This window comes from Rhineura floridana, chromosome 2 (genome assembly GCF_030035675.1).
Source record: "Rhineura floridana isolate rRhiFlo1 chromosome 2, rRhiFlo1.hap2, whole genome shotgun sequence".
In the NCBI taxonomy this organism is placed as follows: Eukaryota; Metazoa; Chordata; class Lepidosauria; order Squamata; family Rhineuridae; genus Rhineura; species Rhineura floridana.
This window is the reverse complement of record NC_084481.1, coordinates 102363574-102507266: the sequence shown is the minus strand read 5'-3', so window position 1 is coordinate 102507266 and position 143693 is coordinate 102363574. Positions and strand designations below refer to the sequence as shown.

At 42.7% G+C, this 143693-nt stretch overlaps 5 protein-coding genes across 13 annotated transcripts in view; 3 read left to right on the top strand and 2 right to left on the bottom strand.

Annotated features, from left to right (window-relative positions):
- NLRP6 (NLR family pyrin domain containing 6) overlaps positions 1–732 on the top strand; it is a 20263-nt gene extending 19531 nt beyond the window's left edge. Inside the window, 1 exon segment of the mRNA XM_061612757.1 lies at positions 504–732. Within this exon segment, the coding sequence (XP_061468741.1) occupies positions 504–690 (187 nt within the window). The 3' untranslated portion in view covers positions 691–732.
- A 925-nt stretch (positions 733–1657) lies between these two features.
- INCENP (inner centromere protein) lies at positions 1658–31053 on the bottom strand. Of its 4 annotated transcripts, none has more exons than XM_061609848.1 (18): positions 30953–31053; positions 20997–21141; positions 19839–19946; positions 17798–18552; positions 16709–16745; positions 16404–16431; positions 15714–15801; positions 14740–14791; positions 13468–13582; positions 13247–13384; positions 7252–7361; positions 7037–7154; positions 6597–6719; positions 5623–5795; positions 5328–5442; positions 5030–5122; positions 3751–3901; positions 1658–1986 (listed from the first exon to the last, which is right to left on the bottom strand). In XM_061609848.1, the coding sequence occupies exons 2-18, from the start codon at positions 21131–21133 to the stop codon at positions 1784–1786; spliced, it is 2544 nt and encodes an 847-aa protein (XP_061465832.1). In that variant the 5' UTR covers positions 21134–21141; positions 30953–31053; the 3' UTR covers positions 1658–1783. The 4 variants fall into 4 exon arrangements, with proteins under 4 accessions (XP_061465832.1, XP_061465834.1, XP_061465831.1 ...); XM_061609850.1 differs by having other exon boundaries at positions 15714–15762; positions 30875–31025; XM_061609847.1 differs by having other exon boundaries at positions 30875–31024.
- A 333-nt stretch (positions 31054–31386) lies between these two features.
- LOC133376908 (inner centromere protein A-like) lies at positions 31387–55429 on the top strand. 4 transcript variants are annotated; one of them, XM_061609855.1, is made up of 19 exons: positions 31387–31523; positions 32281–32421; positions 33010–33123; positions 35141–35853; positions 38132–38180; positions 39489–39522; positions 40935–41052; positions 41433–41526; positions 43656–43785; positions 43874–44008; positions 44652–44663; positions 44907–45016; positions 46627–46738; positions 48348–48434; positions 49817–49914; positions 50270–50351; positions 51051–51155; positions 54318–54477; positions 55094–55429. In XM_061609855.1, exons 2-19 carry the CDS (start codon positions 32285–32287, stop codon positions 55306–55308), a joined length of 2505 nt encoding a protein of 834 aa, XP_061465839.1. In that variant the 5' UTR covers positions 31387–31523; positions 32281–32284; the 3' UTR covers positions 55309–55429. The 4 variants fall into 4 exon arrangements, with proteins under 4 accessions (XP_061465839.1, XP_061465836.1, XP_061465837.1 ...); XM_061609852.1 differs by having other exon boundaries at positions 54300–54477; XM_061609853.1 differs by lacking the exon at positions 31387–31523 and adding an exon at positions 31571–31918 and having other exon boundaries at positions 54300–54477.
- A 16793-nt stretch (positions 55430–72222) lies between these two features.
- Positions 72223–77732, top strand: FTH1 (ferritin heavy chain 1). Its single transcript, XM_061609846.1, has 4 exons — positions 72223–72472; positions 74918–75064; positions 76505–76630; positions 77411–77732. Exons 1-4 carry the CDS (start codon positions 72362–72364, stop codon positions 77573–77575), a joined length of 549 nt encoding a protein of 182 aa, XP_061465830.1. The 5' UTR covers positions 72223–72361; the 3' UTR covers positions 77576–77732.
- Positions 77733–79860: 2128 nt separating this feature from the next.
- Positions 79861–131890, bottom strand: LOC133378262 (bestrophin-1-like). Of its 3 annotated transcripts, none has more exons than XM_061613066.1 (10): positions 131839–131890; positions 109903–110065; positions 106325–106419; positions 104309–104542; positions 101797–101951; positions 99288–99365; positions 86235–86387; positions 85062–85142; positions 83492–83643; positions 79861–81864 (listed from the first exon to the last, which is right to left on the bottom strand). In XM_061613066.1, exons 2-10 carry the CDS (start codon positions 110052–110054, stop codon positions 80652–80654), a joined length of 2313 nt encoding a protein of 770 aa, XP_061469050.1. In that variant the 5' UTR covers positions 110055–110065; positions 131839–131890; the 3' UTR covers positions 79861–80651. The 3 variants fall into 3 exon arrangements, with proteins under 3 accessions (XP_061469050.1, XP_061469051.1, XP_061469049.1); XM_061613067.1 differs by lacking the exon at positions 131839–131890 and adding an exon at positions 117226–117305; XM_061613065.1 differs by lacking the exon at positions 131839–131890 and adding an exon at positions 114280–114392.
- Positions 131891–143693: the final 11803 nt, after the last annotated feature.

Genomic DNA, 143693 nt, shown 5'->3' with positions numbered 1-143693 from the left:
TTGATCAACGAATTGACATAAAATGTAACATTTTATTTTTATCTGTATTTTTAAATTACTGTTTTATGTAAAAAGGTTAGAGGCTTTTGTTAATTAAGCAGTATATAAATCTTGTTAAATAAAGCATGCAAGCAAATTGTTAACAGTGGGAAGAACCCTCATCATGGACATCTTTACAGAGTTTTTTTGGTGGGAGGGGAGAAGAGAAGGAGGAAGGTCTCAAATTGAGATACTACATGTGGACTTTAGAAAATATAGGAAATGGGTAAGACTCCCATGGTTCCACTAGTCCTTATTTTAAGTAAAAATAGACCAATAGATTTATTATGTCATAAACCTTGTCAAAATAGAACCAAATTAGTTAGAAGCATGTAAAGTCAGGTAAGACAGCTGCCCCTCTGGAAATTCTTTTCAGTAGATTCCCTTGCATATGTGTTGGTTTTCATTTTAAAGGAAAGACAGCAGGCAAGACCAATCATTTTCCCTATGAACTTTTATCTTAGGTTGGATTCATGTGGACTGACAGAGGCATGTTGGGAAGGTTTTTTAGCAGCTCTCAAAACAAACCAGTTTCTGCGAGAGCTTCACCTGTGCAATAATGACAATCTGAGAAGGTACCTGGAAGCTGATGAGCGATGCAGGATTAGAGAACTGAAGCAGCACAACTTTAGAATACAAATAATGCTGTAGACCAACAACTTGGGAAAAGGGGGTACTTTTTTCCTAACAAAGTTAACTAGCACTTTTGACTGATATTTGTTAAAATGGTAGTTAGATATCTCTATCCATTTTAAAAAAAATTATGGACAAATGCTCATTTGTCTTCATTGTTCTCTAAAAGAGAAGGATCTTATGTACCGGTGCTAGTGGCAAACTTCTTTCCAGTTTTCCTCATGTGGCAAGCAAACTGAACCTCAATAATCAGTGTCTACACACAAACCTACCATATTTTAGAAAATGTGTGATTAGTTATAACACAGGAAAGTGATCAAGCAACATGTCTAGAATTGGTCTCAAATCCTGATAAATTTCTTCTCAGAAAATAACCTGTGCCAATTAGGGTTCCTATCTACCCCAACTTTGAAGTATTTTAGATCTTCAGGTCCTTCCAAAATAGTAACAAGGCCTTACACAGAATGCAGAAGCAACAGTTAAAACTTATCAAATGACTGACTAGAGATTTTACGTAGACAAAACTCCTTTGGAAAATGCCATGAAGCATTATAAGGATATTAGCAGCACGATCCCACCTAGAGTTTGGGTCACTGAGTTTAGGATCACCTGCATTTGGATTGAACTATAAACTGGCGTTCAAGAAGTAGTAGATCAGAGTAGTTCATAGTTTGTTATTGTTACAGCTATCCTGCCCTGCTTTGAAGGAGTTCAGGGTAGTATATATGGTATCCTATATTTCATCTACAACAACCCAATGGAGGTAGGTTAAGTTGACAGTGACTGGCCTAAGTGGGCTTCATGGCAGAGTGAAGATTTGAACCTAAAATTACTCACTCCTGGTCTGCTATGTTAACTGCTATACCACACAGGCTCTTCCTAGCCGTTGAATATACCAAATATAGAGTCATGATACTGTTTATCATTTGCCTTTGCCACTACAAGTAGCAATTTGTCCTCTCTTCACCACAATCAGAGTCAGAAACCGCCGTAAGAGCTCTAACAGAGCACAATATTTATTAATACAGGTAAGAAAAATAGTTCCACGTTTAAAACTCAATCCACTTCTTCTTGCATAAAAAACTCCAATACCTGTCAGCTCTAAAAAACTTCATCTCTTGAAAGTATATGGTACAGTTTTGCCATGTGGGAATGGTGGAGAGTTCCACACTGCAGAACTGGTGCGCTTGAAGTAACGGGGCTTGCTATTATGGAAGATTTCTTCCAATTTGGGGCTCTTCACAACCCCAAAGAGTGCATTGGTGTCAGGTGGATTGTAATATTGGCGTATGATTGCTTGGCTCAGTTGATTTCCTAAGGGCAAGAGAAGAAAAAAACACTTGCAAGTCAGTTGACTCCGATACTTCAAGATGTTTGTTCTGTTTCCCTCTGTCAGTTTGACACAGAAAGTATTGGTGACACTCATGAAGAACTCAACTCATAAAGACCAAGGGCTATGTCCGATGAAGTTGTCCCATTCGTGCAAGGATGTCTGTCTGCACAATGGGACTCTCTCCCTCTCCTCACACCTCCCCCAAATCTTCTCTGTAGTTTGGGGAGCCCCAGAACAGATGTGAGGGACGCAGGGGGCTTGAGGAGAGAGGAAGTCCCATTGCACAGGTAGAAGTCTTTTGTGCTAATGGGGTGACAGTGAAAGTTTGATTGTTAAGTCTTCCAACTGCAGCCAGAACCACCCTGGTCTATCTGGAAAAATCCTACCCTACTCGAGGAAGGGTGGGGAACTTCAGCTCCAGGGCCCAAATGCAATCTTCCAAGCCTCTATCAGCTGTTGGGACTCTCCCAAGGTCATCACACACATATACCTCATTGGGCCAGCTCCACACTTTCCTTGAGTGCCTTTGCCTAGCTGGAAGATGTCCTTAACGGTGAGAACACCTCTTACTTACCTGGATGGAGAGATCCGTGTGGAGAATTGTATGGCTTGAATGTAACCTACTGTACAAAGGCACAGCTGTTGCCCTGCTCACTTTTTGCCTCTGGCCCTACTCAAAACTGGTATGTGGACCCCAGAAGGTTGTCCATGAGGAAATGTGGCCCTCAGGCTGAAAAAATGTTCCCCGCTCTTGTAGTAAGAATGGCTGCTAACAACACTGGAGATTGCCCAGATGGATAAATGAGCTTAGGGTTGTATGCAACTAAGCAATTGTGTTTGTAGAACTTCTGTGAGCGCCATGGAAGTTCCCCTCCCTTTCCTCCCTGCAAATCTGCTCTGGGGGTTAATCAGCTCTCCAGAGAAGATTGAGAGGCAGTGTGAGGGACAAGTGGGGGAGGAAAGAAACAGAGAAGGTCCATTGTGCTTGCAGAAGTTGTTCGGCGAGCACAAGGACTGCAGTGGATTCAACTCAAAGTCTGCAAAAGAAATGGTCAGCGTGGACTAAGTAGTCTTTGAAATTGTGCTCTTTTATTATGCACTGGACTCAGCTTTATGGAATGGAAATAATGGCAATTAATATAGCTTATACATTTTTTATAAAGCACTCCACTTCTTTATATGAATAAAAAAGAAGCGTTATGCACATGCACAGACTCAAACCACCAAGAAGTACAGACACTCTGCTTTCTAGTGCTTTCCTAAGTTGCACATAGGAAGTTTGAAAAAGTTATGCTACAGGGATATCATAAAGGATTAAACCATTTCATTTCTAAAAAAACTGTATTAAGGCTTCAGATTCATTATTAATACATTGTAAGTACTTGAATATAAAGATTAAGCAGCCAACACTGCAGTCTTGGTCATACTGAAGGTTCATCTACCCCAGCACTCACAATGACCAGCCAGATGCCTTCAAGAAGCCCGCAAGAACAAGAGCCCTCTCTTCCCTTCCTCCACAGAACCTGGTATTCAGTGGCATACTACTTCTGAACACACAGGCTCCATTTATCTATTATGGCTAATAGCAGTAGAGGGATAAGTTCATGGAGGAGGAGAAGTCTGTTCCCCTTTCTAAAGTCAGTGGCCTTCACCGTCACCACTCCTTCAAGCACCACATTCCATTCACTAGTATCAGGAATGCTTAGCCACTATGCACTTAAGTACCCAGATGGATTCAAACATACCAGTAGCCCAAGCAGGGATGGGCTTGCGGGGCTGACTCTCATCATCTGTTGAATCATCACTGTTCAAATCCATGCCATAATTATTCAGATCAATCTTAGACTGTTTTGGACCTTGTGGTGTCATCTGGTAGGACTTGCAGGCAGGTGAGTTCTGGACAGAAGATATGAAGAAAGTCAAGTCACTGGATTTGGAACCAGATGCTACTGGAGAAAGTGTAGTAATATATTCAAACCTCAAGACAGCCTTTTGGGGAAGATCTCATTTTTTGGAAGAGCAATTCATTTGCTTGAACAGGTATAAAAAGCTTCCCTTTTCAAAGTTCAAGAGGCACTGGTTCTCTGACAATGGTCACAGCAATTTGTTTGAAAAATATGTCTTATTTGTACAGCTTTCTCCTTAGATATTCGCAGCTGTCAGCCAACACAAAGACTTCCACTTTCAATATCATTCACAGAATTAGTTTATTTTTCAAACCACCTATATCAAGCTCCACTAGGCAGACGGCTTACACTTACTCTCCGGGTTTTAATACATGCCTAAACACTTCCTCTTGTCTATAAAAACAGTCAACTTTTGTTCAGTCTTCCTATTTTATTTAGAAAGCCTATGTTTTAAATTCTGCCATTGCATTTTCCAGTTATGCCTGTATCTAGGAAAGTTGCGAGGAGGGGAATGGAGAGAAGATGGTAAGATTCTCAAGATGCTCACAAGAGTGTAGTAAGCTTACCTAGGAAGGGGCAGCTCCCCCCACAAAAGGAGGGAGAGGCAGCAACCCTTCAATTTAATACATTATACAAACAATTAGGCAAAACAATGCATCCAAGGTGTTTTGGCATGTTGCCTTTTTCAGGGGCAAAGATACCTTGTTCCACTTAATATAGCCATTCACTCAAAACAGCTTTCCACAACCTGGTGCCCTCCAGATTTCCGGACCATTTATTAATTTTATTAAATTTCTATCCAACACTTCCTCCTAGAAGAGCTACACCTTCCACCTCATCTCCAACCATGTAGTATGGGGCTGATTAGAGTGGCAAATATTTGGAGGACTCCAGGTGGTGGAAGGCAGACTTGTGTCAAAACTGTATGCATGGGACATTACTGGCACTGAATGTTAAATGGCTAAATAAATGAAAACTCAAAACACCCTGAAGGCAAGATGCTTTTATGGGTAAGCCTGTGCTCCACGCTTTGCAGCACATGCTCCCTTGCAGAGCAAGTCATCAGGGGCATCATTACTCCTTTCAACCACTGATCTGCGGATGAGGCAAAGCTCACCTCAACATCCACCGTCACATTCAGTTGTTTGCTGGCAGCCTTGGCCTCTGCCACCGCTTTCTGTTGCTGCTCGTCTTGCTTCCGCTGTTCCTGCTAAAAGACAAGGAGGCCACACCATGCTGCGAAAGGGCCACTGCTCTTGCCCCACCCTTGATGACAGAGTGTACTTCAGGAAGATGTACACAGGGCTTATCCCTTCAACTTCCCTTTCAGCATTAGGACCACAGCTTTCAGGGACTGCACACATACTTTTCGGTGCAGGGAAAACATTCACTGCTTGACCAACTGAGCCTCTTACCAATTTCCTCTCTTTCTCCTCCAGCAATTTTCCGAGCTGCTCCTTCTCTTTGGCTGCTGCTAAAACCTCCCGCTGCAATTGAGCAGCCTTCATTTTCTCTTGCCGTTCATGCTCCCTGAAGACAAAACAGACTACATTACTGTCCAAAGAGAAAAAGGGCCATGATCGTACACCTAACTTTTACCCAGCAGAGCAACAGTACCAACAGCCTGTGGCATACATTTTGGGGCCAACTTTTCATTTTCTCCTCAACTGAAGCCTTCTCAACTGGGCTGCTCAGCCATTTTGTTCTTACCGCTGTGCTTGGAGTTTTTCCTGCTCTCTCTTCTTCTCCAGTTCTCTCTCAGCACACAGCTTTTTCTCCCTTTCTAGCTCCAACTGACGCTGCTCCGCGATCTTCCTAGTTTTCTCTTGTTCCTCCTCCTCTTTCTTCTGCATTTGCTCCTTGTGTCTACGCTCTTCTTCCTCCTGAAAAGAATGATGATGCTACTTCCCATGGTTTTAAAAAAGGGATGTAGGAAAATTCATGGAGGATAAGACTGTCAATGGTTGCTAGTCATGATGGCTATACAGCACCTCCAGTATCAGAGTCGGTATGCCTCTGAATATCAGCTGCAAGGGGACAGAGCGGACTAGTGCTGTTGCCCTCATTCTGCTTCTGGGCTTCCCACAGACATCTGGTTGTCCACTGTGAGAACAGGATGCTGGACTAGACCGGCCTTTGGTCTGATCCAGCAGGGCCCTTCTTATAAAGCAAAGAACTTGACCCAGCTGGTCTGAGTGTAATGAGCAAAAGGGTCATGGTGAAGTTGCACAGGCTGTACATAAACTTCTGCATGACACTAGGTAAATCTTCCCTCCATCTGAGATTACCACTTGAAATATTCAGTATTACTATTCACCTGTCAAACCCCAAGATAAAATAAAATTAAACAACATACACTGAGGAAAAACCTGCAGATTTTGAGTAACCCTTTCCCCTCAAATTGTCTGCTTTTGAAGCTCAACTACAAGTGGTAGTTTTTTTCTCAAAAGAACCTGAACGGGCTATGTGCAAATGTTAAAGTTAGTTACCTAAAAAATCACTACAAATTTAGCAACTCTGAAAGACATAGAAATAAAAAGTAGTCTCTTCAGTTTTTGCAGCCCCATGGTTTTGAATTTAGCCTCAGTAGTAAACAGTAATGTGCTACTCTCCTCCTTCCATGACCTCCTATCCCTGCTAGCCACCACCACATCCCTGCCCTTGCCCAGATATCCTCCACCTACCAGTTGCAGTGCTCTCCGCTTACGGGCATCCTCCTCTTGTTTACGCCGGGCTTCAAGTTCTTCCAACTTTTTGACAGCTACCTTCTTCTTAACTTTGTCCTCTGCCAGTTTTTCCTCTCGGACCTACAATAGGTTGTGTATATCTTGCCATTATATGGGTCAAGTTCCCTCTTAATGCATGAGATAAGCACAGCACAGTATATAAAAGGTGGCTCCTTTTAAACAGATCAAGCATTTGAAGCCCTTGATCGTTTTAGCAGGAAGACGGCTGACCCAGGGAGTGTTTTGCTGGGCTGCCAGCCCAATCCTATCCATGTCAATACAGAAGTTAAATCCAACCACATTCAATCCAGGTAAATAGGGTAAGGATTGAAGCCTCAATCACGAAGCTCTGAAGCCCACATCTTTCCAAGGAACTCACAGCCCATATTCAAGTTTACCTTCTCGTTCTTCTCGTGCTGAGCAAGCTTTTGCTCAAACCGCCTTTTCTTCTCCTCTTCCATCTGCTCTACCCGCTCCCGAGCCTGCAGCACCTTGTGAAGGCGCATTTCACGCCTCCTGAGGGCAGACAGGTGTCCAGTTAGGAAAAAGTTCCAAGACAAAACTAGAAAAGGAGCAACTAGAAGGATATATATATGTTTGTGTGTGTATATACCGCCTCATTTCCTCCAACCGCCTTTTTTTCTCCTCCTCCAGTTTCTGTTTTCTTTGTTGTTCAGCCTCTTCTTTCTTCTTCAGATTCTCTAACCGTTGCCTCTCCTTTTCCTAGGTAGAGAAGGAAGCTCATATTAGCACACATGAGGAAAAATATATGTCCATTAATACAGTTAGTGTAATATGGAGACCGACAGGTGAAAGGCAAGCAACTGAACTACAGTTTAAGCCAAGGAACAATTCTCTCCCCTGTGGCAAGTATTTCCAACAGTGAAAACAGCCTTGGCATGAGAAAATGCAATGGCTAAAAAAGGAGCAACAGTGCCAATTTAGCCATCTTTTCCCCCCAAAAGCAAGACAGGCTTTGTGAGAGATTGAGCAGTCCGACATTCCCTCCCATCCCAGATGAAAGTCACTGCAAACAGTTTGTGATTAGACAACACTTGCTATAATACCCAAGTACATTATTAGTCCAAGAGCAGGCATCGTTCTTCATTTCACAAAGGCTCTGACGTTTTATAGTAGGGTTGGGTAGAAAGAATCACATAGACACAAAATGCTAGTAACTGCTGGCTACTTTCTTGATGTATTGCGCCCCACCCTTCACAATACCCACTCGGTCTAGAAATGGCCAGACCCCCAGCTGAGCTGCTGAAAGACTATACAGGACAGTTATTTTGCCCTTAATTACATACAGGCAGGTGTCATTTCCATTCCCCCTATTATATAGATGGAAACATCACACCTGAAAACTTTATTTTGTATTTATTAACATTTTGGGTACTCCCTGCCAGTACCCACTACATGCGAGTAAAACTTTCATTTTTATACTCTTTACAACCACCAATGATTGGGCTAGTTCATAATAATTTTGGTATTGTTCCGCCTTAGATAAAAAATATTAACCTCAGTTAACCTTAGCTTTTTTATCTGCCAAAATTAACCTACATGATGACTTTCTACCAAAACCATATATGTCAAAAATAAGGAAGAAGGAAAAGAATACAAGGCAGTACAATCCTGTGCATCTCTACTTAGAATGAAGTGTCACTAAACTTAATAAGAATCCCAAGTAAGTGCGTATAGCAGCAGTGGACAAGCTCTGGCTGGCGCGCCATGCCTCCACCCACCTGTCACTCACCTGATATGGGATGGGTAAAGCTGTGGAACAATCAGGAGTGCACTAACTTGTGTGATCCTGATTGTTTTTCTTGTGCCTGACATCATATGATGTCAGGCAACTGACAGGTAGGTGGCTCCACCCAACTGTCAATGTGGCCCATGGAGGGTCGACCACATTTGGATCCAGCCCTCCAGCCAAAAGTGGTCCCGCATCCCTGGTGTGTAGGATTGCAACCTAAATATAACAACTGTGCTCAGCAGTGTATGACCAGTTCAAGAGGAATGACCCTGAAAATGAACGACCGCCCTGCCGAGTATTATAATATTAAAGCAGAGCTGATACTTAGATGTCTTCTTGCATCGTTGTTTGCTGTCTTAGAACCGTTATAGTAGCTATTGGCAATGGTGGCTGGTGCCCATTGGGACTAGAAGGGCAAAACCAATGAGCCAATGGCAAGTAAAGCCAACTAATGCTAACTTTGTCCCCTTCCCTGCTGAGTACTACTAGGATAGCACCAAGACTAAGGAGGAGGAAGCAATCAGCCAGTGCCACCTCCTTGACTGATACTGATACTACTACTACTTAGAATTATTATTTAAATTTATTACCTGTGCTTTACCCAAAGTTCCCAGGGCGGGTTACAACAGTTTACAAATACATCATTAAAAACAGTTAAAAACAACTCAAAATTGCAACATCAAAAAGATAGGGTGGAATAGTAAGGAATACTCCTATAAAGAGAGATACTTATAAAGGAGTACTTATAAGTAAGGGGGCTGGGTGATGCCAGATAGGTTGGTGGGGCAGTGCCCCATTTACCCTAATGTATCAGCCTCCACTGGCTATTGGGAAGAATTTGAAGAGTTCTGAGGGATTGACTTTGGAATTAGGAACATCAGAATAGCAGGACATCCAGATTAAAGGCCTAAGGGCATCTTTTGCATCCCATTCTATGGACCCCAAAAAGATGAGGTGAGAGGGACTTGAAACTTTATGGCTCTGAAAAAGCAGAGCTGCTGCTGACTTACAAGGAGGGATGTAAAGCCTGCTGCTGCCAACCAATGTGCTAGGAACCTCCTTGGAATGACCCATGGGCTTGTCTCTCCTCCCTCCCTGATGTGGATGATTAATACAATTCAGCTGAGCATCCCTTCCCCTCTTGCTGCCACTTATAACTTACTACCTGCCTATGCTGCTCCAGCTTCAGGAGAGAACAAATTAAGGACTCAGACTTCAATCTCTTCTTTGCCCTCAAGCTTAGTGTATGCGTAGGGCCTTATTTAAGGACCATGTTGTTACGATTGCTTGGCTAACCCCATTTTGGTTCAAGTGGAACCCAGGAGGTGCAAGGCCAGGAACTATACTCCTACCCCCACTCTCACACACCCCCACCTAATGGTATGGCTAGTGATGCGTTCCAGAGTTTTTGTGCGAAGGGTAACAAGGGCAGAATTAAGATACAAAATTAACCAAAAACTACTGCATAAATGTTCTGCATAAATGTTATCTCTTCCTTTAGCAGACTTCCCTCACCCACAGTGAATTCCATTGTTCATTAGGAGCCTTAGTTTTTCAGGGTCAGTTAGAAATATACATGCAGATACACACACACACGTACACAAAACCACCAGACTTTCAGACCCCTCCTTGGCAGGAGGGAGGGAGAGGAAAAAGTCTTTTAAAACTGGGGCTTGAATCTAGTAAAGGAGGAGAAAGAAGGGGGGCCGAGGAACATCAGAGCTCCAATACATGTACTACGCTCTCAAGGACTGCAGGGACAGAACTGGAGAGACTCTGGGTCTGGGTGCAAAACCTCGAGACCAAGAGATTTCTTCCTGGTTTTGGATCAGAGCTCTTCCACATAGCTTCAGCTGTATTCAACCGGCCACTCCAGGCATAGGATAGGTAATCTATCCTACCTTTCACCTCTTATAGTAATAGGGTCCTTTGATTTCTTTAGTTTAAAGTTATGAATGGGGTAGGATATTAATGATTAATGCTGCCATGCACCCAAGTAATTCTGTAATGCTATTCTACTCTTTCTCTCAATAAAAGAAAGCTTTGCTTTATTTTGGTTTGGACCTGCATTTCTTGGGGAAAATATAGATACACCGTTTAGGCACATTTCAGGGCAAAAGATACCCTCCTCTCAAAAGGTGTGTTTCATGGGACATGAGGGTGGCAAATTCACACACTCAGGTTCCCAAGAGCACATGTCGTAACAATGTCTTACAACCCAGATTGCGTGATTACTAATAGAAAAATATTTTCTATGTGCACCAATATAGGGCTTAATTCATGTAGCAAACATTTTTTTAAAAAAAATGTTTTATTACATTTGAACTATACAAACGAATGTTATCATATTTATTTTTTAAAACCTAAGCATTGCAACAAAAACCCATTTCACATGTTCCACTAAATGTACACTCAACAGGAAGCTGCAGCTAGTTGTATCCCTCTGTTAAACATACCTGTATGAATCACATGCGTCACTCACACTTTACATTTAGATGTACATTTTAATCACCCAGTTCATATGGTAAGCCAAATCATAACTTAGTGTGAAAGTGCTGGTTCTTGGAAATGAGATCACGGCTAGACAAACCACACATTGTAAACCAAGCACAAAACTTGGCTATAGCTCATTGTTTCTCTGGAGGTGACAGATCACAAGGGTGGGTTCAGATGATACCCCAGCCAAACCATGGCTTAGCCCCAGACAGCACAGCAGCAGAAGAATCAGGAGAAGAATGCAATGGCCACAATCTCCTCTCTGGGAATTCACACAGTCACAATTAAACCATGGTTTGGCTTAGTATTACAGTAGGGCCCTGCTTCCCGGTGCTTCGCTTCCTTTCTAATGCGGTGGCTTTCGTTTTTTATTTTAAAGCCGACTTTTGCTCTTTTGCGACGTTTTCGCGTCATTTTTGCGCAACGGCCCTATTATAGTCTATGAGTTTCGCTTTATGGTGATTACTGCTTTACAGCGGGGGTCTGGAACGGAACCCGCCGTATAAGCAGGTCCCTACTGTATGTGCAAACTGAGCCAACATCTTAGATGTATTCCCTCCCCCACAAACAAGAAAGAAAGAAAGGTGTGAAGTCACCAAACTATAACACAGGCTACAGCATGAAAGCTAACTAAGCTACTAGAACTAAGCAATGACAGATTATATTCTAGTTTCTTTTTTGTACTTTATTGCATGTTCTCAGCTTTCTAAATGGAAAAAAATTAAATAAAACACAAGACATCAAGAGAAGAAATGGCAGCTATGGATGATCGTGTATTGAAATGGTCATGGCTTTCTTAATACAGGGAGGAGAATAGTACCATTCCATTCATAATGGTACAGGTATTATCTACTCTTTAGTAAGATTTTCTTAAGAAGCACTAAATAAAATGCTGGAATTCCCCCTTAAAAAGAGGGCACAGTGTTAGGTTACTATTCGGTTAAGGATGCCATCAGCCAACACACAGCAAGTTAATGATGTACAAATACACCTACTGTAAGTTCATTCTCGTTACTTACAACAAAACCTCCCTGTATGAAGAGAAAATTGAAACACAGTTAATACCTTTGGAAGTTAGCACCCAAGTTTGACTCAGTATTTCATCACCAACAATACAATAGGACCAGCTACTGGTCAGTATAGGATCCTGTCCGACTGGTTCCAAGCTTTATTAATTTCAGATTCATCTCTGCTCTCCTCTACATCAAACAAGAGCAACCTGCTATGCTGTACCACTCTAACCCCTGCTTAACCTGAGAAACAGTAATGAATTTAGCCAAACAACATGCAACAAACTTATGCTAACAGAATATTGAAAAGCTAAGCTATGAAGAAGGGATGGAATCATTCCATATGTGACTGGGCACACAACTTGCAGTCAAAGATACAGTTGATTAGCTCAAACCGATGTGCAGATATTGGTCTCATCCAGCCCAATGGCTGTCTTTCAGTCTCTTAAACCCCTTTGCCTTTTACTCTCTTCCTGATACTGGCATACCATCCCTCCTCAACCTTAGGCCCTGGTGAAGTTTTCATACAATTTAGTTATTACATGAACTTCCTAACCTTTCCTCCAAGGCACTCAAGATGGCATACATGATTTCTCCCCTCCTCCTTTTAACTTCACAACAATCCCGTGAGGTCAGTTAAGCTTAGAAAAGTGGCTGGCCCAAGGTCACCCAATGAGCTTCATGGCTGTGCAGGGATTTGAACCCTCATCTTCCAGGTCCTAGTCCAACACTCTAACCATTACACTGGCTCTCCTCCATTTTCTCCTAGGCCCCTTCTTTTCCCAGATCCTTATCTTCTCCAACAACTGTTCAAATTCCTGCCTTTCAGCTTCTATTTCCCCACTTTCTTTAGCTCCCCTGGCTCTCAGTCTCTCCTTCCTCCCCACACCATCCCTTGGGTCCCGAAGCTCCAATTTAAAAAAGGTTTTCCCCACCTCCCAACTGACCTCTCAGTTGCAACAAGGCAAGAAGACTCACCAAGGGGCTACAGGAAGTTGTTATCTTATTAACATACAAGCCCACCTTCAAAGCCTCTCTTAATCTGATTCTTCAAATCAAAAGGGGTTTTCACAAGTGCCTGCCAAGTCCAAACACTCGGACAAGCACACCAATCTAGTGGACTAAGCAGTCGATCACTTTCCTTAATTAATTACCATGGGACCTGGAATGGAAACTCAGTATTAAGTAGAGCTTCTGGAAATAGCACTGAATGGAAAAGAACTAAACATAGAAGAAATCAAATTGTGTGACTATTTTTCACACTCTGACATTATTATGCACTAGGTAATTTTCAGCCCAGAAGCCACCTTTTTGCAGTCAATTAAACACAAAACAGAACTTCACTCTACCTTGGGAGTGGTTCGGAGGGGTGTGTTTTGTTTGAGGAATGATTTTATGGTGCCACTTCGGCTCACCGAGCCAGGAGTCATCATGAGCATCTGGTTCTTATGCACTGTGTGCAAGAATGTCTTGAAAGGGCGGACAGCCTGAAAAGTACAGAAAGTTATCAGTCCTTGGAAGGCAACTGATGGGACTTGGTACACTTCTAAAGACGGAACTCTTGCCTTACCTTGCTGGCAGGAAACTGTGGAGATGGAGCCCTTTTCCTTGGGGGGGAGAACTCATCTTCTGAGTGCTGCCCCTCATCACGCTCATTAACTGCTCTTTTATAGCTTGGCTTTCTCCTGCAAACGTTAACACATGGCTCATTTAATAAAATGCCCCAGCAGAGAAGCCAACCACCCCCTTGTTTCAAGATACTGTGGAGAGCACAGTACTCTGCTCTATCCCCTGCTGCTTAGAGGCAGAGGTAAGATGGATGCTCAGATAAGAATTTTAATGAGGTCCCTTTACACGTAGGAGCTACCCATCCACCTGCTACCATATGGTCTACTTTGCTGTTACCTCCCTATGCTTGCAATCTGTCCGGAAATCCTCACTCCCTCTATAGCACATGAGCCACACCACCAAAAATGGTAAACTGGTACCAAGCATGCTGAATAAGGTTGAATGTGATTTTTGCAAGATATATACCTCAGCAGTTGGAAAACAGCCCCTAGCAAAGTTGATTATGCCACTAGGGACATTCCCTTGGTGGCGTGGAACTGTCATTTGGGGTGGCCCAGTGCTTATTTTGGAGTGTACAGTTACAGTTCCCTTATTCATAAATGTGGACTGCAGTCATTGCGTACTGATGTGCTTTGCACAAAAACGACACCTTTTGTCCCAGAGAATGATGATGCATTTCAAAGGGAAGAGTTTCCCAGTGATGGAGATTTGTGATATGAGCTATCATAACTCATATATTGTAGTGTAGGGTCAAATAAGCTATATAGGCTATTCATGCAACAATTTGTTGAAAAAGGAACTGGGAACCAAATTCAGCATCATAAAAAAAACATAAGACAGTGATAACTGCAAGGTCATCATCTATTCTCCAACTGCTGAGGTACTGATCTTGCAAAAACCAAACAAACCCACATTCAACCTTATCTAGCACACTTGGTACCAGTTTCAATCCTGGCTTGTGTACTAACACAGAACAGCTGTAAGAATATCCTTCTTGTCTGTTCCTTCCACTCTTTAGACCCTAACACTTTCAACCTGTATATAGCTGTCAACAAAACAGGGCAGAACTGCACTCTCTTCCTCCACAGGCACGAAGCCCCTAACCTCAAAGCTCATAGTGCTCTTCTTCCTTTGCCCCAGGCTAAACATTTAGATATTGGATCTGTTCTCCAGTTCCCAACCCACATGTAAATGGAAAGAACTGTGTGTGCAAGCTTTAAAAAGATTCATTTCCACAAATAGGCCACGGAGCTTGTGTCAGAAGAAAACTTACCTTGCACTCTGAGGTTGATTTTGTACTTCATCATTCTTTTCAGAACTGTCCCCTGCAAAAGAGCAAAAAGCTAGTGATGACTGAAGCATGTTATGCAGCAAATACCTGAAGCTAAAGTTGTTTAGTCAATAAATGGACGAGCACTTCTGATTGTCACTGTAGAATGTATTTGTACATGCATATTTGCTACACAAGGATGAAATTTCATCATGCATAGTCTAAGCTCTCTGTGTGTGTACATGCGTGTTAGTGTGTATGTGCAGGCGCGTTAAAAAGCAGGTTTCTAATCCTTACTTGTGCTTGGAAAGCAAGTGAACAAACCCATCTAGGCTTCCACCAATCAGCACAAGGCTGTCATGCTATTTTAACAGGGAAGTGCTACACCAAATCAGATCATTTCTGCAAAATCCAAATTAGTGCAAACTTTAGAAAAGTACCATCCTACTTTTAAAGAACTGCTGCACTGATACCCAGCACGGTGTACCAGGTCTACGCAAGTTTGATTTGCTACATATTCAAATTCCAGAAATCAGAATTATGTATGTAAAGGAAGTAAATAGAACCCGCTTGTTTGTTTCTACTGCCTGTTCACAAGTGGCATAATCAAGTTTGCTAGGGACTAATTTTATTAGTTTTATGACCCGACCCTACCACCTTCCAAGTGCTTGTGGCAGCATACACTGCTTCTCTACAATAATCCAATGTAGATTAGGCCAGGAGACTACTGGCTGATGATCACCTCATGAAGTTCATGTCTAAGCCAGAATTTGAATCAGGACTTCTCAGTCAAATTCTGAAACACCATCTCCTATACTACAATGGCAAATGGAGTCCTTATCCTTACTTGAAAGGTTGAACCAACATCTTATAAATAATAGTAGGCTTGTAAGTCAGCTAGCTTGCTCTTCCTCAGAAGATATTATATGTGCCTCACAGTTGGTCTTCCCTACTGCTCAGCTGAGCAGTATACTGACCTTTGTCATCTTCTTGCTCCATAGGTTTGGTAACTGCTGTCATGCTGGCCTTGTGAGAACAAAGAGACATACAGGGGTTCTCCTCAACCTGCAGTAAAGGCAAACCCCTTGTCAGCACAATCCCCTCCACAAATGTCTAATTATGATTAGAAAACTAACTGGCCCCTTTAATGATTTAGCACAAACAATGTTAGGACAGACCAAGCCCCATCCAGAAGCAATATTGATAACATCAGCACTTCAGGGAGGGGCTCAACGCCCTCTAGGAAAGAAGTCATTTTAGGACTGCACTCTGGTTCACTAATGTGGGATCCAACATGCATAGGCCCAAATGATACCATCGTAAAGGTCAAAGGAATGACTGTGCAGATTAGACCTGCATGTGTTTGCTCTGCAGATACAGATCTTAACCAAAGATCTCATCCAGCATGTGGGTGTATGGCAGGCCTGGAGGCAGGATAAATGTACCCTGAACGCTGGGTATAGGTTGATGTCATCCTACTCCTCCATGCATATGACACCCCACCCTGTTAGAGACTCATCTGGACAGTGCCTAACAGCACAATTCTACCCATGTCTATTCAAACTAATCAGTCCCATTGAACTGAGTGGGGTTCACTCCTGGGTAAATGGGTATAGGATTGCAGCCTTAAGTTTAATTTTATTATTGTAGCCCTCTTTAGAACCTACCTCATGAGAAGTTGGAGTTAACTTCAGCCTAAGAGGGAAAAAGAAATATGTAGATATTTAACAGTAATAACTGTACCAATTCCTTTCAAACTGCTATCATGCAGTAAGACTGTTAACTTGTCGTATCTTTTCATCATATCATTAAATGTATTGAAGTCGTTAAATGAAGTTATCAGTTTGTCAACTGCACTGTAGCCTCATCCCATACTAGACTACAGAAGGTCACACAGTACCTCACAGTTGCCATGCTTTCAAAATAGATTCACCACCTTCAGAAATCTAAGATTTTATTCAAATAAGCTCACCCAGGTTCAGTAGTTTGTTCAGCTACAGCAATGTGACCTGAAAGGGAAGAGACACAAAAAGTGTTACATCTAAAATATGGACAAAAAGCTAACACCCACAGAAGCATCCTACCTCTTACTAGACGTCACATTATACATATAGCAGCATCCTGGACCTCCATAAGCATCACATGGGTTATGGGACAAGTACTCACATTTAAAATCTGTTCAGCACTAGAAAAGTCATTTGCTGTAACCAGGAGTTTTTGCCAATTCAACTTCGTAAGGAAGCTGAAACATGTTCTCACATTAAGACACGGCAATGCTTAATTCAAACTCCAGGATTAGAGTTTGTAGAATTTACAGAATGTGTTAACTTGCCTACATCACACAACTCAGTAAGCTCAGGCAGGCTTACTATAGCCTTTTGTACACATCACTGGTATGCATGACTCAAGCCAGTTAAGGGTTTTTGCAGGTCAAAATCAGCAACCCAAACATTTTATGACAATGCCTCTTCTCTTTTCAGTCCATTGCTATTTTAATTGGTTTTAAAATGTTTTTAAATACTTGTTTTTAACTGTTTTATTGAAAATTTTAATGTTTTTGTAAACCACTTAGAGGTTTTCTACAATAAAGCAGAATATAAATTTTGTTAAATTAAACATTCTCAGTTGATCAGCCATGGGCCACCTCACATTGGTGCCTCTGAGTGCACCTTTATAGAAGCACCTGGGAAAGTGTTGGTTCCATGGCAACTTCATTTCTCTGGATCACTTTCCTTTGAAATGTGTCAAAGTTGATTCATCTCCACAAACTGACAGAAGTCCTGGTTGGCTGGCAATTAGTGATGAACAAGTATAGGATATTTTGGTAGCATGCACATGTTTCAGCTTTAAATCTCTTCACTTTTGTTTTGAGTACTATTAGAAGCTATAAAGGCAGTTATCAGGAGAGAGCAGAAAGAAGCCTAAAGGAAAGGAACCTCAAGTATTGGCTGCTTTTGCTGCCCATTCCCAGCTCGCCTGCAGCAAGGTAACACAGATGTTTAAAAAAGAGAGGGGAAGACAAAGAAGAAAGGTACTGTTATGTCATGTTATTGAAACTTACAGCTCACACGCCTACCAGCAAGTGACAACTGCCGGGATGTTTTCCGCTTTGACAGAGTCTTGCTAATAGACGTCTGGATCATTTTTTCCCTTTTGATACTTAGTGAGTATCTCTCAACCAGAGAGGCTTTAGAGTGCAGCGAGGCCCTGCCCACAAGGCTTCGACGGACTGAGTGACGGTTGGCTTTTGCAGCAGTGGGTGTCAATGGGCTCTGATTAAAGTTCTGAATGGCCCCTGTTTCGGAAGGTTGGCCGGCCTCTTGGTGCTGGGCATGCAATTTCTCCTGAGTGCTGAGTTCTTTGTTTTCAGTGGTTGTGGCTCCGGGTACATTTGCTATTTTCAACTTGCATGCTCCCCTTCTCTCTTTTAGTTTTGCTTCTGGGGTTTCTTTGACCACAAGGCAAGAAGCTTTGGACAACGGCTGCAAGCTCTTTATAGGAGACTCCGCATGACATGACACAAGAGTCAAAGCAACTTTCTCGGTCTGGGGTGGTGCTTTTTTCATCTCCAGTTCTGCACTGCGCCTCTCATTAGCACTGATTTCTACTAGTGGTATCCGATCTTTGGCTAAATCAATAGATAGCTTCTTAAGAGGAACATCTGAGGCCCTGACCAATGAGGCAGCCCGAGATCTAGTAACATAACGACAAGGAGAGGCATTCTCTACATCAGCCTTCATAATATTCAAGTTTTCATGCTGGAGACTTCGGGAAGACTTTTTAGAAGATGACAGAGTACTGTTTCTTTTTGACAATCTGATGAAAGAAACACCTTGTCAGGAAAGCAAAGCTAAAGTTGAACAGCCCTCTACTTCCCCTTTCATACAATAGAAAAAGTCAGGAGGAGACAAAGGTCGTCAGAATGAACCAAAGATTTTCTTTAAACACATAGGGCAAAAACGGAGTCATAAGACTGTTATTCAGTGCTGCAATGGTCAACAGCAAAGCTGAACTGAAAAACCCTTGACAGATTAACTGAATGATAAATGTTAGGATAACAATATATCACTTATAGATCAACCAAACTTCTGGCTGACAAAATTAATGGGGGCAGTATATATTTATTTTGAGGATTTATACCCTGCCTTTTGATGGAGTCACCCTCAATGCTGTTTACAACAGTCTGCTATAAGAGAGCAAGCATTAGACACAGACTATCCAGTAGCCATTTTGTCAACCAGCTGATGGACATCTGGAGACTCGATTTCCTTTCAGATTTACGATCCTAGGACAACTGGCAATTGAAGCAGATATTTTTGAGGGGAATGCTAGTTCCTTGCAGTTGTTCCTTTTCTGGCCAAAGAATTGGGTTAGGAAGGTCTTCCCCTTGCTGTGATGTGTTTTGTGAGGCAGTGTTAGAGATGTGAAGGCCCAGAAATAAACCAGGAAAATAAACTTTTTCCTGGCCTTCACATCTTTAGACAGTGTGTTCAGATCTCCTGGTGGCCATTATTTTTATCTGTTTAAAACATTTCTTGTCCATTATTCATTGCAAATGCCAGTTCTGGAGTGGGTTTAAAATCAAAACAAATCTAGAAACATCATACAGTGACAAAATAAAAGCCAGATATTGCCACCATGCAAAGAGCTTTGTTGATATAAGAACAATTCTGACTAAGTTGGTCATCAAAATAAAGACATCTCAGTTGTTTTGAAATAGATTACATCCGGAAGAATTTACTTATGAATAAAGACAATGACCATGAAGAAAAAAGCACACTTGCAGATCATGCACATACATGTCAGCAGGCACTTTCCCTCCCATGAAAAAGTTAAGGGGTGGCCTCTAAGATGGTGCCTGTCACCCAGTTATTTTTGCACATTATCTGTATTAAAAATGAATATTATTTTTCAAAATCTGTCCATTAATTAGGGACACATTTTTAAAATCTTCAAAAGGTTTGTAAATAATCAAGTAAATGTTGCAACCTTAATCGACATTTTCCTCAAGTACCAACCAGGAATTTAAAACATTAATAAAAATTTGCATATAGGTTCCAATTATCCAGACTTGTCCCCCACCCCAAATACATTTGTCCTACCTCTTTGTAGCAAACTGGTCATTGTTAACAGAAGAAAAGCACTTTTTTTTCCGACGATTCTTCTGTGATGGGGTTTTTGGCATCAGCTCAAATTCCCCATCGGAGATGCTATTTTGACATACAAGAGATAACAGCAACAGTTTAAATTCTGGTCCGCCAAGTGTATTTATCTAGGAAAATTATTGACCACTAATTTAACTGCTAAATCTATACTTTGGGATGGGAGGCTCAGCCATTTATTTCAAATCTATCCATACAATTAATGCTGCAGGATCAGAACAACTATGGTATCAGTTCCCACACAGATCAGCTACTGGTGTCTGGGAACACCAATATCACCCTTTGAAGCTTGCCCGTAGGTTAACATTGCAGGTATCCCACCTTCATTCTAAAATAACTCTAGGATGATTCTGCTGCCATTGTCCCATCTTTCAAATCCCCATTTTGGTAAAGACTAGGAAAAGGCCATTTTTGCAGCTTGCAACCCTGTGTTCTTGTACTAATGCCAGTCTACTTTCCAACACAGACATGCTATCAAAACTTCCTTATAGCCGGAGAGACTTATTGCACAAAATAAGATGGCAGTCCAATGTGACAGAATTCAGGACTGTACTACATCTGATGGGGTAATCACATTTCTGCCTGCTCCCGCATGTAAAAACATAACAGTGTAATGTATGATACAATAAAGTAGCATATAAGAAAGACATGCCCTATAATTGCAACCTTGGCCTTCAAATAAGCCATCTTGTTTAATATCCTTGCATGTGTACAGAAAGAGCCAAACAGCAACCTGTCACTTGTCTATACAGATATAACTGAATTACAAAAGGCGCATGACCAACTATTTCAGATCATACTCATAATTGGTAGAAAGTAGTCGATAGAAATATTTAGTTACAAGCCAATACATTTTACTTATTATATCAACCAGCTAGCATTCATGTGGGTTCAGGAAATGAATTTTTAGAAACAGAGTTTTTAGATGAGTCTTTTTAATGGCATTTTACAATTGATTTAAAATTAATCTAGCCTGGATGACAGCCCTAATCTCAGCCTATGGTTTATGCACAGCTTCTGAACTGTTGGGGTTTCAACTGCTAGACAGAAAAAACAACTAGGGGTTTTTGACATCATTTCCAGATCTCTAGGTCTTACCTGTTGAACATTTTGGTAGCTTCCTCAAGAATCTCATCCAACCACACAAAGTCTCTGTTGTTAACACTGTGCAGGAATTCTTCAAGCTTCTTCTTGGCATTTTCTTCCAATCTCACGGGGTCCACCATCTTCAACATGGCTTCACCTGCAAAAAGAAAAGTCTTGCTCAAGTCACAAAAAAGCAAAGTCCTATTGACCGCGCACTGCAGACAGTGCGCCGCAACAATTTAACACAGCTGCATGTCATAGCACTTGGTTTGCTTCTCTCAGCCCCCATTTTATTCCCACCCCTTATTTTTAGCAAAATAACCTCTCCCACCCCCCGGCCTGGAGCCTTCAGCATGCAAGTTCCAAAATAAAACAAGCCACATAATCTCAAAATGGGTTTTTGAGATGTGGAGAAGCAACTCCTCTGCCTTCTACCCCTCAAGGCCCCATACATCTTAAAAACAGAAGTGAGTACCCACTAGTACTCTGTAGTGTTTTAAATGGTTTGTCTTTCACCACATGCACATGGCAAAAAACACGTCAGATAGCCAAGATCAGTTGCAGTGTCCTGATCCATGATTTCATTACATACAAAGAGAAGATATATAAAAACCATCACACACATCCATTATGGATGAAAAAATAATCTACTCCTAGGTTGAAGTGAGAGCTGTTCATAGACATAAAGGGACCATTCCACTATGTTACCATATTTGTGACTGGGGAGCAGGTGTTTCCCCAACAAAAAAAAATGGTCAGCAAAGACAGGAATTTCTATTATTCCTAGCTTGCGTCTTACTTTTGAAACATTTTCTTATGTTTTTGAAAAGCACAACCCACCTGCATGCAAATCAATGGATTATAAGGTCTCTTCATACAGTTGAGTGCTGGAACTGAACTAGAAGGTGTTTTGACAGAAAATTGTAAGTAGATTGGTCTTTGCTGGGAATCCAAGTCAATAGACAATATTATAAGATTGTTGTAAAACCACCTCAGCCTGAGAATTCAGTATGAACTACATTGCAGGGTTGTCAGAATTCATTCTCAGTCAATAGCAGCTACAGCCCCTTCCAACCTGGAAAACTGAGATAGCAAACGGCTTTGCCAAGAATTTGCTGTGCAAGGCTAATTAGTTGGAAAATGCAAACACAAGCTATTTCACGCTTATGAACAGAGTTACAAACAGTATTAACACTTCTCTTTGCTGCTACCTTTTGCTTGGAGAACTGGCATACACAATCACAGCAACATTAACACCTGGCATTTCTAATTTTTTCCCCCTATGGACAGCTCTAACTCCTCCACTTGGGGGAGATTTGAAAATGGTTTCCCAGGGAGAACAAGGAAGTGGCTCATTCTGACGTAAAGGTCACTAAGACACTTTTGATATCTCTATCTCTGTTCCTCTCCCTTTCTTTCCTCCTGTCTCCGCTTTCCAAGAAAGATCCACTGAACTCAAATGCCCTCTCACAGACAAGTACAGAAAGAGGCTGACACTCTCCACACCTAGAAACAGTTGATGGAGAATAAGTGCCATCAAACCTAGGTATGCTTATAAGCACGGCTGTGGAGTCCGTATGTCAAACCTTCGACTCCGACTCCTCTATTTTTCTACTGTCCGACTTCGACTCCTTCATAAATGGCAAATGTATATTAATGTATTAATATTAATACATTAATATTATTATTGATATTAAAATATTAATTTTATTTTGAAGTTGGAGTCAGTACATTTCTACCCCCTCCGACTCCACCCAGAATTGCTTCCGACTCCACAGCCCTGCTTGTAAGTCCCTCTTGGACTGGCACTGACACTTTCTCAGCATACCAGCTCCCAAAGGCAGAGGCACAGAAGTTGCCAAGCCCTGGCATCCCCTTCAAGTACTCCCAGTGCTGCAATCCTATACACTCATACCCAAGAGCAAGTTCCACTGGACTGAATGGAGCTTACTTCTGAGTGAACATCCACAAGGAGAGCACAGTAAGAACTGGAGGAATGCTCTGGTATGCGTACACACTTGTGCCCCTCAAGGGGAGTGCAACATCCTACAAAGCCAGAGTGGTGGTGGGGAGAACCTTTTTCAGCCCCAGGACCACGTTCTCTGGTGGGCACTCTTCTGGGGTCCACATCCCAGTAGTGGGTGGTGCCAGAGGAGAAAGCAGGTGGAGCAACAGTTCTGATTCTTTCTTTCTTTCCTTCCTTCTTTCTTTATTATTTAATTTATATCCCACCCTTCCTCCCAACAAGGAGCCCAGGGCAGCAAACAAAAGCATTAAACATTTTAAAACATCATAAAAACTGAATTTAAAATACATCAAAACAAAACATCTTTAAAAACATTTTTTTAAAAAGCTCTGAAGGCATCTTTAAAAAAGGTTAAAAACACATTGTTTTTTAAAAAGGTTTAAAAAGCATATTAAAAAGCAATTCTGACAAAGAGGCAAAGTGGGACAAGGTCTCAACTTAAAAGGCTTGTTGAAAGAGATTGGTCTTCAACAGGCGCCAAAAAAATAACAGAGATGTCTAATATTTAAGGGTAGGGAGTTCCACGGAGTAGGTGCCACCACGCTAAAGATCCGTTTCCTATGTTGTGCAGAATGGACCTCCTGATAAGATGTTATCTGCAGGAGGCCCTCACCTGCAGAGCACAGTGATCCACTGGGTATATAAGGGATAAGAGGGTCTTTCAGGTATCCTGGTCCCAAGCTGCATAGGGCTTTGTATACCAAGACTAGAACCTTGAACCTGGTAGCAAATGGGCAGCCAGTGCAATTCTTTCAGCAGCAGGGTGACATGTCGGCGATACCCTGCCCCAGTGAGCAGTCTTGCTGCCTCATTTTGCACCAGCTGCAGCTTCTGGACTAACCTCAAGGGCAGCCCCATATAGAGCGCATTACAGTAATCCAGCATGGGGGTTACCAGTGCATGGACAACAGTGGTCAGGCTATCCAGAAACGGCCGCAGCTGTCTCACCAGCCGAAGCTGGTAAAAGGCACTCCTAGCCACTGAGGTCACCTGGGCCTCTAGCGATGAAGATGGATCCAGGAGCACCCCTAGACTACGGACCTGCTCTTTCAGAGAGAGTATGACCCCATCCAAAGCGGGCAACTGACCAATTATCTGAACTCAGGAACCACCAACCGACAGTGCCTCCATCTTGCTAGGATTCAGACTCAGTTTATTGGCCCTCATCCAGCCCACCACCGAGTCCAGGCTTGCACGGTCTCTCCTGATTCAGATGTTGCAGAGAAATAGAGCTGGGTATTGTCAGCGTACTGCTGACACGTCACCCCAAATCTCCTGATGACCGCTCCCAAGGGCTTCATATAGGTTAAACAGCATGGGGGACAAGATGGTACCCTGCGACACCCCACAGCACAACTGCCAGGGGGCCAAAAGACAAACGCCAAATGCTATTCTCTGAAAATGACCTTGGAGATAGGATCAGAACCACTGTAAAACAATGCCTCTGATACTCATCTCACCAAGTCGGCCCAGAAGGATACCATGGTCAATGGTATCAAAAGCTGCTGGGAGATCAAGTAAGAGTAACAGGGTCACACTCCCCCTGTCCTTCTCCCAATAAAGGTCATCCATCAGGGCGACCAAGGCCGATTCAGTCCTATACCAGGCCTGAACCCAGATTGGAATGATTCATGATAATTTGTTTCTTCCAAGAGTACTTGCAATTCCTGCGCCACAACCCTCTCAATCACCTTCCCTAAGAAGGGGGTATTTGTGACCGGTCAGTAATTGTCGCAAACCAATGGGTGCAGGGCAGAGCTTGGAAGATTACTTTTAAAAAGTAATAAATTACAATTACAGTTACATGGCCAAATTACAGTTACAGCTCCACTGGATGGCTATTTGAGAATGCGATGGAGGCAGAGAAGTGGGCCTTCTTCACCGCCCTCACCGCCACACAGTAGGCATGGTTATGATGTTTTACTCATGCCCGATCAGCTTCACAGCACGTCTTTTGCCACTTACTCTCTAGTTGTTGTCCAGACTGTTTCATTGCCCTAAGCTCACTGGTGTACCAGGGTGCATACCGGGCTCCACTATGCCGGCGACAGCACTCGGGGGGGGCAACCGTGTCAAGAGCCCGACATGCCTTGCTGTTCCACAGCGTGACAAGAACTTCAACAGGGTCACCTGCTCTATCTACTGGGAATTCTCCCAGGGCATTCAGGAATCCTGTGGATTGTTGGATGTTGTATCTGGCGCAAGCAGATGCCCAGGATGCAGAACAGGATAGTGACAGGCTAGATGCCAGTTGAAGCAATGAGCCGGACAAGCAATAAGTTTTAAGAGTCACTTTACTGACAATATATCACAAGCGCTCTCTCTGTACAAACTCCTCGACCCCCACACCAACTGGCCAGATCTGCCAAGTCTTATAGATAAGCCCAGCTGGTTGCCTTGGATACTTGTCCTTGAGATCTGCACGGACTCTGAGCGTCTTGGCCTTGTAACTCTGCCATGGAAAAAATACTCTCAGGAACCCTATACTTGCCAACATTCCCCCACCTATTTTTTCCATAGCCTTCTTGCTTAGCATTTCACACATTATATCACATTTCAACAATACATTTCAGATTATGTTACAGATTCACATTTTCACTTCTTTTCATGTCATTTACATTTACATTTCTTGCATTTACTTATATCATTTTCTCCACATGATACATTTCTTTTTCTTCAGTTTACATCAGCATCATTTGTAATACAGTTACTACATTGCATTAGAATCTCAGCATCACTTTTATTACATTTCATTACTCTTCATGATTTCCATCATCCCACTTTTTCCAGTTACTGAAGTCTATATGTTTAATGGAATTTATTTTAAATCTAACAGGTGGAATACCTTTTGTTGTTCTCTCTGATCTGCGTGGTTGTATTTCTGCCTTAGTGTCTGTGTCAGGCGATTCCTCTGTTTCTCTCTCAGAGCTAGAACTTGATTCACTACTGCTGCCTGTTTCTTCTTGTTTTATTGGTACTGTGTCTGCCTGTTCTTGTTCATTACTACCTTCAGTGTTTCCCAACTCCACATATGTTTTCTCTTCCCAATCCTGCTCTATTGCTTGCACGCTTCTGCTTAACACTACAGACCTTTGTTTTGGCAGCCATATTCTGTAATATGTGTTTTCAAATCCCAGCATGTACTGTCATGACCCCCAGACCCTCAAGGTACTGGGTTCATGCATCAGACTCAGACCCCCACCCTTAGGGAAATGAGACTGGAACCAAAAAGCTATTACTTCACCCTTGCCAAGGCTGTGTACGCTCACAACAACCCTGCAAGGTAGAAGGTAGGCTGCCACCACCCCTGTATACTGGTCCACTCAGAGCCAGGGGATCTCTGAGCCCAGAAGATATATAAAACCAAGGTCCTAAAAGGCAAGAGTCACAGTTACACTCCTTGCCAGGCACCTCTGGTTTAACACTTAAAATCCAAGCCTTTAACTTCTTAACCCTCTTTGGTAGTTAGTGACTGAGATTGGTCAAGGTACTGAATCCAGAACCACCCCTTCTCTCAATTGAACACAACAGGTTAAACAGAAGTAGCTTTATTAAGATATATAAGTGCACATAACATATAGCAGCAAGTAATCCTTTAAGACCATTCACCCAACAGGGGTTTAGGTTCTTACAAGAGAATTCATACACACAACAAGAAAATAACAAGCTAACTCACCTAACTACTTACACACGAGGTAGTTGGTTGCGTGGCACCTCTCCTAAGAGAGATGGATGTTCAACATAAAGCAATGGAACCAGACATAGGTTGCCTTCCCATAAGCAACCCCTGGAACCATAAGGCAGAAAGGTTTGGAACTCTGGTGCCAGTCAGCATAGGCAGAGAACAGAGAACAAAGGCTATGGGTCTCTAGCCCTATACTTAAGGGAAAAGGATCCTAACGGTCCAAAATTAATTGACCAATCAGGAATTGGCTGATGTAACTTTCTTCTCGATGTTTCTCACATTTTCGCGCCTTCAGGCCCCCCTCCCAACTGTGTTTTCCAACTGTACAGGCCAAGGATAACCTTGGGTACCAGGCACTTGCTAATCAGCAAAGATAAACAGGTGCAGTTTGTTAAGGCTTCTCTAACCATCTTCAGCTGGGAAGTGAAACTCAAATTTGCAAATTGGCAAAGGCTTGTCTTTTCTAACTGTAACCGTCTCCCAGAGTCCCTTACTGGAGCCAAAGTATTGCTATTAGATTTTTAATAACTCATGACCATTACAGGTTCATGACATGTACCCTTTGTCTGCTCTCCTTTGCAGCTTCCCTGTCCTTTTATTTTTGGGAACATGTACCCAGCATTCTGCTCCAAACCTAATCAAATGGTTTAATCTGGGTTTTCTGTCATACAATTTCTGATAAGGAGACATTCCAGTGGCCTTATGGAATATTCTGTTTTGAATGTAAGCTGAATACAGAACACACTCTCCCCAGAAACCTTGTGTTAAAGAGGAGTCACATAGCATTGATCTTATTGAGTCCTGAAGCAACCTGTTCCAGCGTTCAGCTAACCCGTTCTGATGAGGACTATAAGGGGCTGTTAACTCCTGTTTTATTCCTCTTTTATCCAAGTATTCAGTAAAAGAGTGTCCTAAGAACTCTCCTCCTTGATCTGATCTTATTCTCTGTATTTTGACACCAAACTGCACTTCAATTTTTGTAATAAATCTTTTCAGTTTCTCTGCAGCTTCACTTTTAGCATTTAGTAAATAAACAGTGCAGAATTTTGAAAAATCATCAACTATTGTCAGGAAATATCTTGCACCCCCCTGAGTAGGTTGAAATGGCCCCACTAAGTCCACGTGTATTAATTGATAAGGTGCATTTGTACTGGGCATGGCTTCTTTGTTCTTTGCAGCCACAACTGCCCTAGTTTGTTTACACAAGTGGCAGTCTACATATTTTTCACAGTTTCTCAATGTCACATCATTACTGTTCTCTGTTGTTTTCACCACATTTTCATATCCTATATGGCCTAGTTTTCTGTGCCATAAATGAACACAATTATTATGGGGTTTCTTATTAGCACACACGAGTACATGATTTGTTTGTTTCACGTGTAAGAACAATGAGTTCCTCACTATTCCTTTCATGAATATTTTTTCTCCTCTCATTGCATGCACTGAACCCCTTTTGAACATCACATTGAACCCCATTTCATTGAGTTTTGACACAGCCATAATGTTGCATTCAATGTCAGGAATAAACAGCACATCTGTCATAATCGTATTAAAACCTGCTAATTTCACTGTACCCCTACTTTTGATAAGTTTCTTAGTCCCATCAGCCATTATCACATGATCCTCTATGTCACAAAATGTATGAAACATGGATTTATGTTTGATTATACTATTTGTTGCCCCACTGTCAATTGCCCATAAATCTTTACAGTTATTTCCCTGCTCATTGTTCATACATTGCTTATTCTTACTAGCATAGATCACCTGTACACATGGTTTTCTTCCTCTTTCTCTTCTTCTTGCTTCACAATTCCTTTGAAGATGTTGTTTGGAACCACAAAAGTAACATGCTTTTTGTCCATACAGTCTCTCTTGTGCTGCTTTGTTGTTCAACTTTCCTAAGTTGTGTTTAGACTCAGTCCTTTCTTGCTTTGCCATTTCTTGCCTTCTTTGAAATTCTTGTAAAAGTTTGCCTTCTATACAATCCATATTGAGATTTGCATCGTCCATTGCTTCCAAAGAGCTCACCAGACTATCATAACTTGAATCTAGTGAAGCTAATGTGATATACACTTTTTGCGTTTGAGAATGTTCAATTTCACGTTCTGACAACTCAGTAAACAGTCTGTTTATTTCCAACAAATGCTCTGACATGGTTGTATCTCCAGATAAGCGCATCTGATACAATCTTCTGGCAAGATATATTTTAGAACTGGCAGTCTTTTTCACATGAATATTTCTTAAAGTTTCCCAGGTTTCCTTTGCCGTTGTTGCATCACGCACGTGCAGTAATTGAGAATCATCAATAGCAAGAACAATTAACGCCTTTGCCCTCTCATCCAGCCTTCTCCAATCTGCTGGAATAGGCACCCTGGCGGGTGGGTCTTCTGCGATAGCTTTCCACAGGTCTTCTTTCACTAGAAAAGCCTGCATTCTCTGTTTCCAAGCGCCATAATTTTTCCCTGTCAGCCTTTCCAAGGGAATCCCGGCCGATAACGTAACAGACATACTTTCACTTTTCACAGTTCACCGCCTTTGTAATTAGAGCTTCTCACCTCTGTCCTTCAGTCAGGTTTTTTTTTTCCCCACGGCTCTCTCACAGCTTTCAGCTCAGCTTTCGGTTTCTCCGTCTTTCTGCTGTTTTCTCGCTGTTCTCCAGTTCTGGCTTTTCTCTGCCGCTTTTCTGCAATCCTCCGCTCCAGGGAACCATCAGCCCCAGGGAACCATCAGCCCCAGGGAACCATCAGCCCCAGGGAACCATCAGCCCCAGGGAACCATCAGCCCCAGGGAACCATCAGCCCCAGGGAACCATCAGCCCCAGGGAACCATCCTCTGCTACCACTTGTTGGATGTTGTATCTGGCGCAAGCAGATGCCCAGGATGCAGAACAGGATAGTGACAGGCTAGATGCCAGTTGAAGCAATGAGCCGGACAAGCAATAAGTTTTAAGAGTCACTTTACTGACAATATATCACAAGCTCTCTCTCTGTACAAACTCCTCGACCCCCACACCAACTGGCCAGATCTGCCAAGTCTTATAGATAAGCCCAGCTGGTTGCCTTGGATACTTGTCCTTGAGATCTGCACGGACTCTGAGCGTCTTGGCCTTGTAACTCTGCCATGGAAAAAATACTCTCAGGAACCCTTTACTTGCCAACATAAGTCTCTGGGGGCGGACCATCTTAATCTGTCCACCACCTCTGCAGGGAAGGATCAGAGCCATAGTCTAAACTTCACGAGGAAGTGGTCTGACCATGACAATGGGCTGACATCCACCCCACCCCCATCTCCAGACCACCCCTTCCTCCATCTGGAGCAAATACGAAGTTGAGAGTGTGCCCTGCCCTATGTGTTGGGCCGGTGACAACTTGAGACAGCCCCATGGTCGTAATGGAGGCTATGAAGTCCCAAAGCAGAACTCTAGAGGCAGCGCCAGCATGGACGTTGAAATCACCCAGGACTACCTTTCTGGGCTCCTTCAATAGCACAGCCAAGATGGCCTCTGCCAGCTCAGTCAAAGAAGCTGCCGGGCAGCAGGGTAGACGGTACACCAGCAGCAGCCCTACTTACATCTGTATAATAATTTACCATCTAACCATGCAGAAAGTCGGAGGTTTCTATACACACCCGCACTATCACAGTTCTGTGGCACATTCCAGCCAGGCACAAATCACTCAAGGAGGGCATGGAGCAGAGCCGGGTGTGTGTGCTATTTTTGGCCCCTGGGCCTGAGATTTACGAATCCCTACTATACAGGAAAGTGCTACAGATACTCCTCAGTAGTTCACCTCAGCCTACCCCCCCACTTTCGCTCGCTCCTTGCAGCGTCTCTGTCCCTCCCTCCCCCGTTTCTCCGCGGACTCTTCTGGTCTGGCGGGCAGCAACTAATCCAGACCCCGACGACCCGCGTGCCTTCTCAACAGCCATGGGCGATTACCAGCAGTGGGCGCCGAAAACCGGGGCAGTGGCTCACAGGCCTGACACCCCGCTGGAAGAAAGGAAGGGAAGGCTTTCCTGCCGAGCCGCCATCGCCTACCCTCACCGGCTCCCTACCGCAGACAGGCAGCAGTGGGCAGGCAAAACAAGGACAGGGACCGTCGGTAGCTCCTGACTATCGGTGTCTCCTGGCGATCAACCACCAAGAGCCCCCGCGACCCCAGTTCCCACTTTGTCACTCACTCGAGTAGCGCGGATCACTCCTCCACACGAAACCGTTTGTTCGGAACCCCGCGCCCGACTCCCAGGACACCCCCTCACCTAAGACCGGAAAAACAACGGGCAACGCTGGCAACCACGGCGCCCGCTACAATTTTCAAAGAACGTCACTCTCCCTGTGCTCCAATCAGAAGCGGGATTTTAAGGAACGGCGCCTACTATTGGCTAATACTACATTGGGCGCGCCGTAAGGAGGAGGGAAAGCTTAGATGCAAAAGAGCTGTAGAGGTATCAGGCAAAAGAATAGAAGTCCACGGGAATCACATACACGAGCTTGCTCTCTGTCTTTCTGTGATTTACTGATTTATTTTGAATTTCCCTTTTATGTCGGAGAAGAGAAAGCACAGCTGTCTCTTTTAACTCCTCTAACGAGGACAAAAAAAAATCAACCCAAGTAATCTCGTCATTACAGATGAGTGATCCCTCTAACATCAGACTCTGACGAATTATTTAAGAGTCTACCTCCCCCCAGTCTGGCTGACTTTAAAAGGGGCGGGGCTACAAATGCCTCTTTAAGCTTTAACTTATAAAGGCAAGAGCCAATAGGGATCACTTATCCGTTTACCCCATCTTCGACTAGTGTGAGCTGGGATGTAACACCGCTGCTGAAGGGGTGAGGAAAACCGCGAGGGACGCGCGCGTGCGCAGGCGGGGCATGTTGTGTTATTTTTAATCATTCAGGCGCTTACCTCGCAAGTATTGGAGGATCCAGTTCTAGGGGCCGTGTCTGTAGTGTGGAGTTTCCTTAATTTGCCTGTGCAAAAGCAGTTGTCCACAGTTGTATCTTTCTGGTCTACTGACGGAGGAATTTTAAAAGGAGAACTAAATTTATTTTTTGGGTTGCTATTAACTAGCAAGCCTTGAATGTTTCTCCTTACGTTTGTCTTTGGTTCCTATAAAGGAGAGGGGGCTGTGTTCGTTTTTCCTTTCTTGTATAAACTACTGTAGAAGGTTCCCTCCCACCCCCAAGCCTCAAGCTGTTTCCAAAGGACTAAGCAATTTGCAAATGTAATGGTTCTTAGCATGCCTCTTCTTAAAACAAAACCTGATCAGTCCATTTGAAAAGCGTCATTTCCTACCTGTACTGAAACCCCGGGCAGCATTTGCTTCCTAGTACCTCCCCAAAAGGACCGTTGCTGATTTTGTATGCTGTAGAAGATTGTTTGACACTGCTTATGCGCGTTGATCATAGGCCTCTGTTGTCTTGCCCGTGTGTTAACTTTCTAACTCAGTTTTGGTTGTGGACTATCACAGATAAACAGGCTAGTAGGAAAATTGGTCGGGTGTCAGTTTTGTCTTAGGAGGAGATTGATCTGCAGTCAAATGGAGAATGCAATGGTTTACTTATTTTTCTCTTCTGCTTTCATCAGTGCCATGGCAGAGGCAAGAGGCCCCGCTCACCTTCTAGACGTCTGTGGTCAAAAGTTCTCTGAATTCTTGTTCAATGCAGAACATAAATGTTTGGTGTGGCTGCGGGAAATCGAGGAAGAAGCCCTGAAGATGTTTGATAGGTAGGCCTAGACTTTGAATCTCTAGCAATTTTGTAAAAGTAGAAGAGTATTCCCTCCTCCCAACTTGTGCTATAAGGTCTGCAACATAATAAAAAAACTGCAAATTGCTATTCTTAGGAGAAAATGAAATAGACTTTCTGCCTTCCTGGGAGGAAAACTGAGGTTGTTGATATGCCATGTGTTTCCTTGCCTTAATTCTCTTAGCATAAGTTGAGCATTTGCATTGGAAGTTCAGGACTGATTGTGTCTGAGGGGCTTTTGTGCATGTGGATTCAGTGGCTGTCACTGTGATAAATGTATATAGATGTATTATGCTTTTACTACCCACTGACTAGTATTATATATTCTAGTCTGCTAGAACAGCTGCAATATATTTAAAATTTCTTTAATAATATGCAGAGTAATATGCAAGGTTGAATCCAACTAAGTTTAACTGAGTGTAGACCCACTGGAATCAATGGATCTAAATTAATCATGTCCATTAATTTCAAAAGATCTGCTCTATGAAAACGTTGGATACAGCCTACAATTTAATTTTAGTTTTTAATTTAATTTAAATTATTCAGCAGTTGGTTTGTTTTTGAGTAGCAACTTCAGTGCTGAGCCTGAGCTGATGCCCAAAACACCTTCTCAGAAGAAGCATCGGAAGAAGAAGCGATCTTCATCTTTCAAGGATGAAAATAAGGAACTAACTAGAAAAAGGTAGAAGCTGGTTATTATTTATGTGTTGTTCTTTAGATTGGCTGTGTTGCAGCCAGAGGTCACAGAGTTATGCATATTTTTAGATGTTCCTATAGAGCAACCTACTTGCAGAGCTTTTCAGTGTCTGTCTGTCCCTATATATCATGCTCCTTTTTTTCTTGCTTATATTTGTTAGCCACCAGCATATAGCACTCAAATCTAGATTTAGTTTTGCTTAGACTAGATCTACGAAGTCAATGGGACAAGTTAATCTAAGCATGACTAATAGTGCAATCCTATACATGTATACTTGGAAGTCAGCCCCACTGTGTTTGGTGAGGCTTGCTCTCAGGTAACCATGTTATGAGATTGCAACCTTAGACTAGATTGTAGCCTTCAATTGACATAGATCTGCCTGTGTGTGATCAGGCCCTAAGTATTTGCCCCTGCATGTTTTCTGATCCTGTTAGCATTTATCGTGAACGTGTGTATTTCTAATTATGGTACTTCGCCGAAGTAAATCACCATTTGAAGTGGTGCTTCGGTGGATTAGCACACCTGTAATTCAGTATAAACACTGTAGTTCAAACTGTAGCTTGAATCCCCTTTGTTGCTGTGCAGGGAAAGCTCATAAGTAATGTGAATGGTTCTTATTTTCTGCCTGAAGGTTGTATCCAGCACTGTCTACTAAATCCAATAGTAGCAAGAGGTAGCTGACAGACTCTTCAGAATTCATGTCTGAATGCAAGTGGTTCATTTTTTCTAAGTTTCTTGCCCTCTGGCTTCCTGACATCATTGTACACTTCACACTTGTGGAGAGCTCACCTAGAGACTTGGTTGGTTCAAGGACTAAGGAGATAGAACAGAGTTTATAGTACATGTCTGTTAGCATGCAGAATGGTGTATAGGTATTGGAAATTGATTAGTGTATCTACCCAATTGGTAGCATTCACTGCTGATGACAAGTAGAGAATATATATATTTAAAGAGTTAAACTACAAAAGCTTGATTAATTTAAACTAACAGGACACAGTTGATTATGTTTCTGATCTCCTAAATGAAATGTGCTTTGACCCTACTTTTATATAGTACTTCTGGCAGTCTTTTGTGGGTTTTTTCTAATGACTCTCCTGTTCAATATGTGTTTCTAGCATTTAATAGTTTAATTAAGTGTTTCTAGCACTTAATAGTTTAATTTATCTCATATCCACAAGAAGCCCCAGACTTGTGCATATCCTACATTTTGGTGTTGCCTTCATATTGCTTCTATTAAAAAGACAAGGCAAATTATTTTGACTCGGTAGTCGAGACTGAAGGCTTTATTCATGCCACAAGATGAGTGATGTCAAGTAGATATTTGTGCTGTCATGCATCACATGTCTTTGTTTCTTTTTCAAGTTCTGTGTAATTGTATCTGAATTTTGTGCACTGTTTCTCATTTTCATGTTTGCAAACCTTTCCTGTAGCTTTTAGACAGTGTTGTGTGCCAATCCAAATTAAATTAAAGTTGGATAAATTCTTTTTAAGGGCAAAGTTCTACCTTTATCCTTTTTCAAGAGCATGCTCTGGCAAAGCTAAAACAGTCTGTAAGTAACACTGTTGACATTAAATTAATCCCAAGTGGGTTCAGGTATGCATTTAAATACAAACGGCCCATTTCTATGCATGTTTGCACTGGACTTGTACTTTGTTCAATGGGACTTGCTCTCAAATTAGCATACATAAGATTGCAATACAAATCTGTTTATGTTGCCTAGCCATGTTACCCTTAGTTCTCTGATCACATGGTAAGCACAAAAGTGACCATACCCTGTGCTGGGCACCTAATGCTGGTGACTATTCAGTGGAGTTACCTGTAGAGAAAATACAGGGATTTGGCATGGTCATGTTGAGTTGTAGTAGAAGTATACCTCAAGAGCTTTGTGGGATATGTGAAATCGGTGTTACAGTTTCTGGTGCCACCTTGTGCCTTAGAATAAACTGATTTATTAAGATTATTCTAGTTTTTACAATACTCTTCATTTGTTTTTGTTTTAAGACTGTCTAGAAGACGAAGCAGTGTAAAGGCAGCATCTTCTCAGTATCTTTGTTCAAGTGAAGAGGAACTTAAAAATCTTGATGTGGGGATGGCAATATCCATATCTGGTTTTATGACCTGCTCTGTTGCGGAACAGACTTCAGAAGTACAGTATGACAAGTTGACTATGGATCCAACAGGAGGAGGAGCCACTGTTCCTGCCTGTAGCCAAAATAGTGAATTTGCGGAAAAGCAGAATGAAGGGATGAATGGAGTCCCTGAAATCATCACTGTGTGTTCAGATGATTGTTCAGTTGATAGGGCTGGGGCTACAGAGGCTTCATTTGTAGCAAACAGCCCTGCATTGACGCTAAAAGACATAATTGATCCAACAGGAAAAGATGCAGCCAGATCAATGAGTACATCAACTCCAAAGGCATCTTTAAATGGGAAACCCACACATGGAGATGAATTTCCAGCCCAAAAGCTAGTTACTAATTTGGTCCCAGAGGGGGAGCTCTCCCAAGAGTCAAAGGTCAGCACTGGAGCCACTTCAGGTTCCCAATCAGGTCATCACCCTCCAAACAGATCCCACAAGAACAGGAGGGTGTCACTTGCAGAAAAGTACTCGTTAACCAACAAAAGGAAAAGCATGATTCGGAAATCCATCCGCAAGAGCATTGCCAAGAAGAAAGCAGCTTGGGACTCCTTAACTACCTCTAGTCAAGTAAGCTGTAAGTAAAGGCAGTTCAGTTCAGCCCAGAGAGATCAGATTCTATAAGCTGTTAGTATGTAACCTTAGTTTGTGACATGTGGGAAAGAAGTAGGCATCTCCGATATGTTATTTACATTAAAAGTACTGTGTCACTTCCTAATTACAGCATCTTAAGAACTGATAGTTAACCCGAGTGCACACAGTGTATTTTTGCTTTTTTTCTAGAGGCTGGAAACTACTTTGAAGAGTACACTGATGTTCCTTTATAGTGCCAAACATCCCACCCCACATCTTCCCTAACTAACATTGATTTAATAAAACCTGTTTCATACTTTGCTCTTTGCCATGTGCAGTGAAAGTATTGTATGAAGACAAGTAGCAAACAGACTTATAGCTGGCCCAAATCAGGCAGATGCTTGGTAATTCCGTGTGTGTGTGTGTGAGAGAGACATACACATACATACATACGTACACATATATAAACACCCTTCGCTATAGCAGAACTTGGAAATATGTTTTAAGGTTCAGCCTCTTATACTGACGGAGTTGCTAGTGGAAGGGTATTCTAGCTGGTCATGATTGGAGTGGGAGAACGGTAGATGTGGCATGTAAACTTGAAGTAGCAAGGGGGCCATCACTAAAACTAGAGTTGCTAGCTCTTAACTAGGTGAAGATAAACTCAAGGGAAGTCCTGTGGACATGGATGGATACCCATTATTTGTCTTCCTAAATAATTTAAGTGGAGTTTGATAGAAACAGCAAAAAAGCAAGTAAGTGGTGAAAAGGAGCAAACCATTTTCTGCATGTGTAGAGGAATGTGTGGGCTTGTCTCTATTGCAACCTCAGTATTGCAAGGGGTTGCCCTCTACTATTAAATGGTCTACATCTCTATACCTTCTGCCATCTTTTAAAAGTGAAACCTTTAATTTATTATACAGTAGCTTGTTCAAAAAGCCGACCATAGGCTTTGTTGGTGGCTTGCTTATCAAACAGGTACAAACTGATGCTTTCCCCAGATCCTATTTAAAGTTTGTTTCTGTAAAATTGTATACTTCCACCATACTGAAGCAGATAGTTTGGCACATTCATGCTGCAGATTTGTACAACTGCTCAAAGAGTAGTGGCCACCGCTGTAGTAGGAAATCTACCTTTTGTGCTAAGCTGAATGAAGAAAGGTAGCAGGATGAAAAGCCAGCTTGGCCATTGCACAGCAACCATGATGACCAAATGTCCACTTTCTGAGACAATATAGTTCTGTTCATGGTTAAGTTTTAGCAACAGCATTTGCATCTCTTCAAAGCAGTGGAGCCTGAACCCCACAAACATAATGTCCTCTACCCGTATTTCCAGATACTGTCAGCATATATGTGGCAAGTCAGCAGCCTGAATGATAAATCAGATCAAACCTTGACCCAAACATCATATTTGGTAGTATGTAGTCAAGCTCTGGGTCTTGTAAACTAAGAAAACTTATAGAATAAAATTAACTTGGTGTGTGTGTGCACATGTGCAACTAAATCTGCTTGTGAAATGATCTTGTGGAAAAATAGAGTTGACTCTTGGCCAACATGGTGTTGCTCAGATTTATATTTAAGAGATTCTAAACTGTTATAAATAGCTAAGCAAAGATCATTGAATTGGAAATAATGGGGGATATATTGTGTAGGAAGGTGGAGTGTGCTTTAACTGCCCAGAAATTGCTGCTTGCTCTGTGTAGAGTTTTGTCGTGGTACACATGTTTTGAATGACATCGGACTGGTGCCAAAAATGGCATCTCCATATCATGACTGGACCATACCATGGTAAGCTTCTTCAGGCTATCTTAAAGATGATCCATTCCAGACGTTTGCTCTGAATTAGGATTCCCCCCATCTCTTTGATTTCTTCAACGTATTCATTTATGTACTGGAATCTTAGTCATAGAACTGGAAGATAATCAGGGAATTGCTTGGAATTCCTACTGGTTTTCAATTGTATTTATATTGTATTGTAAGCTCTTCCTTGAAAAGTGGTGTATAAACATCTAAATGAATGTTCTCCCCACATTGTAACTTGTAACATTACTGTACTAGTGTTGTGTATTTTCCCTGCCCCACTCATGACTAAAGAGTAGGAAAATTCAGTCTCTTACTGTTGCAACGGAGGGTATGTTATGCTACATGTTAAAGGGGGGATAACTCTATATGGATACATGGAGACTCCATTTGTTATGGCCGCCCCATGCCATAATAATACGTAGTTCTACCCTAAAAGCATTTGTTCAGCTAATGGCTTGTTTTAACTTTCTCATTCTCTAGGCCATAGTTCTATTGAAGTATTTATGGATGATGAAGCCAACAAAGATGGGTGAGCAAACTCTAGCAAACATACTGGAATCAAAAACCTTTGGAAGATTCTGCTATAACGTTCATCTTTTTAAATATAAAATAAAGGTCTCTGCTATTAATTATGTTGCTAAAATGAAGATGACAGAAAGGTGTTTCTTTTCATTCATTTAAAAAGATGTTTAAAAAATTAACATCATAGCATGATGTGTTAATGCTATTCCTCTTTCATTTTTTTTAAAAAAAACCTGGAAAAGTGTTTTAGTGTCAATTAAAAGATCAATTTTTTAATATGGGACCATTAAATGGCAGCCATCACAATGTGCATTGAGCTTCAAACACCATACACACAGCAAGAATGTCATGCCCATTGGTGTGGATGAATCAAAGCTAAATGTACACCTAGAAAAAACTCAATACTCTTAATAACATGGAAAATAAATAGCAATTCTGCTTATGGCTCAAAATGGAAGAGCAATGATTGGGTAGCACTAGGAGTGGCCCATCTAGAAGCAGCCCCTGACTCAAGGCTTTGACACATTTTGCTTAATGACTAAGGTCACAAGTGGCAGGGGGAGCTTTTGCTCCTCACTGACAAGAAAGCTTTCTGGTCTATCCATGTCTTAGTTGTCCAGGCTAAACTTCTTTCCTTGCCTTTCCAGATTTATGCCACAGTCTGCTTCATAGCTCAGTAGACTACAGGCAAAATGTACCCAATGCATGGAGATATGTGTTGTAATATTTGCTTGAGTGGCATTTACCCAACACTTTGGATTTGATTTCTGGCATGCTTGATGAAAGGACTGGTTACTTAGGCAGTTGTGAGGCTCCCAATAAATACACAGTTTAAAGCCGCTTCACACCTGGCTATGGAACCTGTGGGCCTCCTGATGTTTGTTTGTTTATTTATTTATTAGATTTATATCCCACCCTTCCTCCCATGTAACCAGTATGGCCAATGAACAGGGATGATGGGAGTCAAGAGTCCAACAACATCTGGAGGGCTAACAGGCTTTCCATTCCTGTTTTACACTGCCCGTTTTAAGTCCAGTGGCTCTGCAAAGAGTCTGTGATCAACTTTAAGTATCCTCTGAGTCTTCAGTATGTTCAGTTTAAATTTTATGAAGTTGCACCGTGAAGGGCATAAACAAGTAGACTTATTAGACCTGGAGATATAATATGCAGTTCTTTGAACTTTGTCACATTAAATCCCTCAACTTTGTTTGAGAGCCTATAAGTTGCTCATTCTTAAGCCTTTCATCGGATCATAAGGCCATTGTTTTGGTCTTGGTTGGGATGGGTAACACTTTGTCAAAATGCCTCTCCTTAGGCCTTTTTTGGTGCAGAATGCTGAATCTGGTGAGGTAAGGTCTTGGTGAGGTGCCCACTGGGTTACACTTGGTGAATTGCCTACCGCCTTCCTTGCAGCTGCTTTAATTCGGATCACTATCCCTAATACACTTGTAAGAAGAATCTCACTTGGATTAGAGGACTGTTCGGTTACTTGTTCTGTGAAGATTGCTGGTGATAGATGCTTCATATTAAAAGGCATGCAGCCAAAACCTATACCTAAGTTTCCATAGGTTTTGGCTGCATGCCTTTTATAATGGAAAACTAATTTCATTGGATCTGCTGGAGAGGGAAAGGACTTAGGGCACTAGACATGGGCTTTGGAGGTTCTGAGTCTTAACACCTGGGGCTGCTTTTGGGAAGATGGTTTTGTTTTCTACCTCTGTTTTCCGTCTGTCTGTTCTATTGTGTCAGGTTAGGCTTGTCAAAGTAGCTAATTTCAGGGACTTTAGGACACGTCAAGGTAAAACTGTCAGCCATTGTGCAACAGAACTAGCATTGTCCATCTTAACTAAAGCTAGTAATTAAGTCTGCACTGCCAAGTGCTCCTGTGTTGGGATACTCTTCGTTTGCCTAAACAAGATGCTGCCACCACTTGGCTGTGTAAGCAAGGTATGGCTAGTTTATATTGCCAGTTTGAACCCGTAGTCCTGATAGTCTAGCTTTTATATGCAGGAAGGTTTTTTGTATGTGCGTCTGAATATGTAATCCCTCTTTTTTTTCTTCCCTTCCCCCTCCCCACACCACTGCTGCCTGTAGTAGTAATAGTATTTAAAAAATCATTATTTTGATACTCTAAACTGTTTCTGAGACTCCTGTTTCTGTTTCTGGTGTCTGAATATTCCCATGGGTTTGGTTGGGGTCTCTCATTGGGTGCTATATTGCTACTTCCTTAGAAATAGAAAAATTAAGGGCTATTTATGTCTCTCATCTTTCTCTACGAAGAATGACAGATGCTTATTTTACTGTTATGTGAGTTGGACCACATATTACAAGTGAGTCAGTGTCACCTAGTCATCTCAAGTTAATATCTCATTAAATGAAAGTGGCTGTTGTTGCATGTGTTTCTACAGAAGGGCACTAATGCTTTGCATTACATCTGATTTTTCTATTCACTTAGTGATTTTAGGCTTGCAGTCATCTTAGTGTAAGAGCCCAGAAATAGGAAAACACTTAGAACTGGAGGAATTATTTATATCCCATTTTCCTACAAAACTAGTCAAGGTGGCTGCAGTTACAATATTTTAGCTTTTGTGGTTTCCTAGTAAGCTTTTGGAAAGAGCTATCATACTCTCTGGTGCTAACTGGTAAAAAGTTAGGCATGTGTCAAATCCTCAAACACTTAATTCATCTAGAATTCAGCTAGCTTCAAACTTCTGGAAGGACTGCCACTGTAGCTGTGCTAAAACATTCTCTTTTTTTATAGGCTTTAAACACACCTCAAAATATGCCTTGTGCTCTGGATGCCCCTAGTCTGAATGTTTGCGTCGCAGTGCAAAGTCCAATTCAGCTTAAGATGCAGCAAGGGGAAGTGTGCAGTAAGGGTAAACAACTTAATGCAATTAAAGCTGCATGTACAGCAAAGAACTTATAAACCAAACAAACTTGGAAGTTGCCATTAACCTGTTATGAATCCTATTTTTTTAAAAAAAAAAATCTTTTTTTTATTCTTAATTTTATGGGCCTTGTTTCCCAATTTTAAATAAAGGAGAATTGTCATATAAGTTAAACTACTAGCACTAGACTTGCTAGAATGCCTAGTATCTTGACAAAAGGGTCCTAAAGCTCAGCATAATGTTTCTTTGCTTTTGTTAGCAGTATCTGGTACATTTTCAATTTAAACTGAGCTGCCATGCTTAGGGTTGTTTTTGTGATACTGTTACAGAAAATACTCTTCATAAAACTAATTATCGCTTCTCCACAGAAAGACTGGAAACCAAAATTACTGACACCCAAGTCTGTGGATCTGAAAATTCAGCCCTGAACAACTGTCCCCACGAAGAACTGCAGAATATTCGGTATGTCTTCTTTCAGCAAGATAATTTGGTGTGACTTCTTCCCCCCCCCCCCCCAGCTTTGATATAATCCACATCAGGATCCAGTCAGTGCAGTTATCAAAAGTTGTTTCAGGTAGGAAGAGTTCTCCTGGAAGATAACTATGATCTCACTTGCCAGGGAACTGTCTAGTACTGCCAGTCCCAGCTGATTGTTATGCTATGCAGGGCTGTCTTCAAGGACCAACAACCAGCTGACTGCTTGCAGAGACCTCTGTCCTGCGCTTTGAAGCCCTGACCACACATATTGTATTTCTGTATGATCCTATAGAGTCTGGGAGCACACTGAGCGTAGAAATGACGGGTAGAGAGCCAAAATGGTTCTGGTTACAGTACATGGAAATACCTTACAGGTTGCATGGAGGTCTGGAAATGTAACAATTTTTGGTAACTTTGAAGCCAGTCTTTTTGCCTACTTACGGTAAAAGCATGCAGTGTTGATTTTCCATAATACAAATATTGGGGAAAACTGAAATATTTCCCATTGTAAGAACGTCAGGTATATTTTTATATAGCAAAACATGTCAATAATACGAGTATGTGTATGAAATTCCTTGGCCTTTATTCAAATAGTTAAGTACATTAATACCTGTTGTTGTTCTTTATCTTCATCCATCACTGTGTATCAAAAATGGTCTCCTAGAATCAGAAAAACAAAAGAAATACAAAATGCACTATTACAGTTAGAACACAAACAAAACTAAAAGTGATCCTACTGTAGATCTATAAAACCTTGACAAGATCATCATAAAGTATCCTGGCACTGAGTGCTAGCAGCAGCTTAAACAGCAGTCAAATGTCTGAGAGAAGAGGCATGTCTTTGCCTGACATGGAACATATAATTTTGGTGCCAGGCTGACTTCCCTGGCAAGAGTGTTCCATAAACGGGATCACTACTGAGTGGACCCTCTCTTGTAGCCACCTTCCATACTTCTGCCACAGGGTATATTCTGAGAGGCACCTCTGTTAATTTCTTAAAGGTCCAGATAGAGTCTTATTGGAAAAGGCGATCCATGAAGTGTTAGGGCATTTCTAACCAGTGCCTATTCTTTTTCTCTCAACTTCGTGTGCGTGTGTTACATGTTTGATTTTTTGGGAGGGGGGATGAAAAATACCACTATTTTACCTACCATAATGTGGATATTGTTATTTGGGCTTAGAAATAGTATGTAGACCACAACCAGAAAGGCTCTGATTTTTAGTGGGAAAAGCTCAAAATGAAAATGCTATAGTATAACTAACAGACTGCAGGAAGTTTGGATAGCTGGCTAAATAACACTGGATTCCTGTTTTGTACAATGACAGTGGGTTGTATCCAGTGTAACACTAGGTCACAGTCCCATCAGTGCAAGGATTTCCACTTGTACAACAGAAGTTTGTCTCTCACACCCACCCCCTAAAATCTGTTTTAGGGGTTTCCCCAAGCCTCTGGAGCAGATTTCAGGAAGAAGGGGGGGACTTCTGTTGTGCAAGCAAAATTCCTTGCACTGATGGGTCGCATTAGTTGAATATTGCCCAATATATTAAAAATGTCAGGGAAGATTGGCCATCTTAAACCAGTATGCCATAACGGCAGCTATTCTTGAAAATGCTACTATATCAAGGTGTTCTTTTTCTTTAATCTGAAAGGTCCACAGTTTTGGGTTCAAAACATACAGGGTTTTTTTATGGTTCTCTCTGTAATTCCCCCCCCCCTTCATATCACTGAAAGCTTATAGGGCAGCTTGACCTCCTGAAAAGACTGCAAATTTTGAGTAAGCGACCCAACACCTTTTGATTATGTTTGTTTATTTATTTATTTATTAAATTTATACCCCGCCTTATGGCCCAAAGGCCCTCAAGGCAGCTTACAAAAAACACGAACATAATACATCAATAAAACATAATACATCAGTAAAATAATACAGTTCTCAAAATTAAATAACAATTCTCAAAATTAAATAACAAATAACATTTGCAGTAACTAACTATAAAATAAGGTGATTCCGGCATCATACTGTAATGTTGAATCATTGGAAGTTATTAGATCTCTGGCAGTGGGGATAATTTATGTAATTGGGATTATTATGTATATACTTCATGCTCTTTTTCAGGAGGCAAAGTTATGAACAAGCAGTGGATGAGCTACCGGCTGCCCAGCATGGGCGAGGCAAAAGTCCTTCTCGACTCAAAGCCCCGTCCTCTACTGCAGACAAGCTGTTGCCCTCATCTGGCCCAGGCAAGGTAAGTAAATGTCAAGGACTAAACAATGGCACTCTTCTGATGTCCCATCACTGAACATCCACTAAGAACATCCATGCTCTTCTGACAGATTGCACAGCCTTTCAAAAACTTCTTCCAGACAATACAGAAGAGCCAGCTGCTCAAATCCCCTGGGTCTTCAGGGCACAGTAGTGTCATGAAAAATCTCATCAAACGTGGCACTTCCACTAAAGCTGCCTCCAAGGTAAGGTTCCCCCCCCACTTCAGTTTTGGAATAATAAAAATAATGAAAACAAACATGCCAAGAATGCGGTTGAAAGGACTGAAGGTTGGCTACACACTGAGTGAAGGTGTGGTGGGTTTTAGGTTCAGTCACTGGCACTTTTAGTTATTTTGTGCAGTCGGGCAAAAAGACCTTGCAGAGTTGGGGGCAGCTGGACTGGGCTTGGTGAACTAATAGTATGAATTTATGGAACCTTGAATTGGGAGAGTCACAGGACAGAGAGCAAGCCATCTTGTTCTACCTTTTGTGCTGTTTGAAACATGGCTTTAGTCTCTTCACTATTAAGGCAATTGGACTCCACACATGCGCCCAGCTTTAATTTAATTTTAATGTCCATTCCTGCTGTGGGATCTTTCATAGCATTAAGGCAGTCATTTGGTATTTCTTTGACTTGCCTCTTCTAACATTACTATTGATAGGGTCAGGAGTTACTTGCCTGGGCCCTGGTGCCATGTTGCATCTTCCCACTAGCCTGTTGCTTCACTGAGGCAGGAAGAACTGCAATTAAATCACTTTAATGAACTGATTAGTCAATTAGCATTTAGACTTTGTGGAAACTGAATAATTTGTCTTTTCTTTCCTTTTCATGCTCATCCACCTAAAGGGAGACTTTGTTGTAAGTAACCATTTTGCTCGTTTTGTGATCTATGTAATATTTAAATGGAGCCTTTAACTGCCCTGAATGTACTATAGCTGTATATGGATCTTTTGGGAGGTGAGGGCTGCAAGAGTCACATGCAAAAGCCCTGCTATATCTTCTGGTCTGGCAGCAAAACTGGAGAAAACATCACTTTGTTGGCTATTGGGGCAGAAAATGGTTGCTGCAACAGGATACAACTAAAGTTTCTACACATCGTAGGAAAAGGAGCGACAGCGTCTGGAGAGCCTGAGGAAAAAACAAGAAGCTGAACAGCAGAGGAAGCAGAAAGTAGAGGAAGAAAAAAGACGACGGTTGGAAGAGATAAAGCTGTACGTAGCTGTTTGTCCTCATCTCCATTTGGATAACTATGAGCCATTTACCTAGATTGCTGGTGGGGAATCTCCAGCCTACAGACCGAACTAGGCCTGCAAGGCCCTGGAGGTTGGTCCACCAGGCTACTTAGATAAACTGCACCCACTTTTCCCAGGCCTGATGTACAATGTCAGGTCCAGCTGCAGTTAAAAAGAAGAATCAGGAGCACACCCTCAGCAAGCCCCTCATTCTTCCTTTGCCTCTTTAGTTTGAACTAACTCAGGGATGCAAAGGAAGAAAGGAAAGATTGGGAGCATACTCCCAATGATTTTCTTTTGAAGTTATATCAACGTGGTGTGAGGTGATTGATAGGTGGCTTGAAAGTGGCCCATGGAGAGCTAGGGGAGTTCAGGATATGACTCATGAGCCATATCCAGTTCTCCACCCCTGGCCTAGGTCATAGTCCTTTGCTGTAATGTTGTAGACTGATTGGTGCTAAAAGAACAGACACCTCTTTTCAAATATGGCAGGACGTCTCAATGTAAACTCTTACTAAGACTGGAAGTATATTGCATCTATACATCTATATATATCATGGATAGGGAACTGGATCCAGGCAATGGGCTGGATTCTGGGTTCCCCCAGCAGGCCACTGTGATAGGTGGATGGGGCCTTGCCCCCACCTATCAGTCACTTGACATTGCTATGAGCTCAGATGAACCACTTTTTCCTTGGTAGCTCTGCAAGCCACGCTACAAAGGAAAATCCAAGTCAGGCAAGGCTTGAAGTTACAATTGATCAGCTGATAGGCAGTGGCAGTGACTGCTTTCTCTGTTGCAGAGTAGCAAAAAGCACCTGAGTGAGCTTTGTGTGTTGGAATCCTTTCTAAATATTGCACCTTTCCTAGAATTAGTCAGACAGAGACATTAAGCTTAAAAATAAGAAAGAACTACTTTATTTTGTAAGTACATACTTGATAGGAAAGAGTCCTACATCTAGCTAACTAGCTAAGTTGGAGATGCAAACACTAAGCTTAGTGTTTGCCCTCATGTTGTGAGGAGAGAGACAGACAAAGAGAAGGTGTCTTCTCTCTCTTTCTCTCTCAAGAGAACGAAGAAAAAGCCGGCAGATGTGGTCAGCATCCTAAGAATAACAGTTTACACAGGAAGGAAGAGTTAGCAGGAGATCAAAGGACAGGTGTAGCCTAGGAATCAGGAGGTCTCCTCTCTATCTACCCTTTTTTAAGCCCATGCAGATCCAACCCACCAGTTCGAGTTGAACCACATATTCCAATATTCACCAGGGGTTGGCAATGCTACCAAGTTCCCTGGGGGAACTCTGCAGCATAGCCAATTTCAGAAGGCTTGAAGCCACAGCCTTTCAGGTGATTGGCAGTGACAGGTTAGCCTCTCTTGCTAATGAACAATCTGCAACACACTTTAAAGCTTCCTATTGTGCACTGGCAGTTGCGTCTCCACCTACCCCAAACCTGATATCACATACGATGTCAGGTGTGGGGCAGATGGCAGTGGTTTTGAGGAAATAGCATCACCGGCTGAATTGGCACCTGTGCCAGAGGTTCCTAACCGCTGTTGCAAATGAAGCTTTCTCTCTCTATATCCTGCAGAAAGCGTGAAGAACGGCTAAGAAAGACACTGCAGGCTCGAGAACGGATGGAGGAAGAAAAGAAGAAGAGAATAGGACAGAAGTTCTGTCAACATGAAGAAAGGAATGAGAAGGTAGGAGGTGGTCCCATTTTTCCCTAGCCCATAAAATATTTATTTTCATGACAATGGTCAGAGCATGTAAACTGATTCCTATTGGTGTGCAGTGTCATCCACTCTGATATATGGGGGCTAATCCCACAATTCTTTGTATATGTGTAATGCAAGGATAGCCAACAGTGCCCTCGAGATGTTATTGGACTATAGCTCCCACCATACCTGGCCATTGGGTATGCTGGCAGAGGGTGATGGGAGTTGTAGTCCAAAACATCTAGAGGGTATCACGTTGGCAACTCTTAGCGCAGCCTTTCCCAACCTTTGGGTCCCCAGATGTTGCTGGACTACAATTTCCATCATTGCTGACCATTGGCTATGCTGGCTGGGGCTGATGGGAGTTGTAGTTCACCAACATCTGGGGACCCAAAGGTTGGGAAAAGCTGGCGTGACCTGTCAACGTATTTCTTTTAAACCCCTGTTTGGTAATCTGCTTTAGAAGCATGGTTTCGTCTTTGTCTTCTCGCTTGTTTGCTTAAGCCAGGTGTCGGAAATTCATGGCCCTCCAGATGTTGCCAAGCTGTAATTCGTATCATCTTGGGCCATTGACCATGCTTGCTGGACCTGATGGGAGTTGAAGTTCAGCAAAATCTGAAGGCCGAAGGTTCCCCACATTTGACATAAATAAGTGAGAAGACAAAATCTGGAGGGCCAAAGGTTCCCATACTAGGTTTGGATATCTCTTCCCCTTCCACCTTATTTGATAATGGCATCAACTGCTGGAGGGAGGATGATCTTATAAGAGGCTGGATTCAGTTCACAAGCAGCAGTTGTCCCACCCGTAGCCCAACCTGAGCTATTGAACAATTTTATCTATCCCTTCAACAGTGATTGTGATTCCACTGTGATTTGAGACTTTGCAAAGTTACTCCTCAGTGGAGGAGTGGTGGTGGTGGTGTTTTGCTTGAGAACCTTGTGATTCAAAATTCCTGCATATCCTGTTGATATCAAAATGTGAAAGAATGGCCACACTGTTTGTTTATTAGATCCTAGCTTTCTTCCAAGTTGCTCAAGGTACCTGTTTTTATCCTCTTGACCAGGGCTGGGGAACCTATGATGTTGCTGGACTGAAACTCCCATCAGCCCCAGCTGGCATGGCCAATGGTCACAGATGATGGGAGTTGCAGTCCAAGAACATCTGTAGGGCCATGAGTTCCTCAGACCTGCTCTTGACAAGCCTGCGAGGTCAGTGAAGCTGAGAGAGACTATGACTAGCCCAGAGTCACCTCGTGAGCTACATGGCCGAGTGTGGATTTGGAGCTGGGTCTCTGCTGTCTGAGTCTGACACTGATGGTAACATGACACTGGCATATGACAATGAGATCATTCATTCATGTCTTTACTACAAATGCATGTTGGATGAACAACTTTCTTAACTGGAGGAACTGCCAAAGATGTTCTCAAAGAGACATTGTGAGGTACAAAATGGTCAGGGTTAAATTGAATGTTTTTAGAACTAATGGTTTTTTCTCTCCACCCACCCCCAGTCACTAACGCTATGAATTGTTATGTAATATGGTTTTGAGGTCTGGAATATGGCAAATAAAATACTAAAGGGCCTTTTGTACAGGTGCGAGAGGAGAAAATATCAGAGGAAAAGACCAAGAAAAAAATATCTACTAAGAAAATGGGGGAAACAGAAGCCCGAAAACAGAAGGTACTGCAGATGGTAGCCACTGTTCTGAATTTCAAGTTAAAAAAATTAGATGGGGACAAGGGAATAAGCTCTCTCTACATGCTGGAGGAGAGCCAGTGTGGCGTAGTGGTTAGAGTGTTGGACTACGACCTGGGAGACCAGGGTTCGAATCCCTACACAGCCATGAAGCTCACTGGGTAACCTTGGGCCAGTCACTGCCTCTCAGCCTCGGAGGCAATGGTAAACCCCCTCTGAATACCGCTTACCATGAAAACCCTAGTCATAGGGTCACCATAAGTCGGGATCGACTTGAAGGCAGTCCATTAAGGCTGGCTGGGATCCTAATAAATAATAAACTGCATATTAAATGCAAAGACACATTTAACACCATTTGTAGTTTGGCCCTTACATGTGTAAGTGGCATGTGTGCACACATATGAGAGTATGAGATAGCTACACCTACTTGTGAGAGCCAGTGTGGTGAAGTGGTTAGAGTGTTGGAGTACGACCTGGGAGACCAGGGTTCAAATCCCCACACAGCCATGAAACTCACTGAGTGACCTTGGGTCAGTCACTGCCTCTCAGCCTCAGAGGGAGGCAATGGTAACCCCCTTTTAATACCGTTTACCATGAAAACCCTATTCATAGGGTAGCCCATAAGTCGGAATCGACTTGAAGGCAGTACATTTACATTTACATGCTGGAGACTGAAACGGTCATACTTCTCAGCAGCATCTTATCATAATCCTGGAGCTGCTTTTACTGTTATCTGAAGTAGCAAACCCTGGAAGACTCCTTCAAAATGTTCATTTGAGTCTGGTGGCTCCTATTAACAAGGCCAGGCCATAAAGAGTTGTCAAAAGGGGCGGAGAGTGGGCAAAATATACGAGGACTCTTGGTGATGAGAATGCGTTGCTTTTTTAACATACCAGAATGTCTTTACATATCCAACTTTCTAGCATTCATGTGGATGAGGGGTAATACTGTTTCCACATGTTCTCAAGATACTAAACATGGAATCTGCTTGTCTTCTGTGTGTTGTGGGAGGCAGTGGAGGAAGCACACAAGTCCTGCTATTCTTTTCACTGCGGATAAGGGTGAGATTTGAAAAGTATTATCTGAACTGCCCGATTTGTTTCTAAAACTTTAAAAAAATAAGTAGCCAAGTTCCAATAATCCTTGCCATGGCAATAAAGCCTTTCTTATACAGTCCCCCACCTCCAGCAAATATATAACATGTGGGCATCATAGATATATCTAGGAAACCTGTATGCGACTGCATACATAAGGAGCAGTTAAATATAATGGAGCAGAGCAGTCACCTGCACAATTCAAGAACTTGGCATTTTCCCACCTGTCCTTCATTTTTTTGGAAGGTACTGATTGTGTACTTTTTCTTTCAGGAGGAAGCATGCAACCTTCAAGAGCAGCCAGAAAAATGGAAGACGGTTGGAGAAATTAAGAAAATGCTGGAGCACAATTGTGCTAAACAGGGGAAAGGGTAGGACTTTGCTTCCCCAATTACAAGGTTGGGTACATAAATGTACTATGTGGAGGCCAGAGTCTAGGGAATCTCTGGAGAATTGTCTAGCTTTAATACTGATAACTTTCAAGACTGAAAATTGCGAGTCAAATGACCAATTCTAAAATCTTGTGGCTTTTTTTGGACTAGTTTCCACATTGTGGTGTTCAGGAAAATGATTTTATATTAAGAGAAACTGCTTATGGATGCAGTTGTAAACCACACATGCTAGCAAGTAAGCCCTATTGAACACAGTGGGACTTATTTCCAAGTAAGCATGTGTAGAATTGCATCGCAAGTGTCTTTCTTTGGCTGTACTTTCTTTTCTTTTTAGACACCAAGGACAGCAAGTTAAAGAGAAATGGGCGAGATCCTTGGAGCTGGCAGTAGTTACAGAAGAGGAGGAAAATCTGAAGGTGCGATAAGGAATTGGAAAGCCAAGACCTGAAGTTGGGGTGGACATAAAACTTTACTCGCCAGCAGATATGCAAACATATCCTTCTAATTCCAGCAGATGCATTTTCAAAATGGAGGACATCAACTTGTTCTTAAACTGCTGACAGGTCCCTTGCACTGTTAATGGGGAAATGCATGAATGTTCTTTTTGTTTGTCTGACACTGTCCTAAATTTTGAAAAGGGTTGTGTTAATTTTGTGCAGTTAGTTCCCACCATAATGAACCAAAATACACTACCTCAAACTGTAAGTTTTTGCATATTTTCTGCATTATATGCTCTTTGACAGAACTATGAGTTTGATTGTCTTTGTCCTTCGGGGAATGGCAGGGAAGGGAATCAGCCACAAGAAAGGCAGTGATCAAAATTATACTTCTCAGTGATGTTGGGGAGAGTATGGGGCTAATGTGGGATTTTTGCATCTATGTAGTTCTTCAGTGGAGAAGCAGGCAAGAAGGTTTTGAGGACTCATTTGTGGAACAGTTTAATAGAGTTCTTTAAAAATGCTTTTTTGAAGAACCTCTGCATTTCTGCAAAAGAGCTGCTGGTACTTTCAAGTGAAGAGACTGTCCTGCTTAAAACTACAATGCAATCTGGGTGGATTGGATGGAATTGGGGACTGATGTAGAGTGGTCAGCTAAAAATCTGGTCTTGCTAACAGGATGAACAGAATTCTACCCGCCTGGAAGAGCTGCAGCAGGCAAAGAAAGCCATGCAGGTGGACACACTTCCCGCTGCCAATAAATGGCTGAATATAACTGCTCAGGTGAGTAGTAGATATTTGCAGTCTTTTCCAGTAAGATGAAGGCTTAGCCAGATGGTTGAGGCTTATGGTCAAATATTCACGCTATGAATAGGAAAGTTATTTCAGTGACTGTTGATGACTTCCAAACTTTTGATATCTTTATCAATATATGAAATTAGAAGTACACTTCAATTTTATGCCCAAATATTATTTACTCTGTCTACTCCCTGAGCAGTGGGCAGGCACAGTCTAATATGCCCTTCTATTGTCCTTCCCTTCCCTTTGCCTATTAAGTAAGCACTTAGGGATGGGGCAGCGTTTATGTTTCTAGGAACTCCCATCATCTTTTGGCTATAGTACAAACAGTTGTAGTGCAGTGCATCCTTTCTCCCTTCTTGACAGTGTCAATGGTTCTTCACCATTAAAGATTAAAGCAGACAAGGATAGCCTTGTTGAATGCCTCCAACACGGTAGCCTTTTATTTCTCTCCCCCTGCCCCAGCATATTCTAGCAGCGGGGATGGGAAACCTCAAGTCTGGGGCCCAGATGTGGCCCTCCAGGCCTCTGTTTGGCCCTCAGAACTCTCCCCAGGCCACACCCCTCACAGGCCCTGCTTCACACCCAGTGTGTTTCTGCCCAGCTGGTAAGTGTCCTTGTGCTCTGATATTGCCTCTTGCTTGTCTGGATGGAGGGTACAGAGGGGTGAGTCTGTGTTTGTAGAAAGTTGCTACTGTACAGAAGTAAAAATTACATTTACTGCTCTGCCCACTGTTGCCCCTGGGCCCCATCCATGGCATGTGGCTCTCAGAGGGTTACCCAGATGGTGATGCTCCCCACCACTGTTTGGCAATCACTGATACAGGTTTTTGAGAGAGTTCTGTGACCCAAATGTGGCAAAAGCGCTTTCTGGGGCTGTGCACTTCCTTTCTGGTTGAAGGAGGTAAAGTATCGAAAGAGAATACTTACCTGAATGCATATTGGAAGAAGCTTTCAGGTGTTTGTTTTGTAAGCAGTTGTGAATTCTAAAGGTGTTGCAGTTCTGGCAAATAATCACAAGAGGACATGAGAATATAAAAAAAGGTAAAGGTGTCCCCGCACTTGTAGTGCAAGTCGTTTCCGACTCTTAGGGTGACATCTTGCGACGTTTACTAGGCAGACCGTATAGATGGGGTGGGTTTGCCAGTTCCTTCCCCGGCCTTTCTTTACCCCCCCAGCATATGCCGGGCACTCATTTTACCGACCACGGATGGATGGAGGGCTGAGTGGGCCTCGACCCCTTTTACCGGAGATTTGACTTCCTCCTTCCATTGGAATCGAACTCCGGCCATGAGCAGAGCTTTGGCTGCGTTACCGCCGCTTACCACTCTGCACCAATGAATTAAAATATTTGCTGTGTTCAAAGAAGATTCTGGGGATCTTTGCAGAGGGCAGCCCCTCCATGACTAGCATCATCATAGGAAGAACTTCAAAGAAGCAATGTCTTCTGTCTCTCTCTTCTCTCCCCCCCCTCTCTCTCCCCCCTCTCTCCCTGGAATGGTATTGTCCCAATTAGCTTGGCAGCAACCAAAATAAGGGTGGTTTAGTTGCACAGTCCCTTGTGTCGGGCGTGCTAATTTAGTAACTCACAAAAGCACTATGGTTTTTTGAAAGGAAGCAATAATCTGAAATGCCCTTTATTGTGAGGAGGGCTAAATCTACCACATGTATTAATCTGTTTCACTCCAGGTGAGCTTTCAGAGGTAACAAAATTGTGATGTGTGCATGATAATGCAAGTCCCTATGTATGTACACTTCTGACATGTTACATACTAATATGTGAAACAACCTTGAATGGCATTTTGAAGTTAAAAAGCTGGATTCAACTTTCTTGTTTGCTTTATTCATGTGATGGTCATAACTGGATTCATGCACACACTACTTGTTATTCTGCCTTACAACAGCAATAGTTGACAACTGAGAGTATTATGGTGATATTGTTCTGCGTGGGTGGCCTGTGCCTGACAATATGCTCTCCAGAAAATACAATGCAGACACAGATACCAATATTTTAGAGACCTTATCAATGGAGCCAGCTTAGCCTTACTTCAGCTGGCTTTTGTCCTGCTTCCTGATAGAATTGCCACTTCCAGAGTGCTTGGCAATCATCTCCAGAGTTCTGGCATCATTGGAAGCAATGATTGCTGAGTGATCTGGAAGCAGCAGTTCTGCCAGGGTGGTGCAAGAGAAGCTGGCTGGAATGCCTTGGTTTTTAGAGGAAGCAGGGAATGCTAAGCATTTTTTTTAGTTGCTACTTCTACAGTGAAACAAACAATAGGAAGCTAATGAGCCAGAAAGGCTTTGCAGACTGATTCTGGCCTCTGGGCAGTCAATTCCCCACCCCTGAATCAAGGTAACTAATGAATGATCAATGTCCAGCATTGGTTACTGCTCAGATAGTGAAAACAGGATCTCAAGTCTGCAGCCTGCAGTGGCATTTTCCAAACTGTGCTAGCAATTTAGACTCACTTCTTATTCCTCCACTTCCTTATGATTGCTAGCATGAGCCATTAACACAAGAGAGAAATGCCTGTTCTAGACCAGCAAAAATGCCGTTCAGCATTGTTCTAGTAAGACCTTGAGTTATTTTGTTTCAGCCAGTTAAGGAGGATCCTGCAATGTGTACAGGTGAGTACTATATATAGCAATGTCCTCATGTGTCTCAGAAGCCCTATTCTTCATGGTGTTATAAAGTGGCAGCATGTGTGAACAAGCTCTGTTCTGATGTACAATGTAATTGGTTGCTTTTGCATTACATGGGTATTTAGTCATTATTGAAATAGCCTCTCCCAGATAGACAAACTACCTATTCCAGCCCTTCATTCTGCCTAGCTGATGCCTTCTGGTTCTGTGGCTCAGTCACCTGCCTCTCCCTATGTATTTTGTTTTTTTAGACTTTGTTTTCAGTAGCGTGTGTGTATATTAGTGGCAAAGAATCTCAAGCTCATTTTAGCATCTACCATATTAAATATTCTAGGTATGGGGATCATAAGCCTTGCATAGTCATTAGCTGTCCTAGAGCACATAATCGCAGTGTATATTTGATGTGCATGCATGATAGGGAACTAAGAGGAAGGCACAGCTGCATTGACAAATTGCTGTACCTGTAGCATTGGCCTGTCCATTCAGGTCTTGCCTGTATTACAGAAATCTCCTGTTGACAGCTCCAACCAAGTGAACTCCCAAGGTCTGAAAGATAATAAGTCCCTCAAAGTCAACCTCAATGACTATGGGATGGATTTGAATAGTGATGACTCCACAGATGATGAAAGCCAGCCTCGCAAACCCATCCCTCCATGGGCCAATGGTATGTGTGAATCTTTAATAGCAGCAAAATTATATCCCTGAAATTACTGGGATCTTACTTTGGGTTCTAAATGTCTTCTCAGATTTTTTTTTCTGTTCTCAATAGGTCTGTCCTAATATATAAACTACAGTTGCCTCAGACCTCAGTTATACTATAGTACCTGAGTACCACATGCACTGAAAAGAGCAATGAGACATACATTAATTCTGTAGGCCCGTACAGCCAATGCATGCCTCATTGCTGTCTCTGAAAGGGGAGTGTAGAGGCATTCATCAAGGGAGTCATGCTGACCTCCTGGAGAGATCATTTTTATTCTGTAGCCCTTCCTGGTTTTGGGCATCTGGCAAACTTGCTTTTTAATTTCTGTGGCTCTTTGTATTGGAATGGTAAGCACTTGCCTATTGGCATTGCATGTTTGTGCGGCAGAGGCCATTTGATAAGGAGATATTATGTAGGCAGAGCTATACCTAGCTCTACTAAATGTTGCAGCTGAATTGAACTGCTGACTATAGTCCACAGAGATTGGGTTTTACTTTTTTTCCTATGTAGAAGTGCTTCAAGTGGGGATGTATTGCTGCTTGAAAGATTACTCGCAGAATAACTGTTGTTTCCTTAGGTCTTCAGCTTAATGAAGCTGTCACATACCAATATTACAATCCTCCAGACATCAACAAGTTCTTTGGACTAATCTTGAGCCCAAAGCTAGAAGATATCTTCTATAAAAGCAAGCCAAGGTATTTCAAGCGCACGAGTTCAGCTGTTTGGCACTCCCCACCCCTTCCAGGTACCAAAGCAGCACTGCGTGCATCCAACAGCATGAAAAAATACTGAGGATGTGTAGGGCTGCTATAGTAAACAGCAGGTGTTTTTTGTCTGTCACATCTATGTGGGATGTATCTGTAAGACATTTTAATATTTTATATATTGTGCAATAAAGGTTTAAATGCTGAAACTATCATGATCTTTTGAAAAATAACTAGGACAATTTTGCTTTGCTTGTTTTGGCCAAAGATGTTTACCGAGTCTTCCAATTAAGATGAAAAAAGAGGAGCTGCTAGTTTGAAATATTACTGGGTTTCTCTTTTCCCACGATGCCTTCAGGTCCTAACAGACTGTGTATAACTGGAACCTACTTGCTGTACACAAGTGCAGATGCATCTTCCAAGCTGAGGGTAAAAGTGAGAGAGAGCAAGGGCAGCTGAAAAAACCAACTGTCAGTAGTTGGAATAACTGTGAGCAAGTAAATTTGCAAGATGGATGTGAACTGAATTCTTGCTTGATATGAACTAAAGAGAAAATTTCCACAGTAAAATATATTGATACCTTATAGGTGAGTGGTTCCCAAACTTTATTTTCCATGGACCACTTGAAAATTGCTGATGGTCTTGTTCGACTACTTAATGATTTTTCTGCCTGGGTTAGGAATTATAATCCACTATGCTGGATGCTGTATGATTTTTAATTGTATTTTTATTTCTTATACTGTATTTTATTGTATTACAATTTGCATTTCATAGAACCAAAGTAGTAATACAATAAAATACAATATGAGAAATAAAAAGCAGTAATATATTATTAAAATCAATATAAATATTTAATGCAGGCATGACCTGAACAACCTGCATGAAACTCGCACACTGGTGGTCCATGGACCACACTTGGAGAACCTCTGTTATAGATCTCCCTCTGCTTTTTTTTAAAAAAGGGGGTATTTCCTATTGGAGAAATAGGAATGGGGGAAACAACAGAGCTCCAATCAGTTTCTTCCTGTCCCCCTTTGTAGGCACAGTTGCTTTGACTGTGTGTTTGATTTTTTTAATTAATCTGTTCACTGATCTCCCACCATTACATGTAATTTGGGCCTATGTTGCACCTATGAGCCTTCTAGTTTAAATACACAGTTCCCAAGTTGTATATTTCCAGCTTCTCAGTAGTTTGGGAATAAGCCCTTTTTACATGCCCAGATCAGAACACTCAGATACACTCCACCAGAAAGTTAGGCTTCAGTGTGACATGCAATAATTTCATAGATTTGCAGTCAAAGAGGCAAACATTTCTAATAATTACTTTCCTAGAAAGGGAGTAAAATTAGAAGTTTTACAGCTTGCATGGTTATTTCTGAAGTTTTATGGAGGGCAAGTGTCTGCCTCCTTCACAAAGGCACAGTAGATACTCAGTTCATACAGTTCCATCTGATGAGAGTATTGGAATGGCTATGGATTTATTTACCTGGAGGGGCTAATATCTGGGTTTTAAAGTGATAATTGGAATGATGACTTTTTAAAAATTGTAAACTGCCTCTGTGGGTTGTCATATCAAAGGACAGGAAATAATGGCCCAGCCTAATAATAAAGAATAAAAAATGATCCTATATCATGGGGGCTCTAAGGCAGTTTCCTCAGAAGAGGCATACCCAAATTTGCCCTAGCAGACATGTTCACTTTCAATGTCCAAATCAGCAATTAGGCACAGAAGGCAATGAAATATTACTGGTTTGGTTCAACAAGGCAAGACTTCATAAAACATTGTCTGAATCCAACTAATAGCATGTTACTGCCCTGCTGCAAAAGTGAGACTTTGCATTAATCACCCCATTACTAGAAAACTTTCATTGGTTTATCTGGTTATTTTTTTGGGGGGGGAGATATACTGGGTTTGTAACTTCTCAGATATCATCCATTATACATGCCTCTCGTTTGCCTAAAGAACCAGTAAGCTATTGTTCAGATTCTGGTCACTGCCTGGCAAAGACTGCTCTTGCACTGTAGCTGTGTAATATTGGTGGGCAAAAAGTGATCCTTGTGTTACCTTGGCCACCTTATTTCTTCTGTCCCCCTCCAGGGCACGTGCCTGGAAGCCACCCTATGATGACAAGGATACCTGGTGGTATGGGGAAATGTGTGCATGCACAACTGTCTCCTGGAGTAGGTTTAGCAACAATCCACTTATTCTTAATGACTCTTTGTTTGAAGAAGGCCCACAAGTCAAACAGTTCATGCCTTGTGTCAGAAGTATCTTGCCCTGTCAGCTCAAATCTGAATGGGCCTAATGATATGGCCAGAAAAGAAGGAAGAAAAAGGTGAATCAGTCCATATGAAAGGAAGTGGATTTGGTAATAAAGCTACTTTGTGAGGTGAATGGAAAGATATTTTTTATAAGGTGGCCTAATCCATGAATCTCTTTGAACATGATTTTTTTTTTAAAGGTACCACTTTGTCTTTCCCCTTGTACCACCAAAACCATAGATGCAGTTGCTCTTTATGGAATCTCGCAAATATTGATTGGGGAGGGGAGATTGTGAGACTTCTGTGAATCTACTGCCGTCTGCTGAGGTAGGGCTCATCTACATGGAAGAATTTTCCATGTAAATAAAATAAACAATAATAATTTCTTTGTAGGAAATACACTTCTTTTACCTTCGCTTTCCATTTGCATCGTCCGCACAGAAGTTGAGTTCCTGTTCCAAAGTTAGCTGCAAATTGCTTTTTCCCATTCACATAAGCAGGCATCCCTCTGGAGGGGATTAGTCTCACTTTTTCCTTGTGGCCCTGCCCTCTAATTAGACATTTCTACTCCCTCTGGTTACTAAAGTGGCCAAGCATGCTTGGTCTATTCTACAGTTGCAATAGGTTCCTTTTAGAAAAAACCCAGAAGTGTGAATATCTGTGTCTTTCGTGGTAGGATACAGCTGAAATACAAATCCTTGTATGAGCAGTGTTATGCTTTTGCACACAAGGTAGGAGAAAATAAAATAAAAGCACCATTTGCAGCAACATAAAAAAAGCCAGCAGAATGAACGGGAGCAATTGGAAGTTGCTTGTCAGCCTACAGGAAATAAAATGAACGAAGGGAGGAGGAAGGAGTGGACATGGAGAGAGGAGCGATTGACACATCCACCTAAAAGCATTAGAGCAAAGTGTCTGCAAGCACTAGAGAAAGGAAGTGAAGCCTTTTTTTCTTCCCTTTTTGTATTATCCGCGGATTGGGTTAGTACAGATTTACAGGGGGGAAATGGCTTGATAGCTTCTGTTTTCCAGTAACGTCATGTGAACCATGCAAATTTTAAAGGAGATGTGAGTAGTACCAAACACACAGTAAACCACCATGTAGATGAGCCCTTACTCTTACAAGAAATCTATGCAAGCTCTTTAGCCAGGTTTTCGTAGTGGCACTTCCTTCTGAAGTTTTAGGCCTATAGGTGCAAAGAGAAGGCCTGTCTGGCTTCTACCTATTTTATTTAGCAACATTTATATACTGCTTAATTAACAAATGTCTCTAAGTGCTGTACATAAAACAGTGTAAAATATTCATTAAAAATAGTGTTAAAAGCTTTAAAACAGACATAATAATAAAAACTTAATCTGTCCAAGCCCACCAATTTATCCACCATACCCCACTGATTTTTCTGAGGTTGTTGGTAATAGCAAAGGATTACCAACAGGGTAGGGAAGGAATTAATTCCAGGGGAGGGAATTAAAACTCCTTCATAAGAGCTGGAAAGAAAGGCAGAATAATTTTCTATACTAGTATTGCTTCCTGGGCATTGAGTGGCCTTTCAGTAACATTTGCATTGCCAAAATCTTTGTAATGATTCTACAGTTTACCCCATAATCTTGAGTGTGCATGTGTGCTGTGCCTTGTGCTAACCCTGTCATGAAGCATCTGCTGCTCACACAAATGAGTTACAGAAGGAGTGGGATATAGCATTTTGCTAAACTGTGCTGACTGAGCTTGTAGCTCTCCCTCCCCCAAGCTGTTCTCTTCTGTGGTTCTGCCTTCTAGTGATAATTAGAGGTTTCATAGAATTGTAGAGTTGGAAGCGGCCTGTAAGACCATTGAGTCCAACCCCTTGCTCAGTGCTTCTGTTTGGTATTGCGTCTGTGCACATACGAGTTGAGGAAGTGCTACAGCATTAATGCTTGCTAGTTTAAGTGACCTGGCAAGTTATAATTGTGCCTGTCAGCTCAATAATGCATTGAATGACTCATATCACCTGATAAAAATGTAATCAATACCTATTTTAAGTTTGTACTATATATTGATGGGTTCAGCAGTGCATATGAAGATGCATACAGAGGGAACAGTCAGTCCCGAAGGGGCCTAGTACATCTACCCAGAATCTGCTTCATCTTTTCAGGTTTGCCAAATGTGCAACATTTGCCAAATGTGTAATGCGCTCTGTGTGGGGCTATCCTTGAGGTTGGTCCGGAGGCTGCAGCTGGTGCAAAATGCAGCAGTGAGACTGCTCACCGGGGCAGGTTATCGCCAGCATGTTCCCCCGCTGCTGAAAGAATTGCACTGGCTGCCCATTAGCTACTGGGCTAAGTTCAAGATTCTAGTTTTGGTGTACAAAGACGTAAACATCTTGGGACCACAATACCTGAAAGATCGTCTTACCCCTTATATACCCAGTTGATCATTATGCTCAGCAGCTGAGGGCCTCCTGCAGATACCATCTTATCAGGAGGTCCGTTCCACACAACGTAAGAACTGGACCTTTAGTGTTGTGGCACCTATCCTTTGGAATTCCCTGTTATCTTTCCAGTGCCTACTGAAGATCTTCCTCTTTCAACAAGCCTTTAAAACAGAGGCCTTATCCCAGTCTGCGTCTGTGTTGGAATTGTTTTTTAAGATGTTTTTTAAGCTTTTTAAAAAAATGTTTTTAAAGATGTTTTGTTTCAATATATTTTAAAGTCTTTTTATGATGTGTTAGAGTGTGTTTGGGTGTTCTTTAGCATTTTTGTTTGCAACCCTGGGCTCCTACTGGGAGGAAGGATGGGATACAAATTTAATAAGTCTGATTTGAATCCTTCTGCAAAAGCTAATAAAACTACAAATCTTGTAGCAGTGTGCAGCAGTGCACAGAGAACAACATCCTTTATGCCCAATGTGTGCTGGCTTTTTTTTTTTACACAGCTCACGGGTTTTTCCTCTCAGCATATTTTGTAGCTGTTTTGATCCCTTTTGTGTGATTCTCCTTTAAATCACGCACACACAACTTGCAACATGCTGGCTTTTTCCTCATTGCATAACAAGGGAAAGGTGGGTTCCCAAATGTGGAGAAATGTGGAATGCCCATGCCGCACTCAACTTATTTGGGGGGGATTAGTACAAAATAGAGGCTAGCAGCAAACTGGAGGCAGGGAAAATAGAATAGGGACATGGAAGGAATAAGACTGAGTAGAAAGACTCCCTGCTGTTTTTTATACTCACTTCTTGGCTTCTGGAACTCTTATTTAACCAGGCATGAGGTTAAATGCGTCTTTGCATTTGGCGCCAATGAGGGAGATTTCCACCCTATGCAAATAGTTTCAAAGGACTTCAGCAGGGGACTCCCTCCCTCTGCCTGTTGCAATCTGGGCAGTCCCCCCTCCGCTATTTATATATAAAAAAATACATAGTAAGTGTAAGGGCACATTGTGACCCTGCCTAGTTTGGCTCTAACTTAGAAACCAAGATGCTTTCTCTGAATAATTTCCAGCAAAGAGTGAGTTTAGGTTTCCACAGACATTGACTCCTCAGCTTCACTGTTTACCTTTTGTGTTTGCACAATATCTGCATGTGGGCTGAATCACTGGTTATAAGGAGTGGAAACTCTCCCTAATGGCGTTTCAACAGATAAATCTTTTCCCTCATTTGCTGCTTTCTTGTGTGTAGCTTTTTGAGTGTTCTGTAGGGCCTTGGCACAGTGCCTGAGGGGCATCTGCTTCTCTCCTTCTGGCTGAACCCAGAACAATGTTCTCTCTGTTGCATAGAGTGGCCTGGTGCTTGGGAAGTGGTGCCTATACTTTGGAATACTGTAATGCAGGAGTTCAGTTCCCAGACTCTGGTCCGCAAGCTTCATTCAGGTGGTCCAGTGTGTGACTGGATTTGTGGTTAAAGCTGGGAGATGGAACATCCATTGTATGAAATATTCATATATAATTTTAATTGCATTTTTATTTCTTTTGTATTTTATTGCATTGCAATTTCAGTTCTATGGATTTTAATTCTATGGAAGTCAAACGGTAACATTGTATCAGAAATAAAAGAAGCAGTAAAATCATAATTAAAAGCATACAGCATCTAGTAATAGGACATTACAATTGCTACAATAGGCAGAAAAATCATTAAGTGATCTGCCAAGACCGTCGGCAAATTTCAAGTGTTCCATGGGAAGAAAGAGTTTGAGCACCACTGCTCTAAGGCACCAAAACCACATCTCTGTGCAGCTAGCCCTGGAGGGTTAGGGAACTGGTGGAAGAACAGGGCAAGAGGGGGACAGTGGCACCTTCTTCCATGCCTTAGAGTACTCAAAGCTGAAGACTAGACAAACTTACCACTGCTGGAGCATTAAAAAAACACACAAGTGGGGCATGGGAAAAGGTCTGAAAGCAAGAGCAGGGAAAACGGTGGGGGAAGCCTATATAAGTTGGCTGTAGAAAGAGTTCAGACAATGCGTGCGCACACACAGAGAAAGAAAACATGAGGGGGAGGGTGTTTCAGGCTTGCTCCACTTGGCAGTGCACCCAGCAGCCACACCTCCCAACAACTGTGCATTCAGAGCATGTCAGAAGAGACTCTATGCATGCACCAAAGTACCAGGGCCCAGGGTTCTTCTTCATACTACACAGATATATTGGTATATGTGAAGAGCCCCTACCGATGTGCTCAAAATGCACACATGGCGGGAAGTGTGGCCGCTGGGCACCTCAGGCCCATCCCCCCACTGCATTATTTTAATATGTGTTAAGGGGGTGCTCTAAAGCAGTATGCCTTTGAATACCAGTTGCTGGGAATCACAAATAGGGAGACTGTTATTGTGCTTATGTTTCGATTGTGGGCTTCCCATAGGCATCTGGCTGGCCACTATGAGAACAGGTTGGACTGCATGGGCCTTTTGCCTAATCCACTAGAGCTCTTTTTACATTCAGGTGAAAACAGAACAATGAGAAGGTAAAAGCAGACATGCAAAAAGTATTCAGAAATTCCAAGCCTGCATCATAATTTTTCCTAGCCCTCTTGCTTACATATACAACCATTTCTTGTGGATCATTATTGGTCCTGAAGAAACTCACTTTTCAAATCTACAAAAGTTCCATTTGGTTGCCTGGAGGAGACTCTTACTTAACACTGAATGAGTTGCTATTTACAAATCTGAAGATATGATACATAACTAGGATACCTTATTATTAGCTGAGCAAAGTGAAGCCCTGATTGAACTTGCAAATGCAGCATTTTCTGTTTGTAATTTGCTATCTCCTTTGAACACTCAGAGAGAGCAATGAAACATGCTGTGGCTCTCCAGGATATAATATTACATTTCAAGTTATAGACCAGGTCCAAATTCAGCTCAAATATCTCAAAAGTTTCCAGTTTTGTGTTGTGGTTGATTGGTTTATTTTGTCACTCAGTAGCTCCTGGGCAGATTGTAATGCAGCAATAAATGTAGTACATATATTAACGATACAGCTATGTTTTTAGCTTGTTTACTGTTAGATTGATCTGCTAATCTATTTTCTAGGGGAGGAGCAGAAAAACAAACTCACAGTTCTTGCTATCTCAAAATCTATGTTAACTTGCAGCAAAATGTATCAAACTAAAATACAGTAAGAAATTAAAATACAAAAAACAAGGTTTAACTCATTCTGAAGCAAGGCCTGTTAAACCATGATTGTCTAGTATGCAGTGGTCTGAAGCACCTCTGTATATGCTGCCTTTTTTGTGATTTCCCCCCCTCTGCTTGGATTTGATTCTAACCCTTGTGTCACTTCTGTGTTCTGTATAGCTAAGTGCACAGCATGCTGTTGATACTGATCAAAAGTTAACTGCAATAAATTATTGGAATTTGATTGCTACTGAGCATACAAATGTATAAGGCATTCTCACAAGTAGCGCTGAAAACCTGTTTTAACCTTGAATGTATCATCAATGAATGTTGTTAATACAAGTGAGTATTAGTGAGCCAATTTGAAATGAAATATAGGACTGGCTAACATTTTTATATCTAAGGTATATTTTCTGTGGGTAAAAAGTCTGAAGGAATGATGTGTATCCATAAACACATACCAGACAGAATAGTGGTCAGTTGCAGGTCCTTGCATTGTGTCCACCACATGCCCCTGAGTGTCTCAGAATGCGTATCTCCCATTTACACTTTGAGACACTTTCACCCTGTGCATTGACCACAGCCACATTTAATGTGAGTCAGCCCACACGTTCCAGTCAATGAATACTCTGTTACTGAGTATCAGATGCATATTGTAGAAAAAGAAATGTCTCTTATGAAAATGGTCATGGAACTGAAGCCACTACATCTCTGACATAGATTCTCCATTGGACTTTTTGCTTGCCTTTTTCTTCCACCTGTTATAGGACGAACTATAAGCCCTGCTAATTACAGCAGTGGAAGTAAGGTGTCTATGTCCTACTTTATAGAGACTGACCTTTACAGAGGACAGTTCTCTATGAGGACTGTCTGATCAAATACCAGTTTAAAAGTTATCCACAATAAGGGAAAGCAGGGGCCTTGAAGTTATCCATGAAGAGTTAACAGCACCTGGAGAGCAGGCTCAGTATGCACACTGGTCGCAATCTTCCCCCTCCCCATATGTTGAGGTTATTGTATTTTTATTTACAGTAATTATAAATTTGCATCTATATGTAAAAATTACCATATGCAAGTTGTATGAAAATGTGTATTCCCTTTTTTGTTTGTGTCAGCAACCCAAGGTAGGAGAGGAAGAAGGTGTTGGCAGAGCAGCAAGATGGACCCCACAATTGGTATATCCTCTTCTTGATGTCTGGAGGTTTTAGAGATCAGGCACTATCTTTGAATTAAGTTTTGTCAGACTTATAAACAAATGGGTAATTTTAAAAACAGCGCCTTATTTCAGATTTCAATAGTAAATAAAGGCTGGAGTTGCCTTTAACAATTCAAAGCATGTGTGGGCAGAGAATGCTAATGTTTACCTGTGGGCAGTGTAGGGAATGGAATAGTGTTTTGAGCCAACAGTGAAGCGGCCTGAAAACGCGTGCTGAATTTGAACAAAATCTGTTTTTTTGTTGTAGCCCTTTTTCAAACTTCTACTTTTAATCTTTGAATACAAAATACAAAGAAATAGCAGGAACATAATATGTGCTCACAAAGAAATACAGAAAAACAACAGGAATCAAATGCAGAATCTAATGACTTTGAGAGTATGTAGCTATAACCACTAAAAAATAATATTTAAAGCAAATGGTATTATGCAAACAAATCATTCTGTTAATTTAAAGGAAACATGTATGTGATGAGAGCCAGTGTGGTGTAGTGGTTAAGGTGTTGGACTATGGCCTGGCAGACCAGAGTTCGAATCTCCACATAGCCATGAAGCTCACTGGGTGACCTTGAGCCAGTCACTCCCTCTCAGCCTCATGAAAACCCTATTTATAGGGTCACCATAAGTTGGAATCAACTTGAAGGCAGTACATTTACATTAATGTATGTGACACAAACCCCCTCCTCCACATACCAGCAATAATTTTGAAATTCATAGGCTTTTCCCTCACAAAATAAATGAACAGAATAATGCATACATATCTTTTCTTGCATCTTGACTTCTACAAGGACTGGAGACTTTTTATGTATATAAAATGAGTGCTGCACATTCAGATGTGCATGCCCGTAACTATACCTTTCAGAGTTGCAGATAGAATTTTTTTAATCAGCGGTGGCTTTTCTAAATTAGTGTAGTAATGATAGGAGAAGATGCTTCTGGAGGAATTTTATCTATGAAATGTATAAAAGCACATAACCTTTATTAGGGTCTGGAAACACAGCCAGATATTTTCTGTTCAGTTTCTTAACACCAAAAGCAAAGTTTCCAAGAATTTAACCTGCAGTTATTTAATAAGAGATCACCTTCTTTATGAGTGGCTGTCTAAAACATGGTCAAAATGAACAGTTACCTAAAATACCACTAACAACGCATTGTAATTCACTCCTTGCTGTCACGAGGATTCCAGATGAATTAGTAAATCATGAGGTCAAGAATGAGTATGCAACCCATTGTGGCAAATGCCATCGAAAGAGATTAGATTAAGCACATCAGCTAAAGCTCTTAAGACACCCAGTTAGCGCAAAAGGGGGAACCAAAGCAACAGCATAATTAAAAGACAACTGGAAAACTGTTGGTTATTTCAAATTTGGATAACCAATTCCTTGACTAATATACAGAGTTCTGCATTGTTGCAAACATCAGAAAAGTTGAACCTAGGGTTGTCAGGCTTAGGACATAAGGAAACTCCTGCACTGTTAAAAGGGGCATAGAGAAAACAGTTTGTGAAATTATTTTTTTAAATGTGGCTTTTCTCATCACACAGCATTTGCCAAATGTCAATTTTTATTTTAATATTTTCCCCTGTATATAAGAATTAAAAGCTAACTCTGAAGCAGAATAGTAAATCTGATACTCAGTTTCAGTTTTATCAAGAGTGTCTTGTGTGGGAAAGTAGAAAAGGGTATATTTGGTGGCTTATATTTTGGTAAACATGCATGCCAGCATTTCCAGCAGCATCTCTGGCTCTCAGAACAAAAAAAGGCCTTCTGGATCAGCAAAACCTTCTGGTTTGGGAAATTATAGACGTGTCCAACAAGCGGCACAATATCCATCTCAGTAGTACCGTATCTTGGCTGCTGTCTATAGCAGCTCATGTACTAGGATTTATGGAGTGGCACCAATAGCTCTTGTTCCTAGTATGTGACTGTGCCAGGCGTTACCTTTGCTAATCCTGACCTATGTCAAAGGAGTTGGTGCAAGGAAATAATGTACAAATTCTTCCCAACACCCCTGTGAGTCATGCAAGACAAGTCACTGACTGGCACTGTTGGGTTTCTCTATTAAGTGTTTGTTGCACTTCCCACTGTGGGTTTTACGTCTATACTGTGTACCTCTGCTTCCTTAATATTAAGTTCTCTGATTGGCTATAACATGCCATAGCATTTTTCTTAAAGGGCTTTTTAAAACCCAGCTTATGCTGTCTTAATTCCTTCAGTACTTTGTAGGCTGATCACAAAGTGAAGTTTTTATACTTTGTTTTTCCTCATTGTTACACAAAGTTGCTTTAAACTTCATTGTAGTTTCTATGAAGTCGTCTGATGCAATCAGACTTTCCAAAACCAGCAGCCCTGGTGATTGCTCAATGGGGCTTCTACACTCATTTCCTATCTGGGTGACATGATGTCAGATTCAAAACAAACTGTTAACAAAAAAGGCTACTCTGCCTAAAAGCTGCTTCCCTCTCAAAACATAGTGTAAGGCCAGATCCATAAAGCACTCTGCTGGATCAAAGCCATTCAATGAGTAGCTAGAACATTATTTACCTATGAGAATTGCAGCCAAATCCAACCTTTTACCCCAATGAGTGTCTTTGGCATCTCTTGCTACAGTCCCTACCTTCCAAAGCTCATTTGCTTACTTATCCATTCCTGCCAACCATTGGTCTCTCCTTTTAGAAGTGTTCACACAAACACCCCTCACACGTTGGGCAGGAGGGTGTTGTGTCACCTGGCGGGCATGGTCTCCTGGTGCTAATACATATGCTAGCCATATCACCCACCAGATGTGCATTTGTTGCATCTGAGACCCTAGAGGCATTTTAATGCACATGTGTAGAGATCCTCGGGGGGGCAATCACTATGTGCTCGTGAATGGTGTGGCTGGCACACTACATGGCTAACAGATGTAGAAGGGCTAGTCTGTAGAGGCACATGGCCATGTGGTTATAGAGACTAACTGGCCCCATCCACCATACCTGGCAGCCACTCCTCCCACCATCATGTGCTGTTTCTGTCATGCCCCCCCATAATCCATGCTTTTGGCACATGTGTAAAGGGGCCCTGATATATATATTAGAGCTCTTCCATAACAGGGGAGTCCATGACAGGGTATGTGTGTGTTTGGACTTTCTTTTCAAAACTCTGCTTGTCTTTTTTTTTCTTTGATGTCTCTTCCTCCTCTGTCTATCCTTTCCATGGGTTTCATTCTGTTTCTCAACCCACTTGCCTATCTTGACAGTCTGTGTCCCTTGACTTCACTGTCTGCCGGTTTCACTTCCTTCTTGCTGTGAGGGGCTTGCTTTGAGGATGGAGGAGACTCCTTGAATGGAAACTGGAATACATTATTTATTTGACAAATAATTAACAAAAAAACGGTAGGTGATTTACATAAAATAATGTAAATATTCATAAAAATACCAATAAAATCAAATGTTAAGAATCAAACTGACATAAAATATAAACCAGCAGTTATAAAACAGATATACATAATAAAAGTACATGTTAAAATTGCATATTATTTATTGCCTCTGAGGAAACATGTTGAGCATCATGGCATTTCTGTACTACAAAACATAGAAGTAAAAATTCCTTCACTGAAAATGTGTACTCAACATGTTGTTGTTTGCCTCCCACCCCTTTTTAAGGATTTCTAGTTTTCAATCCTCTGTCTGCCACACCCTTTCCTGTCCTTAGATTCTGTAAGAATCCCCCACCAAAATGACCTTTCATTCCTCAATAAAAAGTGACTGGTTTACTTCCATTTTGTTGTTGACTCTCTTGGGAGGAAACTGAATGTTGCATGATGTTACAGCAGTTTAGCCTATAATATAAACACCTTGTAGACAGGTAAATGACAGCCAGAATTTGCTGATATGCCAGAGAGTCATTTAATTTGCTTACTATCTGATTTCATACCTCTACAGCAGCTCTGTACTGTTTACTTATTCTTTCAATTTTATAGAGATGGAGAGTTGAGGTTAAGAGTTAATGGACTTTGGAACTCTTATCTGAGTTGATGGTTAATTCCACAACTCTTTACCAAAGTACAACTTGTCTAAACACTACGTCACTGTGACTCTACCTATGAATGCCGTACCAGTACAATCTTCCTTTAATCTTTTTCAGTATTAACATCTGTGCTCTTTACATTCACTTTACTCCACTGTGGCACTGCAAATGTCAGCAAAGTAGATAAAAACTGAATCTGGCTTTCAGTTCCCTATTGTGAATACATTTATTACAGCTGAGAATATATTCCTTAAACCACTGACTTCAGAAGGATTAGTGATTTGAGACTGCAGCTCCAATCTTGATGCAGAAGTCATAAGCACATTGCTCTGTAATGTCCAACCAGGGATTCTGGAGCAACATCTGTGAAACTGCAACATCAGATAGAACTTCAAAAATTAGCAGCCCAATCCTGTGCATTAATACTTGGAAGTACATCCAAACAACTGTAGTTGGGCAGAGCAATCCAATTCAGGTGAAAGGGAGCCAACACAAGAGGAGCCAGCAGGAATGTCTGTGGCATCCACTTGCGGTTTCGAAGCCTCTGGGCTGGCTGAACGCCGGCTCAGCCGGGAGCTGCGCAGGGACCGGAAAGTAAACACTGGCTCTCACAAATACCCTTACTTGGGAGGCAGCCTTCTCCACTGACTTCCATTGCAATTATTTTCTTAGATCAACCTTTTTCCGAGCATAACCTTTGCCTGGATCGGGACCTGTGTTGGATGTGGTCTAAGTCCTTCAGCCCCTCCAGCACACCCCCTGGAATGCCCCTTTTGGGGCCTTTCGCTGGCTTCCACCAGCTCCCATTCCACTGGGCTGGGCTTTCCCAGTGGACCCCCAGCTGAGCTGGCTGGGTCTCAGCTCTTCTATGACTGAACTAGGCTGAGAGGCTTCTCCTGGCATAGCCCAGCCGAGCTGGAGCCCAGCCGGCTCAACCAGGGGTCCACCATATCCAACTCCCCTCAGCCCAGCATAAATAGCAGTTGGATTGTGCCTCAAGTGGGTTTGAATTCTGGAATAAAACACATATCGTTTAGAGAGAGATTTTCAAAAGACCACTTCACTGTGGAAAAAGATCAGATCCCACGAAGGGCTTCTCAGCTAAGCACCCATTTTGAGAGAGATCTTGCTACAGAGAGATGAGTCTTAAGTGACCCCAACAAAGCTGCTGTTGAAATTCTTTGGATGTCCTATTATTCTCTTTTGACAAGAATCAAACTTTTTAGTACCAGTTTGAGGTCTGCCTCTTTTTTCATGGTTTCACTCTACTCATTGTGGTCTGGGAGTCTGGAATAACAAGCCTTTGGCAACCATCCCTGGCAATACAGGAGTTCGAAGGGAATCCATCACTCCCAAGGGCATCTATTTTATAAGTACAGTGTTTTCTTCCCATTTATATCATCTCTATTATGCCCTGAATTCATATCTGATTCTGCAGCTTCCGTATCAATTTAAGACTTCTGATTCAAGCCTTTCTCACTTGGAAACTAAATATTACAACCTTTCTAATGTGCAGTAGATTTTGAAATTCTGAAAATGTTTAAAGATGTTGAGGATGATGTGTGAAGGAAAAAAGTAGTACTGAGTTATATAGTACACCATTATGAAAAGATTTCCTGACACATTCAAGAAAATGTATACTTGGAAGTTTGTATTTAAATAAAATTATTTGGCAGAATACCACCAGACCATGGCTTATGGACTTTGGCTTGCTGCCTATTATATATACAAACAGCATGGTGTATGTATGCAGCTATATTTTCTCCTGTCAATGAGTGAAGTATGTTTGCAATGTATCCAATCCTAAGAAGCAGCCTTTCAACTCTTTTCTTGGTTGAGGAACCCCTTAAAAGCACTGCTATGAAAGAAGATGCTTCTTTTTTAGGATGTAGTGTTGCTTTTTTCTGTGGACACACATCAAAACAGAAGAACAAGTGTTCTCTCTATGGAAACTCTGGCCATGCCAACAGGCTGCAGCAAGGAAGAGAAAGAAGGGAAGCAGGGTTATTCCATCAGCTCTGCTGGGAGACAAGCTGCCTTTGGCTTTTCTCCTTCATCTGTCACTTAGCAACAGCCAATTATTTTAGGCCAGTTCATGAGCTTCATTTAGGTTGTCCGCAGCATGTCCCTATTAAATATACATATTGATTTTTAACTGTATTTTTATTGCTTTTTTACTTCTTGTATTTTATTGTGTTACAATTTGCATTCTAAGATACAATATAAGAAAAGCAGCAACAAAAATATGATTAAAATCATACAGCATCTAGCGCAGCACATTACAGTTGCTACAAAAGACAGAATAATCATTAAGTGGTCCACCATGATCCTCAGCAATTTTCAAGTGGTCCCTTGGGGAAAAAAGTTTTGGGAGCCACTACTTTAGGCTATCTGACCAGTTATAACTCGCCTGTTATAAGAGCTGTAACGTTAGGAACTGGTGCCAGAGTTTGCTTTTTTCCTTTCTCTCTCACCCCATCCCTCTTTGTGGCATTTGAATTGTATGCCTGCAGGCAATGCGTCTTGTTTTTGTTGATCTGTAGGTTGCTCTGTTCCTCGGAAGGGCGGGATGAAAATGGTTCAGATAAATAAAGTGAAAAAATAGATACTTGCCCATTTAACCACCCATCCTCCCTTGACAAAACACACTGATCTGTAGCTAGTTGCAGGGTACTCTGTTTTTAGGTAAACAAGATACCCACCGTGCAGAGAGTTGGAGAGTGGCAATGCTGGGAATGGAGATTTCTGAGTGAGCCTATATGTGTGTTTGAATCTTTGCTAAAGATTATACCTTCCCTGCAAATTAGTCAGACAGAGACTTGAAGCTTTAAAATAAGAAATAACTACTTTATTCTGGAAGTACATACTTGATAGGAAAGAGTTCTACATCTAGCTAACTAGCTAAGTTGGAGATGCAAACACTATGCCTAGTGTTTGCCCTCATGCTTGGAGGAGAGGGAGAGACAAAGTGAATATGTCTGCTCTCCCTCTCAAGAGAAAAAAAAAGGAAGGAGGAAGGAGATGTGGTCAACATCCTATGCATATTTATTTTTATTTTATTTATTTGACTTTTATACCGCCCGACTAGCAATAGCTCTCTGGGCGGTGAACACAAGAAATACTAGAGACAGCAGGAGATCAAAGGACAGGTATAGCCTAGCAACCAGGTCTCCTCTCTAGCTACCAAGTTTAACTCCATGCAGCCTCAACCCGTAAATTGGAGCTGAACCACATATTCCAACACAGAGAGGTCAGAGAGAAATCTTGCACTGCCACCACCGCCAACTGCCTGTAAGGAAGGCCTGCAACCTACTTTTAGAATCACTGTGCTAGATCACAACGTGTCTTGTCTAAGATGCAGTTTTAAAATAAACAAGTTTTATGTCGGTATTTTTACAGTCTCTGTATTTATCACTTAATGCAAGTCACTTTTAGAGTAACGCGCGCACACACACGGTTTTCTTGGGGGGGGGCAACCTGAATGTCAAGAATAGCGTGCTTAGCATTAACTGGCTGCCTTCGCTATAGTACTCTGTCTCTGTGATGCGTGGTATCTATGATGTATGCGGGCGCTTGCTGTCAAGATGAGGAAAACCAGAATTGGCTCACCCTGGAGATTGAATCGCTTTCTTTCTGCGGGTCTTTCCCTAATTTCAACAAGCAGCTTTACTTGAAATGTACATGACATCACAACTCAGTGATTTCTCTAACGATGAAGGATTCTTCTAAGGCCCTCCCCTTTCAATTCTGACCAAGCGGGACACTCGGACCATGAGCAAAGCGGAAGAAACCGCTGAATCACGCTTACCCACCAAGCGCGCGTCTCCGAGAGGAGGGACGGGGCGGAGCTGAGAGCGCGGCTCTTGCGGAGGGCGTGGCTTGTCCGTCTCCAATTGTGGCGCAGCCTCGGGATATATATATAGATGGTACGTCAGGCGGTCGTTTTTAGAACGTTCTGCGAGAGCCGGCCGAGGAGGTTCCTGCTTCAACAGTGATTGGACGGAACCCATCCCCGCCTAGGCCCATCCAGTCTCTGCGCATTCCTCCAACCAACTACTCCACCACCGCCGCGCTGCCATGGCTTCGTCTCCTTCCCAGGTGCGCCAGAACTACCACCAGGACTGCGAAGCGGCTATCAATCGGCAGATCAACCTGGAGCTCTACGCCTCCTACGTGTACCTCAGCATGGTAAGCTCTGACTTCGGCAGGTTTGGTGGGCGGCGGGGGCCGCTGAGCCTCAGTACCGGAGGCGAGATTGTGCCTTGCAGGGGGAATAGAAGCCCCTGTGGGATCTCCCCCTCCCCTATCTCATCTCAGTGTTTACTAGTATGCAATGATTTGTCCTTGGGGAGCGAGCGTGACCTGCGTGCTGTGGGAGGTGTTTCCTTTCTGGCTTTCTTCCCTGCAGGACTCGTAGGTAGACGAGAGAGGAGCTCCACCCCACTCCCGCGGCGCAAAGGAGCATTGTAAACAATCGAGGGTTTTCTGTTCCAAGGCAATAGCGGTGCCCTTTGAGCGTGCTCGCTGTCCGTCCAACGAGCCTCCAGAGGGCTGGCCGTGTTAGTCTGTTGGAGGCGAGCATAAAACATCGACGTCTTATGACACCCTAAAAGACTCAACGCTTGTATTATCCACAGGGCACTTTACAGCTCGTGCCGTAATTTGTTGGCCTTTTAAGGTATCGCAGGACTCTTTGTTGCTTTTACTACAGCAGTTCTCCGATTGTCAGCTTCTTGCACACTCATTCTGGGATGAATTGGTCCCGCGCACCTAGTTGGATCCGAAGAGGACGATCCTTAAATCCTCCTTTCAAACAGATGGACGAAACTTGCATTTCTCTACGATGCTACTTTAGCCGCTGTCGGAAACGGCTAGAGGGAGTTTCGATCCGGTCTTGCGGTTTTTTAGTCTCGGTTCCTGCCGAGCGGTGGTTTTTTTCACTGCGCACCTGCAGGGGAAAGTATTGTGATGCGCCCCCGTCTTGCCCCAGCAGTGCCTTTATTATTATATTAGTATAGTGGCAAATTCAGAAGTGCAGGGTCCCTTCATAATAGGCACAGTCCCCCTTCTAAAATTATACAACCTAAGATTATAGAATAATCTGGCCAGCCTTGAATACTGCTTTAGAAGACTTTTCAGTGCCACTGCACACCCCTTTTCTTGCTGAGTGACTGGTAGGACCTGGCTCCCAAAAAAGTAAGGGGTCTAGGACCACCACCGGGCCCTGCTTATTAGACAGTGCTCCATTTAAAAGGGTGGTGTAATTACTGCACCACTGGCTGAGGGGCTCCTATTGGCTAGCCTCATATGCTTTTGGGCCACTGGTATGTGGCTTGGCAATTGAGCATTGGGGCTGCAGGTGTACATGAAAGGCAGAAAGTAGCTTTGTTGGGCACTTTGCAGCAGAGGTCAGCTAGGAGGCAGTATGGGGTAGACTCCTGCACACGAACAAGATGTTTGTTCATCCTTGTCTCTGTAGTAAAAGGTGACTGCATTCTAAAAGTTTATTTTTGGTCTATCTCCCCACACATTTGTTCAGTATAAACTGACTTCTACTGTACTGTGGCATTTCTACTAGACTATTTAAACAACTATTAGAACCAGAAGTCCTTGGCAAGATGACTATCTTAACTTGTCCCTATATTCTAAGGAGGGGGGGGATAGCCTTGTTGACAAACTTCAGTGAAACTTAAACAGCATAAAGTTTAGGGTGTGGTTACAAGCGTCTCATGGCTCCCTCTCGCTAACTAGTATGTGAAAAGGTTTGCTTCTGTGTAAACATTGAAACTCTTATGAGTCTCACTTGGTGGGACCTAAGTGGCAGAATGTAATGTGAGAACTTTGATAAGTGGACCACATGTGAGCAGTCTACTGTTTGTGGGTAGCTTTATTTTGTATGTTGGCAGTATCTTCTAACATGTGATAACAGCAACTCCTCCATGAGGTAGGACTCCCTCAGTCCTGGAGCCTTTATCAATACTAATTGGGAAGTAGAACATAACGTGCAACTAGCTTCTAAGTAAATGAAAGGTAATCACTTTAAATAGCTGAATTACATAATTGCACATAATCATAAGGACCTATACAACTTCTGTTGGGATTTCCCCATTCTTGTTCAATCTAGTTTCTTCACCTGAGCTACATTTCAGTGTCTAGGATTGGCCTAGACTTCAAAAATTGAGGATAGGATTCTTAGAACAATATCGTCCTAAATAGGAGATATATGACCTTTCGCCTTCCAGATGTGGGATTCCAAATTCTTCACCATGGCTCTTATCTATTAATTAGATTTTCCACATTGAGGTGGCTTTTACTTAGCTTGTGGATCTACAGAGAACTGGAATATTGGCTCTGGATCTCCAGTGCTTCTAGAGCCTCAGTACTTTATGTGGCATATCAGAAACTCAATCCTAATGGAATCTTTTAACACAGCCAAGTTTGACAAAGAAAATACGTTGTACGGTAGCTGGAAGAACCATCACATAGTAGGCAAATAGGGTTTCCAAGCCAGTAGCAGCAAGTTTTTTCCTGCCTCTATCAAGTGAAATGGAAACACTAAGCTGAGCATTGATGGCTGAAATACATCGATTCATAACAGTGCTCCAATTCAATAATCTGAATTTCATTTTTCAGTCCTACTATTTTGACCGTGATGATGTGGCCCTGAAGAACTTTGCCAAATACTTTCTTCATCAATCCCATGAGGAGCGTGAGCATGCAGAGAAACTCATGAAGTTCCAGAACAGGAGAGGCGGTCGCATCTTTTTGCATGACATCAAGGTGAGTTGTACCAGTTAATATTGTAAAAGTGTGATAGATAACAGTGCTGTTGCTTTCTGGACTAGGATCTCAATTAAAACTAGAAAAGAGTTAAAATAAAACTTGACAGATGGCTCATCACAAGATTCAAAACCCATAGCTAGTGTAGAGATGGTTACAGGAGCTGAACTTACCAAAGGGCAGTTCTACATGATTAGTAGACCAATATAATAAACCATGGCTGGATTACACCCGTACTGGAGTGGAGGCAGGGATGGGCATATGTTCCCTATATCAATAAACTCCATGCTGTATTTACAAAATTAGGAAGTTGGGAATAAGGTGAAGCTAGAACATCCTCACTGACATACATACTTTCACTGTGCCAGGGAGCTCTTACAAAGGAGCATTCAAAACTAGATTCTCCTCCCCTTGGGCAGTCTCAAGTGGTACAGTTGAGCAGTAGATAACACCACATGCAGTTGCTGATTATCTCTGGCCTAGGCGCAGTGGCTTTCAAATTGTGTTCCCAAGGAATCGTAGGGTTCACTGTGGTTCCTCACTGACAAATTGTAACTGGGCAAGCTTTCCTGAAATCCAGCTTTGCCACCTCTGTTGATCTGTGAATCATTGCATTATGAAGGGGAGTTGGGATGAGTTCATGCAGGCCAATTGTCAGGCCCAGCCAGCCTAGTCTGTACACCATATGAATCATGTGCAATTTAGAATGTCCCAGCATCCTTGTCTACCAAGAACAACCTCAAAGTAGCAAAGTTGACATGGACAGGATTCCTTCAAGAGGGAAAGGCACTGGACTAAGACAATGATCTGGACCCTTCAAGTACCATTATTTGGTTAAACACCTACGTAAAAAGTGAACATGCTTTTACTCATAATGAAAATGCAGCTTGAGAATTCAGTTGCCATGGGAACTACAGCATCACCAGATCTTGTGGTGATCAGACACGTTTCCTGTTTACTATATAATCAATAGTTATAAGCATTCCCTTTAACTTCAGTGATAAGTGATAAAGCAAGTGAGTGGAAGGGCTGATCATAGGATGGTTGACATGCGATCAAGAGCATTTTAAAGCAATGCTTGGATCTTTGAGAGCATAGGCATGCTCCGCCTGATGCTGTAGTCCTTGTGCTTTCCTTTCCATTGGGGATTGGGAGGGGAGGTGGATGGAATGTGGCAGTAGCTGGGAGAGGTTCAGGGGCACCTTTATTACAAGGCTTGGGGTCAGTAGCAGTTTTTGGAGCTGGAGGACATTGATATTGAGACATCTTGTATTGGCCTATAATTAAGGCTTGGATTCAAAGTGTGTTGGAAGATGAAAGGCCCTCAACTAGACATAGCTTGAACTTTAAATACTTGCCAGTTGTCCTAATAGCCGTACATTGTATCAATTTTTGCTTTTCCATTGGTTCAGTTTGGAAAATTGTTTTGCTTTTAATCAGAAACCAGATCGTGATGACTGGGAGAATGGGCTGACAGCAATGGAGTGTGCTTTGCACTTGGAAAAGAATGTGAACCAATCACTTTTGGAACTGCACAAGCTGGCAACTGAGAAAAATGACCCCCATGTAAGTTGGAAGTTAACAAATAACATGCTTCTCTAAGTGAATAATGCGCTCAAAATCCTGTAGCTATATTTCTTAAATCACAAGAAAACAGCAAGAAGTAACTAAATTCAAATAATTAAAATAACTGGACTTAGTTGGAATGCCATGTTGGTAGGTAGGGCTGTATGTGCTGAGATTCTGTGGGAGTACAGCATGTGAGTATAGGTAGAGAATTCAGCGTCACAAGAATCTTTTTTTAATGATTCTAGCCTTTACAGCTGCCCACACACTTCCAGGTATATCTTTGCAATGCATAGTAAGAGTTCAGAAGAGACTTTCAAGATGTTTTTTAGGGGCTGAGAGTGGGGTTTCAAGACCCTTGCTTCTTCCTTGACTAGCAAAAACTGCAGGACACATTGCAAACATCTACATTGTCTATACACACAGCAGAAGTTTGCCTTTGTTGATAGACTTTTATTTTTTGTATGGAGTACGCTCAGGCCTGGATATAGTAGATAATGTCTTTCTACTTCTTGAGCTGCCCTCCTTTAATTGGAGCTTGTAAAAAAACAAAACCCCTACCCGCCTCTTGTGTGCTACAACTCTTGGAAAAGAGTGTCAGAAGGTAGAGCTGCATTTCCAACTTGTAAAGCAGACAAATTACTGGCAGCAGTAAGAAGTAGTAATGACTTCGCCCATGGTTTCTTCAGGAAAACATTAATTCTTGATGGTATTTTGAGGGTTGCTTAGCTTTGCTGGCAGGATCAATAGTTGCATGTCTAATGTATCTTTTTTTTCCAGTTATGTGACTTCATTGAAACCCACTACTTGGATGAGCAAGTCAAATCCATCAAAGAGCTGGGTGACCATGTGACCAACCTACGCAAGATGGGGGCACCAACATCTGGAATGGCAGAGTACCTTTTTGACAAGCACACCCTGGGAGAAAGTGATAGTGAAAACTAAGGGCCCTCCCATGAATGCTTCAGTGGGACTCTTAACCTTCTTATTCAGCTGTGCATGTTTTGTTTATCCATAATACTGCCCATAACTGTATAAAACCAACTTTTCTTTTTGTGTTGTAAACTCAAATGTCCAATAAAAGTGACTTGGTTCTAATTAATTTCTGTTGTACTATTGTGTGTATAAAGTGTTAAAGTACGCAAGTGCAGAGAGCAGAGCTTCTAGACTTCATAAATCTTGTATATCCTCCCCAACTCACATTTGGAATCCTCCTCCCCAGGAACATAATTTCTACACCTTCCTTCTGCGAGCTCCCATGCAATGCCTCCACACTGTATCCCACTGGCACGTAAGTGATTAAAAGTTGCAGCCCCTCCAGCTCAAAAATCCCTCCTTTGCCCACGCTGGGGCTTGTATAGCACTGCTATTCTGTATACTTGCCTGGAAGTAAGCTCCATTGAACTCAGTGGTACTTCTGATAAGATTGTGCAGTGAGTGTCTTTAAACATCTGTTTTGTTTCCACTAGACATATCACCAAGCCATGGACATGTAATGGCTTCCACATAGTCATGGTTTGGCTTTCCACAACTGGAAAAACAAACTAGGCTTGTTCACGCAAGAGGGTGGTTATTTTAACAACTGATCTGCTGTTTTAAAAACGTCAGGTTTTGGAGGGAAAAAAATATTGCTGAGTTACTTGTCCAGGTAAATATTTTAAAAGCAGTTGGCTGGTTCTCAGTTACTAACTTGCAAAGTCTTCACTATAACTCTGTCACTTTATAGTGGGCACATGGTGATGGGAAGGGACCCTTCTGTGGGCTTTACCATAGTCTCTGGATCTCGGTCCTCAAGTGTTTACACATACACTTACATGCATGACTCTGATGCAATATTGTCATACAACTACAGGCCCAATAATGTAAGTAGTGTAGGGAGGTAAATTGCTGTAGTTTGTGTGTTCTCATTATCAATCACGTTTAAGCCCCTGCTCCTTTTCCCGCAAGCACAGGAGAGGAACGATCAGTGCTTTATGATCTATAAGCAGTTAGAGCAATAAACAATGAAGATGCACAAAAGCTGCCCTACCCACTGTTCCGTGGTCCTCTGAATTAGTTTGAATCGACTTCCTCTAATAGGAGCAGTTCAGGGTAGAGGCTGAATAACTGCCATAAAAGGTACCTTTCCACATCAAATCTTTGAAACCACAGTTCATTCTAGAGTAATTTTGCTATACCTGTCATGCATTTCAGACATTTCTTTCAGGAAACAGCTTGAGGTCATTGAATTGAAAAGTCTTAGGCCAATGGTTATGAATGATGGGAGTTCTAGTTCAGCAATATAGAAGGGCTGCAGTTAGCAACCCTCCTGACAGTCTATGCTAGTTACAGGAAATTTAAGAAGCTGTGGAAAAACTTCAATCGCATCAGTTTGAGAATCCTGCTTTTCTGTCTTAATAGTGTGCCCTCAGGACAATTTTGGGGAGAGGTTCCTAACAGAAAGGGTTAGGAACTGGGCTTTTTCCACTTCCCCATAATGAGAGCTTATATTACCAGGTTATGTTGAAATCTCTGCTTGTGTGGAATGTAGACAGCCCTGTTTATACCTAAAGCGTGCCTGAAGCCTCTCCACCCTTAATGGAAAGAAGCTACACCCTTTTGAAGTTGGATGGTTGCATTACTAATAACTTTTTGTAGTTGGTTTGTTTCTGACCCATTTTAATTTATCCTTCCTGTAAACTAAAAAAAAGTTAAATCTTCCTCTCTGAGGACAGACTAAATCAGCGATGGGAAAACTCTAACCCTCCAGATGTTGGATTTCAATCACTCCTGACCACTGGCTGTGTTGGCTGGAGCTCATAGGAGGTACAGTCAAACATCTGGAAGGCCACAGGTTCCCTGTCCTTGGGCTAGATCCACTGAGAGACATGTCTCCTTGGAGTTTCAGTAAAGGAGAATGGGTATAACCTCTTGAGCCTGAAATGGGTTTGGTGTGCTTTGTGGTATGCAAGGCCAAAACAGAACAACAGTAGCAGGAAATCAATAGTGGGGATGGTTCTCATTGGGTATCCTGAGGACTGTAGGTGCTTTTCAAGGTTTCCAGCATGGAGAACATGAGATTCTGCAGATGCATCCAAAATTGATATGCTTTATGCCTCCCTGACTGATACAGCAATCGCTATATCCAAGCAGGAACAGTTTATTGGATCTGTAAATGACTCTAGATCCTGCACAAAGCACAGCCAGTTCAAAACGCTCTGCATTCTTATTTTAACAGAGGTGTTTGTGCTTTCTGTTGATGCTATTTACGTTACTAGGAACTGAAACTTTCTCTTCAGCTAGCTTCGTTTTCAACCTGCTGTTTAGAAATAGATTGTAGGCAAATAACTCATAAAAGCTCATAACTATTTTCTATTGCTAATGTGTATTTAGTGAACGGACATAATGGAAAATACAGTGTCCTCTATATAGTGTAAAGCAAGCTATGCTCATCCAGCAAAACAGCTTCATTATTATATGTTACACTGTTGACCAAGGCAGCCTGCAGAGGTTTCTAATCTCTAAGCCTTAATCTTCCTATCCAGAAGTGCTGTTGTGCATGTGCTCCCCAAAGTTTTGAGATGTGATACATGACATTTTTTCCAGTGTTAAAAGTGGAGGCACACCAGACTCCCAGACTCAAAAAGTTCATGACACTGTATTTTCTCAGTTGGCTCTCAAAACAACGGACTGTCATCTTCCTTGCAATGGTGGGACAGACCAATTAGTATTGCCTTCTGAAGCTTGTTGCCCATTTGGTCAGGGATGGGACTAGGCTTCGGGGACAATGGGGATCCTTCCCACACTCTCCTTTGCTTGCTGGAATTAGAACTGGTTTCCTAGTCTTACAGAGCGTAGTACCTGCTTGTTAGCAAAAACACATGTATAGCCATGGAACGATCTTTCCAACAGAAAGTTTTGGCATTCTTGGCTGTTCTGTAGTTCATTGTATGCGATTCTGGTGTCTCTTTAGAGGCCGAGTACCAATGAAGTTTTTTTTAAAATCACATCATCCTAGATAGAAAGAATCTGTGATCCCATTTCATTTAGTTACCTCTGTCTCCTTCCTTTCATCAGCTGTGCTTTCACTGGTTTCCAGGATCACTTCCATTAGTCCTACAAAGTCTCCTTCTGCCAAAGAGATGCCTGAGTCATTAGGGGAAGAGCTGGCTGCCTTCCTCTGATCCTTGGCATGATAAGCATTGGTGCCTCCACTTCCTGTGTCTCTGGTGGCCCCAGATATTGCTGGAGTATCCTGCTCTATGACTCCAGAAGAAGCCTCCAAGCCAGAGCCAACAACAGCATTTGCTTTGCTCAGACTGGATCTCTTGAGCATGGGGGATGTCAAAGGTGTGAATGAAAAGCAGGTGGGAGGGCCATTGCCGGTAGGGGTCCTGATGCCGTAGGAATGAAGGTAGCTGGGGTGGTCTGGGTTTGGAGTCGTGGTGTTGGCTGGATTCAGCCAAGGCTGCTGGTGGCCTTTCAGACTCTTGAAGTTAGCCTGTATCTCAGGATCTGGGGACTCAGAAAAGAAAGGAAACTTGGGACTTGCTGGGTCTGCTGAGGACAGAGCCCTTCCTGGGCTTCTAAGCGGAGCCATTTCTTTTGATCTACTGATCATATGTTTTGCCTCCTCTTCAACCGTCACAGCCAAGGAGTCTGAAGCCTGGCCTTTTTCGGTGGGCCAAACAAAAGTTTCTCTAGTTCCCGAGCCAAGAGAGTTCTCACTCCTGTCTGTATCGCTGGCTCTGCAAGGAGACTGGCCAGCAGAGGAGTTGTGCCTCGAAGTGGCAGAGCAAGCAGCAATGCTAGAGAGAGCAGGTGGCTTCTTGCGGCCTGGATGCCTGGATGGGAAGATCATTGGGATGGAGCTGATGGGCGTCTGTGGGGCGCTGTAGAAGCCAGGCCGCTCACAGAATGGAGTTGACATGAAGGCATCAAACTCTCGCAGTTTCTTCACTGCATTGTCCCATTGATCCTGGGAGCTGAAGCCTGGCGGGGAGCAGTCCCCCCTTGGCTGGTGAATGCCGGGAGGACTCCCAGGTTTGCCCACATCTGGGTAGGCATAATAAGGGGAAGAAGGGACATTTTCGTTCCTCCGATGCATCAGGTTCGTTCTTGATGACCTGGTGAAACTGGGGGACTGGACAGTCAGGAAGCGGCTTTTATGCCCCAGCAATGGCATTGACAGGTTTGCTTCCTCATTCTCTTTAATCTGCTCCAGGGGTTGGAATTCCATCTCCTCTTTCTGCATGCTGGAGAAAGGAAACAGGCAGTTGCATACAGTGACTGGAGAGAATTAGGGTGGCTCTAAGCTCCTACATGCTATATCCTGATCAGTGGCGGCTCCACGTTTTGGAGAACCCTTGGGAAGAAAAACATCCTCAGGGCCCCCTCACCCATCTCTCAGTATTGCACCCCCCTCCTCAGGAGTCCCACCTCCTCATTGCTGGTGCTGGCAGCCCCTTTTGCTGCTGCTTCTCACTACTGCTGTCATCTGCTCACCAGGTGGGAAGCCAATGAGCAAGCAGGGTGTGGCAACGGTTGCTCCTCCTCCTCCCTTGCCATTGCTATTCAAGTGCTCACCCACACCCTACGGGCCAAAGAGAAAGGAGAGGTGGGCAGCAACAGCGAGGAGGAGGAGGAGGGGTAGGATCAGAGGCCTCTCAGCTATTGAGGCATGGGACCTGGTAGGTGCCTGACCATGCCAGTCACCAATTCTGCTGCCCGACAGGAATATGTCTGTGCTTGTTAATACTAACAAGGCTATTCACTGTTGCTTTCTGCTTCCAGGTTGGCCCAAAACAATCTGCTGCCTGAGGCAGAGTAACAAATGGCACTCCTCCTAGTCACGGGTATATAGTACCCAAGGCTGGCCCAGGTATTTTGGCACCTGAGGCAGGAAATCCCACAAACACCGCTCCCTGTCCCTGGCGGTAAGAATGCAATGATCAATAAATAACCAGTTGCTGCTGTCTTATGACATACCAAATCAGGTGCCTGAGGTGACTGTCTTACTCTGCCTAATGATAGGGCAGGCCCTGTGTGGGCTTGCAAAAGAAAAATAGCAAAATTCTACACCAAGAAAAGCTGGGCTCTGAGACAAGCTGCTCAAACATGACTTCTAGCACAGCCCTGTTTCTTCAGACACCTCAAAGATGATGAGGCAGAGGTGTGCATCAACAGTTTGTTGGGCAGTAAACACCTTGATTACCTTGGGCTGTGGTAGTCTGTTGCTTGCAGACCACAAGGTGAGGTGCTTGGCAACTCATCACAATTTGGCTTTTTGATGTTTGGAAGACGTAACAGCAAGGAAAAACAACAACAACTCCACAGTACATCAAAACAGCCAAATGAAATGTTTTGATAAATGCAGATATGGAAAGAGAAGTGTAAACTGGAGGAATGTCTGTCCTATCTACTAATTGCAAATTCATTCTCCAAGTCCTTATGGAGCCAAAATGGCATCATCTATGCACAAGAGGAAAACAGCAGCATGCCTCAGAACTCTATGATTTGCAGCAGAAGTATAAAATATATTTGGGGAGGGGGAAACCAAAAACAGTCCAATGAGAACTGAACATGCTTGTTGGCCACGGAATTCTGATTAGTGGAGGGGATGGAATGGAGTATCAAGGAAGAAGGCATGGCTGGCTGATTGAAACCCTGAACAAGAGCACTTCATACTGCAGTATGTTATTTGCTATCCCCCTTAGGTTTTCTGTTAGTAATTTTTAAAACACCTGTGGAACTACAAAGGCTTATATATATATATATATATATATGGTGTCATGAACTTCCATAGGCAAACGCCTACTTCATCGGATGCTTTTCCTATCAGGGAAGGAGATCTCCATGGTTGTTTTAGGTAGCTTCACTTGCCTGATGTCAAAGGTTGAGCCTAGGAAAGATGTTCGCTTATATTCTGCAGTTGCTGCTGTATAGGGTGGCTGTGGGTCTGATTCATTCCAATATGGGTCCTTCTGTAGGGTGGGCGAGTCCTGGTGCATTTCATCCACAGCCATAAGGGAGACCTGCGTACAGAAGACACACATGTCAGGTACAATGGAGTCAAACCTTAATGGCACTGTGAATGTGTTTGCTCTTATTTTTCCATTTCTGAGAAAACACCCATTTCTAATAATTTGGGGGTTGCAATTTAAGAAACAAAGTGATTGAGGCAATGATTGTGTTCAGTTGAGAATGCTGGAGAGCTTATGATAACAGAGCAGCACACCAAGATAACTGTTTATTGTGTGGCTTGCCAGTGCCTTGATAACCCCATCCTTTCTTTGGGGGTGGGGGAGTCCCAGGCAGAAAAAAAAATAGCTTTATCGAGTCTTAAGTGGGCTCAGTTCGTGAGTGAATGGCATTAAGCTCGGCTTTGTGGTTCATGAATTGAGTAGGCCTGCCTAGGAGGAAAGGCTGATGATGAGCTAGCTGCCTTTGAAGCACAGAACATAAGAACATAAGAACATAAGAAGAGCCTGCTGGATCAGGCCAGTGGTCCATCTAGTCCAGCATCCTGTTCTCACAGTGGCCAACCAGGTGCCTGGGGGAAGCCCGCAAGCAGGACCCGAGTGCAAGAACACTCTCCCCTCCTGAGGCTTCCGGCAACTGGTTTTCAGAAGCATGCTGCCTCTGACTAGGGTGGCAGAGCACAGCCATCATGGCTAGTAGCCATTGATAGCCCTGTCCTCCATGAATTTGTCTAATCTTCTTTTAAAGCCATCCAAGCTGGTGGCCATTACTGCATCTTGTGGGAGCAAATTCCATAGTTTAACTATGCGCTGAGTAAAGCAGCTTGAGCTCATGAATGGCAGGTGAATGATCAAAGGGCAAGAAAGATCACATGTGTGAAAGCTCAGTGAGAGGTGAGCAGGGGAGGCCTCATTCAAAATTATTTTGATACAGAAAAAAACCTGAAAGGTCGTACATGAAGTTAGCAGCACACTATGATAACAGAGTGGCACACCAAGAAAGACATGCTTGACTCAGAGGACAACTAATGCGATATGAAGCTCCTCTTCAGAGCCATGATTTCATCTCATTCAACATTGGATGGCTACTGAATTGTTGAGAGGGAATGTGGAGATTAATAGCCACTTACCGAACCAGAATTCAGTTCAGATGTACGTGACTGTTCAATCTAAAGTTGTGCGTAGAATCACAGAACAGTAGAGTTGGAAGGGGCCTATTTGGCCATCGAGTCCAACCCCCTATAGATCCAACTTAAAGCAAGCCTCACAGGTGCCTGTCCCGCTGCCTCTCCAGTGTTGGAGAGTCCACTACCTCCCTAGGTAACTGGTTCCATTGTCATACCATTCTAACTGTTATGAAGTTTCTGTGAGCTGCCCTAGTTTGAGATGCCTCAAAGGACAAACAGCTGCTCTGCAGGAGGAGTAAGGAAGACCTTCTTTTTAGTTCTGTAATAGCCAGGCCTTTCACTCACCTGCAGATTCCTATCAATGAGCCAGTTCGTTTCGAAGTCATCATCATCCTCTCCAAATGGATTAATGAGCTGTTCAGCTACCTGCAAAATGAGTACAATGAAATGACTGCTGATCAACCCCGTATGTCAAACATCATCAGTTGCTTCAGACGTCTTTTAAAGACATACCTTTTTGCCTGTTTATACTTTTATAATACTGTTTTACTGGTTTTATGTTGTATCTCTGTCTTTGTGATAGTGTTGAATTGTATTTATGTTATATTTTTGTATACTGCTTAGAGATTATTTAATATTAAGTGGTTTAGAAATGCTTTAAAATAAACTTAAATAAAAAATAGCTCTGGAGTTGCGGGGCTCCCTTAAGGATGGTCCAGGGTGGTATAGTGGTTAAGTTGTTGGAGTACGACTTGGGAGACCAGGGTTCGAATCCCCACACAGCCACGAAGCTCACTGGGTGACCTTGGGCTAGTCACTGCCTCTCAGCCTCAGAGGAAGGCAATGGTAAACCCCCTCTGAATGCCGCTTACCAGGAAATCCCTATTCATAGGGTCGCCATAAGACAGGATCGACTTGAAGGCAGTCCAATTCCATTCAATTCAGTGTTGTCAAGAAAATTGATTTAACCATTATATTAAAGGAAATATTCTCTTGTCTAATCAGTGGGATGAAAAGGCAAGGTTAACAGAGCAAACAGAACTGGGACTTTGTAAAAAAGTGAGATGCTTATGTGTTTGCTTCCTGTGTATTGCCTTATAAATACAGTAAATAGCATTTCAGCTGAGAGAGACCCTGCCTGCTTTCCATCTTCAACTCCTTTCATTTTTTTAACCAAGCTCACCTGGCAGAAAAGCTTCTGGGGGGGGGTATGGACTGTAGGGATAAGTGGTGGCCAGAGTAGAAGGCACACAGCACCTCCTACTTGCATGCCCTGTCCGCCCTTTAAATCACTCACCATCTCCAAATTTACACATGAAAGGGCAGACCCACAAATAAAGATTTGGGTTGTCACCATCACGTGTACCTTTGGCCACACTTTGGCCTAGATTAGTCTTTGTGTGTGAAATGGTCAGGTGTGTGTGTGTCAGCCTCAACAACTCAAAAACCAATTTTAGAAGGTCTCCAGCGGTGGGCAGAAGTTTCCTGGAGAATTGATGTTCTCTCCTTTGAACTGACCTTTAGCCAGCCAGCATAGAAGAAAAACTGCAGGAAGGTGAAGATGGGCACAAATAGATCCATCTCATGGCCAGGATACTCTTTTGCAGGGTCCAGGAACTGTCGACCAATTAAACAAGCCAAGAAGAAGCTGTAAACAGCTACTGTCACCACCTTGGAGAAAGAGACACTGTTAGACCCTTTCAAGACACCAGAAAGTGCTTCTGTAGTGACAGAATTACTATGATCCATACTCAAGTTGTAAACCCAGAAAGGTAAACTCCTTGCCTGCAACAAACACAACACTGCTATATCTCTTTTGCGGTATGAAAGGAGGTTTTGCTCATGTCACATGCACTTATGGGGTCAGAAGTGCCTATGAGGCTGCTACAAGGAACATCACATCTCTTTCTCCTGCCTATCTACCCCATGGGTACGTGCTGCCATCCTAAAACCCTTTCCCTGGCTTCTTCTTTTTTTTACAAAAACTTTGCCCACATCCTCCAGTACTTTGAAGCCTCATACTGTTTCAGTCCCCAAAAATGTTATCTTCTTGTAGCAAGCTCAGCCCCATTCCATTCCATGATGGGGAGATTGATGTGGATTTTTTAAAAATGTGGCTAATACTAGAAAAGCATTATTATTATTATTATTATTATTATTATTATTATTATTATTATTTATACCCCGCCCTTTTTCCAAACTGGAACTCAAGGCGGCTTCCAGATAAAAATAAGTACACATCATAAAGAACATATAAACATATAAAACATATAAACATATAAAATCAGCATTAAAACAGGATTAAATTATTATGATGTTAAAACCAAATAGATATACAATTAAAATACTGCAACCCACTTTAGGAGCATACAATTAAAACAATAATATACAGCACCCTCTTCAATCACTACCCTTAAAGCTTTCAGTTCCAAAGGCCTACCGGAAGAAAAAAGTCTTTAGCTGTCGGTGGAAGGACTGCACAGAGGAGGCCATTCTTGCCTCCCTAGGGAGGGAGTTCCAGAATCTAGGGGCAGCCACAGAAAAGGCCCTATCTCGTGTCCCCACCAGTCGCACTTGTGAAGGTATTGGGATCGTGAGAAGGGACTCTCCTGAAGATCACAGGGCCCGGGCAGGTTCATACAGGGACATACGGTCTGACAAATAGCCTGGACCTAAGCTGTATAGGGCTTTATAGGTCATAACCTTGAATTGTGTCCGGAAACAGACTGGCAGCCAGTGGAGCTGTTGCAGTAGGGGAGTTGTACGATCCCTGTAACCAGCCCCAGTTAACATCCTGGCTGCAGCTCGTTGCACCAACTGAAGTTTCCGAACAGCCTTCAGAGGGAGCCCCACGTAGAGCGCGTTACAGTAGTCTAAGCAGGATGTAACTAAGGCATGCGGCACCATGGCCAGATCAGATGACTCCAGGAACGGGTGCAGTTGGCGCACTAATCTTAACTGTGCAAAAGCATTCCTGGCTACCGCAGGAAACTGGGCTTCCAGGTTTAAGGCTGAGTCCAGGAGCACACCCAAACTGCGAGCCTGCATTTTCAGGGGGAGTGTAACCCCATCCAGCACAGGCTGAACCCCTATTCCCTGATCTGCCTTTCGACTGACCAGGAGCACCTCTGTCTTGTCTGGATTAAGCTTCAGCTTGTTCACTCTCATCCAGTGCACCACAGCTGACAGACACTGGTTTAGAACCGAGACAGTTTCCTTGGAATTAGGTGGAAAGGAGAAGTAGAGTTGGGTGTCATCTGTATACTGATGGCACCGAACCCCAAACCTCCGGACAACCTCTCCTAATGGTTTCATGTAGATATTAAATAGCATGGGGGACAAAACTGAACCCTGAGGGACCCCACAGGCCAACGGCCAGGGAGTCGAACAGGAATCCCCCAGCACCGCCTACTGGGTTCACCCCTCCAGGAAAGAACGGAGCCACCGTAAAACGGTGCCCCCAAGTCCCATCCCGGCAAGGCAACCCGGAAGGATACCATGGTCGATGGTATCGAAAGCCACTGAGAGGTCCAACAGAACCAACAGGGACACACTCCCCCTGTCCAGTTCTCTGCGTAGGTCATCTACCAAGGTGACCAAAGCCGTCTTCGTCCCATAACCAGGTCTGAAACCAGACTGAAATGGATCTAGATAATCCGTTTCATCCAGGAATCCCTGTAGCTGGGAGGCTACCACACGCTCTATTACCTTGCCCAAAAATGGGATATTAGACACTGGCCGATAATTATCCATAATAGAGGGGTCCAGGGAGGGCTGTTTCAGCAAATCCCTTACAACTGCCTCCTTTAGGCACATTGGAACTCTGCCTTGATGTAGGGAGGCACTGTCCACTTCCTTCACCCACTCAGCCAGGCCCCCTCTGGCACTTTTAATAAGCCAGGAAGGGCAAGGGTCTAGCAAACATGTGGTGGGCCTCACCTCTCCAAGGATCCTGTCCACATCTTTGGGTTGTACAAGTTGAAAGGAATCCATTATTATTGGACAAGCAGGAGCCAAAGTTACATCCACTGAACCTGTATCAACTATAGCATCCAAGTCAGAACGAATCTGAACGATTTTGTCTGCGAAGTGCCGTGCAAATTCTTGACAGAGGGCTGATGAGTGGTCTATATTACCCTCTCGGGGGCCAGAATGTAAGAAACCCCTAACCACTCGAAACAGCTCTGCTGGTCGGCTCCCCGCAGACGCAATGGTGGCTGAAAAGAATAATTTCTTTGCTGCCTGCACTGCCACGGAGTAGGCCTTCAAGTATGCTCTAGCCCATGATCGGTCAGACTCGGTCAGACTCGCTCCGACTCTTCCGCCAACGTCGCTCTAGTCTCCATCTCATTTGTTTCATCACCATCAGCTCCCTGGTAAACCAGGGGGCTGGTTTGGTTCCATTCCGTGAGACGGGACGCTCAGGAGCGATCATGTCCATTTCCCCATTCCAGAGGTCAGCCAGAGCTTCGACAGAATCGCCTGCCGAGGTGACAGGAAAAACCCCAAGAGCTCTCAGGAAACCATCCGGATCCATCAGCCTCTGGGGCGGATGTGATGATCCTGTATTAGTGTAAATAGGGTAAGTGCTGTTTGTTTAGAAGATACATGGTAAGTGGAGTGAAAGAGGAGGGGGAGTGAATGGGCAGTAGAATGCTGGATGATTGGCTGAGTGTTTAAAATGGCTGACAGTATAAAAAGGAAGAATGACAGGTAAATCTGGGTGGACGTTGGTGGACGTTGGTGGACTTGAGAGGGTTGTTTTGGTGGGTTTTGAGAGGAGATTGTGTGGAGAGTTGGTGGATGTGAGGAGAGGGTGGAGTTCGGATTAGTATTAGATGTAACCATATGCTTAAGTGCCTTTTAAAGAAATCTTGTTATCTTTGTTATTCAATAAATACCTTTGGTTTACCAAAGGCCTGATCCTTGGCTGGGGTTTCACAGACCAGAAGGGAGGGTAAGGTAAATACCAAGGCTGAAGGGGAACAAATGGTGGCAGCGGGGAAGGGAAGAATAACACCACAAGCAGTCTGAGTAAATCAAAGGGATTGGGACAGCTTAAGCACGCAGTCACAGAGGTAACCTAATTGAGGGAGACTCAGGCCGAGTCTCTGGGACTACTGGTTATAGGACGTGACTGGTGGTGCTGCCTAGTAGGGGGATCTGTTGAGATCTATGCTAGAGCGGAGAGGGAAACCATAAAAAAGGACAGTCCGGACTGGTGGAGTCCCTGGTGGTGCCTAGTGACAGGCAGTAACCATGAGCAGGTAGGAACCTGACAGGGAGAGCCAGGGAAGGGCGTCACATGTGGTGGCAGTAGCGGTGGGATATGAACCAAAGAGAGTCCCAAAGACACGTGGTGACAAAGGAGACTACGTCACAGGTGTTGGCTGTAGCGGTGGTACGAATACTAGAGAATCCCTAACAGTGGTGTGGCAAACAGAAATAACAAAACAAGATTACTTGTGAGAGTGACTGGCAAAGAGTGTGTGGCAAAGAGTGAGTGAACTCAAACACCATGGCTGAACATATAAAAATGAAAAGAGAGGAGCTGGTGGAGAAGTGCATAACATTCAATTTACCTCACGAGGGTAAAGGGGTAGATGAATTGAGGGTAGCACTTATAGGATTTGCAACTGCCCAGCAAAAACAACCTTTCAGGGAAGAGACCCCGGAAGGATACTTAAGCAATCCCGCTTATATAGAGTACTTGAGAGAGAAGTTAAGATGGGAGGCTGAGGAAAAAGACAAGCAGAGGGTCTTTGAAACAGATGAGAAAGACAAGCAGAGGGAGTTGGAAACTGAGAAGTTGAGGATGGATACTGAGAGAATGAGAGTGGATTCGGAATTACAGGCAGAAAAATTAAAATTGGATAGAGAGAAATTTCACTCTGAGGAGACAAGGAAAGACAGAGATGGAGCAAAAATAAAAATTACTCCAAAGGACTTTGCTGTCTATGAGCCTGGTCAAGATCCTCAAATTTATCTCACAACCTTTGAAAAGGCAGCTCAGTTGTGGGGGCTACCTGAAGATAAATACATGCAGTATTTATCAGACCTGATTAAAGGGGAATTGGCTGAGGTATACCAATATTTCCCCTCAGACAGGCCCGTCACCTATGCTGAGTTTAAAGAGGCAGTATACAAAAGGTTCAGACTGGGACCTGATTATTTTAGAAAGCTTTTCAGAAACTGCCAGATACAGACAGGGAGGTCTTTCGTGGAGCTGGGGGCAAAACTGATGGACATATTTGGGAAATGGCTGACAAGTGCAAAAGCTCAGTCTGTGGAGGAGGTGAAAAACCTCATGATATTGGATCAGTTGTACCATCAATTGCCGCCCGAAATTAGGTTGCTGGTGAAAGATCGTTCCCCTAAAACTGTAACAGAAGCAGCGGAGCTGGCCGATCATTTTGCCTCAAACAGATCTGTGTGGATGGCAAAACCACAAAGAGATTTTAAAGCTAGACCAAATAACAATGGCAGAAGGGATGTGGTACCACAGCGAGTGAGTCCTCCAATAAAATCTGAAGGGCACAGGACACCCCAGAGTGGATCTGTGTACCCTAAAACAGAGGAGAAATTATGCTACAAATGTGGTAGACCGGGGCACCTATGTTTTCAATGTGAGGTTGCCAACCCCATTAGTAATCCTGCTCAGACAAGGGCAGTAAAAATAGAACCAAAAGATTTAACCACAAAAAAGGTTCAGTTCTGCCAGATAAACTGGACAGAAGTAACAGACCTTGATTCAAGTCTGAGAGAGGAAGTGAGTGTACAAGGGGCATATTATTGGGCATTGCTTGATACTGGTGCCGCTCAGACGTTACTGAGGCCAGATTTAATAAAATCTGAAGAAATATTACCTCAGGAAACAGTGAATATCCAAGGAGTGAGGGGTCAACCAGAAAGCTTGCCTGTGGCCCTGGTGAAAATGGCGTGGAGAGGCCGAGAGGGCAGATATAAAGTAGGCGTTAATGCCCAACAACAAGAACCAGTGATATTGGGAAGAGATGTTATGGGAGCCCAAGGGAAAATATATGTGGTGACCAGACAGCAACTTGGCAGAGAAAAAGAAGCCATGTTAAGGGGGGCTGAAACAAACAGGGTAGAATCTGTTTGCGAGCCTCAGGTCCCCATAGCAACCCTTGGTAGGCCTGCTGAAGGAGACAAACTGTATCAACTGGTCTCTGGGGAAGAGACACAGCATTTCAGAGAAGAATTGAATAAGGATACCAGTTTGAATCAAATAAAGGAGCAAGCCCTGACCCAACAGATTCCTTTCACTGACAAACTGAGGAATCAAGTTGTGTGTGAGAATGGGATTTTATATAGACTGTGGATGCCTGCTGAGAGAAAGGATGAATGTGAACCAGTGAAGCAATTGATAGTACCTAGCAAATACAGAACCAGATTGCTAGAGGTAGCCCACGATGTCCCATGTGCAGGACATCTGGGAATAAAAAAGACCAAGAGGAGATTGGCTGCACACTATTATTGGCCAAACATCTCCAAAGATGTAAAACAACATTGTCTATCTTGTGGTATATGCCAAAAGGTGGGGAAAAGTGGAGTAAAGACTAAGGCACCCTTAAAGCCCCTTCCTATAATTGGACAACCCTTTTATAGAGTGGGAATAGATTTGGTGGGCCCTTTTTCCAAACCCACAAGGCATGGCAAGAAATATCTAGTGGTGGTGGTGGATTTTGCCACCAGGTACCCAGACGCAGAAGCACTAAGATCTGTAGAAGCCCCTGTAGTGGCAGAGGCTTTATTAAAAATCTTTATGAGGCTGGGTTTCCCTCATGAAGTGCTGACGGATCAAGGCAGTGTATTCATGGGAGAAGTGATGCAATGTATGTGGAAATGTTGTGGTCTAAAACATCTAAAGACCACTACTTACCATCCCACCACTAATGGGCTAACAGAGAGATTCAATGGCGTTTTGAAGGGCATGATAAGAAGCTATGTTCAAGATCACCCACAAGACTGGGATGAACGTTTGGGATGCTTCTTATTTGCATACAGAGAAGTCCCTCAGGAGTCAACAGGCTTCTCACCCTTTGAACTCATGTTCACTAGAAAAGTGAGGGGACCTTTGGAACTATTAAAAAATTCATGGGAAGGAACCCTGGGAGAGTACAAAACATCTGTAGTAGATTTTGTATTGGAATTCCGCAATAAATTAACATCAATGATGGAGGTGGTGAAAAAGAATTTGAGTCAACCACAGCAGAAGCAAAGTTACTGGTATGACAGAACAGCCAGGGAACGTGTGTATGATGTGGGAGATATGGTTATGGCGTTCATACCCAGGAAACATGACAAATTACAGGCTAACTGGGAAGGACCATATACCATCAGAGAAAGGCTTGACACAGTGATGTATGTAATCACCACAGACCAATTAAACAAAAGCAAAGTGGTTCATGTAAATATGTTAAAGCCTTACCATACCAGGGATGCACAGGTGTTGCAAGTTACCTTATTCCCTGAGGGAAGTGGGCCTGAACTTCCAGATTTGGTACAGGAAAGCAAAGACAAAGGAGGGGTAGATCAATTGGAATGGTCAGAAGAGATTCTGAGAGTTTTGAAAAACTATGGGAATCTCTTTGGCAATAAACCTGGCTGAACCAGTATAGCCAGACATTCCATTGATACTGGAGAGCATGCCCCAGTCAGATCTGTACCGTGCTGTGTGAATGGGAAAGTTGTGAGTGAAGTAATCTGTGTAGGACATGGGGTGGGGAGTGGGAAAATCACCCCCTTATGGAGCAAGGTGGAGGCAATACAAACGTGGCCTATCCCCTTAACCAAAAAACAAGTAAGGGCATTTCTAGGTGTGGCTGGTTTTTATAGGAAGTTTGTGAGAAATTTTGGGGAAATAGCAACCCCCTTGCATGAATTAACAAAGAAGAAGTGTTCTGAGCGGGTGGTATGGACGGATGAATGTCAGAAGGCTTTTGATCTGCTGAAGCAAGCCTTGTGCCAAGGACCCATATTAATAGCACCAGACTATGAGCAACCATTCATCGTGGCTACAGATGCGTCAGACCTCGCGCTGGGAGTCGTCTTGCTGCAGGAGAGAGAAGGCACCAGACATCCAGTGGCGTATCTGAGTCGCAAGCTGACGCCGAGGCAGAAAAACTATTCGTCGGTCCAAAAGGAGTGCCTAGCGGTCGTGTGGGGACTGAACAAGTTGCGCCCATACGTGTGGGGACGAAGATTCATGGTAACAACGGATCATCGGGCCTTGTTATGGTTGCAGACTATGAAAAACCATAACACTATGCTGCAGAGGTGGTCCTGGGCCCTACAGGACTATCAAGTGGACTTCCAGTTCATAAAAGGCAAGGACAATGTACTGGCCGATGGACTTTCCAGGCAAGTGGCTGGGACTGCAGTGACGTGACCAGACGGAGGAACAAAGAAAGACATTTTCCCCATAGAGACTTGTTTATATTGTTAACGCGACGTATAAATCCTGGAACAGGAATAATACTCTGCCGTTGTTTTAAGGGGGGGGGAAATGTGATGATCCTGTATTAGTGTAAATAGGGTAAGTGCTATTTGTTTAGAAGATACATGGTAAGTGGAGTGAAAGAGGAGGGGGAGTGAATGGGCAGTAGAATGCTGGATGATTGGCTGAGTGTTTAAAATGGCTGACAGTATAAAAAGGAAGAATGACAGGTAAATCTGGGTGGACGTTGGTGGACGTTGGTGGACTTGAGAGGGTTGTTTTGGTGGGTTTTGAGAGGAGATTGTGTGGAGAGTTGGTGGATGTGAGGAGAGGGTGGAGTTCGGATTAGTATTAGATGTAACCATATGCTTAAGTGCCTTTTAAAGAAATCTTGTTATCTTTGTTATTCAATAAATACCTTTGGTTTACCAAAGGCCTGATCCTTGGCTGGGGTTTCACAGACCAGAAGGGAGGGTAAGGTAAATACCAAGGCTGAAGGGGAACAAATGGTGGCAGCGGGGAAGGGAAGAATAACACCACAAGCAGTCTGAGTAAATCAAAGGGATTGGGACAGCTTAAGCACGCAGTCACAGAGGTAACCTAATTGAGGGAGACTCAGGCCGAGTCTCTGGGACTACTGGTTATAGGACGTGACTGGTGGTGCTGCCTAGTAGGGGGATCTGTTGAGATCTATGCTAGAGCGGAGAGGGAAACCATAAAAAAGGACAGTCCGGACTGGTGGAGTCCCTGGTGGTGCCTAGTGACAGGCAGTAACCACGAGCAGGTAGGAACCTGACAGGGAGAGCCAGGGAAGGGCGTCACAGAGGACCATCCTAATCGGTCCTCCACGCCTGCAGACGTTTTGAGTCCCAGTGAGTCTAAACCCAACCAGGTAGTGATCTCTCCATGACAATAGAACTACAGAGAGTTCCTCCACACCAAGATCACCACCATCCCATCCAGCACAGAACACAAGGTCCAGAGTGTGGCCAGCAGCATGAGTGGAACCAGATACTACTTGGGACAGACCCATGGTTGTCATGGAGGCCATGAAATCCTGAGCCACTCCTGCCAGAGTGGTCTCGGCATGGATGTTGAAGTTCCCCAGTACAACATACCTAGGTGATTCCAACACCAACCCCCAGACCACCCCGGCTAAGAAAAAGCCTGGTTATTATTATGAAAGGGGACCTTTGTCTGGAAAGCTCCTTAGATTTTGAAGATCTCAATTCCTGTCTCACCCTCTTCCCTCAAAAGAGCTAGTAGATGGGTATTGGAGGCACTGTTTTAAAGTGGTTCCGATCCTATCTCCAAGAGCAAGATGGAGGTGCTGTGGGTTGGTGGTTCCCGAGTTCAGATAATTGGTCTGTTGTCTGCTTTGGATGGGGTTGTACTCCCTCTGAAAGAGCAGGTCCATAGTCTGGGGTGCTCCTGGATCCATCTTTGTCGCTAGAGGCCCAGGTGACCTCAATGGCTAGGAGTGCCTTTCACCAGCTTGGCTGGTAAGACAGCTGAAGCCATTTCTGGATAGCCTGTCCACTGTTGTCCATGCATTGGTAACCTCCTGGCTGGATTACTGTAATGCACTCTATGTGGGGCTGCCCTTGAGGATGGTTCAGAAGCTGAAGCTGGTGCAAAATGCGGTGGCGAGACTGCTCACTGGAGCAGGGTATCGCCAACATGTCACCCCACTGCTGAAAGAATTGCACTGGCTGCCCATTTGTTACCGGGCCAAGTTCAAGGTTCTAGTTTTGGTGTACAAAGCCCTATATAGCTTGGGACCAGGATACCTGAAAGACTGTCTTATCCCTTATATACCCAGTCGATCACTGCGCTCTGCAGGTGAAGACCTCCTGGAGATACCATCATCAGGAGGTTCATTCTGCACAACATAGGAGATAGACCTTTAGTGTGGCAGCACCTACCCTGTGGAATTCCCTATCCTTAAATATTAGACAGGCACCATCTCTGTTATCTTTTCGGCGCCTATTGAAGACCTTCCTCTTTCAACAAGCCTTTTAAGTTGAGACCTTATCCCAGTCTGCATCTGTGTTGGAATTGCTTTTTAATATGTTTTTAAACCTTTTTTTTAACGACATGTTTTTAGCCTTTTTGTAAAAGATGTCTTGAAAGCTTTTTTGAAGAAATGTTTTTAAAGATGTTTTGTTTTAATGTATTTTAAAGTCTGTTTTGATGATGTTTTAAAGTGTTTTTGTGCTTTTGTTTGCCACCCTGGGCTCCTGCTGGGAGGAAGGGTGGGATATCAGTAAAATAATAAATAAATAAATAAAATAGTTTGGCTCTAAATTCCTCACAGATTCCTCCAGTCAACAAATATGGAAAACTAAACGATGGCTCATAAACTGGAAGCATTCAATATATATCCCAATTCCCAAGAAAGGGGATCCCAGAGAATGCAGTAATTATCGAACTATTGTCTTAATATCCCATGCAAGTAAAGTAATGCTCAAGATTCTACAACAAAGGCTCTTACCATATATGGAGCGAGAAATGCCAGATGTCCAAGCTGGATTTAGAAAGGAAAGAGGTACAAGAGATCATATCGCAAACATACGTTAGATAATGGAATAGATCAAGGAATTTCAGAAGAAAATCATCCTGTGGTTTATTGATTACAGCAAAGCCTTTGACTGTGTAGATCATGAAAAACTACAGAATGCCTTAAAAGAAATGGGGGTGCCACAGCATCCGATTATCCTGATGCGCAACCTATACTCTGGACAACAGGCTACTGTAAGGACAGAATATGGAGAAACTGATTGGTTCCCAATTGGAAAGAGTGTGAGACGGGTGCATTTTATCACCCTATTTGTTTAATCTATATGCAGAACATATCATACGGAAAGTGGAATTGGACAAAGATGAAGGAGATGTGAAAATTGGAAGGAGAAATATCAATAATTGAAGATATGCAGACGATACCATACTACTAGCAGAAACCAGTAATGATTTGAAATGAATGCTGATGAAATTTAAAGAGGAAAGCACAAAAGCAGGACTACAGCTGAACGTCAAAAAGACTAAAGTAATTACAACAGAAGATTTATGTAACTTTAAAGTTGACAATGAGGACATTGAACTTGTCAAGGATTATCAATACCTTGGCACAGTCATTAACCAAAATGGAGACAATAGTCAAGAAATCATAAGAAGGCTAGGACTGGGGAGGGCAGCTATGAGAACTAGAAAAGGTCCTCAAATGCAAAGATGTATCACTAAACACTAATATCAGGATCATTCAGACTATGGTATTCCCAATCTCTATGTATGGATGTGAAAGTTGGACAGTGAAAAAAGCAGATAAGAGAAAAATCAACTGATTTGAAATGTGTGGAGGAGAGCTTTGCGCATACCATGGACTGCGAAAAAGACAAATAATTGGGTGTTAGAACAAATTAAACCAGACGTATCACTAGACGCTAAAATGATGAAACTGAGGTTATCATACTTTGGACACATCATGAGAAGACAGGATTCACTAGAAAAGACAATAATGCTTGGAAAAACAGAGGGGAATAGAAAAAGAAGAAGGCCAAACAAGAGATGGATTGATTCCAAAAAGGAAGCCACAGACATGAATTTACAAGATCTGAACAGGGTGGTTCACGACAGATGCTGTTGGAGGTCGCAGATTCATAGGGTTGCCATAAGTTGTAGTCGACTTGAAGGCACATAATAACAACAAAGGTTGTGTAAGACATGGGAGGAAGCTGGCACCATAAAGTCTACCCTGAGGCTGCAGTTTGGGCGGTGGTGAGCAGTTAACATGCCTGGTGTCTCATGCAGATAACAGCCTGCCCCTGCATACAGAGTGCAGAAATGGTTCATCCCATGGAATGCTGTGTTGTGTATGCCAGTAGCTGTGAAGCAGTGTCAGTAGGGCTCAGGCAAAAGCAAGATTAAGTGGACGGGAGCAGACTGGTAGGGCAAGTTTAGATATATGCAAGGAGATCATGTGCTCTGAGAAAACAAGGATTCAAAATCCTTAATCGTGAAAATCCCATCTTTGTATGGGGAAATATACGTAAGGAAAAAGTGTGCTTTGCGTTTGACTGCAAGGCATGTGCACCTATTGTGACCTGAATATACAATATCTGGCACACTAGGGTTTTATTTATGGGATTCATAAAATGAAGTGTTACTGTGGGAAGATCATGCAAGGATTTAGGCGGAACCCAGGTATGAAGGGTACAGAGGAGGATCATGCGTGCAGTGTGCACATCTGCAATTGCGTTGGGAACGCTGATATGGAAATTCAAGTGGGAGGGGTTTAAGTATAGGTACATATTTCTACTTGAGGATTTTGTGTGCAATCCAAAAGATCAATTCATAAGAACAATGGATTGCAATCCATAAGAACAATTAGAAGTGCCCTGTTGAATCAGATCTAAAACCTATCCAGTCCAGTACTCTGTTTCCACATTGGCCAATCAGACGCCTATGGAAGCTCACACGAATGGCATGAGGAAATAGCCATCTCCTGCTGCCATTGCCAAGTGACTGGTATTCTGAGGCATGTTGTCTCTGATCCTGGAGGTAGCAATAGCCATCATGACTAGTAGTAGCCATTGACAACCTTGTCCTAGACGAACTTCTCATATCCCCCTTTAAAGCTGTCTACGTTGGTGGCCATTAGTACCTCTCATGGGAGCAAATTCCATAGTTTAACTGTGCACTGTGTGAAGAAATACTTCCTTTTGTTTTTCCTGAAACTCCCACCAACTAGTTTCTTTGAATAACTCCAGGTATTTTAATATTACGAGAGAAGGAGAAAAGAAAATAGTCTCTATTCATGCCCCACCTAACTCACCATTTTTCTAAACTAAAAAGTCCTACATGTTATTACTTTTTTTCACAGGGAAGCTGCTCCAGCACCCTCTTCATTTTGGTATCAAGTTTAATCAGGTTTAAATTGCATTGAAGTCAATGGGAGGTAAGTGAGTTAGCGTGATTTTTAGTGGGACACAGACCAGTGTAACTTTCTCTGGATAGCACCCTTTACCTGATTCAACTTCCCAAGCATTGAGCTTTGATAAGATCATTCCACTTGCAGTCATGGGGGAGGATGTGTACCAAAGTCCAGTTCTTACCTGTGTGTATACCAATGGAATGCTGATCCAATCATACCCATAGAGTCGCCCACACTGACTACGCAAAGTGTTCATTTCCTGTTGGAAGGAGGAGCAAATATTGATAGAGGAATGGAAGATTCACCAGCAGTGCCCCCATTGCCTTTCTTTCTTTATTTGCAAATACTTCTATACTGCTAAAAATTTAATAATATCAAGGTGGTAACAACTTAAAATCATCAGTAAAATCAAATTACAGACAACACAGCAGTGAATCATATTAATAACTCAACTTAACTGGATCAACTCTCAGGAAAAGCCTAGATGAACAAATGTGTTTGAAGCAGATGCCTAAATGCCAGTACTGTGTGTACCTGTCTGCTAGTTACAGGGAGCACATTCCAAAGGGCAGGTGCCACAGCACTAAAACTCCTGTTTTTGTAGACATAAGGGGAATCTTGAGGGAATACAACACTACGAACAGTGTCTGTCCAAGAAACGCAGTGTTCACATCATGAAGTCCTCATCAAAATGCCATCCCACATTTGTCAAGAATAGCTAACTTTGGTCAAGCTAAAATGGTTCAACCAGAGGGAATTCTGGGAGCTGGTTGATCCCTGGGATACTCTGCTGGAGAAGTCCAAGGCTTCAGTGCCAGCCAGGCAATTTACAAATGTCAAGGAGATGCAACTGATCCTTACCTGTTACCTCTTATCTGCTTCCTGAGATCTAAATCAGGGAGAAAGGGTATTGCAGACCAGGACCACTGGGTGGGACTGTCTAGCCCCCCTTATATTCAAAGAAGGTGATCACAGAAGGAGCACCTAGGGTGGCTAATTAACCCCCCTCCCTGTTGCCAGCAAAACTCCATAAAAAATGAAGGGTGATCCTTCAGTTGTTTGTTCCCATTCTTGTTCCCGTCATCTAATTCCAACTATGCAGACCTGCCTGACGATGCTGTTTGGGAACCAAGAGTTACTGAAGTAAGTGACCTAGCAAGGTTAGGCAGAGGTTTGTTATTTTCTTTGTTTGAATCTCTCACCATTGTTATGCCTAAGTATCTCTTGTAGCCCAGCTTAGAGCAATTAGCTTTTAAGGAAACAGATGCTGTTCTCTTTTTGTCTGTACCTTTCTTTTCTTTTAAATAAACTATCCTTTATATTGGAGAGCCAGTATGGTGTAGTGGTTAGAGTGTTGGACTACGGGTTCGAATCCCCACACAGCCATGAAGCTCACTGGGTGACCTTGGGCTGCCTCTCAGCCTCAGAGGAAGGCAATGGTAAACCCCCTCTGAATACTGCTCACCATGAAAACCCTATTCATAGGGTCACCATAAGTCGGAATCAACTTGAAGGCAGTCCATTTCCATTTTTCCATCCTTTATATTAATGGTGTGTATTGCTTGGGACTAACGACTCTAAAATTCAGTCCTTGATCGCTACTGACTACTGTGGATTAGGGTGGATCAATGCCCTAGAGCAGAAGGTGTAACAATAGGTCTGCACTAGGATATCAGTTAGGGCTCTGAGGTCCCCTTAGAGTAGGAATCTAAGAAAAGGGGTGGTGGCAGTTTCTACTGTAAACCTAATCCTGAAGGAGGGAGAGTTTGCCTGGGAAGCAGTGACCCAAAGGAATTGGGACTGTTCTCAGAAGCAAAGAACACCCTTGGGGTGCTGAGGTGAAAGGACCCCAGGAGGGCAATTTTTGACAACATTATTTCCCCATTTAATCCAGTTTTATCGTTTCCATGGAAAACCCAATAAACTAAAAAAAAACATGACAGAAATGGTAAACCCAGATTAAATTGGGAGGGTGGAATAGGTTACTGTTCTGATGAGGATGGCGTCGTCTGGATGCTGTGAAAAATCTACACTCATGAGTAGTGCTGAGTCCACAGTCAACTGCCATGAAGAGGCCCCCAATGAGCCAGTTCTCACCTCTTTCTCCCATCCTCACCCACTCTGCAAGGGGTTCCTCCTTGCGGTCCTTGAAGCACGTCACAGACTCCCATGCTCCTGCTTTATCCTTTTTCCCTTGATCTGCCTGTCCTCAACCCGATACAAAAGTGAGCATTGCCAATTTTGATATTGCTTTGTTATTGTGTCACTGGGGAGATGAAAGACGTTTTTAAAATCTGGAACTGTGGATGTCCACTAAGATAGCATCTGAGAATGCCTCTATCCAGGCTTCTTTCCCTACCCATCAGTGCTCCATCAATGGAACTTCAAACTTATCCTTTTGCTTCCTGGAGTAACACTGAAATTCAAGTCCTGACCCTCTTCTCACAATGGTTTTATCAATCATTCTTCATCTTTCCTTTACTTATTTGATGTTATTGGCTTTCAGTCTACAGCTAGAATGAAAAGAACCACAATCACCTATCTCTTTAGGTCTGCAGGTCCTTGCATCCCAGTGGTCTGTCTGGTTGTAAGCTTCCCATTATCATCTCCCATCCCTGATGACTTTGCAGCAATTATTGTGCCTCTACTCCTACCTATAGAGAAACCAGAGCTGCATACCCTGAACTCACATTCAAGATGCCTTGGAGGAGCACGCTGTCATGGATCCGTCCATCATTACGTGCCTTCACTGCCAGGTTGGAAAACCACACACAGGGAATCCAGAACTTGTTATGGGATGAGTTCACACTGTCAAACTTTTTGTGTTCTTCGGGAGTCATCAGGCCTACGCAGAAGATAGGATATAGAAGAGAAGAACAGTTTACAGGGATCCAGGGCATATTCTGGAGAAGAAATCAACCTGTTAGTCTTAAAAACAAGTTTTGAGGCCTCAAAATACTGAAGTCTGAGTTGTGGATCTGAAATTCCTGAATCTGTAAAGCCGCATTAATGGAAGAAATGTAGCCACTACAACTAAATTAGAAATAGATGCTTACTCTTGGAAATGAAGGGGGACATAGGGAGAGCACTGACTTGAATGAACCCATTTTTTCATGTGTATGGAATGCTACAAGTAAGTGCAGGAATAGTGATCTTAGGACACAGAAAGCAAATTACTGCTTCTAACTCAGTGTACACTATATTGTACCCTATTAGCCTCAGAAAAATGGAAGCTGACTGCTTTAGTTATGCAAATCATGTATATTTACATATATTTGCTGATCTTGCATAATTTATTCTACTTCTGCTGGCATAGTATACTGAAACACCACTTTGTCCTCCTTATTCCCTCTCCCTTTTGAGATTTCACCAGGTGTTGCCCATATACTTTAAAGTTTAAAGCCTGGCTTTGCCACTATAAAGGCGAGAAATCCAAGTTTTTGAAGATGCAGATGTCTCTGCCTGCCTACTACTAGCTCCTGCTCCTACAAAGAGTTGTGGAAAACACTGTCTGGTTCACAGACTCCTCCTCAACCAGCATGAAACGTGGAATAGTGGGAATTCATACCTGGGAAGCTGGTCTCCTTGTAGAGTGCAATGTTGAACAAACCTTTTCTAATGGCTTAAAATCATTTTAGATATAGGTCTAGAATTGGATTTGATTGCTTAGTTGCTGATAATGGCAAAGAATACTGTCAGATCTCTCTTTTGTCAGCTCCTGCTAATCTTTATTTATCACACTGTCGCCCACCATGGAAACTTCCAGCATTAAAAAAACCCCACAGTTTCATAATTACTGTAATTTAAATCGGGGTGAGGAACTGGATCTGGTTGGCAGGCCAAGTTTTTATCTCCCCCCACCTTCCTTGGGCCAACTTGGACAGGTGGGTGGCACCACCCACCTGTCAATCACCTGATGTGATAATGGTGCCAGGTGACTGACACCTGTTAACGTTCAAAGGAGATTGTTATAACCACTGATCAGCTGGTTTAAATTTTAAACAGAAATGCAATACATCTTATCATAGTCAGGAAGACTGTGTCTAGGTGATCTGTATGCCTCCTAAGTCTGACACTTGGGCAGTAACTGTAGGTGAGCAAACTTCAACCCCCACTCAGTCTCCCTTCTTATGGTTCTCTAAAAGTGGGCTTGCATCAACAACCTTCCAAGTAGATGACACCTTCATATAGAGGACTGTCCTCTGCAAACCCTAGTGCAATCCTATGCATGTTTATTCAGAAGCAAGTTCTAATGAATTCTGTGGGACTTACTTCCAGGTAAAGGTGATGAGGATTGTAGCCTTAATTTATTAATTTTTTAAAAAATCTGCTATTTTCTTTCATATAGTGTCTATAAATACTGTCATTTTTATTGTTCTAGGCTGCAATCTTGCACCCACTTACTTGGGAGTAAGCCCCACTGAACTCAATAGAATTTATGCTGAGTAGGCATGTATAATGTTAGTGTTCTTTATTGTTTTGGTTGTATTAATTTTTTTTAAAGTATAGTCTTTATATGCTATCCTGCAATGTAAACATTCACAGAGTGGCTCATTTTGACAGTAAAAGTAAAAATAAATAGCACTATAAACAATACAAATTCAAAAAGTGTCTCCACCTATGTTCAACTGGTATATTTGTAAATAAACACAAACATTACAAAATAGCATATGCCTCCAGTGACCTTCTTCCAAAGAAAACCAAACCTGGATATGTGCTACATCCCTGGAACCTCTAACCACTCAGAGAGATGGGGAGAGCTAGTTAACAGTACCTTCAAAAAGGATCCCATAACAATTTTAACTTGCCCAGTCGGTTGAACCCTTAAGATATCATAGACTGAAGACATCATAGATTGAGAGCCAGTGTAGTGTCATTCTAGGAGTGGGGAGACCCAAGTTCAAATTCCCACTCAGTCATAAAGCTCACACTGGGTGACCTTGGACCAGTCACTCTCTCCCATTCTAACCTACCTCACATAGTTGTTGCCTGGATAAAAAGTGATGGGGACAACCATGTACACTGTGTTGATTTCCTTGGAGGAAAGGCAGGATATAAATGTAATTAACAAGCAAGATTGCCCTCCCCAACCCCTTTTGGCATCTCAATAAATTGTCAGGGTCCTCGCAGATGTGACACTGAGGATTGCACCCACTTTAAACACATTTTGTCTTAGCTGGTTATCACTGTGATAGATTGTACCTGCTGTCACAATATGTTCTATGCTGGGAAATCTCTTGAAGACTGCAGTGCTGACAGAGCGCAAAATCAGCACGCTCAACAGATTGATGTAGCGCATCAGAGTGCGCCGCAGAAGGCGCCCATACTCATCTTTTCCATCCACACTACTTGAGACCAGGTTCATAATACGGTCGGGCCATGGGATGCTCTCATACTGTCCCCACCAGCGAGATACCACTAAGGTAACATAAAAGCCTAGAGTGGAAATGACCAGATGGTTAGTGATGGTGATGATGAAGCCCAAAAGAAGAGGGATGTTTGTTATCTGCAATAATGTATCCAGCCCATATTTATTTGAGCAGAATTTGACAGAGATGGTAGAAGAAAGGAGGCAGTAATGAAGGAACACACACACAAGTGCACACGAACACACAGAGTACAACCCCAGCCACCAAAACTCTGATCAACAAACCTTTTTGTTTCTGAGCTTTCAGAAGACTCCACCTGCACTTTTTCAAATTTTTGTCTGTTATAAAACTGAAGGAAGATGAAATTCTTTGGAAACCAACTTGTTTGCTTGACTCTGGATGGCTCATATGCTCAGCACCCTGGCTATAGTGGCTGAGCTTGAGATATTGCAGTATCTGCAGCTGATACTGTGGAAGAGATTCCTTGGCCCTGCCCTTCTCTCCTTTAGAATGCCCTGTCAGAATAGGCACTACATTGTTCCTCATAGTCTTCTGAACCTGGAGTAGGGAGGTTGCTTTGACCAAGCCTAACATTAAACTGTCAGTGAGAATGTCAAAAGGCCACTTGGGGGAGCATTCATCCTGTCTCTCAGCTGAGGCATCTTTATGGAAACTTCCTTCTGGTGAATTTTAAGGGAAGTGGCATCGGACAATTACAGTGCTTTGGACCTTTTTTGATTGTGGGAAGGTAAAAATATTAGTGGTAAATAAGGAACTTTTGCAAAGGTGCCTGGCACTGAACTTCAGCAACAGAAAGGAGATTGACAAATCTTTGTTGTTGTTGTTATATAATATTGTAAACTACCCTTCATTAAAAGATATCAGGATGGGGAACAATAGCTACAATAATGATAACAACAACAGCAACAACAACACAGAATCAAAAGGCAGTAATGATATGGTAGGATAAACTGACCAATTTATAATACACACACTGCTATTATTATTATTATTATTATTATTATTATTATTATTATTATTATTATTATTATTATTATTATTATTATTAACAACAACAATAAAAGCAGGCAAACTGCAACAACAACAACAAACAACAACAACAATAATAATATAGTTTGCCTGTCTTTTGCTTCCTCAAGTTCTTATTTTTTAATGGAATAGTCAACCATATCTCATTTCTGGTGAAACTGATGTAACTTGAGTCCACAGTAGAGGGTGGGCTACAAATAGGGCTAACCCTATTACTAGGCAGAGTAAAGCAGCCTCTTCAGATTGTTATCTGATTTTGGGGCTTCATTAAAGGGCAGTAAATAATCAGTTATTTAATTTATTCCTCTTTATCCCCCCCAAGTGACTATTAAACAGAGATTAGTTTTTGTTGTTGTTGCTTGGCTGTTCTAATGTGAATAAAAGAATGCTGAAGACGCAAAGGTGGCAGTTACAGCACAGGAAGGAATATTCAGAAGTGTTGCATTTGCAGTAGGTGAGCCATATCAGATCTTTTCCTCCAGGCTGAGGCCATGTCATGTTAAGGTGTCAGGTCTATACATCCAGAGGTTTTCTCTTGTTTCCAATGTTCTTGGATCAGATGGCATCTCTGTTGCTATAACTGATAAATCAGAGATGCTGTAATTCTCTGATCTGAAGTACTTTGCAACTAATTGTTCCACGTATACATAAAGATGTGAGGGAAGAGAAACCATATTGGGTTTTCTGCCTCAAGCACCAAAATACTTTTGGCTGGCCCAGGCTACATAAGTAATAAATAAATAAATAAATAAATATGACACCATTCACACCATTCTTTCCCCATTTCTGCATTCCTTACCTAATACAAAGGACACAGGGATCAGTTCGGCATACCGATTGCAATACAGAGACAGTTTCTCAAACATCAGCCGTTGGCTCTCATTCAGAATCAACCTGTAATAGAAACATAGGGTCATTCCTAGTTTCAAAACTGCAAAGGGGATTTCTCATTCATGGGAACTGAGAAAACTCTAATTGCTCTGAGGTTGATTCAGGGCGGGGGTGGGTGGGAAGACCATCCTGCACAATCAGGTGTTCTTGTTGCTATTTGAACAATACAACTAATGCACATTTGTTTTCATTTCTCGTTTGTAGTGAGATCTCTTCACTGAATGTAGCAATGTAATACTTTAGTTATGAAAATATCACTTTTTTCTGACCACTCAAAACACAGTATTTTATATCTAGGTAAAATGGAATATTTAGATTAAAATTTTCTTTGAGGCTGTGTGCTTCCTTATTGCACCACTCCAGTACAAGATTACAGGCGGCAGTTTTGGTATTTTGGATTACGGAAGAGGCCTCCATCTTTCATCCTCTTGCAATTGTGGAAACATGGCTGGGTGCGCAGGGTGGTCACTTATGCGTTACCAAAAAAGAGAACAAAAAAGGATAAGGATATGCATATAATTTGTATATACTAATTCACACGCATGGATGCAAATTTAGGAACATAATTGAAATAGAAAAGCAATCAATCTCATCATAGTGGGAAAGACTGTGACCAGTTGACTGGTGTGCCTGCTTGCTCAGTCTGCCATCCAGGTACTAACCATTGATGGACAATTTCAAGCCACCCCTCTTCTTTCTTATGGTTCTTTATGTTTAAATTGGACTTAGACCTCATACTCCTTCAACTAAAGTGGGATGGGGAAACTTTTTCAGCCCAAGTGCCACATTCCCTTTTAGAGGAAAAAATAGGCAACACATGTAAATTTTATCTTTGTGCAGTAGTAGGGTTGCCAGGTCAGAAGCATTGCAAACCCTGAGCTTTCAGGGGTGGGTCATAGTGATGTCACGGGGACAGGGCCTAGTGATGTCAGAGGGGTGGGCCCTAGTGATATCATTAAGCATGATACATTAAGCACTACAGTTGCTTGGGGCATACAATTCAAACAAAAACATTTCTCAGATTGGAAATTAAGATAGAAAGCAAAATGAGGGTATTTCCAGGTCTAGCTGAAGTGATGGGATCATTCCTTCTCACCTGTTTAGGGAGCCTGGGTAGGGAACATTTAATCTAGCCTACTTGCTTTCGGCAAGAAGGGTTTAAGTGCCCTCAGTCCAGTCCAGTCACCAGAAGGCCATTGTAGGAAGAAAGGAGCCTAGTGTTGTGGAGATGTTAGATGGGAGCACTCGGAAGTAAAGATGGATAGACTAAGGATTTACTTCTGAGTAGATATGGTTTGGATTGTGATGTTGGTACTGCTTCACTAGGGATTATCTGCAAAGATATCGATCTTCAAGCAGGGTTGGCAACCCCCTGCCTAGAGTGTCCACTATTGGGCAAGAAACACACAGCAACCAACAAGGTGCATCATCAATTAGTTTAAGGGGGTTGAGCTGAGTGCATGGCACTACTGTTGTTGCTTCTATGGATGTAAGCGAGTGAGGTTAAAGGTAAATGAAAAGCAACCAGGAAAAGAAAAACAAAAGACAGTGATGATTTCCTAAATGCAATACCATACCAACCACAAGAAGATTCCTATGAATAAGGCAGAAAACTCAGCATCCCACAACCAGTCAAGATTCCTATCCAAAAACCAAAATTAAAAAGAAATCCTGGCAGCCAGGCAGCCAAGGTCACAGAAATCCCCATGCAGCACAGCCTGACCCAGGAGCTGCAATTAGTGCAGAATGTTGCGGCATGATTGCTGACATGAGTGAGACCCTATCAGCACATAATATCTCTGCTCTGAAACCTGCACTGGTTGCTGATTTGCTACCAGGCCAAGTTCAAGGTGTGCTTTCCATGTTATAGGTGCCACATAGTATTTTGTTCTGCTCCTGTAAGACATCAATCCTTTAGCATGGCAGTACCTACACTTTGGAGCTCTCTACCTATTGACATTAGGCAGACACCTTCATTATACTCTTCTCGGCACCTTCTAAAAACATTTTTGTTTTGTAGAAGCTACTATGTTTTACATCTATTTTTAACTCGGTTTTATTGTTATGAATATTTTTAAATATCTGTCTTTAACTGTTTTTGCCAATAATTTAATTGTTTTAATTCTTTCTATAAACCACTTTGAGGTCTTTTACAATAAAGCAGTATATAAATGTTGTAAATAACATACATAAATAAATGTTGGAGTCACTGTGGCCCTTGGGTCTTTTTCCACTTTTGACTCACTCAGAGACCCAGAGAGGATGCCAAAAATCTGGAGTCTCCAGGTAAAAACCGAAGACCTGGTAACCCTATGCAATAGTCTCGTTTCTACACCTACCTCTCTCTATTATTATTATTATTATTATTATTATTATTATTATTATTATTATTATTATTATTATTGTCTTTATTTATACCCCGCCATCCTTCCAAAACTGGAACTTGTGGCGGCTTCCAGATAAAAACACATATAATTAAAACATACAGTCTAGATTAAAATAAAATTAAACTAATTCCAATATTAAAACCATTCATACTTATAGCTAAAAGAGAATCAAAAAACCAGTTTAAAAATGGAGGAATTAGGGATTAGCAATGCAGTTCCCGTCAAGCCCTATCTTTAGCAGCCGTCAATATCAAAGGCTTGTTGGAATAGAAAGGTCTATCCTCCATCTAGGTCTTATCCGAGTTCAAGGGCACATGGCTGCTAGGCAAAAACATTTGGGGTAAAAAGAATGGCCAGTAAGGGTGTGGCCTAGGGAGAATTTTGAGGGCCTGAGGACTAAAGTTTAACTGGTTCCTGTTCATATTTTTGGAAGTTTGGAGAGAGAAGGAGGGAAACATTATTTACTTAAAACTACCTCCTGCCTTTCCAAAGAATGGATTTATTTATTTATTTATTTATTGTATTTTTATACCGCCCCATAGCCAAAGCTCTCTGAGTGGTTTACAGTAACTAAAAACATTAAAAACAAATATACAAATTTAAAAACACATCTTTTAAAAAACAATTTAAAACACAATTTAAAACAATTTAAAACACATGCTAAAATGCCTGGAAGAAGAGGAATTCAAAATTAAAGATGACATCTACTGTGATTATTTGACAATTAGTTTGCTAGGATTCGTTAAGCTATGCTATTTTTCTTGTTAAATGTGTGTGGGAGCAGAAAGGGTAAGTGGGAAGCATTTCTGAAGGATCACTGCTGTTGCCCTCCTCTCCTGAGTGATTCATGGATGGAATGCAGATCTAGTAGTCAGATTAAAAGGCGAGAGGGCAGGATTCGAAGTACAAATGCCCCTTTCTCCCTCCCTCAGAAGCAAGATTAGCAAGACCTTTCCATCAGCTACATGTGAATGAAATACTGTGCTATCATCAACCTGTGGCCACTTGCAGAAGTCTTGTGCTTGTGGTGCACACCAGTGATTATGCAGAAAGCCCCCCCAAAAAACTACCAGGCTTTAGAAGAACTGTTGATGCTCACCTGTAAATGAGGCTGATGCTGAAGTAGAAAGAGATGAAGATTAAGAACTCGCAATAGAGGAGTTTGTAGATGCTCCCTTTCCATCGGAGCAGGAGCTGTGAGAAGGTGCCCAGTCGTGCATCAGCTACACGGTACGTGTATGTCACTGTCATCACAAGGCCCGCTAGAAACAAAGAGCAGCATGATGAGGATTAAGGCCCTCTTGGGGAGAGGGAAGTCCTGTAGAAAGGCAAAACCAGACTTGTCATGGGACACTTGGTAAATGGGACAACCTGGGCAAAACTGTAAGCAATTTCAACTTGTGTGTGTGTGGCTGGCAACACATTAGTTGCCAGAGCAAAGCGTTTCCTTTAGCCGCACCAGGAGGGGGAACGGGTTGATCTGCAGATGAGCTGGGAAATCTCTTTGAAGCTAAATTTTTAAAAAAATGCACTTGAGCTGATCCCACCAGGTTTTACAGTAAAATGGGTCAGGATTTGACTAGCATCATGTGCCTCCATCTTCAGAAAAGAGTGGTGGAGATGCACTGGAACCAGCAGAACAGTGAGTGTGTTTCTACCCTGTGTATGGGGGAGAAGGTAGCCCCAAGGAGTGCATCTCAAACTGGCTCAAAAATGCTGATTTAGGGTCACTCCAAGCTCAATTCTTTCCTTACATATTGAGTACTGTGATAGAAGTGTATTGCTAGAAGTGTATAGATTATTGCATATGTAAATCTGCAGAATAAATGTATGTTCCATCATTATACATGATGAGCTACATTTGTTACATGCTTTTTCTTACATAGAGATACCATCTATGTAAAAGTGTTGTGTTGGAAGGGACCTCAGTGGATGTCTCTTTCGTGTCACAACACAGTCTGTTCCAGAAAGTGAGGAAGTCACATTATATGAGATAAAGATCTACAAGGCATTTTGGGGCAATCACAACCAAACCCTTTAACTCATCTCAAAACAGGATGAATTCCACCCCTGCAGAAATTCAGAACTGCTATTATTGTGGATGGAAAATGCAAACATTAAAAAAAGAGTTCCAAAAATTTTGTTTACAGACAAGAGTAGGGTGGTGGCCACTTTCATAGTGCTAAAAATGAGGAAATGAATCACCAAAAAAGAAGAAAAAAGATAACACAAATTTGCATAACTGTTGCATATGCTTATTTATATGAATAGATGTAAATTTAGAAATGAGTCGCATCCAATGCTGCACAAGCAGAATTCTGTATGGGGCTTCCCTTTACTCTCCTTTCCCTGTGCCCCCATCTGCGCCTGAGGGTCCCCCAACCCTCTGAGGGGGGGCTGCAAAGGAGAGGAGAGGGAAGTTCTGTTGGGCAAGGAGAACAACAGTGTCAGATACAACCCAATTGCTACAAATTGCAAAGAAATAGAATATGTCTCCCCATGGTGGAGAAGACAGGACCAGAAGGTGTGTATGCCTGCTTGGTCCGCTGTCCAGGTGCTAATTATTGATGGGCACCTTCAAGCCCCCTTCTTAGGGTTCTTTATCTTTAAACTGGACTTGGACTGGTAGCAATGCAAATAAAGCATGTCTTCCAACAGAGGACTGTCTTCTGAGTGACACCTTCCAACGGAAAAGTGTCCTCCTGAGGCAGGGAGGGGGTTTAAGAAAAATAATGGAGTGACGTGTAAGAATCAAGTAACATTTGAAAAGAGAAGAAGGAAATTGGGGAAAGTCTAAAGGAGAGAAAAACTGGAGCATGGGAAAAGGAAAGGCGAGATGTAAGGAAACCGGGTTCACTAAGCAGCACTACTCTGGTTTGGACTGCTGCCCAGGAGATAGTTTACACGTTAAAGGCAGAGCTTGGAAAAGTTACTTTTTTGAACTATAACTCCCATCAGCCCAATCCAGTGGCCATGCTGGCTGGGGCTGATGGGAGTTGTAGTTCAAAAAAGTAACTTTTCCAAGCTCTGGTTAAAGGGAACATTAAAGCATGTTGATCCTCAGAAGGGCCTTTCCCACACTGACCCCAAACCATCAATAACAACATTTGGTTTGAGCTGCCGTGTTTGGATGAAGCTGAGTGGGAGGGGTGATGGAGTAGCAGGGTGCAGAAGTCAGGTATGGGAAAAGGTGGGAGAGATTTTCTGCATCTTTTGTCCAGGCATCACAGAGTTTTGTCCAAGGAGAAAGCATTAAGGTAGAAACACAATGGAATGCTATCTATGGAACATTTTTGTTCCTGATCATGTAGGTTTAACAGTATCTCGACGAGGTGGATTTCCTGGCCCAGCCATATCATTGTCTGGAGTTGCTCAACATGATGGATGAGCCTTTCACCAAGATCCCAGTGTTTATATAATTGTGTTTCTAGCAAGTGTTTGTCAGGGGCCGCTTGAAGTTATTCCAATGTGTAATGCCAAATACACAACACAAAAATGCTGTATGGCAGTCAGTCAGTCAGTGAAGAATGACTCAGGCCCCAAATAAGCATGTTGTCTGCTGAATTGTCCTTCTCTCACACACACACACACTCCCCCAAGTGATTCTTGTGCATCTGATGGTATTGGTAGCATGAAAGTGCCAATCTAGACTAGGGCTGCCATTTGGTAATGTTGCAACTAGATTTTTTTTAATTGACCTCAGTGCTAGCAATGCTAATCAACAGGAAATTTTAAAAATTGTATAATTAGAATATGGACATAAACAACGCCCCTTCACTTCTAGACGGGTGGTAAACATACCAATCAAATAATTTTAATCTACTGTATGCTAATTTCACAATTGAAAACTATCTGTATTCCCATTAGGGTTGCCTCCAAGAGGTCTTCTGTATTGTTAAAAGTTGTGCAGGGGGAAGGGAAAATTCCACCTTGTGGTTTTTCCCATTACAGTGTTGCAAGAACTCCTGCACTTGGCTGCCTTTCTCTTCTCCTAAAGGTACAGGATCAGTCTCAGGCCCTGAATCCGGCAACCCTAATTCCCATCTGTATTCATTCTCCTTGCTTCTTCTGTGCTTCTGTGCTTCTTCTACATTAAAAAATGTAAATGTACTGCCTTCAAGTTGATTCCGACATATGGCGACCCTATGAATAGGGTTTTCATGAGGCTGAGAGACAGTGACAGGCCCAACGTCACCCAGTGAGCTTCGTTAGCCCTTCATTCTACAGTAGCCCTTTGGATAAACAGTCCACATCAGTTCTCATGAAGGCCACACATGGGTTTTGGGGAAAAGGTTGCACATAAAAGCAAAGTATTAGCATTGATTCAGCTGTAGTCACAGGCAAGGTGTCATGCATAGTAGTGGTGGGTCTCACCGATTCCAATGCTCATCCTCATTAGAAAGACTGAAAGCCTGGTCTTAAAAGGCAGGGCTGCCAATGTGATGTGATCCAAATGTTTTGGACTTCAATTACCATCCACCACAGCCAGTCTGGCCAATTGACAGGAATGATGAGAATTGTAGTCCATAAGATCTAGAGGGCACCACGTTGACTACCCCTAGTGTAAGGAGATATCTGTAGATGCAGAAAGTAGATTTAGAGTAGGCAATGGATTCAGAGCCAGTCACACGTCTTCCGGTTTACAAATTACTTATGCGCTGATTTCAGTATAAGGGAAATGATTTGCTTTTCAAAATGATTGGCAATTTGTTTCTGAGGAGATGTTGCAGGCCTCACAATTGCAGGCAGCTGTGCATAAAAACCTGTGTCCCTCACTATACCTTGGGCATATGCAGAAACCAAATCATAATAAGGAATACAGTAAGAGGAACTGCACTGCTGTTTGATCTGGAAAGCACCTTCTACAGTACACCTGCTCTCTCACTGTGGCACGCTGTGGCCTGGTGTGCCTGTGTGGAGTCTGTGGCGGAGCCTGCCTTTTGGCTGAGGCAGAGACTTTGTTATGGGGTGCCCTAAGGGGTCTGAGCCCCAGGTCTTTTGTAGCAGGACCCAGATCTCCTGCCCTTTCTCTTTTTAAAAACATTTTAAAAACTTTTTTTTAAAGTATGTGTGTATGAACTTTCCTAACAGGGCAACTGGACATGCTGTAAAACTTATTGCTGATGAGACCCTAGCCATCTACCATCTTAATTTCCCAGAGGCATCTTTACATATAAATTAGCATATGCCAATTTTAAGCACATTTGTTTCAGGGCCTGTAACCCAACTCCTTTAAGTACCTAGCATCACTCCTAGTGGGGAGGGGTTGGACTGCATGGTATGCTAGCAATTTCTAACTCTTAGATCCTTTGCACAGTGATTTACATCCTAGATAACCAGGAGCATATTTTCACGAAGAAAGGTGATGTCTAATGGCTGCATTCTTAGAACATACTCGGAACTGCAATAACAACAGGATTTAGGATTTCATCACAATTAAAAGTCTGAAATAGAAACTTCACCATTGTCTACATACCATCCAAGTTGTCAAATCAATATATTTTTCAGCAAGTACACTATTTACTTGGAAGAATTCCCATTCACATCAGCTGGATTTAGTACTTTCAAGTAAGTACTAAAGATGGGTCCCTCCCGTCCCCGGTCAGAAATGATGTTAATAGTAACACCTGGAGATATTCCCAAGATCATTGTCCTGGTTGCTGGTCAGACCATCTTCTACTGAACTGATGACATTTTAAAAGCAAGCATTCACAAATAATTATCCTGAACTGATGTCACACTTTCCTAAAGCCAAAGAAATGCCATCAAAAGTGATCAGACATTTTGGGCAGCTTGAGCCACTTCCTCCTTGTTGCATTAAACAATAAATTGTTGAAATGTGTGGTTGAAACCCATGCAGGCATACAGAACTGGGTAATAATGCTGGGTTCCTCTCCTTTTATTCTGTAGCATGCACCTTGGCTTACTTGCATGAGCTCTCTGGAGCTGGACACAACTTGGTGTGTCTGCCCTGTTCATTTCTGAATACTCTCCCATCTGCACCATACATTTAAAGCAGTATCACTCCACTATAAACAGTCATGGCTTCCCCAAAGAGTCCTGGGAACGGTGGTTTGTTAAGGGTGCTGAGAGTTGTTAGGAGACCCCTATTCCCCAAACAGAGCTACCATTCCCAGAGTTCCCTGGGAAGAGGGATTGACTGTTAAACCACTTAGGGAACTCTAGCAGTGTGAGGGGAAAAGGAGTCTCCTAACAACTCTCAGTGGTGTTAACAAACTACAGCCCCCCAGATTCTTTGGGGGAAGCCATAGCTGTTTAAAGTGGTATAATACAGTGCAGATGGGTCTGTCTCAAAATGTGTTGTGTGGATTATTCTGTTCTATCTGCCCTACAGCTTTAAAGGGAATGTGTCAGTCTTATTCCAGGCAGAGTCACTGCAGGGAAATAAAAAAATCTGTAGGTCCTACACTGTAGGAGGTTTGTTGTGAGTTTTTGTGGGGTGGTGGGTGTAAATAACAGATTAACAATTCACATGTGTTTTTTCCTCCCTTAAGTCACCTGCATAGCCTGAACTTGTGTCAGAATCTTTCTTTCTTTCATCATAACCACTGTCCGTGTCAACAACTTCTGTTTCTTTCTATACTGTTTCTATAAGTCTCTGAATGAATCAGGGACTGTAGCTTAATATTTCAACAATTCCACAAGCATGGAATAGGTATAGGAAATGATTGCATACACACACTGGTCATTTAAGGACCACTTGAAGATATTACTGGATTGTGCGTGTGGAAACTTCTTTCATGCCTCCACCGCACCCAGGTAGAAGTTTTCTCATGCAACTCAAATGCGGAATGCATCTTTACCAAACATGGAAAACTCCAAGTCTTGCTTGTGTAAATAATGCCCATGAATTCTTCTGCAGTATATATAAAGTTCGGTGCCTTATAATCTAGAAAGTTTTTGTGCTATTTTGCTTACTGCAGGAGGAAACTGGAAGGTTAACAATGCCAGATCAATTTTTTAGAAGCAGAGGGGAGAGTGTACTACAAAGCTATAGTGCCTCCTCTATGGAATCTGGTGGAGCTAAAGAGCATCTTCTATATTATATGATGGCAGGGTGCTTTGAATTAGGTGCCAGGCTCTCATTTGCTAGAGGAATTTAAGCAAAACCTGGATGGCCAATCATCAGAGATGCCGTAGCAGCAGTTTTTCTACATCAGTAGGAAGTTGGACTAGATGATCTTTCAAGTACCTTCTAATTCTATGATTCTATATAAGGACATCCTTTAACTGCACCTGGAATACTGGGACCTAGGAATGAAGAAAATCCCTTACTCCTCCTTTGTGAAGACTTTGTGTAGCCCAACACACAAAGACACACCTCTGAATTACAAGATGTTCACAATAGCAAAAGAAAAAAGAAAGAAAAAACTCCAGTCTGCAAATAAATAAATCTTCTGATATCATACAGTTGTATTGATATTCTTTGTTTACCCCAGCTAAACTTCTACCTGGTACTCAGCAGTTAAGGCTTTTCTGGTTCTGAAGCTGATAAATGTAATGATTGACAGATGCTAAACAGCCCTGTAAACTCATTAACAGGCTGCTAAGCAATCTGGTATACAACATAAAAATAAGGAAGGACCATATCAAAAGTCACGTAGCATGGAAAAGCTACCTTTTAACACACTTTAAACATCTTTTGCCCTCAGCATTAAACTGGCTAAGGCGGCCATCCTATGCACACTTACTTTGGAGTAAGTCCCATTGAACTCAATGGGACTTGCAGCTGAGTAAACATGCAAAGGCTTAGGAAATGTGGTTCAAGGTTAATTTTCCTACTCTTTTTCAATTTATGGATTGTTCTGCAGGGAAGGGTACTTGTAATCTACCTGGAATAATTGTATGGTGGTTATTTCAAAGGAACCACTATAAAAAAAAACACTGTGACCCTCTCCCCCCAAAGGGGCTTTTCTAATCAGGATGCTCTGCAGATCTTATGGAACAATAGATCACTGGATTTGTACACTGAAGTAAAAAAAAGTCCGCCAGTGTATATGATCTTCCTGAAGGGGGACAGTTCTCAAGAATTTAATATTTTTTAAAATACGTAAACATTGGAAGGCCCTTATAAAACCATGAGAGTGTCAATTTATGCATTTTAAAAGAACATCCTTATACCTCATGGCCAGCTGCAAAGACCTGGCTTTCTAGTTTATACAAGAGGGAATTATGACAGACAGGAATAACTTGACCTTCAGGGATAAATTGTCTGCATCCTCTTTTACACACCTATGAAAGATACAGGAACCCAGATTATTCCTCCTTTGCATCTGTGTATCCAGAATAAACATTATTCCTGTGAGTAACTGGTAGCCTCCCCCCCCAAAAAAAACCAGATAAAAATACCTAATTACAAAAGGAGAAGTGACACCACAGCATCACGCCAGGAGCTACTTACCAAAGCCGGCTCTGGCCCTGCAGCTGGGATTCCAGATGTTTGGCCTCACATGTGTCCTGGCAAGGTTCTTTGTTGCACACTCCACCTCTTCCCACCTCTGTGGCTTGTGGGTGATTGAACCTGACAGTGACACGGTACTCTAAGAAGCCTGAAACCCACTCGGGAGCTGCAGCTGGTCACTTGATGCCTTAATCCCACTCCCATAACAAAAGGAACTCTGTTGTCTTTTGCTGTGCTCTCTCCTAATCTTCCTATAAACTCTGTGTGTTTAGAGAGAGGCAGCCCAGGGGAGTGGAACAGGGGTGGCCCCTCAGTTGCGGCCGCTGCTCGGGCTCGCGCTTACTACTGGCAAAGCCGTGGCAGCTGCAAGTGCTAATTCTTTCCTGTTTGGATCTTTTCTGAATGTTACCATTTTTCAGAAGCCCCAGGGATTAAGTGGGGCTGGAATTTTCCACAAAGTTTATAAGGGGTTTTGTCATGCTCTACTGAGTACAACCTCCCACACATGAGCCTTCTTCTGCGTCTCCAAATTCTGGCTTCCTGTGAGCTGGCCTGGCCTCCAAGCACCTGAACTCAGGCCCAATTCACATGTGCAGCACTCACCACACTGTGTGCTGTCTCATCACTTGATGGCTTGCCATTGAACATGTGGGCTGCTCTACCGGGAAGTATTGCATGTGAGGTGATATGGAAGTCCTCTTTTAGTGCTTGATCTTTGATGGCTGTTTTGCATATGAGCACCATCATCAATGTAGAGTTGCCAACTGACCATAGGAGGGAGGGGATTCAGCTTGGCTTGTTCTTGTGGCTGTAATAGCACTTTGATATGCAGGAGATAAATAGGTAGGGACAATTCTAGACTGTCGCTATTTTTAGGGGCAATTCAATCACATATTGGCAAATTCAGGTTGCACAGTTAGAGTTGATTGGGAGATCTTGCGCAACAAATCCACTTCCCCATAATATTGGACTTTTTGCTATAAGGAAAGTGATTGGAAAATGCACTGGGAAGTGTGGAATAGCTCTTGCTTTTATGCAACTTCATCTAACCTCCCCACAAACAGATCAGAATGAATGCCCATTACGTAGCTGAAGTCATCTAATCTTTAATCATAATTGAACAATTGAGCCACATAATCCCCCTATAGTTCTGTAAATGAGAAAATTGCAAGTCACAATTTTTGTATTCATGGAAGAGAGGTCCCTTTGTCAACATTATGCAGCTCATGATGTGAGTAGATTACTTGCACAAGCAGTTAGTTACAGGGATAAGCTATAGCTGAAGCTGCAGTAATGTATAGTTAAGTTACACTCCTAGCTCCCATTATTTCCATTTCTATCACTTCGTTATCTATTACAAGTGGGCATCAAGATATTGCAATGTAGAGTGCTCCTGTGCAGGTTCCAGCCAAATAGCCATGCCTTCTTCCAGGATACTCCATTCCCCTTCCCCCTGGTTTTTGGTCTCCTCTCCCCATTAGCATTCCATGGCCACTAAGCATGATCTAAGCATTGGGCTATTTTGAGGTTTGTTTTAATTTGCCCCTTAGTTGTTGCTGCTTTTGAATGCGTACTTCTGCAAATCATAGGGTTTCCACAAGCATGCTGATTGTCCCTCTTGCCTCTCCTTGGCCCTGTTATGGGTATCAGCACTCAGCACCTGATTGTTATGTTAGTATCCCATTCTCCAAGGAGCTCAGAGCTAGATTTTAATCTTTTTTTTAAAAAAAAACCCTGGGAGGTAAGTTAGGCCAGAAATACACTGTCCCAATGAATTTCATAGCTGAGCAAGAATTTGAGCCGTATCTAAGCCCTTGGGGCTCACCACCAAGTACAGCCACCCTTAACCCTTTAAACTATTGTTGCCAGTTGCTTTATTGGGAGAACCCTTCCTTCAAACTAGGGATGTGCTAAAATTTGATCCAATTCAGATTTGGTATGAATTTTCCATTAATTTGCTTATTTTTAATTGCTGAGCTTTGGATTTTAATGTAGCAAATTTCCGCAGCTATTTCTGACAGCGGACTTTTTTCCCCTCCCAAATCTGCCTCCCAAATATCAGTGGTAAAAATGATAATTTATTGATACTTCCTTTTAAAATATTGATATTAATATCACTATTTTTTCCAAGAGGAAAAAAAACACGGATCATTAAAAGCAGCAGCTAGTGGATACAGAATGAATTCGAATTGATGCAAACCTGTTAGGTCGATGAAATGCTTTCAAACTGGCACTGGCCAACGGATCCCATCCCCACTTCAAACATATCCTTGCTGAAACCCGACCACAGTTACTAGAAGAGTCCATTCCCAACATCTTCATCTTCTTTATCACCTGGCACCATCTCAAACTCCCAGGAGCATTCTTCTTTTTTGTCTTCACCTCACCTCACTGAAGCTTAAGTCAAAATACTTATTCCACCTTTCCTTCAGGAAGGAACCAAGTAAACTTTGGGCAGATCAAAGTTGACCTGACTCCCTCAAAATTAATGCAATTCTGCCTACCCAGAATTCTCCTGCCTGTGCAAACTGCCTCCTGCTGGGCAATCCAAGGTAGGTGAAAATGCCCATCCATCGTTTCATCCCCAGACCCTATGTCAGCCTTCCACAACCTGGTGCCCTCCTGATATTTTGAGTTGGCTGGGGCTCATGGGAGCTTGGGTCCAAAACGCCTGGAGGGCACCAGGTTAACCCTTCTGGGGTCCAGGGAAAGCCCCTTGAGGAGGTGATGAACCACCACCTCTTTCAAGGCAAGTGGCACCTCCTCCTCTGCCCTGAGGCATTAACAGCTCGTTGGATCCACCAATACATTCCTCTTCAGCTAGATCTAATAAGCCAAGATGTGCAGGGGTTGAGACAGCAAGTAGTCAGCTAACTCCCTTTTTTGCAGTTTGTCCACATCCTCAGGCCATAACAACTGAAACCAGTACAGCTGGACCTGATGGTGTGCTGGACACCTCCTCTAGACTTGCTTTAACTGTGGTGATCCAAATCTGTCTTGATTCTAAGGGATTTTATCTCTCAAGTGCCTGGCAAGATTGTCACAGCATGCCTTCAAGAGCATAAGAACATCTCATCCCCATGCCAGATGACAACAGCCCGTTTACCTCACAAAATATGATTGCTGAACAACTACTAGAGGATGCAATGGTGGCAGAGAAATTTTCTTCGCTGCAATCACTGTCATGTGGTAGCCATGACAATGCACTCCTACCCATCTTTGGTCAGATCAGAATCTGCACCAGCTGCCTACCAGCTGCCAACATTCCTGCTTCGATGACACATAGGTCTCTAGAGTAGCATAAAGACCTGTGCACTCCACAGTGTTGGCAAGGGCACTCTGCAGTGATCACACCAATGGCCCTGTGCAGCTCACTGTTCCACAGTGAGACAAGAGTCTCATTAGCAGCACCAACTATGCCAGCTGGAAAATCCCCCAGAGCATTCAGGAATCCACCCGAGTCTCTATTTACATGTTTTTCCCTTGGCAAAGATTATCATCATGTAGGAAAAAATATTATATGTAATGCCCTTCCATTTTATTTTTTCAGAAAGACTGCACTGCCTCTTCACTATTCATTGTCCTTCTTTCCCAGTAGGGTTTGCTTGTACCTGCCTCTACATTACTCTTGCCACTAATCATAATAACCCACTCTTTCATTCCTTAAGCCCTTGCCAAGACATTCACATTTTTTAACATCTCAAACTTGGAAACCCAACAGATTTACAAAAACAGAGTAAATATATCCACATGTGCTTCATCGGCCTCTTTGATTCTGATGACAGAATTTATATTTGTCTCGGGATGGAATTTTGGTAGCGTGTATATGAGGTGCAGAGTAATCTGTTACAATTCCATAAAGTTTTTCCCCACATTGCGTTTGCTTGCTGAGCCTTCTCAGTGGTTGACCAAGGAGATGGAGGAAAAGAGCAAGTGTGAATGGGGGAGAGAAAGGAAAAAAGAAGAGCATGGACAGTGCTAGCTCACATTTGAACAATTTCCAGAGGGGTATGCATGTTCGTCCCTTGTAGCAAAATCCACAAAGACACTTGTGGCACCTTAAAGACTAACACATTTATTATGGCATAAGCTTTCGTGGACGACACAGCTGGAATAGCACAGTGGGGAGGAGAGCCTGGCTGAGAGTCCAGAGTCTGTGAGTTCAAATCCCCGCTTGTGCCTCCTCGGTGTCAAGGGCCAGCTAAAGATCACCCCCACAGTGAGTGGCTCAGGGGTTACGTGCCCTGCCACCTTTGCAGCCATGGGCAAGCTGCATAGTCCCAAGGAGCCCAGTTGCCCCCCAGCTGGTAGTGTGGACAAGGAAGGGGCTGGCTTGTGAAGCTGTGGCAAGCTGAGCAGGCTCTAGCCAGCTGGGGAGGACTAGCCTCAGAGGGAGGCAATGGTAAACCCCCTCTGAATACCGCTTACCATGAAATCCCTATTCATAGGGTCGTCATAAGTCAGGATCGACTTGAAGGCAGTTTCCATTCCATTAATTTCATGGACTACAGTCCACTGACTGTCCTTCTGATGAAATGGACTGTCGTCCACAAAAGCTTATGCCATAATAAATACGTTAGTCTTTTAGATGCCACAAGACTGTTGTTTTCACAGTTGAAATAGCTAGCAGGCTATGTTCTATGAGAGTGCCAGTGTGATGTAGTGGTTGGACTATGACCTGGGAAACCAGGGTTCGAATCCCCACACAGCCATGAAGCTAACTGGGTGACCTTGGGCCAGTCACTGCCTCTCAGCCTCAGAGAAAGGCAATGGTAAACTGCCTCTGAATACTGCTTACCATGAAAACCCTATTCATAGGGTCGCCATAAGTCGGAATCAACTTGAAGGCAGTCCATTTCCATTTTTTCCCCATGTTCTATGAATGTAGCTCAACTCCATCTAGTGGTGCAATGTCAAATTTCTTCGGCTTCTTTAGCAACTTGAGAACGGAGGGTGCCTCCCCAGGCTGTCACTATCTTGGTGGAGAGATTCAAGCACATACTGGAAATTTAGGTTTGCGCAATAAAAGTAGATTAAAGTGCTTTTGTCATCCTAGTGCAGCAAATCCACTTTAAAAAAAACAAGAGACTTTTTTGTGGTTAGGAGAGTGAGTGGGGAAATGCACTGAAAAGTGTGGGATGAATGAATGATTAACAAGAACGGAAGACATGTAAACCCACCCCCACACTCCAAGCAAATGAAGATGAATGCTTGTTGTCATAAAAATTTCACACAGACAAATCAGAATGAATGCTCAGGACCTAACCTCTGCCTAAGCTTTGTGTAAGTAAATCAGGACGGATGCTCAAGAAACTGGCCATCGGCAAGAACCCTGAGTAGGCTCAGCAGCTTCCCTCCCTGTATACTTGTGTGGCAGGAATAGTCCTGCACTGATTCCACCCATGAAGCTTCTTCCATGGCTCTTCCTAGGCAGAGTTTATCTCCATGGTAGAAAAAATATAATATGCAGTACCCTGCATTTAAAAAAGAAAGCATGTTTCTAATCTACACAGTTAGCATGGAAATAAGGAATCTGAATACAGAAAGCTGCATTTGGCTTCAAAGCAAGAAGGCTGGTGGATTTGGAACAGGGGCATAGTTGTCTGGGGTTGCAGGGGGTCATAGATCGATTTTTAGGGGGAGCAGGGTCCCAGCAGATCCCTATGAGCCAATTAGCCAGAGCTTGGAAAAGTTACTTTTTTTGAACTACAACTCCCATCAGCCCAATCCGGTCGCCATGCTGGCCGGGGCTGATGGGAGTTGTAGTTCAAAAACAGTAACTTTTCCAAGCTCTGCAATTAGCATGCCACTGAGAAGAGTCCTTGCCCTTTCGTGCTGATTACAGTCAATCAGAGTGAAAGGAGGCGAGTCACCCACTGAGAAGGCTCTTCTCAGTAGCTAACCCACAGCCTCTCCTTTCATGCTGATTGACTCCTAGGGACATAGTGGAGGACAGTAAGGGAGACAAGGGAAAATGGAAGAGGGGGTGTGGCATGGCTATCAGGAAAGGACCCTGCACTTCTCAATTTGCCATTAACTACATTGCTAATTTGGAGATAAGAAAAATCAGCTATAATGGGCCAATTGACTGATTACAGGGGCTTGCAGACACCTTTTTGGGTCTTCTGCAATTAGGGCAAATATCAAGTACTGAGCCAATTTAGCCATACTTAAAGCTATATTCAAGAGCCAAAGCACATTCAGAACTGTTTTAATGTAATGTGTGCGAGTGTTTTGTTGTGGTGGCTGGCTAAGTCCTATGAAAGTCACACATGCAACTCTGAAGCAGTTTTAGAACAGTTTTTATTTATTTCTTTTTTTCTGTTATTACGTGAAATGAGGGATACATAGCCACATATCTCCATTGGTGCAGGGGCGGGAGGAAGTTTCCCTTATGAATGCAGTTGACTGGATCAAATGAGGCTTGTAAGGCTGTCAAGTCAATTTTGCATGAATATTAACTTGCATACGCTTAAGGGACCTCATCTGCTCCTAAAGATTAAAAGGGGCCAGATTCTTTTCAAGTGTGCTAGTAATGAAGGGCTAATAAGGCTGGCTCTATCCATTAATCCATTCCCACATAAGTCTGTTTCTAGACCAGGGATAGGGAACCTGGGGGCCTGCAAATGTTGGGACACCAGCTCCCATCAGCTCCAGCCAGCATGGCCTATGATGAGGGATGATGGGAACTGTAGTCCAGCAACATCTGGAGGGCCACAGGGCCCCCATCCCTGCTTCTGGCAAAGGCAAAGGGATCTTTAACACTCTCCTCTTCATTTTTTAAAACAACAGTTGATGAAAGAGCACTCCTGTTATTACGTACCCAGGGCTGGCCCGAAATATTTTGCTGCAAAGGTCAAGATGGTGGCTCCCATTCCATGTACAGAAGCCTACTGAAGTGGCAGCTTAAGCATAGGTGATGGTGATGGAACAGCATCCTCTATTGCACCTAAAAACAGCGGGATAACTGAGGGGGGGGGAACAAGGCACTACAGATGGGACACACAACAATGTCCTCCAGCAGAGGGGAATAGCAGAGGAGGAACAATAGTGGGGCTGCCATCACTCATTGCCCTTAGCATCTGCTGCCTGAGGTGGTTGCCTCACTCTGCCTCATGGTAGGGCCACCCCTGTATACACGCTAGATGCTTCCTAGCATTTACTTTTCAAGCAGTGGGGTGAAAAATACAGGGAGGGCTTTTGCCAAAACCTCTTTTGCTGTTAATGCTGTAAGAGAGAGGGTGACAGAGTCCTTTTGCCTAAGCCTCAGCTTGGAGAGGGAATAGCTGAGGAGCACAGTTTCTGTGTTGATTTGCGCCTGCATGTTTGTTTAGGTCTGGTGTCCTTTGGGGTTGCCAGGACAGAAGCATCCCAAACCCTGAGATTTCAGGGGTGGACCCTAGTGATGTCACAGGGGCAGGCCCAAGTGATGCCAGGGGTGGGCTCCAGCAATGTAATGGGGGTAGGCCCTAGTGATGCCGTTAAGCATGATACATTAAGCATCAACCACAGTTGCTTGGAGCATACCACTCAAACAAAAAAATAATAATTCTTCCTCACCTGCTTAGGGAGCCTGGATAGGGAACATTTAATCTAGCCTACTTGCTGCTGGCAAGAAGGGTTTAAGTGCCCTCAGGCCAGGCCAGTCACCAGAAGGCCACTGTAGGAAGAAGGGAGCCTAATCTTGTGGGGATGTTAGATTAGAGCACTCAGGAGTAAAGATGGATGCCTCTGAAGGCTGTAGTGCTAAACACACTTACTAAGGGACTAAGCCCCATAGAACTCAACAGGACTTACTTCTGAGTAGATATGGTTAGGATTGTTCTCTTGGTAAGACTTGACTAGGGATCCTCTGCAAAGATATCAATATCAAAGCAGAGTTGGCACCCCCGTGCCTAGAATGCCCTGCCTGCCTTTTAGTGTGGCTGCTCCAAACTTCTTTATAAACTTGGGAATTCAGGGTCTATGCCAGGGACCAGATGAAAAACCTCTGGGGGCTGCATTTGGCCTTTGGGCCTCCAGTTGCCTGTCCATAGACTGGGGGAAGGGCTGCAATTACAAAAACTGAATGAGCAAGGTTCCCCTGTTTCAGTGAGACTCCTCTCTTCCCCATCTCCATTACAGTTATACTGTTGTTGACCTATTGAGCTGTATTCGTGCCAATGTTGCAGGAAGGGGGGAAATTGCTTTCATTGTTTTTGTGGAATGCCCTCCCCAGGGAAACATGCCTGGTGCCATCCTTGTTGGTTTTTAGGTACCAAGTTAAGACATTTCTATTTACATAGGCCTTTAGTAGCTAAGATAGCCCCTCCTGTGTAGTGCTATTCTTTTAGTAGGGTGGGATTGGACTTGACCTTCTTATTGTGTTGTTGCATGAGCATTTTTAGGAATTTTGTGCTCTATTTTGTTTGTTAATTTCCTGGCTTTTAATTTATTTTGTCTGTTTGTATTTTATCTTAAGTTGCTTTGAAGTTTTTTACCCAGTAGGGGAGGTTAATATAGTACATTTTAACATAGATTGGATGCAGAAGATTCACCACTAGGAGGCTCCAAAGCTTGACCCACAATAACAAGGAATGTGAATACTGTATGTACAGGGAGGGACATCATTGCATTGCCACTCCTCACTGCAACACTAGCATTAGCAGCGACTGAAAGGCTAGTCTGGATAAGACGGATATTAATGATTGCGCCCAATGACCAGTACAAACTTGTTATCCTCCCTTTCTTTTGCTCCAACATCAGCACTTCACTAGGAATAAGACTGAGAGCCTGCAAGTTGTAATTTGCTATATTCAATTTTATTCTGGCTTGTTTTGAACTCAGTCACAAACTTCAGCCTACACTCACAAGGAGCCAGAATAAAGCAGCATTTTACTACATAGCAGCTTGCAGGTTCTCAGTCCTCTCTTCCCTAGTGGAGTGCTGGTGCTGGAGGAGAACCACGTCCCCTTGCCTTTTCCTGCTCTGCTGAGTTTTCATCTGTGGAAGGGGGCACCATAGAGAAGATGTCTTCTTGAATAATAAATCAACATCTGTGGTGCAGCACACTAGATCAAGCAGGGCAATCTTATCAATAACCCATGACGTCCAGGGAATCCTCCTCTCCCCTTTCTTGTATCACAGCATTTTTGGAAGATGGAATACTATGACCTGGGAGACCAGGGTTCGAATCCCCACATAGCCATGAAGCTCACTGGGTGACCTTGGGCCAGTCACTGCCTCTCAGCCTCATGAAAACCCTATTCATAGGGTCACCATAAGTCGGTATAGACTGTACATTTACATTTATATATTCCTATGTTCCTAATGTGCATCTGAAAATCTGGCTGCCATATATGGCATCCATAGGAAAATCCTGCATGGTAGAGGGAGCCCCGTGATGTGCAAAGTAGCATGTACAATCACATACTGTCATGCATACCCCCAAAGTATATGTAAAAGCCATACTAAAAACTGTATCTACCTTAACATATGTGACCATACTACAAATTATACTGTTCTTGCCTATATTGTTGTTGTTGTTGGGAATCTACCTGGAAGGCAACTGTCTGAATTGTTTAGGGAAGTTCTCACCAGACAAATTAGCTTTCCCCATGCATTCACCTTCTATTTTATCCTTGGAACAACCCCCTAAGGTAAGCTGGCAAAGAATGGCCCACAATCACCCAATGGGCCGGGGCAATGCTGTTCTCTCCTTGAGCTTCATGGATTTCCTCTCCAAGTCATGTTCTTCTGTGCAAAGGGGGATCAGCAAACAAGCAAATGTCTCTGACTTCTTATCCCTTCTTTGCTTCTTCTCTTTGGACATACCAAAGCATGAAACTCAGTGGGTAGCCTTTGACGAAGTCATCTTACACAGCCATTTCCCATGTTATGTTTCCTTACTCAAATGTTTCCCTAATTTTTTGATTGCACAAGCCAGCATGGTGTAGTGGTTACAGTATTGCATTAAGACTGGAGAGACCCAACTTTAAATATCCCATTTAGCCCAAGGATGACCTTAGGTGAGTCATTCTTTACCAGTCTACCTCAGAGAGTTGTTGTGATGATAAAATGGGGGGAGTAGAGTCAGTTCAAGAAGTCATTGTGAGGGTATATATCTTGAAAGGCATGGAAACTCCTCCTTCCAATTAAACAAACAAATAAAGTAATCTAGTTCGAAGCACCCTGTAGGCCATCTAGCCCAGGGGTTCCCAAGCTGTGATCCATGGACCACCAGTGGCTCGTGAGCTTCATTCAGGTGGTCTGTGGTGTGTCAGTAAAAAAGACAATTAAAAACCATGCAGCATCTAGGGCAGCACATTACAATTGCTAAAACAGGCAGAAAAATAATTCAGTGGTCCACTGAGACCCTCAGTGATTTTCAAGTGGTCCATGGGAAAAAAACTTTGGGAATAACTGATTCTAGTTCAAATTCCTGCTTGATACAGGAACTCCAGAGCATCGTGAACAGATGATTATTCATATATGCTACCCTGAGCTCCTTGGAGGCAGGATGAGATATAAATGTAACAATGTAAGAAAGTGGCTGAAAAATTAACTGATAATATAGGCACCAAAAGTCAAAGGCGTGCCTAAGACATGCATTTTGGAAGGCAATGGTAAACCACCTCTGAATACCTCTTACCACAAAAACCCCATGAACAGAGTATTCAAAATGCAACACGGGATAGTGCTGGAAGATGAGACACACACATACCCCAGGTTAGAAGGCACTCACCGAGCTACTGGGGAAGAATAAAGGACAAGTACGAATAGCACTGTGACTAATGATGCAGCTTGGTCAAAGCTGAAAGGAAGCTCAGAGGCTGGTGTGCACAGATGTGAAAGGAGAGTCCGGAGTTGTACGACACACACAATAGGAACATAGAATGTGAGAAGCATGAACCAGGGAAAGTTAGAAATTGTCAAGCAAGAAATGGAATGTATCAACATTACAATACTTGGCATGAGTGAATTAAAATGGAAGGGAATGGGACATTTTCCATCAGGCAACTACAAAATATTTTATGCAGGAAATGAGAGTTTAAGAAGAAATGGGGTTGTTTTAATAGTGAGAAGTGATGTAGCAAAAGCAATTAGGAGTTACAATGCAAGGTCTGAGCGAGTGATATCAATGAGCAAGGACGGTTCTAAAGGGTGGCCAGGTGGGGCACTGGCCTGAGGGTCCCTGGAGCTACAGAGGCCCCTGAGGGGCCCTTCGCTCCCTTTCCGCAATCTGCTGCAGGAGCCGCAGATTGCAGGTCAGGAGGAGCTTCCAAGCCGCCCGCCATCCCCCCGCTACACCTACCTTTCTCTCTGCTGTTTTTTGCAGTGTGTACAGGGTTGCCATCAATCAAGATGGCGGCTGAAGTTTCCATAAGGGGCTGCGTGCCATCAAGATGGCAGCAGAGGCTTCAGCCCCTTACGGAAACCTCGGCCGCCATCTTGATTGATGGCAACCCTGCTTGCGCAGTGCACGCAACGGCAAAAAACAGCAGAGAAAGGTAGGTGAAGCGGGGGGATGGCGGGGGGATTGGAAGTTCCTGTCCTGCGATCCGAGATCCTGCCATGGATCGTGGAAGAGGAGCGGAGGGTCCCGGGGCAGGCTGGTGCCCAAGGGCCCCGACATGCCTGCAGCCGGCCCTGTCAATGAGATTAAACAGGAAACCTATCAACATAACCATCATCCAAGTCTATGCTCCAATGGCAAACGCAGAAGAAGAGGAATTTGAGAGATTTTACACAGAAGTACAGGAAGAAATTGATCACACACCAAAGCAAGGTGTGCTGATAATCATGGGGGACTGGAATGCAAAAGAAGGGAACAGAGAAGAACTAGGAATAGTGGGAAAATGGGGTTTAGGAGACAGAAATGCAGCAGGAGAAATACTTATTGAATTCTGTGAAGTCAATAGTTTCTTGCAAACACATTTTTTGAGCAACTGAAAAGACGACTGTACAAGTGGACATCACCAAATGGTCAATATGGGAATCAAATTGATTATATAATTGGTAGTAGATGATGGAGAAGTCCTTTCTGCCAAAGTATCAAAGGCAGTTAAAATATTAAAATACCAAAACAAGGAAATGGTACAAAAAATATAGAACATTATCCTCTCAGACTGATAGTCCCTTCAGGAGTTGATGATAAATGATCCTGGCCTGGGCTTCCTTACTTCTCTGCCTTCCCTCAGGGGATCCAAGTAGGTCTAGGGAGGATGGGTGAGGGTTTACTTTCACAGTGGTGAAAATCCCAATGGTCCCTGAAGGAGTTTGATGATGTGTTGTTAGGATCCATCCTATTCTTTTGATTGTAATTTGTGTTAAAACTGATTTCAATATCGTAATTTTAAATTGCAACCTGCCCTGCGACCTTATGGTGAAGGGTGGCTGAGAAATTGAATACATAAATAACCTGTTCCCTGACCTGGCCTTTCTTGCTTCTGCCTTCCCTCAAGGCACACAGACCCTTTATTTCTCAAATATTTCTCAAGTAAAGGAGGTGATCCTTTTAAGCATTTTTTAGAGGCCAGGCTGTTCTAACTATGGTCCTGTCAAAGAATCTAATGACTACTACTACAGAAATGGGTCAAACCCTAACTAAATTATATCATTTTCATCTGACAAGTCCACTTAAGCCCAGAAGGCTTTATCTTTGAAACAGGATCACCTTTAACAGTTGCCTGGCATAGGGAAAGCTACACCTGTGTGATTTCTTATATATCAGGAAAGACACAGGAGCAGGGCCAGAAAAGACTTCCAAATGGCCCCTAAGGAATTGTGTTCCAAGAAATGTCCCCTCAGATATACCCTTGTATGGCCCAGTGGGTAATACCACATATATCTATAAAAACAGGAATCTCTGTGTGCAAATCCAGCTCTGTGATTACCCATCAACTCACTTTTAGTTACACTGTTGTGCCCTGAATAGATTTTCCCCATCCTTCCAATGCATGCTTATGGGCAAAGTGGGAGATCTAATCTGTATTAGCGATCATGAAATAAATACTGAACCAAGCAACGATTGTTAAGAAGGGTGTGCTGTAGTGCTGTGGTCTGAGGGCAAGTGTGATAGCAAGAAAAATGTCAAGGAGCTATTGCTTTTACAATACAATACAAGGACCTTATTGAAGAGCACACTGCTGCCCCTTTCTATGAAGAATTTAGCAGACTGTCTGCAACTCAAAACAGGAAGCATTTATGATGATGAATCAGATCTGGGTCATAGTCAGGTTTTATGTTTTCAGAAATGGAGATCAGCCGTGTCTTCTATATTCCACCATCCTAGGTGTACCCTGACACCTGCAAGCAGCTAACAGAGTCTAATTCCATCTACAATCTTCATTTACAATCTTATCTAAAATGAAGACCTTCATGATTCTAGATCCAGACTTTTTAAATTTTTCCTCTACTCCCCCTCCCCCGGGCTGTTCTGCTTTGTATAATATCTCACCTGATGAAGAGTTCTGGAGAACTTGAAAGTTTGCACACCATATTTTGTGTTATTTTGGTTGGTCTAGGCAGAGCCCAACTGTGGATTTTGCCCCCCCACAACCAATACAGCTGTCTTTGGCTGCATACACACCATACATTTAAAGCATATTTATTCCCCCACCACCCGAGTGGTTTTAACAGAAGCTCAGCATGCAGAAATGTAGCCAATTAAGCTTTTCATGGCATGCAAAGCCTGTCATAGACTGGAGATAAAGGTGGGCACCTAAAAAAAAAAGTGCTATTATGTTCCCAAAAGGTGACAATGCCTTTGGCACTTCCAGACTGTCACTATTTTGTGGGAGGGATTCAAGCATATACTGGGAAGTTTAGGTTTGCACAATTAAAGTGGATTAAAGTACTCTGTTGCCCCAATGCAACAAATCCACCTTAAAAAAGAAACTGACTTTTTTGCAGTTAGGAAAGTGACGGGGAAATGCATTGAAGAATGTGGGATGAAAGGAAATGTGAAGATTCGTAAACACTCTGCAAACAAGTCAGGATGATGATGACTGATTAATTAATTTATTAAATAAATAAATTTTAATCCCACCCTTCCTCCCAGAAGGAGCCCAGGGCAGCAAACTAAATCACTGTAAACACCTTTAGAAATATATTTAAAAACACATCTTTACAGCATCTTTTAAAAAAATCTAAAAACAATTCCAACATAGATGCAGACTTATCTGACAATACTTATTGTCAGATAACCTTCCCACAAACAAATCAGAATGAATGCTCAATAAAGACCAGATATAGGCTGTGAGCACATGAGTTGCCTACAGCAAAGTGTTTCCATTGGCTGCACCTAAAGGGGGAACAGGTCGATCTGCCAATCAGCTGCAAAATGTCTTTGAAGCTGAATTAAAAAAACAACACTTGAGCTGATCCCGCTGGGTTTTGCAGTAAAAAGAGGTGGGGTGTGACTAGTGTCATGTGCCCGTTTTCAGAAAAGAGAGGTGGAGATGCACTGGAACCGGCAGAACAGTGAGTGCGTCTCTACCCATAATCTAACCTTTGCATAAGCTTTATGCAAGCAAATCAGGATGAATGCTCAATAAACAGGTTCGTCTGGAGAAGTTCCCCTTCAAGCCTCTTTCAACTCTTTTGGAAACGGCTTTCTACTTCCAGGCTCACCATTGCTTCCCTCCTGTTCCCATTTGGGTGGTTTCCTCTCCTCTCTCTGCTTTCTACACAATCTGACTGGACCACGTCCCATCGATCTTTCTCCTCTCGTCTTCCTCCGCTCTCCAGTTCTAACATGTCTTTCCCCCCTGCTGCAGTTGTTTTGTAGCAAAAGTAAATTCTTTAATGCTGACTAGGACATAATCTTGTCTTCCTTCCCCTGAACCCCCTCTTTGAAACCAGAGCTCTTAGATTCAAGGATCTCAGGGGGATCTTTAGTGAAAACATTCCATCCAGTTGTGCAAACATTCCACACAGCTGGATGAGGGGAAAGTGTGGGCGGCAACAGCCTGCGTTTCCAAGGCCCTTGTTTTTCTTCTCCTTTTCTTTAGGCAATCACACCATCTCTGAGGGTTTTTTTTTAAACACTGAGGATATATGTCACATCCCCAGACCCAAAATGAGGAGCCCAGTAGTCCCCACATCCCCACATGCTTCATTTTTTAAATTTCTTTTGAGCCAGTCTTTCCTGCAAGACTCAGTTTGGACGGGAGACAGAGGGGAAAATGCAGCAGGTTCTGGAGGCCAAGTTTTCTCCCTGGCTTGAGATCAGCTGCTGGTGTCAGGCAGAATGTCTCCTGGCACAGAGAGCTGCTCTCGGCGCTGCTAGAATGAAAAGCGAGGATCTTCTCTGATGATTGTCTTCTACAGCAAGTAATCAATTGTGACTTGCTGTCTGTCCCATCAGAGGGTGAGGAGTTGAAAGCCTCAGGCTGTGTAACAGAGGAATTGGAGTGAGCATAGGTTTATAAACGTAGGCTGCAGACCTGGGCTTGGGGTGTTTAAAAGAGCTAAAATCTGGAAAATGAGAAGAAACAATGAAGAAGGTGCCAAGACTCTGTTTTACGTCAGCTGTTTCTCTGCCTTGCCTGAGTATGTGTGTGACTACCTGCACAGACTCTTAAGGGTTCCCAGCTCTGTGTTTGCCTCAATGCTAGTGTGGAGGTGAGGGGGGCATTTGCAGGTGAAAACAGTGGATGGAAGGGGTCTGCTGATTCTCACCTGCAAATGTCACCAGACCTTTCTTGTCCTGCCCTGTTCCCTCCCCTCCTCAGCTGTCCTATCCTTCCCTGCAAGTATCCACCAGCATATTTGTGTCACCTCAGGTTTGGGACTATATGGTGAAGAGCAGTTCCACTCTAAGATAAAGAAGACTTTACCATATACATGGGGGGGGTAGGTTGTATACAACAATGTTGCTCAGTTTCCGTTAACAAAACAGAGAAAGAAGCCATTTGTAGCAATTTCCCTGCAGCTGCTGGCACCTTGCCCCAAACAAAACAAAAACTTTAAAGGGTCTCCCAAGCCTCCAGAGCAGATTTAGGGGATGTGGAGGGCTGCAGAGAGGAGGGGAATGACAAAACATTGCTTCCCTCCCCTGGTCTGCTGACAAAAGCCTTCCCATCAGCAGAACACTACTGAAATCAACCCAAGAGAATAGACGGCATACCACTGGAGGTCATCATTGCATTAATTGGCGATCATCCGTGGCCAAGTAAGATTGACTTCCAAGATAAGGTCTTTAACAGTGGGTCCGTAAGTGACTGTGGAGGTCAATTCTGGATCCACACAGCCTCCCACAGTGAGGACATAGGTTTCCAGATGGAAGATGGTCATGATGAGGATTTGCTTGACATGCCTTCCGCTTAGCTTGTTTGTCCTGTTTGCCCTGTATTTGTGCTTCTTTGAAGTCCACAGAGCCTTTGATAATAGCTGACCTCCATTTGGGATGTTCATGGGCCAAGACTTCCCAGTTCCCAATGTTCATGTTACATTTTTTAGATTCGCTTTAAGAACATCTTTAAACTTGTTTTGCTGTCCACCGATATTCCGTTTTCCATCCTTAAGTTGGGAGTAAAGTAGCTGCTTTGGAAGACAGTGATCAGGCATTTGAACAACATGGGCAGTCCAGCGAAGTTGACATTGAAGGATCATTGTTTTAACACTGTCTTTGCTTCTTCCAAAACGCTAACATTAGTCCGTCTGTCTTCCCAAGTAATTTGCAGAATTTTCCATAGGCAGCGTTGGTGGAATCTTTCAAGAAGTTGGGAGTGGCGTTTATAGATGGTCCATGTTTCACAGGCGTACAGCAAGGTCGGTAGTACAACGGCTTTGTAAATAAGCATTTTGGTCTCCCTGCGAATATCCCGATCCTTGAACACTTTATGCTTCATTCGGGAGAATGCGGCACTCGCAGAGCTCAGACGATGTTGAATTTCAGCATCAATGTCAGCCTTTACAGAGATATGGCTGCCAAGATAGGGGAAGTGATCAACGTTCTGAAGCGTCACACCATTAAGCTGGATTGATGGTGCTACAGAGGGATCCCTTGTAAAGTTTGTGGCCATCACTACATATTGTGATATAGGAGGATAGGAAACTGCCTTATACCAAGTCAGACCATTGGTCCATCTAGCTCATTATTGTCTACCCTGAGTGGCAGCAGCTCTCCAGGGTTTCAGATGGGGTTTATTCCAGGGATGGGCAAGAAATTTGATTCAGTTTGCATTTCAAGCTGAATCGATTCGATTTTCACTTTCTGAAACAATATGAGAACCAAAGAACATCCATCCTTCAAGACTCACACTTACTCAAATTTTGCAGTGCAGTTTGCCAACCAATGTTTCCAACAACGCCTATGTTAGGGGAAAGTGTGCATAAAAAAACAAATATACAAGTGAAAATAACATACCAAATGCATTCTATGATGAGGAATTGCTTGCAAAAATGAGTACATTAGTCAAAACTGCCTAAAAATGTTTTTATTATTACTAAAATGCTGGAGAATTGTCATGAGGATTTTTTTTAAAAAAAATCGCAAATTGCTGCAGAAATGTGGAAAACTGAATTAAGATTGGAAAAATGGGAAACGGAGAGAACCGAAATGGTCAGATATTTCCATCCCTGGTACATTCCCAGCCTTACCAGGAGAATCTGGGCATTGAACCTACCATCTCCTTCATGCAAAGCAGATACTTTACCTCTGAGTTAAGACCCTTCTCCTACTGAGCTACAGCTATGATTGGCTCCCTCTCTTGTCGTCTTTCACCAGCTGTTGAAGACATTTTCATTCTGGCAGACTTTTGCTTTGTGAAGCAGAGAATGTTTGTACATGGTTGATTTGCTTTTACATGTTGTGGTAGCAAATTCTATAATTTATAGGCTGTGTGAAGAAGCACTTCCTTTTCTTTGTCTGGAATCTTCCAACGTGTAACTGCATTGGATGACCCCAGGTTCTAGCACAAGGAAGAAAAGCATTCCCCTGCCCACTTTCTCTACAGCAGTTTTAATTTTATGCCCGTGCTTATGGATCTTGAGTGCTGATCCTCTCCCATAGATTCCCCATCAAATTTTAAAATAATTCACCAGATGTTCTTGTTTCTATTATACCCATAGTTTCCATCTTCACTGATGCATTTGTGAGTCCTCAGTATTTTTATGACAGCTGAACCACCTGAGCATCTACAATGCTCTCACTCTTTCTATTCTTACTTTGCTATTTTTTAATTTTCTGCACTTCTATCCTTGTGGCTCTTCTGCTCTGATAGCTAAGATCTGGGAGTAAATTATTACATGGTCTAATAAGGTACTAGAGTGCCCTCAGTGCTGCTGATTCATTTCCCTTCTTTTGGGCAGGTCTTTGGAGGTAGCAAAGATTGGAGTCATGTGTCCTCCTGATCCAGCAAGGGAGAGCTGTAGGCAGTGCCGGTGCCAGGCTATTTCGCGCCCTAGGCAAGGCTAACTACTTGCACCCCCCCCCCAAAAAATTGCTAACTTCAATTTTCAAAAACAGATGTCTTGTAGAAAAAATGAAAAGCACAATACTTGAAACTACTAAATTTATTTTAAATTGCAAGAATAAGTAATACAACAATCTTTGATTATCTTTCTCAAATACAAAAGAAAATGTTTTAGCACACAAATCATTTTGAATAATCTTGTGAATTGTGATGTTAAAATTTAAGTCTCTTAAAAGTTTCAATTTCAGGCACATCAAAATCTCACTTTGCGTGCCTTTTCCTTTGCAAATTTTGTCACCAATTCCTTCAGGTCAAGTGCTGATGCTTGGGCATGTTCAATTGATATAGCTGCCAAGCCAACTAGTCTATTTTGCAACATTGTTGAGAGTATGTAAGTTTTTATAAGTTTGAGCTTTGAGAAACTGCTTTCACCACTTGCCACTGACATTGGAAGTGTCAGAAGATTCCTTAAAGCAACAGAAACTTTAGGCACATTATCCAGGAGTTTTTGTTGTAGTATGAAGAGAAGTACTCCTTGTGGCAGCATAGACTTTGGAAGTGTTCAAGCTATTGCTATAAGTTCACAGCACAGATCTTCAGCATCAATATCTTTGTTTCCATTGTGCATCAATGATTTTTCCAAATTCTTGCAGGCCTTAAGTACATCTTCAGTAGATTTTTTGTTGATACTGTATATCATACAGGAAGCCAAATAGGGAATTATATTGTTGTAGCTGTTGGAATGTCTCTTCAACAGATTGTATGGCCATGTCTAAGACAGCATAGTAGAAATCTACTTTGAATTTCTGCTTTGGATCTTGCAGTGCCTCTTCTTGGGCCTCATACTCAAACTGCCATTTCTTTCTCCTTTTTCTAACCTGTTCTGTCTCAAAGTTTGGCGGTATTTCTAGCTCCTTTGCAATCTCAGTAGCATCTATCAAAACTTGTTGAAAACCCTCATCACACCTGCAGCCCACAAGGTAATTCTTGGTCACTTGCAATTCGCTTGTAGCTGAATTTAAATCAGCTTCCTTATTTTGTAGTAGTTTGCTTGTAAGATGTTGTACCATGTAACAAGGGATACCACAAGCTTTAACTTACAAATTGCATCAGTGAGGGCCTTAGCTTCAATTCGGGAAGTATTTCCAGATATACCTTTTAGGCTTGTGTCATCAAAGAACTCTAGTAAAGCATCATATATACTACCAAGATGATATCTCAGTGGTTTCAAAGCATCGATCTGACTCTCCCATCTTGTTTCGCTCAATGGCTTAACAGTTATGCCTAAGTCTGATACATGGCTAGTTAGAATTTGCCAATGCTGAGTCAATGCAGAGAAATAATTATAGATCTGTTGAACCAAACTGAAGAAACTAGCTGCTTCCAGACAACACTTAGCAGCAGCATTGACTACCACGTTTAAAAAGTGTGCATTGCAGGGCACAAAAAAGGCACATGGGTTTATGTCCAGGACTCACTTTTGTATGCCATTTTCTTTGCCTTTCATGTTACTCCCATTATCATAACCTTGACCATGCAGATTCTCAATTGGTAATCCCATTTGCTCAAGCTGTCCAAGAAGAGTTTCTGTCATAAAGGCACCTGTAGTCTCCTTTAGTGGAACAAATCCCAAGAAATGTTCTCTTATGATAACTTCAGGCTCAGACATCTCATTATCTGATGGTTTGATTACATCAACACAACGTACAATCATTGTCATTTGTTCAATATGACTAACATCAGGTGTGCAGTTCAGAATAATTGAGTGGTATTTGGCTGAGTTTGCATGTGCTAAAATTTTCTGCTTTATAGCACCTCCTAGAAGCTGTATAAGCTCATTTTGGATATCTTTTCCTAGGTATGAACCATTGTTTCTTGATCTTTAACTCTGCGCAAATGTTCATTCGTGATAGGATCAAAAAGGGCTAGATATTCTACAAACTTCAAAAAATTTCCATTGCTAGCACTGTACAACTTTTCAGTTGTACCACGGAATGCCAAGTTTTGCATGTCAAGAACTCTAACCAAAGCAATGAAGCGTTCCAAGATTTGTCGCCAATATTGTTCTTCTTGCCTAATTTTCTGCTGTTAATATCATCAATTGTTTTTCCTTCAGATAAATTCAAGTTCTCTCCAGCACTGTTGTGGTATTTATCTTAAAATAAAAAATATAAATTGTCAGTTGCATTTCTTTCCAAGGGCTAAAAAAACTAATCTGTATAAAACTGTGCCCCTCAAAGGTCAGTACTGCACCCCTCTGAGGTCTGTGCCCTAGGCCGCTGCCTAGTTGGCCTAATGATAGCACCCGCCCTGGCGGTAGGGAAGCAGGCTCATGCGCATGCAGCTGATGCAAATACAAATATGAATGCACATTTACATCTACATCATGATGTTCGCCTAGCTTTAATGAACCTGGAGGTTCATCCACATTCAGTGTCGCTTAGTTGACAGCCTTGTTCTCCACTCTTGAAGCAGGGCAGTGCTCTAAGCCAGAATCAACCTAGAGAAAGGTGTGGTGTGTGGGAGGAGGAGGATTAAGGAAAGCAACAAGCATCACAGAGGAAAGGAAGAATATGAAGGATTGTGGCTAGAATCCCCCAAAAGTGGAGGAGGCAAAAGATTATGGGAGGGAACAGTGGAGGCTGATCCATTAGGGTGAATGAGGCACTGTCCCACCAACCTCAGTCTGCCCTCAGCCAACACCTGCCCGCCTGCCTTCTAATTTACAAACAGTCCAGGGGGTGGCACTGGCTGTCAGCTTCCTCTTCCTTAGTCTCAGTATTGCAGGGAGGGGGATAAAGCTATGGCTTGTTGGTGTTGCCAGTAATTGCCTCTGGCACCACCTACTGCTGGCCTCCCTCCCTGCCTTCAGCCCTACCATGGTGGAGAGACTGTACACTTATTTATTTAATCATGTCTGTTTAAAATATTTGTTACCTGCTCTTCATTGCAATAGTAATCCCAGAGCGGGTTACATAAAACGTTTAAAATACAACAAATACAATAAAACATCATAAATAAATCTGCCATGTCACTTTCAGCAGCCACAAAGTTAAAATAAGAGTAAGAGTAACAGACAGGCTCTGTTATACCTCAGACAGCTGGGGCCCTGAGAGTGTGACTCCAAAGCATGATGCACTAGCCCAGCCTTAATCAAGCGAGTGCTCTCCAGATGTTTTGGACTACAACTCCCATCAGCCCCAGTCCACATGGCCAAGTGTTTGTAATCCAAAATGGCCAGGCAGGCTGGGGCTGATGGGAGTTGTAGTCAAAAACATCTGGAGGGCATCCGCTAGGCGCAGTCTGGCCTAGACCACCTGTGGATCATCAGCACATCAGAGTCCTAGCAGTCCAGCTCCCAGCACCCCACCCACACTTTACAATGACTGAATGCTTTACAAACCATGATGAGATTCAAGGCATTTCCCCAGTTGCAGTGGGAGTAATCATGTGATAAGCTTATCATATCTTCGCTTGTCTTTCATCAGTAGCTATTGTGTTTAAGTGATACGGAGCCTCTCTCTGCAATAGCTGGTCTTTGATGGCCAGTTTCACATAACTAAGCTGTCACTGATAATCTGGTTGCTGACAAGTTGTTACTGCTTCCCAGTTATCATTTTCAATGTAGCATCAACAATTTTCATGCTTACATGGAAAGGCAGTGATATTTGCAGATGATCAGACACAGAACTGAAGGGTGCCAATCTTGCATGTCATGTAAGAAACATGGTAAAGCTACCTTTCTTTGTTCCCACTGGTAAATTCTGGATGCCTAGGTTCCTAAACTGCTCTAGATTCATGCAAGAGGCCTGGTTAGAAATGAAGTGACAAGCTTTAGGAGTGATCAGCCAAAGGCATTTTGCAGCATTTGCTTTTTTTAACCCACCCCCCTGGAAAGTAGGTGAGAGTTAGGGAGCATTTCAGTACAGCAGTGAAGGGCTAGTTCAAATGATGGGATGATGTCTTTTATGCTTTGCTCTTAATTGGTTGTAGAAACACTAGAGCAAGGGTGGCTAACCTATGGGCTGTATCCAACCCCAGAGGGTTTTTTTGTGCCCCCCAAACCCCTAGATTTGTCATTTTAATTAAAAAAATAGTTTTAGTTTAGTGGCTAGAGTGGGGATGAGGAACAGGATCCAGCCAGTGGATCAGATCAGAAGTTTTTGCCCCACTCTTCCCACTGCCTGGGCCACCTAGACAGGTAGGCGGAACATCCCACCTGTCAATCATGTGATGTCACCATGACATCATCAGGTGATCCAACTTCAATGGAAAGAAGCAGGAGCACACTCCCTCAGCGTGCTCCTAATTTTTTGTTTTCTTTCTCTGCAGTAATGGCTTCCAATACAGTCAAGCTGGAAAGGAAAAAAATGTTCCTTTGCAAGCATAGTTTCAATGGATTCTTTTGCCATTCACAGGCACAACATGAGTTGCGTCTGCAAAGGCAGATCCTTTGCATCCCTGGTTTGAATAAAACTGGCCTTGAAGTCTCCGATGCCTGGTTTCAAATATGATGGAGGAAAGGTGGGCATGTCTTGCCCAAAACAGTCTGGTGGGCCAACTTCTGAGGCCTGGCAGACCTCTTTAGATGCAGGGGCCAGAGGTTCCCCACCACTGGGCTATTTTGTTGTACAGTAGGGCCCTGCTGTTCGGTGTTCCGCTTTTCAGCGTTCTGCTAATACGGCATTTTTCAATTACAGTAGGGCTCAACTCATACAGCACTTGTTCCGCTTTTTTGGTGTTTTTCGGGCGTCAGGCGCCGTTTTATTGTTGGTGTTCCACTTTTTGGTGATTTTCGCTTTTCGACAGGGGTCTGGAACCTAACCCACCATATGAGTGGGTCCCTACTGTAAGTACTTCCATTTCATGCTTTGCATCACTGTTGTGTTTCATGATGGGCCTTACGGATTTTATTAGTATCTATGCTGTTTTAACATAAGCATGAAATAAATGAACATATTGCACATGAACAGACACAAATCCAGAAGTGAGGCTGCAGCTAAGAGTAAGATAAATGAATATCCTTCACGGAGCTCAGAGAGACTTCCACCAGCAGTCTGCCATCGAGACACTGTGCAGGACTACACCCAAGTAGCTTCAGCATGTGAACCTTATCATGTGCCTCCAGATCATTCCACAGGCCACAGCAAAGATTAGACTCCTCTGCCACATTAGAAGAAACTTCCTAATGGTAAGAACTGTTTGATAGTGGAACAACAGACTGCCTCACAGGTGGTGGACTCTCCTTTGCTGGAGGTATTTAAGGACAGGCTAGATGGCCATCTGCCAGAGATGGAACATAGGAACACTGAAAGCTGCCTCATGCTGAGTCAGATCTTTGGTCCATCTAGCTCAGTATTGTCTGCACTGACCAGCAGCACTGTCTAGGATTTCAGTCAGGGAGTCTCTCACAATCCTACCTGGAGCTTGTGGGGATTGAACCTGGGACTTTCTGCATGCAAAGCAGATGCCCTACCACTGAGCCAAGATCCTTTCCAGGCTGCTTTAGTTACATCCTGCCTTGCAGATCCTGAATAGAGCAGGGGGTTGGACTGGATGACCTCTGCAGCCCCTTCCAGCTCTATGATCTGTTAGCCACCCTTTATCTACATAAAAGGCAAATCCAGCCTGATCATCCACTAATTTCTCTACTTCATGCTTCCAGCCTTTCCAGGTTTCCTTAAAGCTCATGTGTCACAAAGGTTTCAAATCAGAACAATCTAACCTTCTGTCTAACGTCCACTTGAAGATCCCTGTCCCCTTCCCTCGTTATTGTCAATGTTTATTTCTCTAACTCCAGTCTTCCCTGCTGAGCCAATTAAAGTTATCTCAGCACTTGTCTGAGGGGATCCTGCATTCCAAAGTGTGATATATTTGAGAAGGGAAGGCCCCACAGTCAGTATCTGGTGCCAATTTAAATCCCCAGCCATCTGTTATTGCAATTGGTGGGCTCCTCCAGCTGTGCAGCCATAACTGCTCTGGAGTTGGCTTTGGCAAAGCTGCTTTCACAATCAAGGGACTTTTCCTTTTCCCTCCTTGTATCAGCTTGTGAAAAGTATTTGATGAAGTGGGCTCTAGTCCACAAATATTTATTTGAGCAGCTGTTTTACTGATGCTTAATTTATCTGGGTGATGCTTTGGTTTTTATGCTGTAGTTTATCATTGTTTGGATCTCCTTGCTTTTGATGTCTTTTATATGATGATGATGATAATGATGATGTAAACCACCTTGTGAGGGCCATGCCCTAAAAGGCAGTGGAGAAATATGTAAAAATAAATAAAATACTCATGCCATGATAAATGTGTTAGCCTCTTACAGACTAGAAGACAGGATGTGTTTTTTTGCTAGAACAGAATGGACTCACCCAGCTATCCCTCTGGAAGTTCTTCCATTGCCACACTCCTTTCCCCTCAGCTATCATTTCCTTACTTTCTAGCTCATAGCAATTCGTTTTGTGTATTGCTGTTCCTAAGCTTTAGGTTTTTAATATTTTTATTAATAAAGTTATTTGCAGAATATAAGGCGTTACATGACACATTTTGTTTTCATGACCTGGGTCAGTAGTGCAAATGTAAAACCAAACTGTTGGATAGATTGCACATAAAAATCCTTTCTATCCTGAATTAGCAATATGAATTTCTTTTTAACTACAGGACATCTGCCTTTGATAGTCAGACTCACCCTGCCATCACCATTCTTAAAAACATTAGAATATGTGTGCACACAAATAAAGTTTGATGAACTCAAAAGTTCTTTACCTATGTGTCATGGATTACTCTTCCACACTCCCCAATTTGTGCTAGGTCACTGTTTCACATGGTCAAACTGGCAGGTCTCTATATGGAGTGGAGCACAGCCACATACTCTTGACCACCATCCTGCACAGTGAGAAGAAATGTTATGAAATACTATGTATACTTGAATTTGTTAGCACATTCTCCATCTTTGACAGATTCCCCAACAAATTGGCAATGGAATCTGGTAATGGTCCTAAAAAGTCCCCCACAACATACACTTTCATGTTTTTTGTAAGAGACTCTCGGCATACACAAAAGATTTCTTGTGATGATGCAGGTCAAAGATGACAACCAGCCCTAAGTATAAAAGGCCTCTGTAAATTTGAGGAAAGTCCAGTGGCTGTTCTGAGCTGCATTTTGGAGGCTGGAATAGCAATTTTGGTCTGGAATCTGAGATGAGTATTTGCTGGACTCTGGATGGAAAACTCCTGGTGAACTAATTTAAGAGTGGAAAAGGGCAGTTCCACCCATCTTTAGCAGAAATGAAATGGGCACATACTTGCACACATATGTGATGTCCTGACTTCCACAAGCCTTCCACCTCCTCTTGACATGGATCATGGAAATTGGGGTTATCATGCGTACAAATACTTGTGCACATGCCTGATTCACATGCCAGTTTCCTACATATGCTGGTGATTTCATGTGTTGGTCTCCCTGAACATATTGGAACTGCTAGATTTACCAACGTGTGAACTGTAGAGATGAACAAATCTGACAACATTGGTTTTCTGAGTTTCTCATTTTTCCAAACTTAATTCAGTTCTTCCCATATCTGCAAAAATTTGCATTAAAAATCCTCATGAAAATTCATCAGCATTTTACTGGGAATTTCTCCCAATAAACATATTTTTGTATTTATTGTTGTTATTGTAATAATAATAATAATAATAAAATGTATTTGTTGCTTACCACAAAATTTTTGTCTCAAAGTGCCTTACAATTTTTAAAATCATCTAATATAACATTTAAAATGCATCAGATATTGAAAAAACATATACATATTTGACTTATACACATATTTTTGCAAGCAATTTACCCTAATATAATGCATTGTGTATGCTATTTTCACTAATATATGCATTTTATGCACACTTTATCCAAGAATATTCATTTTTGTATGCATTACTTGGGTGGAGAACTGCATTGCAAAATTCAAAGAAGTGCACATTTCAAAGGAGGGCTGTGTTTCGGTTTGCCTATTATTTAAAAAATTGTGAATTTGATATTAAAATGTACACTGAATCAAATTTCTCCCCCATCTCTACT

Bases quoted from the DNA above. Each gene is read 5' to 3' on its own strand.
- INCENP (XM_061609848.1), bottom strand. From the start codon at position 21,133: ATGTTGAAGATGGTGGACCCCGTGAGATTGGAAGAAAATGCCAAGAAG. The intron at 16,432-16,708 runs GTGAGCTTATTT...TTTCCCTCTTAG, and splicing joins GAACAAACTACTGAACCTGG to GCTGAAGTTAACTCCAACTT. The intron at 5,796-6,596 runs GTAGGTGGAGGA...CATTCTTTTCAG, and splicing joins AGCGGAGAGCACTGCAACTG to GAGGAAGAAGAGCGTAGACA.
- LOC133376908 (XM_061609852.1), top strand. From the start codon at position 32,285: ATGGCAGAGGCAAGAGGCCCCGCTCACCTTCTAGACGTCTGTGGTCAA. The intron at 39,523-40,934 runs GTAAGGTCTTGG...CTTTTTTTATAG, and splicing joins AGAATGCTGAATCTGGTGAG to GCTTTAAACACACCTCAAAA. The intron at 41,527-43,655 runs GTATGTCTTCTT...GCTCTTTTTCAG, and splicing joins GAAGAACTGCAGAATATTCG to GAGGCAAAGTTATGAACAAG.
- FTH1 (XM_061609846.1), top strand. From the start codon at position 72,362: ATGGCTTCGTCTCCTTCCCAGGTGCGCCAGAACTACCACCAGGACTGC. The intron at 72,473-74,917 runs GTAAGCTCTGAC...TTCATTTTTCAG, and splicing joins CCTACGTGTACCTCAGCATG to TCCTACTATTTTGACCGTGA. The intron at 75,065-76,504 runs GTGAGTTGTACC...GCTTTTAATCAG, and splicing joins TCTTTTTGCATGACATCAAG to AAACCAGATCGTGATGACTG.
- LOC133378262 (XM_061613066.1), bottom strand. From the start codon at position 110,054: ATGACAGTGACATACACGTACCGTGTAGCTGATGCACGACTGGGCACC. The intron at 99,366-101,796 runs GTGAGTTCAGGG...TCCTTCCAACAG, and splicing joins TCCTCCAAGGCATCTTGAAT to GAAATGAACACTTTGCGTAG. The intron at 81,865-83,491 runs GCAAGTGAAGCT...TCCTTTCTCCAG, and splicing joins GGCTCAACCTTTGACATCAG to CATGCAGAAAGAGGAGATGG.